A 123670-nucleotide genomic window follows, 5' to 3' on the forward strand; every position below is an offset into this window, starting at 1 on the left:
TTGGCCCAAAACAAACTTCTCATTCATTTTATGATCATTTATTCATTTATTCTGAAATATTTCATCAATTTTAAACCAAACACTGTTGACTGCTGGGTGGGGAGAGTTCAAATAATCATTAATTGACTCTTCTCATTGACCACAAAATTAAAATATATTTATTACACTGGAAAGTAAGGTTTCTTCATTGTGGCTAGATAAAATAATATGATTGTAGGTGAGAACTATGTAAAGAATACAACAAAAAAATCAATTTAATATGATTATTTAGGGTGGACACAGTGGCTCATGCCTGTAATCCCAGCACATTGGGAGGCTGAAGCTGAGGCAGGTGGATCACTTGAGGTCAGGAGTTCAAGACCAGCCTGGTCAACAGGGTGAAATCTTGTCTCTACTAAAAATACAAAAATTAGCCAAGTGTGGTGGTGCACATATGTAATTCCAGCTACTCAGGAGGCTGAGACAGGAGCAAGGCTTGAACCCAGGAGGCAGAGGTTGCAGTGAGCCGAGATCGCACCACTACACTCCAGCCTGGGCAATGGACAGAGTGAGACTCCGTCACAAAAAAAGAAAAAAAGATTTTTAAAATGTCACATGTAATTTCACAAGAAAATTAACTGCAATTCAGGTTTATTTTCACATTGTTTAATTTTACATACATTTCACATGTCATAAATACACACAATACAAAAGCTATACAAAAACCTTAGTAATTTAACATTTAAAAAAGGAAGAGAGAGATACTGCATTTGATTTCTGATATTTTTCTGTTTAAATAACACTTAAATTCAGTTTTCAAGAAGACAACAATTGAAAATCATTAATTTTTCAGAGGGCTTTGTGTTCATATAAATCCATCATTCAGGCCAGGCACAGTGGCTCCCGCCTGTAATCCCAGCACTTTGGGAGACTGAGGTGGGTGGATCACCTGAGGTCAGGAGTTTGAGACCAGCCTGGCCAATATGGCAAAAACCCATCTCTAAATAAAAACAAAACAAAAATAAATAAATTCATTATTCAAGTATATTTTTATTGAAGCAATAAACCACTTCATTGGCTGCAAAGTCAAACTGAGTAAGCCTCAATACTGAACAAAAGTAGAGAACTCTGCTTTCCTCAGCCTAGAACCAGCTTCTAGCACACGAAATGCAGAGCACAACAGTGATTTTTAACCTGGCATTATTAAGACCATAGTATACAGCTGACAACGCACAGCACAACCTATATTGTTTTCTTATAGACTCTTGTTAAAAATATCATACTAAAAATAATTAGAAATTTTATTTTTCCTAATTTCTTTTTTTATTCCATTTAAAAAAACAATGCATCTTTTTCATTGTGCTTGGCAACTGGACATGATACCTGAAGACGTAATTTAAACACACAATGGAGAAAATATATACATAACTCCTAAAGAATTTTGACATTGTTTAAATTAATTCTGTCATAATTTTGGTTCAACAGTTATCAACCACAGAAAATATAAAGAACTTAAAATAATATTATTCATATATGATGTTTTTAAAAAGGAATTGTTGAGACATAAAAACATTACGTGACTTGCCCCAGGTCATGAAGGGAATGAGGGACAGACAACAGCGTGTTTTTTTCTAACTTAAGCAACTATGCTAACCCCTAGCTTATGCCAATCTCTCAAAATCAGAGCAAGGCAAAAGATACAGAAATTTAATGCATTATCCAGGAATGTTTGTTTAACCTAAACTGCTGTTATTAACTAAGAATCTATATGTTTAGCATACATTATTAGGAATTTACAAATAAAACATCTTTTTCTGAATTATTAGGCAGGTAATTTGTTAGTATTTGACACAATTGCAAAAACAAAATTGACAATACAATTTTAAACAAAGGAGTTCTGTGAAAGATGTTTATTAACATGATTTTTTAAAAAATACTAATTGTAGGACCTACAAAATTCAGAAGACAGTACCTTAGATGCAAACATTTAATATAAATGTATTAAATCATCTTCTAGTTGACCCTTTGTTATCAATGAAAACGTTCTAACAAAGCACTCATAATGTTTCCTGGTATTCTTTGGTGCTTGTCAATCAAAGCTTGAACAGCATTCTTTGTCTATTAAGAAAACAGAAGAAAAGCTATTGTTATTGTAGATCTTAATGTAGATCGACTTACCTCCCATCATCCCTCAGAATTAATAATTTCCTTCTCAGTAAACCCAAAGCATATTTTTTTCTTTCTTTTTTTTATAGAAACGGGGTTTCACTATGTCCCCAGGCTGGTCTCAAACTCCTGGGCTCAAGCAATTCTCCCACTTTGGCCTTCCAATGTGCTGGGATTACAGGCAAGGGCCACCGTGCCTGGCTACAGCATATTTCTTATACTTATTTTATTAAGCCTTCAATTATAGTTGTTGTATACGTGTCTCTTTTCTATACCAGACTGTAAGCTCCTTAAGATACATCTTAGTATTTTTCCAGCATTAAGCACAGCAATGCCTTACACATGATAAACACTATAGGGGACTTAAAGAAAAAAAAAGGAAAAAATGTAGAAAATTTTCAAGTAGGCAAATGGAAGACTTAGTCCTTTCCATCCATTAGTAAACTCTAATGTATTTTTTATTTTATCACCATACATACTGAACAATTATATCAGGGTCTCACTGTGTTGCTCAGGCTGGTCTTGAACTCTTGGACTCAAGGGAATCTCCTGCCTCGGCCTCCCAAAGTGCTGGAATTACAGGCATGAGTCATCATGCCTGGCCAATTTTTATTTTTAAATTGGTTTATGGCTATTTAAAATTCTGATATATGTATCATGTATATGCATATGTGTATGCATATGTATATGTGTATGCATAGTTCATGCATATACACATATATACTTCCTTTTTTAGACTTTAACCTTTAAAGAAAATTAATAAACACTAGCCCAAATATGTATTTTTAAAACATGCCCCTTTGGCTGGGTGCAGTGGCTCATACCTGTAATCCCAGCACTTTGGGATGCCAAGGTGATCACTGGAGGTCAGGAATTCGAGACCAGCCTGACCAACATGGTGAAACCTCATCTCTACTAAAAATACAAAATTAGCAGACATGGTGGCGCATGCCTGTAATCCCAGCTACTTGGGAGGCTGAGGCAGGAGAATCGCTTGAACATGGGAGGCGGAGGTTGCAGTGAACTAAGATGGTGCCATTGCACTCTAGCCTGGGCAACAAGAGTGAAACTCCAACTCAGAGCAAAACAAAAAAAAATGCCCCTCTAAACCACAGTTTTCATATCTGTAAAACGAGAACTACTTCATACAGTTACAAGGATTAGAAATGGAAGGGACATCTTCAGGTGCTTAGCACAGTGACTGCCACAAGTTGTGTTCTGTGATGTGTATTAAGCGTATCTCTAGAATTTTATTCATTCATTCAGAAAATATTAGATGCCTTGGAAATTAAAACACTAGTGAAACAAGTCTCCAATCTAAAGGAGTTCATAACTTAAAAGGAAGAATCAAGTACAAAATAACTAAAATGTGAGATCGTTTATAATGCATATCATATGAAGTGCGAAAAGAAGTGTTCCGAAGTTCAGAGCTGAGACTGGGTGGGCAGTGAGCAGGGGAGGACACATGAACAGGGTACTGTTTGGTGTGGGTCTGCAAGGACCCATAATATTCCAGTAATGGTAAAGGAAGGAGCATGAGGAGAAAAGAGTACAGGAAAACCACTGTGTAAGGAATGGTGAGTTAGCTAGTTTGGCTAGAGTTTCAGGTATTCAAAAGCTGAGTGATATAAGGCTTTAAAATTAATTTTAATTAAATCGTAAAGAAAGTTAAATACCAAGTAAAAACGTATAGACTTTGAGTATACAGATTAAAGAAGTATAGACTTGTACCAAGTGAAAAAGTACAAACTGGTGGTGCACACCTGTAATTCCAGTTATTTGGGAGGCTGAGGTATGAGAATCACTTGAACCCAGGAGGGGGAGGTTGCAGTGAATCAAGATTGTGCCACTGTATTGCAGCCAGGGTTACAGAGTAAGTTTCCATCTCAAAAAGAAAAGAAAGGAGGGAAATCCTATCACATGATACAACATAGATGAACCTTGAGAACATTATGTTAACTGAAATAAGTCCATCACAAAAAGACAAACACTGTGTGATTTCACTCATATGAGGTATCTAAAGTAGTTAAGGTCTTAGAAAGGTAGAATGGTGGTTGCTAGGAGCCAGAGGAAGGGGAAAGGGGAGGTTACAGGTATAGTCCGTTTTACAAGATGAAAAAATTCTAGAGATCTGTTGCTCAACAACATGAATGTACTTAAAAGTAATCATCTGTCTACTTAAAAATGGTTGAGAGTACATGTATGTGTTTTTGCCATAATTTATGTTTTACTATATGTTTACCTTTTTCTACCATGTGTTTTTACCATAATTTATATTTTTAAAAATAAATCAGACTATATAAAAGTCATAATCAAAATACATTCATCCTATTTTATTTTTTGAGAGACAGTGTCTCACTCTGTTGTGCAGGCTGGAGTGCGGTGACGCAATCATAATTCACTGTAACCTTGACCTCCTGGCTTCATGATATCCTCCCACCTCAGCCTCCCGAGGTGCTGGGATTACAAGTGTGAGCCACCAAGCCTGGCCCATTCATCCCATTTTCTAAGTGATTCAGTTAACATAACATTTATTGCATTTAACAAGAATGGGGTAAAAAAGAAAAAAAGAGAGAACATAACATTTGTTGTTTTTCTTTTTTTTCATAGTTTTATACTCTCTGAAGGTATAATTACAAGGTAGGCAGGCTTTTCTACTCTTCATCTTCCTGGATCTCTTTGCAAATACTAATATTACTGACCATTCCCATTTTTTAATACAACCTCACCTGCTAACTTCTGTCCCACAAATTTACTTGTTCTCTTACCTCTCTGCCAGTTCCCTTCCGGTCAGCTCTGGCGCTTCTCCTTCCTTGGCCTTCTTCAGTGCTACATCTCCTGCAGTCTGTCCTCAGCACTTTTCTCTCTCTCTCATCTGCCTTATAAAGCTCATGGCTTAAGTAACTCTCTCAGTGCAAATGACTGAAATCTCCATCATCAATTCTGACTTTCTCCCAAACTTCAGTTCGATATTTCCAAAAATCTATGCATAGATATATATTCCTATCCTACAATTACCATAAATTCTATCCCTGGACTCCACCCATTAAAAGTCTGTAGCACCCCTCCTCCCACCCCCAACTCCTGCCTGTAGTGACAATAAGTCTCCAGAGATTAGCAAATGTTCCCTAGGGGGTACAATCACCTCTGGTTGAGAACCAGTGACCTAGGACATGCTTGCAGAATATAAAAATAAATCAATGACATTCAAAATAAAAAATAACTGAAAATAAAAATCTGTCCTAAAACTAAAAAAGAAAAATTAATTTACCTTTTCAGCTAATTCTTCCGCTGTTATCTTTGGGTCATACGGAATGGGGTCACCTAAATAGGTCCGTAACTTCACTGGAAAACCTCCATACATTGGAGCAAATGGATAGCGGAATTTTTCATAAAGCCATCTAAATAACCCTGTTTTAGAGTACACAATCATTTTAACTTGTTAAATATTCTGATCATGTAATTGTAAACTTTCAGATTAATTATGTAGGACTTACAGGAAGGTGGCAAAAAGTATCACTTCTTGGCAATTAGTACAATTTTTTTTTAAAAGAAGAGCTTTTCATCAATTGTAACAAATATATCCCACCAATGCAAGACGTTAATAATAGGAGAAACTGGGGGGAGAACTCTCTACTTTCTATAAACCTAAAAATGCCCCCCCAAAAGTCTATTTATTTTTTTAATGAGCTTTTAAAAGCACAGGAACTTAACAAAATTAAATAAAAAGTAAATAAATAAATAAAAATACAGGAATTTTAAAAGGCAAACAAGCTACTATTATTACAAAACAAAGCCTAAACTGCTACCAAAAACTACTAGAGGTGAAAAAGTCTAGAGACTCACAAAACGTAACTTAAAGACCAAAAAAAGGAAAAATAAATTTATGTAAACATGAGACTACAATGCAAATAAACTAAGTAAAGACAAAACATTATTATGAACCAGGAAAAACAGAACACATCAAAGCAAATAATTACTAATGTTAATGACCAAATCTGAAATTTAGTAGGATTAAATAAAAGTGGTAATAACATAAAAATAAACTGATGGACTACATTTTTTAAGAAATCTAAAATGTTATCAAAGGAATCAGAAACAGGCAGACCATAAGGAACACACAGTCATGGGTCTCACCAAAGTTGAAAGGATTGCTTACACATCAAAACATAGAATACACCCTATCCTACAGGTCACCTATGCACACACACACACACACACACACACAATCACTAGATACTAATTTTTGGACTATTCAACTTTAAAGTGAAAAGAAGTAAAAAAAAAAAAAAAAAGGCACAGGAAAAATAAATAAACAAAACTTCTGGAATAATTTCTGACTTGTGACTAAATTCTAAACAAATGAGCCAAGAAAAAATAGGCTGGGCACGGTGGCTCACACCCATAATCCCAACACTTTGGAAGACCGAGGGGAGGTGGATCACCTGAGGTCAGGAGTGCGAGATCAACCTAGCCAACATGGCAAAATTCTGTCTCTACTAAAAATACAAAAATTAGCCAGGCGTGCTGGCACCCGCCTGTAGTCCCAGCTACTCTGGAGGCTGAGGCAAGAGAATCACTTGAACCCGTGAGGTGGAGGTTGCAGTGAGCTAAGATCATGCCACTGCACTCCAGCCTGGGCAACAGAGATACTCTGACTCAAAAAAAAAAAAAAAGAATAAATAAATTCACAACAAAAGTTAAATATCTCATCAATCTTCCTTTCCACTTTAAATCTGATAGAAAAAGAAAAAAAAAAGACTTAAAAAACAGAATGCAGTACTAACAAAATAGCAATGTTACACATAAAAGAAACAAGGGCAGTTTAAAGGTCTTCAGAAGGGGCCTTGTAAGTGGATAGAAACACTAATAATAATGCTAGAATTAAAAATAATAATAATGCTAAAAATATATAATCAATTAAATATACAAACCATAGGGTACAACAACAAATTGAATATTTCAAAATAAAACAAGTATTGCAAAGAAAACGCACATCTAATCATTAACATTGCTATAACGACATTTAAAAGCTGATTTCTAAAATCTATAAATTATGGACAGGTAAAAAGAACTTTCCAGTGTAAATGCAATATGGTGCAAAATATTTTTAAAAAGAACAAAAAGTGACAGAAATAAACCAAAGCAAATGCTATTTCCTTAGGTAGTTAATCTTAGTTCAATATCATATTGTCATCCATTTTTAAAGCTGTAACTTCTGGGGTAAATTAAAAAGATTGTTGGGGGCCGGGCACGGTGGCTCACGCCTGTAATCCCAGCACTTTGGGAGGCTGAGGCGGGTGGATCACGAGGTCAAGAGATCGAGACCATCCTGGTCAACATGGTGAAACCCCGTCTCTACTAAAAATACAAAAAATTAGCTGGGCATGGTGGCGCGTGCCTGTAATACCAGCTACTCAGGAGGCTGAGGCAGGAGAATTGCCTGAACCCAGGAGGCGGAGGTTGTGGTGAGCCGAGATCACGCCATTGCACTGCAGCCTGGGTAACAAGAGCGAAACTCTGTCTCAAAAAAAAAAAAAAAAAAAAAAAAGATTGTTGGACAGTTTGTAAATGTATTCTAAACCTCATCACCATGGTTTAAAACAATAAACTAGCTAATTCACTATCAAGTTTTTAAAAGCCCATTTGAAGAACTTCAGTATGTATATGATATACTCTCAACAAAAATACATCATTAAGAACTGCCATTACTTAGAGCTAGTTATCACTTGGACTTTAAACAGAAAAACGTCTGAATAGTGTACCCATTTTCTAAAGATAACAATTCAAAAGGTTTCCTTGTAGAGTTCAACAGCCCAAATATTTTAAAAATTGCATTGTAATTAAAAACCACATGAATCAGAACTTACTTGTTCCTCCAAGCGATCTAAATCCTTCTCTAATGTTTTGTGTAAACATAGGAATAATGGGCTAAAGAAAAAGAGAATTTGAATTAAAAAGTGAATAAATTAATCCATTCAATGTCTTCATTAGAGTAACTAATGCAAACTTTTTTTTTTAAGAAAGAGAAAAGGCGTCTATGGCCATGCCACCCTGAATATGCCCAATCTTGTCTGATCTCAGAAGCTAAGCAGGGTAGGGCCTGGTTAGTACTGACATGGGAGAAAGAGAAAAGGTGCACAAATTTATTAGCGCGGGCTTGTGGGGAGATCACAAAGTGATTATGCAAACTTCTGAGAGCCTGTTTGATATCATGAAAATAAAATATTTTTAAAATAAAGGCACACATGATTAGTTTATCAACTAAATTCAACTTGATCATCTGTAAAAATAGAAATTGGAAACACTACCCTCCAGTGGTAATATATAATATTTCATTGACCAATTTTCCTAACATTCCACATAAAACCTTGAAACTCAAAATAGAGATTACAGTAATCATTAAATTCATTAAATAAAATAAATGTAGTAAACTGAATTGGCTTTAGTGGGCTACTGAATAGTACACTTACTGAGGAAAAGTTGCATGACAGAGATTCCAAGGGGAATTTTTAGCAGGGGAGTTGGGGACAGAGTCTCACTCTGCGGCCCAGGCTGAATTGCAGTGGCGTGATCATGGCTCACTGTAGCTTCAACCTAGAATTCAATTGCTTACATATATAAATGTGTGCCTGTATGTAGGTGTGTGCATGCATGTTTGCAAGGGAGAGAGAAAGAGAGACGGAGGGGGTGTGTGTGTGTGCATATTTTTTTTTTTTTGAGGCAGAGTCTTGTTGTCACCAAGGCTGGAGCACAATGACATGATCTCGGCTCACTGCAACCTCTGCCTTCCAGGCTCAAGTCATCCTCCAACCTCAGTCATCTGAGTAGCTGGGACCAGGCCCAGCTAATTTTTATACTTTTAGCAGAGATGGGGTTTCACCATGTTGGACAGGCTGGTCTCGAATTCCTGACCTCAAGTGATCCTCCCGACCTCAAGTGATCCTCCCACCTTGGCCTCCAAAAGTGCTGGAATTACAGGCATGAGCCACCATGTCTAGACAAGAATGTATATTTTTAAAAACTACTCTTGGGGTCTTGAAGTCTTAACTCTGTCACTAAAAATGTGGGACCATTGTACAAGTTACTTACCATGTTTAAGCCTCACTTTCTTCATGCATAAAATGGGGGTAAATAACAATAATTATCCCTATCTCAAAGTCTTTTATGGAAAAAGCAAGATAACTCTATATAGTGAGATAATTTTATTGAAACAAAATATTATTTTCTTTTATATATGCTATTTATTTTACAATTAAAGTAAACAGGCTACTTTTCTCCTCAACTTAGACACTAAATCAGCTAAAAGTTCTTATCAAACTCGTAAGTCTCAAGAATTGACAAAACCAGAGTGATTTGTATTATATCAAAAAGTCTCTCATCTTCAAATAAATCTTATTATTTTCTACCAATATTTTGTGAACTTGCACTGACAATCAGGCTTTTTCCCCTTTAATTTTTATTACTATACCACAATTTAAATATAGTTAATCCTGTAACAACAGTGTTAAATTTTTGTTCACAGCTTACGATAATTTTGTGAGGCCTATTAAAGGATTTTCCAGATGGGATACTTGTGCCACTTACAACTCTAAACATATATTACTGAAAGATTTCCCTCACGTATCTGGGAAGCCCCTTCAGTCTCAGATGTCAGCAGACTCACTGTGCAATGTAGTCGGGAATGGCAACAGTACCGGTTGCCTCGAGTTCTGAACTGTGTGCTCTGCTCTGCTGCTGCCTTGCTGAGTCACAAGATCCCTTCCATCCCTCCATCTCTCTGTGCCTGAGTCTCCTCATCTGCAACATTGGAATAATTATATGTGTCACCTCAGTGTCACTTATATGTGTCAATTATATGTGTCACATGATATGTGTCACAGGAGTACAAGGTAAAGTGTTTAAAAGTCCTATGAGAGGGGTGGCACAGTATTAATCAAACTTAGAAGATTCATTTGTTTTTAAACTTATAAAAAGTTATTTCTTAAACTTTCTGAAGTTTTACATAAAAATCTTAAATTATCTAGATCATTTAATTATCTGGAAACTGAAGGATTAGAAAGAGTTCTTTTCTCTATATAATTTTTCTCTTTCAGGCCTTCTTCTAAGCAACATGTTGCTGAAAATGTAAACTTAAGGATGAGGAATTAGAATCCCATGGTATATTTATGTGATTTTAAATCTATTTTTGGCATCTTTATCCTAAACTTTTGAGGAAACAATTCTTTCAAAATCTAAACTTGAAAACTGAACCATCTTTGATTAGGATTTTAGCTTTTATCGTTTTCATATACATTACATTGATTATTCTTAATTTTTGTATAACTGCATATATCCTTTTGTATTCTATATTATTCATATGGTCTAGGTTTTTCTGTCAGTGCTTAAGATTTGGGGAAATAAGTGAAATGTGCTATAATTCATTTTCTGTATACCTAAAAAAGTAAGTTACTGACAGCATTCTCTAACTCATCTGGAAAAAGAACAATACTCTGCCAAATAGGGTTTCTTTTTCTGACAATCAAAATGAAAATAAACAGAAAACAAAGGAGATATATTCCATAGGTAGTAGATAAGTGTTTCTTAGGCTAAAGTACAATATGGAAACCAAGGCTGAGAATTACTTTCCCAAGGCAAAATAAAAGAACAAAATGGCATTCAAAATCTCATCTTTTTTTTTTTTGAGACACAGTCTCACTCTGTCACCCAGGCTGGAGTGCAGTGGGGCGATCTCAGCTCACTGCAACCTCCACCTCCCCAGTTCAAGCAATTCTCCTGCCTCAGCTTCCCGAGTAGCTAGAATTACAGGCATGCACCACCATACCTGGCTAATTTTTGTATTTTTAGTAGAGATGGGTTTCACTATGTTGGCCAGGCTAGTCTCAAACTCCTGACATCGTGATCCATCCACCTCAGCCCCCAAAAGTGCTGCGATTACAGGCGTGAGCCATTGAACCCGGCCTATATATTAATTTTTAAAGTATTGCAGTGAAAGTGTCTAAGTTCTTATACACTTTGGCTATTTATTTTAAATTTAACTAAATTTAATAATTAACTTTATACAACTTTAATAATTAATTTTATACAACTCACCACTTTTGCATCGATTGCAACCTGAGCAAAGCCTTTGCGGTGACCCCATACGATGTTATAAGTTTCATCACTAATTAAGGCTTCTCGAACTCCACCTGGTGAGATAGCTAACAAGTGGCCACTCCTCAGAATTTCAACACATTTTTCTCTTGGTCCATGTAGAGCACAAAACACATCCAGTAATAAACTAAACCCTGTAAGAAACATGAATATGAAGATACAAAATAAGCATTTCTTGTTTAATTCGTCGAGCAAAAATCTTCACAAACCACACCATTTACTATTTATACTGAAATCAGTAAACTTTTTTACTTTTTAAAATCAACGAAAACTCTAAAGGTTAACTTAAGTTTGATATTGCTGTTTAAGTAATAACTGCATCTTCCTTATCACCTACCATTGGGTACCTTCTTACTGACTGACTACCTACTACTCTGACTCAAATTCTTAAGTAAAACTCACAACAATCTTGACAAACAGGTATTCTTCTTGCCATTTTACAGATGAGAAAACTTGGGCTCACAGAATAATAGCTTGCTCAAAGTCACACATCTAAGAAGTGGCAGGGCAGAGATTCCAGAAATGGGATTCTGATGGGATTCAGAAATGATATCCCATCTGCAATCAGAAATCTAATCTTCCATTAACCCTATAAAAAAGAGAATCACTCAGGAGAATGTGAATCAAACTATGCTTAGCTCTTCCAAAACTGGCAAGACCATGATCAAATCTATTTAAATTAAAAGTTAGATCATGCTAATTCTATAATTAAATTTTTTAAATAATAATAGCAAACATCATTAAGAGATTTTAATAAAGTGAGGGTGCTTGACTCAAAGAACAGCTAATTCCAAGTCTTAATATTATACAGCTTTTCAAATTACAACTATTTATGGATGAAAGAAATAATCCTGTTAGTAAATATTTTAATCAAATCCCATACTGGAACTTCTGAGGACTGATGTCAGTATACATTATTCTCTGAGAATGGGAAATACAGAGACACATTTGATGCTAAAAGCTATGCACACTGGTCAGGTGCGGTGGCTCATGCCTGTGATATCAAGCACTTTGGGAGACCAAGGCAGGCGGTTCACTTGCAGTTAGGAGTTCAAGACCATCCTGGCCGATGTGGTGAAACCCCGTCTCTACTAAAAATATAAAAATCAACCTGGCGTGGTGGCGTGTGCCTGTAATCCAGCTACTCAGGATGCTGAGGCAGGAGAATGGCTTCAGAATGGTTTCAAACCGGGATGTGGAGGTTGCAGTGAGCCAAGATCATGCCACTGTACTGCAGCCTGGGCAACAGAGCGAGACTCTGTCTCAAAGAAAATAACCAAAAAAAACACTGCACAGACTAACCAAACTTCTCATTACTTTAAAGATCTGAAGCAAGATTATAAATAGCATTAAGATTAAAATAACTGTCAGACCTGGTGTGGTGGTTCCCATCTGTAACCCCAGCACTTTGGGAGGCTGAGGCAGGCGGATCATCTGAGGTCATGAGTTTGAGACCAGCCTTGACAACATGGAGAAACCTCGTCTACCAAAAATACAAAAATTAGCTAGGCATGGTGGCACACGCCTGTAATCCCAGCTACTGGGGAGGCTGAGGCAGGGAAAATTGCTTTAACTCGTGAGGCAGAAGTTGCAGTGAGCCAAGATTGAGCCACAGTACTCCAGCCTGGGTGACAAAGCAAGACTCAATTTCAAAAAAAGTAAAATAAAATAATTGTCACCTCACATTAAATGCTCACTGATTCAACTAGATGCATTCTCATAATGAATGGATGAACACGAGATGACTCATAAATAAAAAAACATGAAATCTCTGTTTTTTTGGAAACAGGGTCTTGCTGTCACCCAGGCTGGAATGCAGGGGCACAATAGTAGCTCACTACAGCCTTGCCCTACTGGGCTCAAGTGATCCTCTCCCTTAACAACCCAAGTAGCTGGGACTCCAGGCACTGCACCACAATGCCTGGCTGATTTTTTTATTACTCTTTTTAGTAGAGACGAGATCTGGCTATGTTGCCCAGGCTGGTTTCAATCTTCTGAGCTCCAGCAATCCTCCTGCCTCAGCCTCATAAAGTGCTAGAATTGCAGGTGGGAGCCATGGTACCCACCCTAAAATCTCTCTTGTGCTGAGAATTATAATGATTTTATTCCTTTAGAAAGCAAAGAAAGACTTAAGGTAAATCAGCATCAAAATATTAAAAAGATCATAAAGAGGGAAATTTTTTGAAAAAGGCAAATGCTAAAAATATTCACATTTTATTACTCCTAAAAACAAAAAAAAGAAGCAACCTAATGCTCCATAAGAGAAAAACAGTTAAGTAAATGTTCTAGTCATACACTAAATCTTTTTTTATAAAACATGGTAAAAATGTTAATGCTGACATTAAATCTTAAAAAACCCACAAAATTGTTTGCCTGTGTGTCTGAAAGTAAAACAATGAAGTAAAATAAATCAAAATAACATTACGTTAAGATGGTAAAATTATAATGATGTTGTTTGTTAGTTTCCAAATCTACTATAGTGATTATGTTAGTTTTTAACAGAAAACATAGCCAATATAGTTTATATACAAAGTACAAATAGCTTTTCAGTGACGCATGGATACCCAAAGCACTAACTGTATATAGGATTGAAGTAGATCATTACTTAATTCATTGTTTGGTTGTGTTTGTCTGATTGATGTGTCAGCTTCTGCTTTTATTCCAGAGGACATACTGTCAACTCTCTTGGCTTGTTTCTGGTGATTCAGTGACAGAAGAAAATAAGATTTAATCTCAATGAATTTATTCAAGAATGATTTCTGTAAAACTCTAAACCATTTGGTTAATTAACCTTTTTTAAAAAAATAGCATATAAGGCCAGCCAGCTGCAGTGGCTCATCCCTATAATCTTAGAACTTTGGGAGGCCAAGGCGAGCGGATCACCTGAGGTCAGAAATTCAAGACCAGCCTGGCCAATATCTAAAAGTACAAAAATCAGCCAGGCATGGTGGCAGGCACCTGTAATCCTAGCTACTTGGGAGGCTGAGGTGGGAGAATCACTTGAACCCGGGAGGCATAGGTTGCAGTGAGCTGAGATTGCACCATTGCACTCCAGTCTGGGCAACAAGAGCAAGATTCCTTCTCAAAAAAAAAAAAAAAAAGAAAGAAAAAGGAAAAAAGAAAAGAAAAGAAATATATATACATATAGCCTTTATAAACAGATTTTTTAAAATGTAGTTTCATGGCTGGGTGCAATGGCTCACACTCGTAATCCCAAAACTTTTGAAGGTATGGTGGGAAGATCATTTGAGGCCAGGAATTTGAGACCAGCCTGGGCAACATAGCAAGACCCCATATCTAAATAAATAAATAAATAAAATGTATTCCTCAATCTTAGAGTTATAAATCTCATCAGGCAAGTTATATATGATAAGAGACATGATGTATATACTCTTTAGGGTAGTATATCATGTGAAGACAAAATATATCTTTTTTTTTTTTTTTTTTTGAGATGGAGTCTTACTCTGTTGCCCAAGCTGGAGTGCAGTGGCATGATGTCCGTACACTGTAACCTCCGCCTCCCAGGTTCAAGTGATTCTCCTGCCTCAGCCTCCTGATTAGCTAGGCCTACAGCAGGTCTATTAGCCACCATGCCTGGCTAATTTTTGTATTTTTAGTAAAGACAGGGTTTCAATATGTTGGGCAAGCTGGTCTTGAACTCCTGACCTCAAGTGATCTGCCCACCTCATCCTCCCAAAGTACTGGGATTATATGCGTGAGCCACTACACCCAGCCAAGACAAAATATATCATGACTTTCTTTTTTTTAGCTAATTCTAATTTGCTATCAAACTGAGAGTTACCAAACTCTAATTGTAACAAAATTAAACTCCAAAAATCAGTATTTCATGAAAAAATTCAACATGTGAAAAATCAACTACCATTTAAATCAAAATATAAATTGGCAAAAATCGTAATTTATTTTTTTAACATTACAGTTCAAGATATAACTTAGAAAAATAATGAGTAAATACCTGCTCATAAAGGAAAAAATGACTAATTGGGTAGAATGTTCAGTATGTAGTTGATGGATACACTAGAAGCTTAGACTTCACCACTACATAATATGTGCATATAAGAAAGCTGCACTTACACCTTCTTAATATATAAAAATATATTTTTTAAAAGAGAAAACTTAAAAATATTTTTAAGAACCTTATGTTGTATACCATACGTACAATTTTCACTTAAACAATTTTAAAATGTATAAAATTTAAAAAAAGAAATTTTTGGCTACAATGTTTTTGTTTTTAGATATATTGCCTAAACAGGATAATTAGATATTCCCATACTAGAGTTCCAAGTGTGTTACATACACCCCAAAAGGCAAACTTTTTCAAATGACATTAGAGAGCTCAAGATAGAGACGACCACATAACTTGGTTTTGTTAATAAACATTTTTACATTATTATCTACAGCGAAAGTTTACCTGGAATTTTAAAGACAAAGTGATCAGCTACTACTCGGCAAGTTCTGCCTTTGTGTATAAATATTTTAGCCATGAAATAGTAAAAATCTATAGGAATAGCTCCATGATAAAAAATTATAAGTGCTGGTCCATCTTCTGGTATTTTTTCCATTCCATGAACTTCATAACCTGTTCGAAAGACAAAATGCAAATACTTAAAATACATGCATTAATTTTTTTTCTTTTTTTCTTTTTTGAAACTGAGTTTCACTCTTGTTTCCCAGGCTGGAGTGCAAAGGTGCAATCTTGGCTCACTGTAAACTCCGTCTCCCAGGTTCAAGCAATTCTCCTGCCTCAGCCTCCCGAGTAGCTGGGATTACAGGCATGTGCCACCACACCCAGCTAATTTTGTATTTTTAGTAGAGACAGGGTTTCTCCATGTTGATCAGGCTGGTGTCGAACTCCCGATCTCAGCTGATCTGCCCACCTCGGCCTCCCAAAGTGCTGGGATTACAAGCATGAGCCACCGTGCCCGGTCTAATCTGTTTACACTAAAGGATGGTTGGTAGCTCATTCTTTTCTCACAAAAGTACACTAGTCTTCCTGATTCTCTTCTCCTTTTCCCCTTCTTCCCTCTCTCTTTCCCCTTCTCTTTCTATCTTGAACAAATCAGTCCTAAAGCCATTAGGTGGGCCACAGTGAAGCAGACACCTGTGTGGAGAGGTGGCCTGGAGTGTTGGTGCCAGTCAGGAGGGCACCTATACAGATGGCACAGAGTGGGGAGTCAGAGCCAGAGCAGAGTCATGAGGGCTCCGCACAGAAGAGAGCCTATCACAGGGTGGGGGCTCCTGAGGGGGAGAAGGAGGGAAGCAAGGGTCACAGAAGCTTGGGGGTCATAGCCTGACTGCAATGGGGGCATCCACAACCAGCAGCAGCCTGGCAGGAGGGGCCAGAGTCCAAGACAGTGGCCTGGTATGGGGCATCACAGCCTGAGCAGCCAACCAGGGCACTGTACAGAGTGGTGGCCTGGCACAAGCAGGGAGAGAGGGCATCCATGAGTGGTAGGGGAAGGTGACAATGATGGGAGATGGGTTATATACCAGGGGCCTGATCAAATGAGTCAACATAGTACAAATAATGGGAGCCAGGTTTTCACTGTTAGAGGAGGGAGTTAAAAATATAAAAAAAGGAGAGTGCTATTAATAAGAGAAACTGTCACCACAAGAGAGCATCACTCCCACATTACTGATGAGAAAAACCCTGGAGTACAAAATCTCTTTTCCTAAGCATGTCAGGGAGCAGAAGTCACAAGGCAACCAGGCAAACTGAACTTCAAAGGGTGATAAACCCCTTCTAAGGCAAGACAAAAATTGAGAATGGGAGGAAGAGGCAGATGCCATAAAAGTGGGTAAGAAGAAGTGACATATTAAGAAATGCTAAAAGTCCCGGGGTCGGCTAGTATTGAGTGTAGGATCTCTGGAAGCCCCAGATAGTCACTCTCAACTCTTCTCCACAGACCTCAGAGTGTGCTCACAAAAAAGATCAGGGGTAAAGCCGGAGACTAAGGAGAGCCCCTGCTAATGGTGCTGAGAACAAAACCCCACTCACTTCCCGGAAGTTTCTCTCATAAAAGCAAAACCTGTCAGACACTGGGAGAGGGGCAGGAAGCCCTTCCACTCCCTCTAAGAAAAGGGTATATGCAAAAGGCATTCAATGCTGGGAGGGGCACAACTCCACTCCCCCGCCCCACACACTCCTCCACCCTCACCAGCCCAGTATCAGGCAAAGTCCACCACTCTAGAGAAGGGGTAGAAGCAAAATATCTACTGCTGGGCAGTGGGGGTGGGTGGCAAGAAACTCTGGGGGGCCCAGAGTCCTTCCTTAAATGACGTAAAGCAGAGATCTACCATTGGAGCAGTGGCAGCAAACTTGCTTCCATCACAAAATCCCCAACACAGGGAGAAGGGAAAGGAACACAGAAGGCCTTACTCCTAAGCCCCAGGAATAGAGGGCACAATGAGATTTTGGCCAAACCTGAAAACTGAGGAGTGCTATACCCCAGCCCCCTGGGGAATGAGGGGAGGGGTGTGAAGAAGGGGGGAGGGGTGTGAAGAAGGGGTGAGAGGAGTCCCCATGTACCCCCATGCGGGGTTATAAGCAAAGGCGACCTTTTCCTGGTTTCGCAGGAGGGGCATGAAGAGACTCCTCCTTTGGGAAAGGCATACAGGACTGAAGGTGGAGCAGAAACACCAAAAAATTCCTCTGCTGCTTCAGGCCCTACACTATGCACAAGATAACAGTAGGAGTCTGAAGTCTGTGCTGAGTCTGTATGGCCTGACAGAGGAGGGGTGCCAGTTCTCAGTCATAAATACTATTTACCTCAGTTGTCACTGTTCTTTTACAAACAACGGCCAGAATTCAATAAAAAATATGACATAAAGTAGCAAGAAAAAAACCCACTGTCAAGAGCTAAAACAACTAACACACCCAAATGTTGCAACTATCACATGGAAACTATAAAATAACTATGATTAATAAGCCAAAGGGGAATACGGTGGTTCATGCCTGCAATCCCAGCACTTTGGGAGACTGAGGTGGTAGGACTGCTTGAGCCCAGGGGTTAGAGACCAGCCTGGGCCAACATGGTGAGACCCATCTCTGCAAAAACATAAAAAAAAATTAGTTGGGCATGGTGGCATGTGCCTGTAGTTCCAGTTACTTGGGAGGCTGAGGCAGGAGGATTGCTTGAGCCCAGAAGTTGAAGGCTGTAGTGAGCTATGATTGTGCCACTGCACTCCGGGCTGGGTGACATTGTGAGACCCTGACTCTAAAAATAAAAATAAATAAATCTAAAGGATCTAGTGGAAAAGGTGGATACATGCACAGTCAGATTAGGAATTTCAGCAGAAAGATGGAAGCTATAAAAAATAGAGTCAAATAGAAAGGCTGTAAACCTAAATGAGCTCTAGTAACATAACAATGGTAATTTTCCAATTTTAATGGGTTTACTGAGGTTAAGTATGAAAACATCCTTATTTGCAGAAGCCAACAAGTATGTTACAACTTCCCTAAGATAACATGACACAGTGAATTTAAAAATGAGTCATAAAATAATTCATCAATAAAAAAACAGAAAAAGTAGGCCAGATATGGTGGCTCAAGCCTATAATGCCAGTTCTTTGAAAGGCCAAGGCAGGAGGATTGTTTGAGACTAAGATTTCAAGACCAGCCTGGGCCAATCAGTGAAATCCCTGTCTCTATAAAAAAAAAAAATTTAAAGAAAATACAGGCTGGCCACAGTGTCATGCCTGTAATCCCAGCACTTTGGGAGGCCAAGGTAGGAAATCATCTGAGGTCGGGAGTTCGAGACCAGCCTGGCCAATGTGGTGAAATCCTGTCTCTACTAAAAATACAAAAATTAGATGGGTGTGGTGCCACGTGCCTATAGTCCCAGCTACTCTGGAGGCTGACGCAGGAGAATCACTTGAACCTGGGAGGTGGAGGTTGTAGTGAGCTGAGTTCACGCCACTGCACTCCAGCCTGGGTGACAAGAGTGAGACTCTATTTCAAAAATAAATAAATAAATAATACATATTATTAAAACAGGAAAAATTCTTAACTAGTGACTCAATGTAAAATAAAATACCATTTAAACTGTTATATATACACGGATATAATGCTGCAAACTTTAAGTTCATTCACAAACAGGACTTCATTTTTATGCATTCAAACTATTTACAAATTTCCTCATTCTCTTCATGAAATAAACAGAAATGATTTTGTACCATCTTACATTACATGTGGGGAGAAAAACTTTAATCACAGATTTGAACTAGATGTCAAGAAAATCTCTTTCCTGTAGTAGGAAAGATTTCGCCCCACCGAAATCTTACTGCACTTTAACTCCTCCTCCCTCAAGACTCTACACTCAGTCACCAAACTGTTTATTTTACCTCCAAGAATTCACTAAAATTTACACTCCCTTCCCCTTCCCAACGCCAGTTTTAAAGTGCAGCCCTATCAACTCCTGGCGAGTACACCAATCCCAGGGGGATGTGATGAGCAATGGAAGCTCAGAGAAAGCAGTTACAAAGGCACCTACTATCGTCGTTTATCCAACCACTGCCCAGAGATGGGGAACCTCTATCTGCAAATTTTGGGCTGTCTCAGTCCGATTAACAAGAATAGCCCTATTCTGGGATGAATATGGCTCTCTTATTTGACACCATTAAAAAAAAAATTGGCTAGCCTTGCTCATGTAGCTTCTCGTGTAGCTTAGCTTACAGTGAAAGGATCTGATGTTCATGTAAAGCTCAAGTAGTTCCTCTGGCATGGCAAAGATTTATTATGTAAATAAATTAATTGCCATCTGGTTCTAGATATTATTTTCATGAATTCAGATAATGATCACCTTCTGAGATAGAGCCCTTCCAAATTTGTCATCAAAAATCCACTTTAAGACTATCCACCTATGCATCATGGTAAGTGAACAATGTCGTCACCCTTTTGGATCTTCCTCAAAAAAGCAAATACAGCTAAAACTATCTACAAATAAAGTCCAAACTCCTGGGCACAGCATCAAGATTCTTCATAACCTGGCTTCCGTCTACATTTCCAAGTTCATCATTCATACTTCTCACCCAAAAATGACTTATCTTCTAGTCCTGAAAATAATAAATTAGTAAGAAAAAAAATCCAATTTCCGGGCATGGTGGCTCACACCTGTAATCCCAGCCCTTTGGGAGCCTGAGGCGGGTGGATCACTTGAGATCAGGAGTTTGAGACCAGCCTGGGCAACACGGTGAAACCCCGTCTCTACAAAAAATAGAAAAATTAGCTGGGCGTGGCGGCACATGCCTGTAGTCCCAGATACTCAGTAGGCTGAGGCATGAGAATTGCTTGAACCCAGGGGGTAGAGGTTGCAGTGAGCTGAGATTGCATCACTGCACTCCAGCCTGGGCGACAGAGCAAGACTCCATCTCAGAAAAACAAACAAACAAAACAGCCTAAAGATGTGAGTGATCAGGAAACATAAATGTCCAATAACTATAACAGATACACAAGTATCAGATCCTTAATAATGATCATTAAGAACCTCATAAAACCCTCCACAGATGAGAAAATTTAAGTGTGAAAAGCCCATATACCTTACCAAAGGTCACAGAGTCGGGCCAAATGCAAATTTGCATTTGCCTAACATTAAAGTCTGTGTTCTTGCTCCATGCCACACTTCCTACTACAGGTATCTACAATTGGTCCTTGGTACCGGTGGATTCTGTATCCATGAAATCAACCAACTACAGATGTAAACATTTGGGAAAAAAAAACTGTGGCTGTACTAAACATGTACAGATTTTTTCCCTTGTGATCATTCCCTAAACCATACAGTATAAAAACTATTTACACTGTATTAGCTATTTTAAGTAATCTAGATATAAAGTATATGGGAGTTGCTGGTCACAATGGCCCAGGTCTGTAATTCCAGCATTCTGGGAGGCTGAGGCTGGTGAACCGCTTGAGCTCAGGTGTTTGATACCAGCCTGGGCAATGTGGCGAAACCCCATCTCTACAAAAAAAATACAAAAAAAAAAAAAAAAAATTAGCTGGGTGTGGTAGCACACACCTGTGGTCCTAGCTACTCAGGAGGCTGAGGCATGAGAATCGCTTGAACCTGGGAAGCAGAGGTTGCAGTGACCCGAGTTCACATCACTGCACTCCATCCAGCCTGAGCAACAGAGCAAGAGCCTGTCTGAAATAAATAATAAAATAAAGCATACGGGAAGATGTGTGCAGGTTATATCCAAATACTACACCATTTTTATGTCAGAGACTTGAGCATACCTGGATACCAAAATCTAAGGGAGGTCCAGAAACCAATCTCCCATGAGTACCATGAATTGTACATGCTAACCTACATCCATGGTTGTCAAATGTTGCTTGTAATCTATCAGTGTGAAATCAATTTAGTAGACTGTGAAATAACTTTATTGAGTTATAACCAGCATTTTCTTTTTAAATAAAGGACAGTAGAATAGAAAACAAGAATAGATCACATGTAGAAAGTACATACAATTGACCCTTGATGAATTTGAACTGTATGGGTCTACTTCTATGCCTCTGCCAGCTGGGACAGATAGATAAACCCCTTTTCTTCCTCACCCTCAACCTACTCATTGTGAAGACAAGGAGGATGAAGACCTTTATAATGATCCACTTCCATCTAATGAAACATAAATATATTTTCTCTTCCTTATGATTTTCCTAATAACATTTTCTGTTCGAGCACATTGGCTCACACCTGTAATCCTAGCACTCTGGGAGGCAGAAAGGGGAGGATCACTTCAAATCAGTTTCAGACAAAACTGGGCAACAAAGCAAGACTTTGTCTCCGATTCTATTTTGTTTTTGAGATGGGGTCTCACTGTCACCCAGGCTGGAGTGCAGTGGCATGATTATCAGCTCACTGCAACCTCTGCCTCCTGGGCTCAAGCAATCCTCCCATCTCAGCCTCATGAGTAGCTAGGATTACAGGTGCACGCTACCATGCCCAGCTAATTTTTTGAATTTTTGGTAGAGATGGAGTTTTGCCTAGGCTGTTCTTGAACTCCTGAGCTCAAGTGACCCACCCGCCTCAGCCTCACAGTGTGCTGGGATTACAGGTGTGAGTCACCATGCCTGGCCTCTCATCTCTAATATTTTTTTAAAAAGGAAAGAAAAACATTTTCTTTCCTCTAGCTTACTTTATTACAGTATAAAATAAACATAAAATACAATATATGTGTTAATTAACAGTTTATATTATTGGTAAGGCTTCCAGTCAACAGGAGGAAGTTTTAGTACTTAGGTTTTGGGGGAGTCAAAAGTTATACATGGATTTTTGACTGCACGGATTGCCAGTACCCCTAACCCTCACATTGTTGAAGGGTCAACTGTACACTTTTCATGACACAGTATATATGTATATGTATGCTGAATAGCAGAATGCATTTCTTACTAGGAATAACAGTCAAAAGATTGATAATCTAAAATTACATTCTGAATATCCTAGGGACCTTGGACATTGTATGTGTGTTAAGTTGAACTTAATAATGATCAAGAGGCAGAAGATGTACTTTTTTTCCTCACAAAGACAGGTTCTTGCTATGTTGTTCAAGCTGAAGTGCAGTGGCTATTATAGGTATGATCATAGCACAGTATGGCCTCAAACTCTGGGCTCAAGCGAATCTTCTGCTTCTGCTTCAGTCTCCTGAGTAGCTGTGACTACAGGCATGCATCACTATACCTGGCAGATTACGTATTTTAGTGCTTTCCAAATTACTGAAAAGGGTGCTCTGTAATTATGATAGTTATCATTTATTGAAATTTGGTATGTAATAGAAGTTATGCTAAACACTTTATATGAAATTCACTGAATCCTTATAGTAACCCATTTAGCAGAAAGAAAAAAATGCGGTTCAGAAAAGTTAAGTATCTAATTTAAGGAGGTAGCTTTACAATAGAGAAACCTGGCAGACACCTCCCTAACCAAGTGATCAAAGTTAATACCACCAGTAATAAGAAACATCAGATACGAACCTTCCGATATAATACGTTGAAGACATATTATCTTTTTTGTGGTATTCTTTCAAAAATAAATAACTCGAACCTAATCATGGAAAACATCAAATCTTAACTGAGAGAGTGTATGAAATTACTGACCAGTACTCTTCAAAGGCACCAAGATCATGAAAGACAAAAAAATTAAGGAACTGTCAGACTGGAGGAGACATGACAACTAAATACAATAGGAAATCCTGGAAAAAAACCCTTGTGGGAAAATTATGAAATCTGAGTAAAATCTGTAGTTTAGATAATCGTATTGTACACTGTGAATTTGATAATTGTGCAATGGATATATAAGATGCTAACATTAGCAGAAGCTCGGTGAAGAAAGAATATCTGGGAACTCTCAGTACTATTTTTGCAACTTCTCTGTAGTTCTAGATTAAACTTTTAAAAAATCATAATTGTTGCAGAAGAATAGGAGAAAGAAGAGGAAGAAGAAAAAGTTAAGTAACTTAACCAAGGTCATACAGCCGGTAACTCAGGAGAGCCTGGTTTTGACAGCAGGTAGTCTGACTGAATTCTTCATTGCATGAAGGACAGAAGAGATGAAAGGAAACTCTCATCCAACTGAAGTAGAGATGAAGGTTTTCTTGATATCTCAATTTAATTTTCCCCAAAAAATTTTGCTACAACAGTTAAACCTATAGGACCCTTCTGAATGTGACCATTTCTTTAAAAAATAATAAAATATGAAGTAAAAGAAAATTTCTGCTATTGTGGTCTATTTTCCTTAAGTCACTAACCCATATAATAAACCATATGATCAGACTACCTCATTAATCAAACCACTGCATTTCCCCAAAATTTTATATTCTAAATAAACTGAACAAGTTATACTGGTGTTAAGTAAGCACAAGCATTATTTTCAGAAAATGAAGTGAATTCCTTATACAACAAAAACAAAACCACAATAATATACACGTACAGAATAAAACAAGTGGCTGGACACAGTGGCTCACACCTGTAATCCCAGCAGTTTGGGAGGCCAAGACAGGTGGATCACTTGAGGTCAGGAGTTCAAGACCAGCTTGGCCAACATGGTGAAAACTCTTTTCTACTGAAAATACAAAATTACTTGGACATAGTGGTGCATGCCTGTAATTCAGCTACTCAGAGACTGAGGCACAAGAATTGCTTGAACCGGGGAGGCAGGGGTTACAGTGAGCCAAGATCATGCCAATGCACTTCAGCCTGGGCAGCAGAGCAAGATTCCATCTCAAAAATATAAAATAAAATAATAAATAAATAAAACAAGTAAAAGTCCCAAAGTCAAAACATTCCTTATATCCCTGAAGTGAAAGTTATGGTCCTCAATCCTTTACATTTGCGCTAAAATGCACAATTTTTAATTCTCTCAAAACCATCCAGCTATCTAACTGAAAAATCTTTGTCATCATATTAATTTATAGGGAGAATTATCAAATATTAAGAGTCCAGCTTTAAAAATGTTATATTTTCCAAGAACAATATTTGAAAAATGAGTCAAAATTGTTACAGTTTTAAGGCTGTAAGTAATTTGACAGTAAGGATTTCATTCACCCATCAACAAACAAATGACCTAGAAATGTAGGTATTTAAAAATATCAAATTAAAAGAAAAAAAAAGAAATATCAAATTAATGTTTCTCAATATAATACAGGCAATAGTTTACATAGCACATAAGGATCACAGAATTTTTCAAAAAAGTCAGTGTACTTACATTATATACAGTATGAATGTAAAACAACTTCAAAATAGAAAACACTGGATAGATTCTTATACAAAGATACTTATTATTTTTAAAAGTAAAAAAATTATAAAGAAATTACTATTCAGTAATAGGTAACTAATCAAATTACTTATAGAATTTATACTATAGAATTCCATAAAGTCATTAAAAGCCATATTTATGAAGAAGGCTTAGTGACATAAAAAATACTAGTTTGCCACAAATATAAAAAAGATAAACATACTGTAACAAAACTCAAATGGCAAATTTGAGGTGATTCTTCTTTTTTTTCTCTTTTCTTTTGAGACCGAGTCCCGCTCTATCCTCCAAGTTAGACTGCAGTGGCATAATCTCAGTTCACTACAACCTCTGCCTCCCGGGTTCAAGCGATTCTCCTGCCTCAGTCTCCCAAGTAGCTGGGATTGCAGGTGTATGCCACCATGCTTGGCTAATTAATTTTATTAGAGATGGGGTTTCACCATGTTAGCCAGGCTGCTCTTGAACTACTGACCTCAGGTGATCCACCTGCATTGGCCTCCCAAACTGCTGAGATTACAGGCCTGAGCCACCACGCCCAGCCCTATTTTCTTCTTATAGTTTCCTGTGGTTGCTAATTTTTACAATGAACATTTTTATTATTAAAAAAATTCCTCCAGCAGAGAGCAGTGGTATGCATCTGTGGTGACAGCTACTTAGAAGGCTAAGGTGAGAGGATCGCTTCATCCCAGGAGTTTGAGGCCAGCCTGAGCAAAAGAGCGAGACCCCGTCTCTTTTTTTTTTCTGAGACAGATTCTCATTCTCTCACCCTGGCTGAATGCAGCGGCGCATTCTCGGCTCACTATAACCTCCACCTCCTGGGTTCAAGTGATTCTCCCACCTCAGCCTGCCAAGTAGTAGCTAGGATTGCAGGCGTGTACCACCACACCTGGCTAATTTTTGTATTTTTAGTAGAGACAGGGTTTCACCATGTTGGCCAGGCTGTTCTCAAACTCCCAACCTCAGGTGATCCATCTCCCAAAGTACTGGAATTACAAGAGTGAGCCACTGTGACCAGCATTTTATTTTTCTTTTTTGAAACAGAGCCTTGCTCTGTCGCCCAGGCTGGAGTGTAGTGATGCAAGTTCAGCTCACTGCAAACTCCACCTGTCAGGTTCAAGCAATTCTTGCGTCTCAGCCACCCAAGTACCTGGGATTACAGGAACTGTATTACCACACCCAGCTAATTTTTGTATCTTTAGTAGAGAGAGGGTTTCGCCATGTTGGCCAGGCTGATCTCAAACTCCTGACCTCAAGTAATCCACCTGCCTTGGCCTTCTAAAGTGCTAGGATTACAGGCATGAGCCACCGTGCCCAGCAACAAGATGCCACCTCTTTAAAAAAAAAAAAAAAGTCCTCCAAAGATTGTTAAAAAAACATAAATTATAATTGATATGATACCAATACAAAATTTAAATATATGCACAAGTGCCTTTTATTTCAATACAATAAAAAAATTAATGTGCATATTTAAAACCTCAAAATTGTGTATTCTGCTATAAGTTTAGCACTTGACTATATATAAATTAAACATCTCCTGAAATATAAATAAATCCAGATTCCTTCAGATTCCTTCCTATATATCTTGAAGCTTAGGGGTTATGCATATGGGAAGGGGATATATATTCCCAATAACTACTGTAAATAACTCCTGTACATTTTTCTATTACTGTTTTAAAGACAAGGAACAACTGCAGACATGCACACATGGAATGCTGAACAGCATCTCACCTCATGTAAAACAACAAGTTCTGAGACTTGTATTGGCCAGCAGGAGCTTTAGTCGTAACGAGTAAGTATTAAGAATTCAATTCATCAAGGGTATATGGTTCCTGCTTGCAAACCTGCTAAATATCATGACTTCTAGCCTTGAATCTCCAACCTGGGACAGTCTTACCACACAGCACAGAGCACAGGCCTTAGAGCCAGGTATCTGGGGTTGTAACCTGGCACTGTTCTTAGTATACCTTGGGCAAGTAACAACCTCTCTGTGCCTCAGTTTTCTCATGAGTAAAACAGGAGCAGCACATACACTCTATTATGTTATAAGATTTAAAGGAGTTAATTTATGTTAAGCATTTGACAGTGTCTGGCATAGCAGGTTCACAAAAAAAAATGTGTAGGTTCGTAGAATGTATGCAGTATTAAAATGATAACACATTAGCCTAATAAACACGTCACTGGTGATTTTTGCTAATAGCAGCCTAAAACTTCGGTGATAAATATCCTCAAGTGTCAGTTTAAAGTCTGTGCTTCCTTCTACATCCTTCTGTGAAACTACTTTGATGCCCAACAACATAATACAGAAAGCCAATGTTTGTTACATGCTTATTGAATCTTCAGTATTTTTATGTAGTCTAAAAACAGAAGAGAACAACAAACTAGGTATTGATGGAATAATGAAGCAAAAGTTGGTAGAGTAAAACACTAAACCCTAAAAAACAGGCCACCAGAGGGCAATTTTCATGATGCCCAAACGAAGAAGAACCACCAATCATTAAGTATACAATATCAAAATCTCTCGAGTAATAAAGAAAAGAATGACTATCCTTAAGACACCTCAATCTCAGGAATGAAACAACAGAAAATGGCTACATTTTGGTATGCAAATTATATTTAATGTAATATCATTTAACATTTCATTTTTTAAAATCCACACTGGTAAAGTCAAACTTACTTTGAACAGAAGTAAATGCTAAATAATTGAAGCATTTTTAAAGTAGTTTTCTATAGTTTTAAATTAATTAGTCTCTTACTCTTTTAGATGTTTTAAATATAAATTTTCATATTTCAACTTACAGTCTACAGTACTGTGTGGTTGTTTAATAGAAACTAATGTCTATGGGGAAAACTCATCTTAAGAAAGATACATATGCAAACAGGTAACAGGGAATAGCAAATATCACTTCTATTATACTTTTCAGTATCTTCTCAGTCAATAGAATGGAATGGTAACAGTTCCAATGCAGCACACATGAACACAGAGATGAAAGTATCCTTGCTTACCATGCCAAACTGCTGCATGTCCATCCCACAGAGTTGCCACCGTTTTCCTTGCACCATCCCATAAATTATGAGAGTAGGCTTCTTTTAATACGTTCTTTCTCTTATAAATGTGTAAGAAAATAATAGTAAGGTAGAGAAGAAAGATAGTGAAGTAAGGAAGTATTAAAAGTATTAGTGGTGTAAAAACCCACAAGAGATAGTTTGCAAAATTGAAATAGTCCTCCAACTGCTCCACACCAAACCATTCTTCGAGTATGTGAATCAGACAAATCATATAGGGCACAGAATCCTGTCCTGCACCACAGGTTTGATTTTGGTCTATCATTTTTCTTTAGGTGAAAATGACAAATTCAGTTTCTTTCTTCATTGCCATAGCAGGTCGTTAATTTTGACACTAGAAGGGAAAAATAATCCAGTATTATTTTCTCCACAGCTACAAAGTTAAATGTTTTAGTCTACTTAAATAGTATATAGAGTCATTTCTTAATACCAAAAATGTATAGATGGTTAATGGTTAACTTTGTTGCAGATTTAAATGTGAAAATTATAAGGATTCATCTCTCTGCTCATGAAGCATGTCCTGTTTAGTTTTTGAAATAATTCACTATAATTAAGAAAGGAACATAAACGTATAATTGAGAGAAGAAAATAAAGCTATAATTAAGAGAAAATAAAGCAGATAAGGAACACAATTTCAGATTGATTTTAATAATTTGACTCATATCTTAATTGCATCATGTTGAACACTCAGATCTTAAACTAGATCATATTGACATAACTTTTTTCTTCTTCTCTGAGATGGAGTCTCGCTCTGTCGTCCAGGCTGGAGTTACAGTGGGATGATCTCAGTCACTGCAACCTCCACCTCCCAGGTTCAAGCGATCCTCCTGCCTCAGCCTCCTGAGTAGCTGGGACCAAAGGTGTGTGCTACCATGCCTGGCTAATTTTTGTATTTTCAGTAGAGATGGAGTTTCACTATGCTCACCAGGCTGGTCTCAAACTCCTGACCTCAAGTGGTACACCCACTCCTGAAGTACTGAGATTACAGGCATGAGTCCACCATGCCCAGCCATACTGAGATAATATGCACAAAAGAAAACATCAGTCTCTATCTAATTCAATAAAAGGAATCCAATTCTTTAGGAAATGATGACATACCTTTATGGGTATTGTTTTTTATAGAGAAACAGGTTTACAAAAAAGTTCATTATGCAATAATAAAAATTTATCAGTACTGTTTTTATCTTAACTCTTAAGTGACTGAAAATATAGCTGTACAATTATTTTATGAATTCACTCTCTAAAACAGTCATTTGACTTACCAGAAGAGAGATAAATACCTAGTCCCAAACTTCAATGTCTGTATTCTGGAAAGCACAGTAAACAAATGTAAGAAATAAATGACTAAGAAAAACAAAGATAATCATTAATACCTAGATTAGAATAAACAACAAGAGACATACATAAATGTTTGAGAAATACAGCCCTACACTGGTATATTACAATTAAAAAGTATGCTCACGCTACCATTGCTTTAGTGAGGACAACCCTACACTGTTTAGAGACACTATATAAAGCCCCACCTTAAAAAGCTTTGTTTCTTAGGAGAAAAAGTATGAAGATGTGTAATGACTATGATTCTTTTTAGTAACTTTGCCAGATAAGCTAAAGGTGAAACATAATATTCAAGTATACAATTATATTAGCCCTATGATAATATTTTCCTACAAAAGATTTCCCTTCTCCATACTTTCTTTGATTCTGATTCTGCCCTTAGAGCTATTTTATCATTATTCTGTACTATATAATCTTAATGAAAATTATCTCAAGTCCTTTGTAGCTGAGGCAAAAAATGAATAAATGAAAGCAAAGGATGAAAGAAGAGGAAGAGACGTACATAGAGTAAGAAAAACGATTAAGAAAAATTTACTCGTTTTATTCTAAGATTATCTTGCTAACTGGCTTATTAGGAGGGCAAACACTGACTTGTTCTCTGAGGGACGAAATATTTCATCTAACTTCCTTGTAACCAATAGCATTTACTTGTGAGAAATCTGGGCCTGTTATGGTAATAGGAGATAACACAGCAAACATGTACCCCACAACTTGGGCTTTATTGACATCATACTTTAATCAATCCATCTAAAAAGTCAAATCACTATAATTTACCCATGTTTGATCATTTAAAATGAAACACAGCAAATTTTAATACTTTTTATGTATTTATTTTTTATTTTATTTTTCAGATGGAGTCTCGCTCTGTCGCCCAGACCAGAGTGCAACAGCACAATCTCGACTCACTGTAACCTCTGCTTCCTGTATTCACGTGATTTCCCTGCCTCAGAGTCTCAAGCAGCTGGGACTACAGGGTGCGCACCACCACGCCTGGCTAATTTTTTTTTTTTTTTTTTGTATTTTTAATGGAGAAGGAGTTTAGCTGTGTTGTCCAGGCTGGTCTTGAACTCCTGACTTCAGGTGATCTACCCACCTTGGCCTCTTGAATTGCTGGGATTACAGGCGTGAGCCACCACGCCCAGCCAAAATTGAATACTTTTTAAAATGAGAGATTTTCCCACTAGAATAGCTACAGAAAATAGCCAAAATTGAAAAACAGCAAGTATTTGATGATGATGTAGAGAATTTAGAATTTCATATACTACTCATGGGAATGTAAAATGCTGTGGCAATTCCTCAAAAAGCTAAACGCAGAGTTACCATATGACCCTGCAATTCTACACCCACAAAACGAATGAAAACATATATTTACACAAAAATCTGTACACAAATGTGCACGGCAGCATTATTCATAACAGCCAAAGAGTGAAAACAACTGAGTGGATACACAAAATGTGGCATATACATATAATAGGATGCTATCCAAAACTTAAAAAGGGATGAAGTAAGTACTGGTTCCTGCTACAGCATGGATGAACCTTGTAAACACTGCACTAAGTAAGAAAAGCCACACACAAAAGCCACATACTGTATGATTCCATTTATATTAAATACTCAGAGCAGGCTAATCCATAGAGACAGAAAAATTAAGTGGTTGTCAGGGCTGGGAGAGGAGAATGAAGAGTGACTGTTAATGGGAAAAACAGAGGTATCTTTGGGATAATGAAAATGTAAATACACTAAAAACCACTGAACTGTACACTTAAATAGTGAATACTATGGTTAATTATATCTCAACTTAAAGAGCTTTTAAATATTGTTAATAAATTAACAAAATATATAACCCTCATATATGTTAAAAGCAGCTTTTCCTAGCCCTGAAAACGAATCAGCATTTTTATAATCTGACCGTAACTGGTTAATAAAATTTCCTACAATAATCTAGTCACATTTCCAATTTTTAACTGAATAGTAAAATCCTGTGATTTTTTTTTTTTGAGACAGAGTCTTACTCTGTCACCTAGGCTAGAGTATAGTGGCTCATTGTAACCTCCACCTCCTGGGTTCAAGCGATTCTTGTGCCTCAGCCTCCCAAGTAGCTGGGATTACAGACGTGCACCACCACACCCAGCTAATTTTTATATTTTTAGTAGAGACGGGGTTTCACCATGTTGGCCGGACTGATCTCTAACTCCTAGCCTCATGTCATCGGCCTCCCAAAGTGCTGGGATTACAGTTGTGAGCCACAGCACCAGGCCAAATTCTGTGATTTAAAAACTTTGTTTCAGACCTTCCCAGACAAACCGGTACTAGAATTACACCTCTTATCCTCTTAATCTACATTCTGACTGATTATACATACTTAAGGAACACAGTAACAAGAAAAGGGGCACAGTACGGGCAGCGATCCAGTGAGTGGGCTACACGGAAAGCTTTGTGAGACCTAGCAGTCCCTTAACACTGCTGTATACAAGAACCCTGGCCACAAATGGTCATTCAAACTTGATTTTGATTTAAACCCTCTCAGAAAAGAAACTCAAAAGGTGTCCCATTCACTCTTCACAACCATCCACCAGAACTACTAAAAAGGTCTTCCTTAGACTTACTTCCCTGTAATTTTTCCCTACTGGACCGAGTTCTGTACCATAGACCCTCTTCCATTAAACAACACTGTAAGTTTAAAAAGAGCTGCCATGAGCCACAAAATTCTTTCTTCAGTCAGAATCCTTAATTCTTTCAACCACTTCTCAGACCCTGGTTTCTTAACCTTTCAGCACACAAGACCACTTCGGGTTGCTGACTCCAGTTACCTGATACTGAGAACTCCAGTTATCTGACAGTGAGAACACCAGCAAAACCTGTGCCTTGGTTTGCTAAAAATCTGTAAAACTAGGATAATAATCCTATCTACCTCATAAGATTACTGTGATTAAATGGGCTAATCTGCGTAAAGAGCCTAGAACGATACCTTACATGTTTGCTATCACTATCATTCATAGAATCACAGCAGCTTTTTTGGTAGCTCTATCATGCTAACTCATTCCGCTAAAAATGTGCTACTATTTTCTACATCTCTACAAACTGCACTTGAAAAAAACGTTTTTTGGGCTGGCTTGTGAAAAAAATGAAGTTGCAGAAAGAACAGGTTTCAGGGTGGGATGGAGATCAGGATTCCATTTTAAGCATGTTAAGTTTAAGATGTTTACTGGACATCCAAGTGAAGACATTAAGTAGGCAGCTGGACATCGGCAGTTTAGCAGGAAGGTCAGGAGTAGGATACAGTGTATAAGTGGATGGCTTGATATAAATCTAGGAATTGGTAGCATGTAGTCAATATTTAAACATGGAATTAAAGAAGATCCCTTCAGGGAACGACTATAGAGTAGAAAAGAATTATCAGCTAGGTGTGGTGGCTCACTTGTAATCCTAGCACTTTGGAAGGCGGAGACAGGCAGATCACCTGAGGTCGGGAGTTTGAGACCAGCCTGACCAACATGGAGAAACCCCGTCTCTATTAAAAATACAAAATTAGCCAGGCATGGTGGTGCATGCCTATAATCCCAGCTACTCAGGAGGCTGAGGCAGAAGAATCACTTGAACTTGGGGGGCAGAGGTTGCAGTGAGCTGAGATCGCACCACCATTGCACTCCAGCCTGGGCAACAAGAGCGAAACTCCGTCTCAAGAATTTCCAGGACTGAGTCTTGAGACACCGAATATTTTAGAATTTGGGAAGTCAATGACAAGCGAGCTTCCTCCTTCCAGGAATAGTATCCTGAAAGTAAGAAAGAGCTTCAAGAAGGAAGGCATATTCTGCTGTTTTAAATGCTGCTGAGAGGCCTAGCAAGGTAAGAGAAGATCATTTCCTTCCTGTAGGAGACAGCTTTAAAAAAAATAAATAAATAAAATAAATAAATAATAATTTTACAACACAGAGGACACTGGCAAACGCTGGTAAGAGCTGTTTTGGTATAGTGGGGAAAAATATACTTTGGACAGGAGAAGACAGGAGCAGCTCCCCTTTATCCTTGAAATTCAATGAATGGGAAGAAATGAATTAGAAACAGCAAATATAAACAACTCACAAAGGAGGAAAGAAACAGGTGGGTATCTAGAAGGGAACACAGGTGAGTAGTTTCTTGCTATTGCTGCTGTTGCTGCTTTAAGATAGAGGCCAGGTATGGTAGCTCACATCTGTAAAGATAGAGTCCAGGTATGGTAGCTCACATCTGTAATCTCAGCATTTTGGGAGATTGAGGCAAGAGGATCGCTTGAACCTGGAAGTTCAAGACCAGCCAGGCAATACAGTAAAACCTCATCTCTTAAAAAAAAAAATCTAGGCCAGATGCAGTGGCTCACACCTGTAATCCCAACACCTTGGGAGGCCAAGGCTGGCAGATCACTTGAGGCCAGGAGTTCAAGACCAGCCTGGGCAACATGGTGAAACCCCCATCTCTACTAAAAATGCAAAAATTAGCCAGGCGTGGTGGTGCATGCCTGTAGACCCAGCTACTCGGGAGGCTGAGGCACGAGAATGGCTTGAACCCAGGAGGCAGAGATTGCCGTGAGCCCAGATCACACCACTGCATTTCAGCCTGGATGACAGAGTGAGACTCCACTCAAAAAAAAAAAAAAAAAAAAATTAAAAATTAGCTGGGCATGGTGGCATGCACCAGTGGTCCCAGCTACTTAGAAGGCTGAATGGGGAGGACCACTTGAGCCTGGGAGGTAGAGACTGCAGTGAGCCGAAACTAAGCCACTACACTCTAGCCGCAGTGACAGAGCAAGAGACTCTGTCTAAAAAAAAAAGAAAAAAAAAAGGCTGGGCACGGTGGCTCACATCTGTAATCTTAGCACTCTGGGTGGCCAAGGCGGCTTGATCACTTCAGGTCAGGAGTTTAAGACCAGCCCAGCCAATATGTCTCTACTAAAAATACAAAAATTAGCCAGGCATGGTGGTGCACACCTGTAGTCTCAGCTACTCGGGAGGTTGAGGCAACAGAATTGCTTGAACCCAGAAGGCAGAGGTTATGTAAGTGGAGATTCTGCCAGTGTACTCCAACCTCAGGGAAAGAGTGAGACTCCATCTCAAAAAAAAAAAAGTAGGAGAAAATACAGCCATGTTCAATGTCAATGATAATTTGTCAATGGGAGAGTAAAAAATGGATGATGTAGGAAAGGAGCTTATTGTTAGAGCTCTGTCCTTGACTAGGCCAAAGGATACAGTGTATAGGTGGATGGCCCTGAAAAGTTTGTGCCAGACACTATTCTAAATATATCAGTAATAAAATAGGTAGTATCTGCGAAAACACGTAAAACACTTAGAATACTTCCTGGCACAAAGTAGGCTCCTAAAAAATGCTGGCGAAAAATACATATGAACTGTTTGTGTCTAAATTTTTTTCTTTTTTTTGAGACAGAGTCTCACTCTGTCACCCAGGCTAGACTGCAGTTGCTCAATTTCAGCTCACTGCAACCTCCACCTCCCAGGTTCAAGCAATTCTCATACCTCAGTCTCAAGTAGCTGAGACTACAGGCAAGCACCACTGCACCCAGCTGATTTTTGAATTTTTATTAGAGATAGGGTTCCACCATGTTGGCCAGGCTTGTCTGGAACTCCTGGCCTCAAGTGATCAACTGGCCTTTGCCTCTCAAAGTGCTTGGATTACAGGCATGAGCCACCATTCTCAGCCTCATCTAAATCTTTAACAAAAATGTGGATCAAGACAGCATCCTAAAACCTGATACTAGAGAACTATCATAGGAATTTGAATAAAATGCTTTTCAGGGGATAAAATACAGCACTTACTTTTGACAGTATGACAAGTGTCTTTAAATCTCAATGAATGCAACTCCTTAATTGTACAGATAACAAAAAAACTAAACACACAAAGCCAAGTTTATTTGTTCAAAATTACTACATCAATTCAGTAAAAGCCAAGAGCTAAAAGTAAAATCTAGTCCTCTTACCTCCTAGTCTGCTTTCCATTACACGTTCTTTGATATATCTCTCTTTTTCTCTCTTGACAGAAAGACTGAAAATATTAAGATTGCAATTTCTGTCTACCCTATACTTTTGCCTGGCCCCTCTCCTTCCCCCTCAATTTACCTTGGGATGTAACTGACTCCTTATCACTTTATTTTAATCCAAGAAAAATGACATGGGCTGAGCGCGGTCGCTCATGCCTGTAATCCCAACACGTTTCGAGGCCAAGACAGAAGGAAGGACTGCTTGAGTTCAGGAGTTTGAGATTAGCCTGCGGACAACGTAGTGAGACACTGTCTCTACCAAAAAATTAAAACTTCGCCAGGTATGGTGGCACGTTCCTGTAGTTGCAGCTACTTGGGAGGCCAAAGCAGGAGGATTGCTTGAGCCTGAGAAGTCAAAGCTACAGTGAGCTATGATGATCACACCACTGTACTCCAGCCTGGGGAATAGAGCAAGACCCTGTCTCAAAAGGAAAAAATAAGCCTTATGTATTATATGCATTAGAAGGTGTTTTGGGGGAAATACAATATTTCAGTTACCAAAATTCCAGGTTATTTTCTATAGCCCCCTGCCTCTACAAATCTAAAATAGTCAGTCTTATGCATCTCACATAGGAAGTATCTTAATTTCCCCATCTGGAAATCATGTAACTTTTGTAAAAACAAGTTGAGAAGGCCAGGAGCAGTGTCTCATGCCTGTAATCCCAGCACTTTGGGAGGCCGAGGTGGGCAGATTACCTGAGGTCAGGAGTTCGAGATCAGCCTAACACGGAGAAACCCCGTCTCTACTAAAAATTCAAAATTAGTCGGGCTTGTGGCTCATGCCTGTAATCTCAGCTACTCGGGAGGCTGAGGCAGAAGAATCACTTGAACCTGGGAGGCAGAGGTTGCAGTGAGCCGAGATCACGCCACTGCACTCCAGCCTCGGCAACAAGAGTGAAACGCCGTCTCAAAAAAAAGAAAGTTGACAAGCTCAAATATCATCATATTGCCATTGATGGTGAGGATAATGGACAGACCCTGTTTAAAATCAGAGTATTTCAAAAACTAATAAATCAGAACAGAGAACTTTTTGGTTTTCAATAAAACCTTAAAAAACTATCTATTTTAGGCTGGACTCAGTGGCTCATGCCTATAATCCTAACACTTTGTGAGGCAGAGGCAGGCAAATCACTTGAGCCCAAGGATTCAAGACCAGTCTGGGCAACAGGGAAAAACTTTGTCTCTACACAACACATGTACACACACACACAATTAGGTGGGCATGGTGGCATGCCTGTAGCCCCAGCTACTCTGGAGGCTGAGCTGGGAGGATTGCTTGAGCCTAGGAGGTGGAGGTTGCTGTGAACCAAGATCACGCCACTACACTCCAGCCTGGGCGACAGAGCAAGACCCTGTCTCAAATAATTATAATAATAAATTTAAAAAGAAAGTATATCTATTTTGAACACCTATTACCAGTGCTTTTCCATTTTACTTTCAGTATAAAGCCACATTGAGAACATTCTGAAAATGTCAATTAAAAGATATAGTCTGGGAAATACAAGTTTTCCTGTTTCCTTTCTGCATATTTAATAATGGTTTAATAGGGGCACAGCACTCAGTTTTACTGAATAAGCCTTCTACTTCAAATCATGAATAAAGCTGCAGTTTAATATTGTCAAGATAGCTGGTAAATCTAATCCTTTTAGCTTTAATACCTTTTTGATTTCAAGCTTTAAACTCGAGGTTCTGACACAAATTACCCTTCAAGACTTTTTTTTCAATCCTAGAATGCCCAACTTCTAGCTAAAATCTTCCATTCTATTTCATAATTACTGTTCTACCCTTATTATCGTAAGCTAGCTACTCATCCCAGTAATGCTGCATATCTATGCCGGTATATCTGTAACTGTGCAGCACTCTTACCTTCTTGAATCACCAAAATCAGCCTATCTCTGACCTCAAAGCAGGGCAGCAGTGAGGAGGTATGAATAAACATTTGAAAAACTAACTAGTAAACGTGGCCAAAGTACTAGGGACCATTCAAAATGTCTGAATTTTAGCTCAGTTTTTATATAGTTCTAAAGAAGTACCAATACTATTTTGACATTTCGTAGCACAAACCACGTCCTAAGCGCTACAACTTTCGAGTCTTAGCTTGTCTCTTTGAAGAAGCTGCCCGTGCAGCGTCCATGAATACCACATGCCAAATACCAATCGCTTTTTTCAGATCCAGTATTGCTGCTGTTCCCATTTTCTCCATCCTATTTATGTGCACATGAACGTATTTTTCTTATTAATTAGCAACTTCAAGGCAGAGACCTGTTTTACGGGCTGCAAACCCCAGGGACGGAGACAGGGCTTGGCGCCTACAAGGTCCAAACCGACTCAAACTATTAATAGCACAAAGGAAAGGTGTGATACACATTGTTTCGTTTAGTCCTCCCTGCAGCCTCATGTAGTAGTTACTACATATCATCCCCATTTCACAGATGATCAAAGTGAGGCTCAGAAAGATGTAGCCTGCCCAGGTCACACGGGTAGGACCAGGATTCCAAGCCTGATCGGTCTGGATGCGAACGCTCTACCCACCCGGCCTTCCCCCTACATTTTCGGGATCACCACACAACTTCCCCTCGGTTTTTACACCGGAGGCTCGACGCGGGTCCCGGAACCAGCGAAGCCACCCGGCAAGCCTAGAGGCCTCTAGTGAGGCTGAGGACGCCTCGCCCCACCAGCTGCGTTAGGAGGAAACGCGCCGAACCGAAGGTTTCAGAGCGCGAGAGGAGAGGGGCGAGGACAGCAGGTTCGTTTGACCCAGAGGAGGGAGGATCTCCAGACCCGGCCACTCCGGCGCCCGGGTGGAAAACGGAGCACGGCGGGAAACCGAGCCTGGCCGCACAGAGACGGGATTCCGAGGCAGCTCCCGGGAGACTGGACGCGCGCGGCCTCCGCCTGTCCCAACCCCGCGAGCCCCGACGCCGGGCTGAAGGAGCGCGAGGACCGACGCACTTCGGATAGGCGGGGGCAGGGGCAGGGGCAGGGGCAGGAGCAGGGGCAGGGGCAGCTCTCCTTTACCCTAGAGCGGCGACAGGAACTCTTCGGGGGTTCAGCGGCCGAAGGGGCGGACAGATTTGCGCGGCGGATCTCTCCTTAGCAACCCGTGCGGAAGAAGAGAAGTGGAGGCTGCAGCCCGGGCTGCGATGTGGGAAACACCGCCCGTGGTCCCGCCCCTTCCCGTGGCCGCCCGGACCCACTTCCGGCGGCGGCGGCGTCCAGGTTAGCTGCATGCGCGAGCGGTCCGGGGCTAGTAGTTCGTAACTCCTCATCCCAGGCTTGCTGGCGAGGCCTCATTTAGGTCTCCAGGAGCCCAGCCGAGGCCCAGGAGGCGCGACCCGGGCTGCATACGGCAGAGCTGCCTCCAAAGTGGTAAAATGTGCTGCGAGAAGTGGAGCCGCGTGGCGGAAATGTTTTTCTTCCTTGAAGACCGGGAGGAGGAATATAAGATCCTGTGCCTTTGCTCCAGGGCATTTGTAGAGTAAGTAGCAACGATGGTCTCTTCATTTTCTAGCACCGTCAGTACCAGAAATGTAGGTGTTGCAGACGTGGTTGTAATGGATCCCTAAAACCAGCCAGAGCATCTGACCCTTGGGCAAGGGGATCTTTAAGAAAAACAAAAAACCCTCAGACATGACGGAGTGGTCGCCCACTGCCGTTACTTTTAAGTGAAGGACTTCATCTACTTGGTAGGCTGCTATGAAAAAATGGGGTGGGCGCTATATGTCATCTCACATTTGTAAATCCAGAGGGCATTTAAAAATTCGGGGAAAGCGACATGTAAAATGAAATCTCTAGTGGGTATGATGTCATAAAGTGAAAGTTTAAAGTTGGGTGGTAGCTTGCTTTGGTTGACATCTTTTTTAAAACCCTGAAATCTGCTTAAGCCCAAATGCACATAATTAAAACTTCAAACTATTTGAAATAAAAGACTTAGCTATATTTACATCAGTTTTTGTGATATCTTTATTTTGGGGAAATCCTTGTTTCAGATAAAAATTTCCCTGCATGGAAAATAGCTAGAATGCAGGAAAAATACCGCCAAGAGAATTGAATTCTAGGAATTATTTTCTTTATATTAAATTCGTGAATTGCAGGGCGCGGTGGCCCACGCCTGTAATTTCAGCACTTTGGGAGGCGGAGGCGGCGGATCACTAGGTCAGGAATTCAAGACCAGCTTGGCCAACATGGTGAAATTCCGTCTCTACTAAAAATACAAAAATTAGTTGTGCATGGTGGTGCACGCCTGTAATCCCAGCTACTCAGGAGGCTGAGGCAGGAGAATTGCTTAACCAGGAGCATCATTGCTTGACTGTGACCTGGGAGGCAGAAGTTGCAGTGAGCCGAGATCCCGCCACCACACTCCAGCCTGGGCTACAGAGCAAGACTCTCTATAAAAAAATAAAAAATAAAAAAAATAAAAAAAAAAAATGCGTGATTTAAGCCACTTGAATTTTGTTTTCATCTCTAAAACGTGTATGTTTAATCTAACATGCTTGTTTTATTACAGTTAAATCCTGTGGAAGTGAATTTTATGTGGTAGACTTTTAATATAATTTAATATAGTCAGATTTAACTTTCAAGAAATTTCATTTTTCTCATGTAATTTTGTCGAGTATTGAAAACACAAAAAGAAGTTAAACATGTTAAGTTTAATGTTAAAAGTATTGTTGCCTTTTTAGTCCGGCATGCATGTAATCATACAATCATTCAGAAAATGTTTTTTGTGCTCCTGTGTATCAAATATGCTGGTAGGCACTGGAGTACAAGACAGTCTGTCTCTACATGTATTGAGTTTACTTGCAGCAAAGAAGATGAATGTTAAGACAGCTGGTTACATGATTACTTGGTTGGTTATAGTTATAAGTGCTATGAGAGAGAAGTGCAGGATGCTGTGAAAACAAGTAACCTTTCTCCAAGGGTCACAGAGGTTTCTTTGAGGAAGTAGCTTTTGGAAAGAGGTCTGAGGGAAATAGATTGGGCTAAGTTTCAGTGGGAAGAAGCATTTTCTGCAGGCTGAACTCAATAAAGGCCTTGAGGGACAGAGAAAGCCTGCGAAACTGAACAAAATGGCTAGGAGGGAAGGCACGGTGGCGCACACCTGTAATCCCAGCACTTGGGGAAGCTAAGGAGGGAGGATTGCTTGAGCCCAGAAGTTGGAGACTAGCCTGGGCAACATAGCAGCACCTCATCTGTACTGTAATTTTTTAAAATAATTAGCCAGTTGTGGTGGCACATGCTTGTAGTCCCAGCTACTCCAGAGGCTTAGGCCGGAAGATCTCTTGAGCCCAGGAGATCCAGGCTGCAGTTAGCCATAGTTGTGCCTGGATGACAGAGCAAGACTGTTTCAAAAAAGAAAAGATATGACTGGGAAAGAAAGAAGATAAGGTGGTCAGGGTAGGCCGAGTCAAAACATGCAGAACTTTGTTGACTGTAGGAAAACGTTTAAGCTGGGGAATGTCATGATCAGATTTGCATACTTAAAATACTGCTCTGGGCGGGGCGCTGTGGTTCACGCCTGTAATCCCAAAGCTTTGGAAGCCAAAGCTGCAGATCACGAAGTCCAGAGATGGAGACCATCCTGGCCAACATGGTTAAACCCCATCTCTACTAAAATACAAAAAATTAGCCAGGCATAATGGTGCGTGCCTGTAGTCCCAGCTACTAAGGAGGCTGAGGAAGGGAAATCACTTGAACCGGGAGGCAGAACTTGTTGCACTGAGCCGAGATCGCGCCACTGCACTCCAGCCTGGTGACAGAGCAAGACTCCTTCTCAAAAAATAATAATAATAAAATAAAATATTAGTCTGACAGCAGTGTGGAGGATCATTTGGAGGAAGAGAATCACTTAAGACCATTGTTTAAGCAAGAGATTACAGTGGCTTGGATTAGGATAGATGGCAGTAGAAATGGAGAAAAGGGGAAAGATAGGAGAAAACTTGTTGGGGGTGGGGATTGAATTGGAAGTGGGGGAATGAAGGAAAGATTAAAGGATGGCAAGGAGAACATTAGGTCAAGGGTATCTCCCTAGGTTTCTAGCTTGTATTGCTGCCTTTCACTGAGGTAGGGATCATTGGACAATCATGGGTTTTATTTTGGGTCAGCAGAGAAGAGATCATGAGTTTGATTTTGTACATTTTGATTTTGGGGTTCCGGTGAGATAACCAAGGGTAGATGATATAAACAGTTCGATACATTGATTTTGAGCGCTGGAGAAGTCTAGGCTAGTTTTAAAAACCTGAGCTGTTTAGCCTTAGATAGTAATTGAACTCATTTACCGGGTGGAATCCATCTTTGAAGAATTCCAAAATTTTTTTAAAGACAAGAAGAGGTGGATTAACTAGGAAACAGAAGGCAAGCCCAAGTACACTGTCACCAGGTGTTTCAGTGAAGGTGTAATCAACACTGGAAAGCTGCTAAAATGTCACTCAAAATGAGGGCTAAAAAGTATCCACTAGGAGAGCGGGACATCTGGATTCCGAGCGGTAACCTTTTGTCACGCCAGCGACGAAGAAAGAGAATTAAATATGGGTGATGTTGAGAAAGGCAAGAGGATTTTTGTTCAGAAGTGTGTCCAGGGCCACACCGAGGAAAAGGCAGGCAAGCGCAAGACTGGGCCTCATCTCCGTGGTCTCTGGGCGGAAGGCAGGTCGGGCCGCTGGGTTCTCTTACACTGACGCCAGTAAGAACAGAGGCGTCACCTGGGGAGAGGATACACTGATGGAGTATTTGGAGAATCCCAAGAAGTACATCCCTGGAACAAAAATTATTTTTGTCCGCATTAAGAAGAAGGGAGAAAGGGCAGACCTGATAGCTTATCTCAAAAAAGCTACTAATGAGTAATAATTGGCCACTGCCTTATTTATTACAAATGTCTCATGACCTTTTTATCTGTACCGTACTTTAATAGATCTCATTCACCAGAATTTCCATCATGAATGACTGACAGGATATTTTGTTGGGCAGTCCTGATTTAAAACTAAGACTGGCTTGTGATTAAATGAATACGTTCAGTTTTTGAATTTTAATAGTAATTCCAATTTAGTAAATGCTGTCACAGTTTACCCCTTCTACAGATATGATTAGACTTCTTTAGTAATGTTAAACTTTTCACAGATGGTGAGTGCCATCTTAAAACTTACTGGAGACTGGTTTTATATTTAGATTTATATAACTGGTTATGTGAATATATTTAAATATGGGGGAAATTCCTTGAGAGTCTCAGAACCAAGCAAGATTCACCTGTGTTTTGTATTCATTTGCCTCTTATAGGCAAAGGTTGAAGATAAATGGGTAGCAATTGCTACTTTATATTTTTGGCCTTAACTATGCCAGTCTAATTAGAATTTGCTGTATTTAAAATGGTTCCTTTTACTTATTGAAAGGCATTTTAGTGTGGTTTAGTGTAATATCAAAAATTATTTAACACAACACATTTTATAGATGATCTGTAAGGTCACATGCTTTTAGAATAGTAGCCAATTAAACTTCACTCTTGAATTCTTTACAATCTAAGTCAAAGTAAGTTATAATTTAGGATTGTCTTTAAATGGCCATTCAGAAACAAAACTGTAGAATTGCTGTGTATTTGTGATTGGGAATGGTGCTTCTGCCAACTTAAAAGAAGGATTAAAGTAGAGGAGATATACACAAATTTAAAAATTATGTGTGATCATAAGACTTAAGATAATAAGAAAACCACAGATCATGGGAAAAAAAAAAAGTATCCACTAGCATTGAAAAAATCCCTTGGATTGATTGATGACTTATTAAGTACCACCACTAGTTGTTTTACATTTTGTACTGACAGAGATTCTCCTTAACCAAACTTTACGCGGGTTCCTCCAAGCTCTCCTTTGATTAGGCTTGTCATTTGGGACTTATGTTCAGCCTGTCTGGCTCAGTTTTAACAAGAATCCTTCTAAGTCCATTAGTTTTGTTTGTTGTTTTTTTTTTTTTTTGCTGGGGGGGGATTGTTCTTGGATTTTGTTTTGTTTTGTTTTGTTTTGGGGGGCGTTTTTTCGAGATTGGGTATCATTTTGTCACCCAGGCTGGAGTGCAATGGTGCAGTCATGGCTCACTGCAGCCTCAACTTCCCTGGCTCAAGCAATCCCCTTACCTTAGCCTCCTCAATAGCTGGGACCACAGGTATGCATCACCACATCTACTTGATTTTTTTTTTTATTATTTTTTGTAGAGACAGCGATCTCGCCTTGCTGCCCAGTCTGGTCTGGAACTGATGCGTACAAACAGTTTTTCCCACTTCAGCCTCCCAAAGTGCTAGAATTACAGATGTGAGGCGCTGCACCCAGCCTAGACCTTAGTTTTAACAAAAATCCTGCTAAGTCCGTTTAGCAAGAGTCTTCCCTCCCTTAGTATCTGATCACTCTGGCCTGCCCTCAGCAAGAATCCTGTTGGTATAGCAACAATCCCCCCACCCTGGATATCTCCTCTTAGTAATTTTCCATCCACTGACGGTGCCCCCTGCATTCTGCCCATTGGCTATCTTCAGCTGTCTTTGATGTATTTGAAGTTGAACAGAATTTCCTTCTCCTGTTGCCATTATTTTTTTTTCTTTTTTGAGACAGAGTCTCACTCTGTCCCCCAGACTGGAATGCAGTGGCATGATCTTGGCTCACTGCAACCTCTGCCTCCTAGGTTCAAGCAATTCTCATGCCTCAGCCTCCTAAGTAGTTGGGATCACAAGAGTGTACCACCATACCCGGCTAATTTCTGTATTTTCAGTAGAGTTTGCTTTTTACCTTTTTCGCCAGGCTGGTCTCCTGCTTTACAGTTCAAGTCAGCAGTTGAGGTTTATTTAGTCCTTACATATGCCAGATCCAGAAATTAAGAGAGATCCTGTCTCTTATTTTTGAGGTCATCACTTCATCCAGAGTCATTTTTATGCTCTGTGGATTAAGTTACACTGATCAGACTCAAAGACTGCTTTATAGAGAATACTTGCAAGTATAATGGAAATTCTTCAAATGCCAAGTGTTAGAAATACATCATTCCTTTTGATGAGTGCTCTTGGAGGTATGTGAAAGTTTTAAGTAAGAGACAGTTTTCATAAAAATTTAAGAGCTGGTATTCTTTTGTTGCTGATCTTTCTGCCTGAAATTATCAGTAGCTTTGGAACATACTAGTAATAACCTTGGACATCTGACTTACCTCTCACCCATGAAGAAAGGTCTTTCTGCCACTTTCTCAGTACCTGACCTGTTAAGCTGGGCCTATCCTCCAGAAGACTCACAGGCTAGCATGGTGGTGGGACCAAGCTCACTAGAAGAAAGTACCGGGCTCTGTGTAGAAGATGCAGGCCAAAGAAGGAGAGTCAGCTTGCAGTCGGTGGCAGCCAAGGCTACATGCTGAATTCACGGCCCACAGTATGATTGGGTACCGCTGCTACTTTTAGGAATCGCCCTCCTTCTAAAAAAGAAGAGAGAGAGACTATAAGTTATGAAATATAAAAAGTTGAGAAGATTTCTCAGCTCATACCTCCAGAAAATAATACACAATTGGATTTGAATCAAAATGACTTTTTAAAACACTGTTTAATTACCATTTTTTAATTTCATTGAATTTAATCTTTTGAACTGAAAAGTGTATTTACATTACAAATAATTTCATGTGTATTCTTTTCTTTTTTTTTATTGAGACAGAGTCTTGCTCTGTTGCCCAGGCTGGAGTGCAGTGGCAACCTCTGCCTCCCAGGTTCAAGCAGTTCTCCTGCCTCAGCCTCCCAAGTAGGGACTACAGGCGCACACCACCACACCCAGCTCATTTTTGTATTTTTAATAGAGACAGGGTTTCACCATGTGTGCCAGACTGGTCTCAAATTTCTAGCCTCAAGTGATTCACCCATCTCAGCCTCCCAAAGTGCTAGGATTATAGGCGTGAGCAACTATGCCTGTCATGGTCTTTATTTATTTATTTTTGAGACAGAGACTCTCTCTGCTCCCCAGGCTGGAGTGCACTGGCTTACTACAGCCTCAGCTTCCTGGGCTTAAGTGAGTCTCCCAGCTCAGCCTCCCATGTAGCTAGAACCATAGGTGTACACTACTACACCTGGCTAATTTTTTTTTTTTTTCTAGTGCTGGGGTCTGTTGTGTTGCTCCGTCTGGTTTTAAACTCCTGGCCTCAAGCAGTCCTTCCTCCTCCACCTTCCAAACTGCTGGGATTATAAGTGCGAGCCGCTGTGCCTGGCCCTTACAAATTCTGCAAATTTAGAAATTAGAAGCTACATTCTAAGTTCAAAATTAGCTACCGTGCCCAGCTAATTTTTGTGTTTTTTTTGTAGAGATGGGGTTTCTCCATATTGTGCAGGCTGGTCTCACTGGACTCAAGCGATCTACCCACCTCAGCCTCCCAGAGTGTTGAGATTACAGATGTGAGCCACCATGCCCGTCCAGAATCCCTTACTCTTTTAGAGGCCACATTCTAAGTTTCATGTGTTTACATCCTGTAGGATGACCTTGCATAACCTGGGTCTGTCTGATGTTTCATCATGAATAGTCAGCTCATGCCTTAGCAGGAATGCCACAGAAGTGATGCTGTGCCTAGCTCTGTTGTGGCCTCAGGAGGCACTTTTTGTAGACGGTATACCACCGTGGGTGATGTTGCCAGGTTTTCTACTGTAAAGTCACAGTGGTTTGTTTTGTATTCGGTATTTTGTGGGGTCATATTCCTGTGTTATATTCGCATCCTATTTTCCAGTAAACCTACAAGCCTTGGCCTTCATTGATAACTTCCACCTGAATCAGCTACCTCTGTGAAGGATGCCAAGTAACGGTTTTTGTCTACTTCACTCCTACTGCATTTATTAATTAGCATTCTGTAAAGAACGCTTTCCCTTCTCTCCCCATATTCATTTGTTTATGTTAACATGGAATCTAGATTCTTAATTTACTCACAGGTTATATTCCATTACTAACATTAATTCGGTGCTCATATTGTCTCTGATTTGGCCAGTGGGGAACTCTTTGAAGTGGCTCCTGTGTCCTTTTGGTATTTCTAGTGTTCTTTGAGTGTTTCCTAACCTTCTGGCATAAGATGACCCAGGTTTATCTTTTACAGTCCATGCTCCAACCTGGAATTGTCATTTCTCCAAGGCAGCTTGGTTTCTTTAGTGGAAAATAGTATTTAGAAACCAAAACCTGGGTGCTCATTGTGCTTACTGCTCCTGTGTCCTCTTAGTAAAGAGAGTTAAGCAGTGTATATATGTGTGTTTTACAAGCGGACACGAACGTGTCTATGTGTGTATACATACATACACACATATGTAACACTTTTAAAACTGTTTTTGTATCTGCTGTGTATATAAACTTAAATGCCATGGGTTGATAACAATACTTCTAATTTGGCGCAATACCTGAGAGTTCTTTCTGGCCTTCCTTCCTATCAAATGATATGTTGAGCCCACCTTGTTTTTAAATAACCTTCTTCATTTCTATTAAAAATAAATATAGAAAACAAAATTTTTTAATTTAAAAAAATTAAAATAAATTTTAAAGAATAAATAAAATAAATAAGTAACCTTCAACAAGGAGAATCTTGGCTAACATTATCTTCAACATATTTACATATTTGCTCATTGTAACCAACTTGCAACCATACTGGTCCTCTCCTCCACCTGACACCTCAGTGCCTCCCATCTTGAGGTGCTGATGGGCAGACCAGTGATGCTCTCTGTGCAGCTTCTGCTCCCCACCCCACCCCCAGTGCCCATGTTCTTGGGGACCAGTGGGCATGCTGCCAAAGCACATTTGCACTTTACCCCCTTGCCTGTTCACCATCCTGAGTCACCACCTACTTTACAATTCATACACTATCTCCAAAAAAGAAACGAGGATGTGAAATAGAGCAAGTACACTAGAACATTATCTATATTTAGTTAAATTTATTGTAGCTTGTTAGAAAAGTTACATTAGCTTCCACTTGCAATTGGCCTTATTGTGGCAGTTATAGTGGAGCTTATTACAGATGAATTTATAGTCACGAAGATCCTAAAAGCAAAATCTCACTTGTTTTTAAGTGTTCTGTTAGGTTTATTTTGGTAATGCTCAGACTATGTCTACTATTCACAATAGATAGTTTATCTTTTTAGCAAATGGATTAGGATGTGCATGATGATTTATATGTATATAAGCTAAATCTTTCCACTGTTATAGTCACAACAAAATTTACAGAACGGCCCATTGTTTATGTTTCATACGGAATATCAGATTCTTCCCCCAATGTCCAGGAGAAATGACACTTAATTTTTTTTTTTTTTTTTTTTTTTTTGAGAGAAAGTTTTGCTCTTGTCGCCCAGGCTGGAGTGCAGTGGCATGATATCAGCTCCCTGCAACCTCCGCCTCCTGGGTTTGATCAATTCTCCTGCCTCAACCTCTCATGTAGCTGGGATTACAGGCACCTGCTACCATGCCTGCCTAATTTTTGTGTTTTTAGTAGAGACGGGGTTTCATCTTGTTGGCCAGGCTGGTCTCAAACTCTTGATCTCAGCCTCCCAAAGTGCTGGGATTACAGGTGTGAGCCACTGTGCCCAGCCTTAATTTTAATAACTAGTAGTTATAGTAATAAATGCTATAATAAATGCTAAGTGTGTTAGGCATTATCCTAAACATTTTATATATACTATAAGTTGTTAGAACAGCTCCGTGAGAACTGTATTAATTGCCTCCATGTTATATTATAGGTGAGGAAAATGTATTAACAAATTGCTTTTCTGTGTCATAAGCTTTTTAATCTATGATGGCTTGAGATTTCTTTCCCTCTAAACTTATGGCTTAATTCATTTCAATATGAACTGCTTAATCTGCTTCACAGGGATCGAAAATTGTACAATTTGGGATTAAAAGGCTATTACATCAGAGACAGTGGCAACAATTCAGGTAATCTAGTATACAGTTATAGAACCCTTTTTTGCTAAAATTAGCCATAATATTGTGTTAATTTATGTATGTTAAAATATTGTATTGATTTGTTAGCATAAAATATAAATGCCAATTAATTCTGTAATCATAGACAATTTTTATTTTTTTAATAACATGGTTCTAGAATGTCTGTGAAAGCAGAACTTTTCTTTTTCTATAGCTCCTGTGATGACTTAATGTAGCCTTTTCTGCCCTGTGTAATGTTCCTTCCCTAGTTGCCACCATTACATAAGAGCAACCTGGAATTTGAAGCTTTGAAAAGTAGAGAATATGTGGTTTCTGGCGGGGCGTGGTGACGCATTCTTGTAATCCCAGAACTTTGGGAGGCCAAGGCAAGCAGATCACTTGAGGTCAGGAGTACAAAACCATCCTGGCTAACATGGTGAAACCCTGTCTCTACTAAAAATACAAAAATAATCCAGGTGTGGTGGTGGGCACCCGTAATCCCAGCTACTCAGGAGGCTGAGGCAAGAGAATCCCTTGAACCCGGGAGGCAGAGTTTGCAGTGCTCCGAGATCTCACCACTGCACTCCAGACTGGGCAACAGAGCGAGACTCCATCTCCAGTTTAGAATATGTGGTTTCATCATCAGAAGTGTATTATGTAGGTAAATGCTACAGGATAAAAATTCCAGGTTAACATCTATAGTCTTTTGCCTGAAGTAAAGAGACTGTCATGTTGGTTAACTTTCCCAAATAACAAATATAATGTATACCGTACATTGAGCCTCACTTTGGTCTCTCAAACTTCCCTACTGCATTTGTCCTTCCACATAGACCTTTTGTGTTTCTAGATAAAGAGAAAATCATAGCATGCAGTTAGAAGCCAAAGTCAGCCCAAGTACAGTGTCATAGTTACCTTTGGAAATCTTTTAACTCTCACAGGATGGAACAAATTACTGTTTCTTCGGTTGATCACTGGGTAGAATGTTTGTTTTGTGTTTCAGTGCTGTGCTATACAAATAAAGCTTCTATAAACACTACGTTCCCTGAGCATAAGAAAATATGCATACTGTGAAAGGAACGTAAATCTTAGCTTACTAATTTTCCCCGTTTTGCTGTCTCCTGAGGTTTCATAAATTTATTGAATGGAATAGTGAGTGCAGTCCCCTTCGTTATTTAGAAAGATATCTTTCTCCCTCTTTTAGTAGAATTTGTACACGTGAGATTTCTCTCTTATCAGCTTTTGGCTATGTGAGATTTACTGTTCTGTTGCCTGAGATCATCAAGCTGGAGTGTACTCCAGTGCTAATTGAGTATGCTAATATGTAAAAGATTTTTGTTATCTCACATTTTAAACAGTTAATAGAGCACTTGAATGAGATATGTTCAATTAGTGGCATAATTACTATTAGATAACCAAATTAGGATAAAGTAAAACTTACTTTGTTGTAATAAATGGTTTTTCTATAAGAATTAGACTCAGAGAGCTTGAAGAAAAATCTTCCAGTCCAGTGGATTTCAACTCTTTCTCTTTTTTGGAGAGAGAGAGAGTCTTGCTCTGTTGCCCAGGTGCCAATTACTTAAGCATTTTTCTCACCTCAGCCTCCCAAGTAGTGGGGACTACAGACACCACCACACCAGGGTAATTTATTTCTTTCTTTCTTTATTTATTTTGTAGAGACAGACCCTCACTATGTTTCTCAGGCTTGTTTCAAACTCTTGGCCTCAAGCAGCCTCCCAAAATGCTGGAATCAGAGTCGTAAGCCACTGTGCCCAGCCTTCTCACCCTTCATGTTAATACCTCCTAAAGTAACTTCACAAATCATGATTTTTAAATCCACTGATTTTGTTCAGTAATTTTGCAGATAAAGAATGTGAACATTTGGCTGGAGGTGGTGGCTCATGCCTGTAATCCCAGCACTTTGAGAGGCCGAGGTGGGTGGATCGCCTGAGAGTGGGAGTTCGAGACCAGCCTAACTACCATGGAGAAACCCTGTCTCTAATAAAAATACAAAATTAGCCAGATGTGGTGGCACATGCCTATAATCCCAGCTACTTGGGAGGCTGAGACAGGAGAATCACTTGAACCTGGGAGGCAGAGGTTACGGTGAGCCAAGATCACGCCATTGCACTACAGCCTGGGCAACAAGAGCAAAACTCCTTCTCAAAAAAAAAAGAATGTGAATATATAAGTATTTTTTCCAAAGAGCAGCGTTACATGGCCCTATTCTCTCTCCTTTCCATCCTCAGTCTTTTGCATAATGCCCAACACAGAGCAGATGCTCAATAAGAGTAAGTTAAATGGGCAGCTGGATGAATAGTGGCAGGCAGAGCCCAAAGAGAAATTGTCTCTTGATTCTTCGTTGGCTTTTTTTTGTTGCTAGTCCATATTACCATCATTTGGTTTTGTTTTTGGATTTGTTTTGGGGTTTCTTTTTTTTTTTTTTTTTTTTTTTCTTTTTTGAGATGGAGTCTCACTGTCTCGCCCAGACTGGTGTGCAGTGGCACAATCTTGGCTCACTGCAACTTCTGCCTCTCAGGTTCAAGCAGTTCTCCTGCCTCAGCCTCTCAAGTAGCTGGGAATACAGGCGCCCACCACCATGCCTAGCTAATTTTTGTATATTTGGTAGAGATGGGGTTTCACCATGTGAGACAGGCTGGTCTCAAACTCCTGACCTCAAGTGATCTGCCTGCCTCAGCCTCCCAAAGTGGTGGGATTACAGGCGTGAGCCACCATGCCTAGCATACCATCAGTTATGGGGGGTTTTCTTTTTTTCCTTTAAAAATTGTAGCATTTGTAGGCTAGGCAAGGTGGTGTGCAACTGTAATCCTAGCTGCTTGTGAGGCTGAGGCAAGAGGACTGAATGTGCCCAGGAGTTCTAAGCTTTTTAGTGCATTGTGATCACACCTGTAAATAATCATATTCCAACCTGGGCAGTATTGTGAGACTCCATCTCTAAAAAAATTTTAACAAGTGTAACATTTGCATACCTTTATTTTGGGTAGGTCCTGTAATCAGTCACTCTTCATCTCAGGTTCTTTAAAATGAGAATAAGAAAACCTGCCTCTTAAGTTTCCTAAAAACTAAGCTAATAAATGCTGTCTATAGGAGACCAGGCGACAGAAGAGGAGGAAGGTGGTTATTCCTGTGGTACTGCAGAATCACATGACAGCAAAGGTATAGACCTAGATGAAAATGAGCTTGATTCTGAGGCCGAACTCATGAGAAGTATGGGATTGCCACTTCAATTTGGGAGGATATCTGCACATAAGAATTTTGAGGTAAATATTAATTAGCTTTTATTATTTCTATCTCTTAGTTTTTTTTATGAAATATTGCGAAGAATTGCTTTTATCAGATTAAATGCATTCACGATCGGCACTTTCTGCCTCTTTTTAAATGTATGTATTTATTTATAAATTAACCAGAACTGCAAGTTATAATGTGTCCCATGTGTGACTGTTCCTCCTCTTGGAAAATTAGATAGTAAATCACTTTTTTGTGGAGCTAAAAACCCACAGACTTTGAGAGTATTTTGTTTAATTTACTGTCAAAATAGACATGGATTCTACTTTCTTTTATAGTTTATGAAGTGCATTTTATATTCGTTATCATTTATCTGATGTAGGTATCTATGAATACTAGAAATAAAGTTAAAATAAAAAAGAAAAAACATCAAAAGAAATACTTAGATGAAATTATGCAAGAATCTTGGAGAAAAGAATATGAAGAAGATGACATTTTGGCTTCAGATGATCCATCTTCAGTTGAACAGTGTGAGAACACCAGAAGATGTAAACTTCAAAGCAAAAAAGATACTGAGGTGGAAAATCATCCTGTTGAAAACACACTATCTCCAAAGCTAGAAATTACAGAGAAATGGGAAAAGTATTGGAATGAATATGGAGGAGGATTGTTGTGGCAAAGTTGGCAAGAAAAATATCCAGATCAAGCACTATCTTCTGAACCTTGGAACTTTCCTGATACAAAGGAAGAATGGGAGCAACATTATAGTCAACTTTATTGGTATTATTTGGAACAGTTTCAGTATTGGGAAGCTCAGGGTTGGACTTTTGATGCCTTGCAAAGCTGTGATACATATACTTATACACCTAAAACAGAAGCTGACAACAAGAAAGATGAAAATTGCATGAAAGTTGACATAGAAGTATCTTTTCCATCTACACCTATTACAGTTGATAATGACAGCTCTGGTACAAATGATAAGGATCATAGTGAAATACTTAATGGAATTAGTAACATAAAACTGAATTCAGAGGAAGTAGAACAGAGCCAGCTAGATTCCTTTATCAGTCATGATGGTCATCAACGGCTAAGTGAAGTTAGTTGCAGAAGAGAGTGCCCTGCGTCCAGCCAAAGTGAACCATGTAACGGAGGAGCCAAGGAGGAAAGCAACTTATCAGGAAACAGCAGCACAGACCCAGCAGCTCAGGGTAAGATTAACCAAGATTTATTCTGCCATGTAATGGTTAGCAAATGAATTTATTTAGCAAAATAACTACTACTAATCCTTTATTGTAGAGTTAAATAATACCAACTACATTTCATATAATAATGAAATGATTTAATCCATCCTATTTTCATATCACAAGTTATATGTTACCCTTTTAATAAGAATATTTGCATACAGTTCTCTAAAATATTATTCCTTCCTCTTGTACTTTGGTGGCTAATGAAGGAAAACTTGAAATCTCTTAAGAAATCTAATTTAGAGTGAGCTTGGAACTTTTAGTTTTCCAGAGCAAATGAGTTAATAAGAGGCATGTTAGAAAGTAATCAAGGGCCGGGCGCAGTGGCTCACACCTATAAATCCAGCCCTTTGAGAGGCTGAGGCGGGTAGATCATCTGAGGTCGGGAGTTTAAGACCAGCCCGACCAACATGGAGAAACCCCATCTCTACTGAAAATACAAAAACAAATTAGCCGGGCATGGTGGTACACGCCTGTAATCCCAGCTACTCAGGAGGCTGAGTCAGGAGAATCGCTTGAACCCAGGAGACAGAGGTTGTGGCGAGCCAAGATCTAGCCATTGCGCTCCAGCCTGGGCAACGAGGGAAAGTCTGTCTCAAAAAAAAAAGAAAGAAAGAAAAAGAAAAGAGAGAGAGAAAGCTATCAAGAACATATATTTGACATTAGGCAAACATCTTATGAGTCGTGGAATTCACTTAGGACAAATGAAGTCTTGCTGTGAAAAAAGATCTCAACAGGGCACAATATTAATTTATAACTGGAATGGTTAATTTCAGGATTCTCATCAGTAAAATATCCAGAATGAGGAACTTAGTTGATTCCTGAATGACTGAAAAAAGAAAAAAAACCTCATTGTGCAAACTAGTGCCACTTGGGACTAGAGAATGCCAATGAGAAGTATTTTGAAAGAAGTCAATCAGAGTAGGGTGGAATGAGAATGTTTATGTTTGTCTGCTTTACATTGTTGTAAAGGAATACCTGAGACAGAGGAATGTATAAAGAAAGGTTTATTTTGGCTCATAGCTTTGCAGGCTGTACAGGAAGCATAGCCTCAGCATCAGCTCCTGGTGAGGGTCTCAGGAACCTTTCAGTCATGGTAGAAGGTAGAAGGGGAGCAGGCATGCCACATAAGAGAGAGAGCAAGACAGGGGGCAGGGAGGAATGTCCCAGGCTCTTGTTAGCAATCAGATAAATATTGCAGTAATTCATTACCATGGGGAGGCACCAAGCCTTTCATGAGGGATCTGCCCCATGACCCAAACCCTTCCCACCAGACTCTACTTCCAACATTAGGGATCACATTTAAACATGAGGTTTAGAGGGGGCAGACATCCAAACCATATCAGCGCCCTTGCTAGGGAATAGGGTTCTGTCAATTGACCCAATTAATGATACCAGGAAAATGGGAGAGGAGGAAATTTCTGTGACATCTGAATATCCTGAAATTTTGGCATCCTGATGTTACATGCTGGAGACATCTTTTTTCTCAGCCTTACTCCTTTGTGAAACAAATGGTTTTGATCTTTTACTTAACAATTCGATTTGCTTTGCTTCTCTCAGATTGCTGATAATACTTCATCTGGCTGAGAGTTTCTAAAGAGCTCTGTCAACTTGCTTTTTTCTCTATATGATTCTTACAGTGGAGCTCACCTCAGTACAATATTCTCATTCCTTTCTGTTTTGGTGTTATTTTTATCCTTCTTTATCTTTCTTTTTGAGATGGAGTCTCTGTCACCCAGGCTGGAGTGCAGTGGTGCTATCTTAGGTCACTGCAACCTCCACCTCCCGGGCTCAAGCAGTTCTCCTGTCCCAGCCTCCTGAGTGGCTAGGACTACGGCGTGTGCCACCACACCCAGTTAATTTTTTTTTTTTTTTTTTTTTTTGTATTTTTAGTAGAGACGGGGGTCTCACCATGTTGGCCAGGCTGGTCTCAAATTCCTGACCTCAAGTGATCCTCCCACCTCAGCCTCCCAAAGTGCTGGGATTGCAGGCATTGAGCCACCATGCCCAGTCATCATCTTTTTTTCTGAAGATTTTTTTTTTTTTTTTGAGACAGAGTTTTGCTCTGTTGCCACACTGGAGTGTAGTGGCATGATCTTGGCTCACTGCAACCTCCACCTCCTGGGTTCAAGCAATTCTCCTATCTCAGCCTCCCAAGTAGCTGGGACTACAGGCGTGAGCTACCACACCCGGGTAATTTTTCTATTTTTAGTAGAGACGGGTTTCGCCATGTTGGCTAGGCTGGTCTCAAACTTCTGACCTCAGGTGACCCGCCCGCCTCAGCCTCCCAAAATGCTCTAATTACAAGCATGAGCCATTGTGCCTGGCCTATCTGAAGATACTATATTAACATTCTGATACTCTTCTATACTCTCCTGATACCTTTCTGTACAAATTTTTGACCATAAAGTTTATAATATACATAATTGGGCATTGTACTAGCCTCCGACTTACTGTCTTATTTACCCTCTTTGGTTTTCCTCCCTCATCTGTCTGCTTTTTTTCTTTGCCAAGCAGTAATTCTCACAGTCTCTGCCTTCCGTTGCCTGTTCCCTTACTTATGATTATAGATTGGCCATTTCTATAATTTAACTCCAGTTTGTCTGCCATCAGGATGAATTTGAGGGTTTTAGATTTTGATTTGTTTTAGATCGTCCCTTGAGTTCGAAATTTAAGGCATTTGTTATGCTTCTATGTAAGTATGTTTTCTACTCTTTGTGGTGGGTGCTCTTCTGAGAGAGTATCCTCACACAGTCTAAGCTTCCTGTCTACCCTGCAGACACCTCTTTCCTCCTGGTCTCACCTATCTGCTTTCTTCCAGTCTGACAAAGAACAAAGATTTGTGTCTCATTTTTAACCACCGTAAGTTAAAGAACTCTTTTTAAAGGTAGTATTTAGTATTGTCTTTGTTACTCTCATTATTAATGTTACTTTCATATTACATTAAAGGCAAATGAAGAGTAATTCTTTTTAATCAGTGTGATTATGCCGTCTTTAGAGTCAGTTAAATTAAAATTCCATAAGAATGACTGCTGACAGCTATCACAAAGGCAGCTTTGTGGGTTAGTTTGTGTAGATGTGGGCAGCTATGAAGAAGTAGTTTTAGTTTGGGTTTTTTTTTTTAAGTAGTTAGATCATGGAAATTTTTAAAACTGTTAAAAACTTTAGACAAATTAAATTTAATAGAGTTTAATTGAGCAAAGAATGATTCTCGAATCAGGCAGCCCCAAGAGCCAGAATAGGTTCAGAGCAACTCCAGGGCTGCCACATCATCGGTATAACATTTATGGACAGAAAAAGGAAAATGACGTACAGAAGCGGAAGTGAGGTACAGGACCAGCTGGATTGGTTACAGCTCAGCTTTTGCCTTACTTGAATATTGTTTGTACAGTTGGCTGCCTGTGATTAGCCAAAACTGTGCTTGGTACATAGTAGGTTACAGTCTTTTTATACAACCAATTAAGTTACAGTTCACTATGTATGGAGAACCCTTTAAGCTGAGCTTAAAGTGTATAAAGAGACAGGTTTAATCTAAATTTAACCTTATAGTTAGGATTTTTTAAATGCACAGACTCTGCATGTAGACACACAAACAGGTAGACGTGACCTGGCATTTTGATGCACATGTACCTACTGCAGTATTTCTGCCTATTTAGGTTCACAGAAGTCTTCGGAAACAAACACAAGCAAAGTCAGACTACATGCCAGTGGTACTGATGGAGATGAAAGTGAGGAAGATCCACCTGAGCATAAGCCAGGCAAACTCAAGAGGAGGTAAGTTGCACGAGACCCCCCTCACCAGTGTGTGTTAGAGTGAGCATTTGTGTCCGTAAGCAAGTGGTTATTAAATGATTGTTATGTTCACAACACTGGTAATCTTGTAAGAAGAGGTGGGGTCTACTGGTAAGATTCTGAACCTTTGGACCTGGACCTATGGTCACAGCCGAACTCTGCCACTCACAAACCCTAAGTACATTTACCTCTTTTTTTTTTAAGATGCAGTCTTGCTTTATCATTCAGGCCGGAATACATGGCATGATCATAGCTCACTGTAAACTTGAACTCCTCAGCTCAATCGATCCTTCTGCCTCAGCCTCCTGAGTAGCTGGTACTACAGGCATGTGCCACCACTCCCGGCTAATTGTTTCAAATTTTTTGTAGAGACAGGGTCTCGCTATATTGCACAGGCTGATCTCAAACTCCTGACCTCAAGTGATCCTCCTATCTTGACGTTCCAAAGCACTGGGATTACAGGTGTGAGCCACCACACCCAGCCTAAGTACATTTCTTAATTTCTCATCTATAAGATTGGGTTGATGCCTTTTTTGTGATCCTTGGGTAGACGGGAGCTAGCATATAATGTACTTGACAACATTTAGTAGCTATCAGTGGATTATAACTTTTTTTTTTTTTTTGAGACAGAGTCTTGCTCTGTCACCCAGGCTAGAATACAGTGGTGTGATCTCAGCTCACTGTAACACCTGCCTCCTGGGTTCAAGCTATTCTTCTGCCTCAGCCTCCCTCCAGTAGCTGGGATTACAGGCATGTGCCACCCACCCTGGCTAATTTTTTTTATTTTTAGTAGAGACGGGGTTTCACCAGGTTGGTCAGGCAAGTCTCAAACTCCTGACCTCGTGATCTGCCCTCCTCAGCCTCCCAAAGTGCTGTAATTACAGGCATGAGCCACTACGCCTGGCCATAACTTTTAACTAATAATTAGATTCATATTTTCTCTCTCTCTCACCAGTTCTAATTTTTTTCAAAAATGTGGGTATATCTTCTCCCAGGCTTGTATTGCTGAAATAGACCTCAAGCTCATGCTCTCACTGAATAGATAGGAACACTGAAGCAAACAGGGACGAGTACCTTGCTTAGAGTTTTTCACAATAATGGCAGCTTTAAAGCCGGAGCCCAAACCAACTCTACTTGAAGCAGTGCAATTTCTGTTTACCACTGTGAAAGTTGTAAGAGTCAAAACAGAATCACTTGTGTCAAATGATGGTAAAATGTAGCCAGGGAAGGCTGTGAAAGGAGGGCTCTCGTGCACGATTTGCCTGATAACAGGAACTGTCACAGAAATGTTTCCAAGCCAAAGCATCACACAAGGACAGATGGCTGCTTATACAGGAACATGTGCCTGACACAGTCTCACAGACCCAATCCAAAACTGCAGAGGCCTAACCATAACTCTCAGATTCAAGTTCCACCCAGCAACCACTGGCTCTCCTAATCAAAACTCATCAGCTGTTTGTTGTAAGATGCTGCCAGCACCCGTAGACTAACTTTCTAAACAACTTGCGTGACCTCTTTCCTCAGTGAAACTAACCTTTTCCTTTCTTCTTTGGACATTTCATGAGGCCACCTCATTCTGTGCTTATGTCTGAAGTTGCAATTCTGTTTTTGTGTTTTATAACCAAATAAAAGTTCTTTTTTGGGTATTCATCTTTACATTTTTTTCTTGGAGGTTTATACCGCTTCTACACATAATTAAACATGTAGAGAATAATGTAAGGCTGGATGTAGTCAGATGCTGACGCTGTAGATAACAAGGAAAGGACGGATCATTACTGAACTCGGAAGTTAACTGGACACTTCATTTCTCTAACAGGATATGAGGTGCTCGACATAAGACTTTTGTGCTCTATATAGCTTCTAGAAAAACAAGTATGCCTCTACTATGCTCCCTCTATATGGTAGACGTCGCTTGTTAGCTCCCCAGTTCCTGCTAGTTACTGAAGGCAAAGATCATGTGTTTTCAATGAACATAACCTACTTTGAAGGACAAACTTTGTAAGAATTACTTCTCACCATTTTCCTTTACTTGGGATTATGGCTGGGAGTAGTCATTGGTTATTAAAAGATCTCTGATAGGTGGATTCTCCTGGGTTACTTAATATCACTCATATCACAACCTTATTCTTTTAAGTAATTTTTTTCTTTTAAAATTTTTTTGGTAGGATTGATACTTATCAAACGTTTCCTTGTTTGTTTTTAAGGGAAACCTTTGGAAAAATCACTTTGGGAGATTTATTTAAGGCTACAGCTTTTACTGGTGTTTTCCAAAGGAAAATGGAAACATGATATTCGTGCCATACTCAGGAATAGACATTATTACTTGACATGGATTAAGACTGGAGTACTTATTACTGTGTTCCAAACACTCCTGGGTACTTATCTCATTTGGAAAATTCTAATTAAAGTACTCTTTCTCCTGGTTTCCTGGATTTGTGAACTATGGTTGATTATAGTGATGGGAAGTTTGCCTGGGTCAGTTATATTGCCTTTTTAATATTTATCTGAACTGGTGGGCTCTGGTGGTAATGGCTTGTCACTATTTACCTTTTCTTTATTCATTTAGCCATGAACTGGACATCGATGAAAACCCAGCTTCAGACTTCGATGACAGTGGTTCCCTTCTAGGATTCAAGCATGGCTCAGGACAAAAGTAATTATTCATTAAAACTATTGTCTTCCAGAAGTCCTAACCACTTCAGCTATCTTAGAGCACTCTGGTATTCAGATAACTAATAAACGATAATGTGTATAACATTTGAGATGTAATGATTAGGGCACTTCTTGTTAGAATTGTGGTAGAGATACCCCTGTACATTTGATGTGTTCATAAGCTTTAACTCAGTGGTACTTCATAGCAATCCAGTATTGTTATTCCATTTCATAGATAAAGCAACTACAGCTCAAAGAGGCTCTGACTTGGTCAAGATCACATCATTTACTGGAGAGGGAATTTAGGCCCAGCTCTTGTGACTTCTAAGCATGGTTCTCTTCTCACCTAGTGTCTCACATGTGTACATCTGAAAACGATAGTAAGCATGCCATGAAAAGTTGAAATCTGCTCTTTTTAAGAAAGAGTAAAATTCAAACAAACCAAATAACAAGTAAAAAGTAAAAAATCTTCCAGTCATTCTCAGATGTAGTTAGTGTTTAAAGAGTTTGGCACTTCAGGAGACTGGGGCAGGAGGATTGCTTGAGCCTAGGATTCGAGACCAGTCTTGGCAATATGGAGAGATCCCATCTTTACAAGAAATTTAAAAATTAGCTGGGTTTAGTGGTACATGCCCATATTTCCAGCTCTTTGGGAGGCTGAGATGGGAGAATCACTTGAGCCCGGGAGGTTAAGGATGCTGTGAGCCGTCATAATACTACTGCACTCCAGCCTGGGCAACAGAGTGAGACTCTCAAAGAAAAAGAGTTTGGCATACATCCCTCCAAATTCTTGTGTGCTATGACTGTATACATGTACACACATTTTTTATTTGTTTTTGGTTTTTTTTGTTTTTTTGAGACAGAGTCTCACTCTGTCGCCTGGGTTGCAGTGCAGTGGCGTGATCTTGGTTCACTGTGACCTCTGCCTCCCAGGTTCAGCCAATTCTTCTGCCTCAGCCTCCCGAGTAGCTGGGACTACAAGTGTGCGCCATCACGTCTGGATAATTTTTTTTTTTTTTTTTTTGTATTTTTAGTAGAGATGGGGTTATACCATGTTGGCCAGGCTGGTCTCAAACTCCTGACTTCAGGTGAGCTGCCCACGTTGGCCTCCCAAAGTGTTGGGATTATAGGCATGAGCCACCATGACTGACCATGTATACACATTTTGGTTCTCTTTGTGTAAAACAGAAAAATGAGGTCATATTATGCATACTCTCCAGCTTTTCTCCCTCAACAGTATATATCATGGACACCCTTTCTTGTTGGTGGAAACATTTAGCTAATTCTGTAAATGTGGGCATTGTGTTTTATCAATCATCCTAATTAACAACATATAAATTATTTCCTAAGATCTAAGCACAATGCCCTACAGGTCCCTCCAGATTATTACATGTGCCTGCCTTCCTTCCTTAGGGTCTTACTGTATAAACCAGGCTGTAGTGCAGTGCTGTTTTAAGTTTTTTCATAGAGATGGGGTCTTGCTATGTTGCCCAAGCTGGTCTTAAACTCTTGGCTCAAGTGATCCTCCCATCTCGGCTTCTTAGAATGCAGGGATTGCAGGCATGAGCCACCACACCCAGCCCATTTATTCCTTCTTCTTGCTGAATAGAATTCCAGTGTATGGATGTATCAAAATTTGCTCAACCTTGCAACAGTTAAAGGGCACTTGGATTATTTCTGGCATTTTGCTATTACAGGTAAAGCTGCAGTGCAGGTGCAGTGGCTCCCACCTGCAATCCCAGCACTTTGGGAAGCTGAGGTGAGAGGATTGCCTGAAGCCAGAGGTCAAAACTCGCCTGGGTAACATAGCAAGGCAGAAAATTAAAAATTAAAATGAAATTTCAAGAGTAAATAAAGCTGCTATGAACATTTGTATATAGAAGACGTAAGCTTTCTCTGGGATTAAATGCCCAAGCATTAAATATAAAGGAACATATGAAGAAGTAGGTAATTGTGTTAGAATGACTGGAGATTTTCTCACACACGACATGAAGACCAAACTGAGTAGGTAAGGCTGGTCAAAGACAGCTTGCACCAGTAATCTAAACCATGACTGCGTTCTTTGATGTTTCTAAGGGTTAAGATTTCAGGTCCTATTTATCTATTTTATGAGTTGTATGAGTACCACTGAGTTAAAGCATATGAGATTTCAGGTCCTACTTATCTATTTTATAAGTTGTATAAGTACCACTGAGTTAAACCATATGAACACATAAAATGTACAGAGATATCTACACATTAAGTAGATATCTACACATTATGAAGTCAGCAAGAAAGGGACATGAGGAAATGTCTCAAAATTGAATTGAATTCGAATTAGTTCAGAAGTACATGTTGACTATTACAGTTTCTAAGGATTATCAATTTTTCTCCTTTAGGTATTTCAAGGCAATTATAGTTCATATAATCAGTAGTTCATATAATCACTTAAGGCTAAGATCATAAAGTTTAGCAATGTAAAAAGATTTTTAAATTCCTGGCAGGATTTATTACTATGCATATGTAATTTTATTGAGGAATTCTTGGTTGGATTTTCTTGGTTGGATCTACACTTGTAGAGATCTATTTCTTTTCTTGCCTGAGATTTAACTTAACTACTCTTCTATTTCGAGCACCCAATTCTACTTAAAAAGAGAAGGATAAAATATACTGTTTATTAAAAGAAGTTTATAATATGGCTACAAAGTGAGACCTGACATTTAAACCCAAACTATTCTGGATATTAGAAATGCTAAAGCGTAGGTGACAGTTTTAAGTCCCTGATAATTTGTAGGAGAGGGAGTTAATTGAGGCTTAATATAATCAAAGGAGGCTTCATAGCAGAGACATATCTTTTAGGACTAGAAAATTTCGGATGGTTAAATCAGACATTCTCTGTTTCGATACTAAGGGTTCGCTTTTTTTATCAGCGCAGATTGATTTGGATAATTCAGACACATCCAGAAATGTGTTAAAGAGCTTTGACATCACCCCACCTTGAGAAAATTTATATTTCCCTAACAAGGGGATAGAGTTTGGATTTTTTATTGCAATCTACTATGTAATTTCTACTTTCTGCTCTATATTAGGTATGTTGCTCTTCCCAACTTTGGTGTTACACATTTGCTTTAGAATTAACATAAAAATTAGACCATCAACTCTTCTGCAAGTTGAACTTGAATTTGTCATTTTCATAATTTTGAATAGGGAATTAAAATGGTGTAAAAATGAGTGAAAAATGTTAGTTTTATTCTCTTTTCCTATAAGGAAATATAATCCTAGAATTTAAGGTGTGAGTCACTTGTTTTGATCTGGTCACAGATATGGTGGAGTTCCAAATTTCAGTCATCGGCAGGTCAGATATCTAGAGAAGAATGTGAAGCATAAGTCTAAGTACCTGGACATGCGCAGACAAATAAAAATGAAAAACAAACACATCTTCTTTACCAAAGAGTCAGAAAAACCATTTTTCAAGAAAAGCAAAACTCTGAGCAAGGTATGTATAAATTTTATTTTATACTTGTAGATAGAATCATGTTTTATAAGCTTGACCCCTTAAAATTGTAGTATTCAAATAGAAAGCCTGTTTCTACTAGGTATCAAGGCACATAATTTTTTTTAACTTGCTTCTTGAAGGCATATATTGTGTAAACTAAATTTGAAAAAAGGCAAGTTGAGGTAGGATGAAAAGGAAGTATTTGAAAGCTACAAAGTAGTAGTGTCTGAGATGATTTAAAAAACGCAAACTTGGCCAGGCACGGTGGCTCACACCTGTAATCCTAGCACTTTGGGAGGCTGAGGCAGGAGGATCACCTGAGGTCCGGAGTTTGAGACCAGCCTGGCCAACATGGTGAAACCCCATCTCTACTAAAAATACCAAAATTAGCCAGCCGTGGTGGTGGGTACCTGTAATCCCAGCTACTCAGGAGATTGAGGCAGGAGAATCACTTGAACCCAGGAGGCAGAGGTTGCAGTGAGCTGAGATAGTGCCATTGTACTCCAGTGTGGGCAGCAGAGTAAGATTCCATCTCAAAAAAAAGACACAAAAACACAACCTTGCCTATGTAGTAACAGACAAGAACAAGGAGGAATTTCTCATCTATTTCAGGCTAAGTAGGTGTATTAGTCTGTTCTCATGCTGCTAATAAAGACATAACCAAGACTGGGTAATTTTTGAAGGAAAGAGGTTGAATTGACTCAGTTCCTCAGAGCTGGGGAGGCCTCAGGAAACTTAAAATTATGGTGGAAAGGGAATCAAACAACTCTTTATTCACATAGCAGCAGGAGAGAGAAATGAGTACTCAGCAAAGGTGGAAGCACCTTATAAAACCATCGGATCTTGTAAGAACTAACTCACCATCAGAACAGGGTGGGAGAAACTGTCCCCATGATTCAACCATCTCCACCTGATTTCTCCCACAACACATGGGGATTGTGGGAATTATGATTCAAGATGAGATTCAGGTGGGGACACAGCCAAATCATACCAGTAGGATCCTAATAGTCCAAATTCTGATACAGCTTTATAAGCTTTAATTCTGAGTTCTTCCAGAAGTGATCAGTCACACCTTACACCTTGTAATAAATTCACTCTGATAGCATGAAACACAAGGCCAATTTATTGATTCACATTATTACCTGAAATATTCATATCCCCACTCTTGGCCTTTGCTCTACCTGCCATCCAAGTACCTGGGAAACAAAAGTTAGAAAATTGCTTGGTGTGATGAATTACCCTTTTATATTCTAAGGGGTAAAAAACACTTTCTAATGAGCAGAACCTTGATGTCAGTCACATCTCTAGCAGCTCTTCAGGACAGTAGACCATTTTAGACTCCGTGATGACTCTGTTGGTTTCTGTTTGTTTTTAAGGCTAGTCAGATAACTCTGTTTCCCCCTCAAGATACATTGTCCTCCCTAACTTCAGCATACTTGCAAAATATGCTACATGTATATAGCTGGTTTTATTTTGTATCACATTTCAGGTTGGGTGGCTGCTGGTGGTATTTTAATAAACCTGTTAATGGTGCTAGTTATATCTGAAACAGACTGCGTAGTCTGTTCAGTGCTGTAGGACTTTCCAAAATGTGTTGGATATAATAGCCCCCATGCATTCATCTATAGATGAGTGCAGAAACAGCTGCTAGGCATCGCTGAGGAAAAAGATACGTGACTGTTGTGTCCTTAGATACCTAATTTGTTTATGGGCACATTCCCTTAGAGGAAGATTCTGGGTTGTTGCCCATCATGTCTACCACATTCATTCTAATTTACTCACTCTTAGGAAGGTCATGAAGACAAGATAGGAAGAATATTCTTGTTACACAAGATGCAAGGAAGTATATGATCTGATGCTGAGCCTTGTTAACATTTCAGAGAACAAACATAGTTTGTTAGGACATATCTTACTGGCTCTACTGTTGCATTAAAAGGCGACTTTTATTTCTTTTCAAGATAGACTGCTTCTATTCTTATGGAAAAATTGGCCCTAAATCTTTTTAGCATTTATCTTTGATGCTAAGTAACATTTACATAGATTGTAGCTTGACCATTGCAGAAAGGTCTCTGTAATTTGAAAAACTAAAATGAATGATTCAGTAGTAAGTAGGTACATTTGTAAAGGTAATAGCACACAGCACAGTTAAATTGCTGGAATCCTTATGGAAAGCTACTCGGACAGTTTGCCTTTATCTTCTTAGTGTTTATTGATAGCAGGAAGTGTTTAATCTGGTATTTTTTTCCTTTTAAAGAAAACTTTAATAAGGTCATGGCATGCTCCAGATAACAAATTCTGATTAGGTCAGAATTACTTATTAGTTTGTGTGATGCAGTCTACTTTTCAGAGCCAATAATTTTGACACAGCTTGTCAGTCAAGTCACAAATGGTAAAAGGTAGGAAGATTCTGTGTAGTTTGGAATTCATGTTCATGTTATCATCTTAAAATTTAAGGTAGAAAAATTCCTAACATGGGTTAATAAACCAATGGATGAAGAAGCATCACAGGAGTCGTCTTCTCATGACAATGTGCACAACACTTCCACAAGTAGTGATTCAGAGGAACAAGACATGTCTGTTAAAAAAGGTGATGACCTGCTGCAGTCTAGTCATCCAGAACCTGAACAGTGTCAGAGCATAGCTTCAGCTGGTGAACTTGAAACAGAAAACTATGAAGGAGACAGCTTGGTAGCAACTGTTCCAGATAAGCAGAATTGTGTTACTCAAGAAGTACCAGGCTCCCTCCAGGCAGAAACTGAAGGTAATGTGAAATATGCTTCAACTTGCTAATGGATTTAGATAAATAATAGATTTTTTGTTAATATGTTTTTCCTTAGTTTTCACTTGTGAATCTTCTGTTCCTAAGAGTCACTGCTATTTATTTTAAGTGGAGAGAAGGTATATTAAGTGTACATGTTCTAACTGGCCGTGACTTAGCACTCACAGCACTCTTCACTCTTGGCTGAGCAAACACGATCAAGTTGAAAGGGAAAGACTGTGGGAGTATTGTGCCTGTGGACCACTGTCTGCAATTCATCTTGGCCTCTGCTGCTACTCTGTTCATGGGCTAAAAGGTGACCATCCTTTGCCCTCTTGAAATGTGGTGTAGCTTTGGGTTACTTCTTTTTTTTTTTTTTTTTAATATGAGACAGGGTCTCATTCTGTCACCCAGGCTGTAGTGCAGTGTTGCGATCACAGCCCACTACAACCTCGACCCCTAGGGCTCAAGCAGTCCTCTCACCTCAGCTTGAGTAGCTGGGACTACAAGCGCACACCGCCATGCTTGCCTAATTTTTTTAATTTTTTTTGTAGAGACAGGGTCTTACTATATTGCCCAGGTTGGTTGCCAAAGGTTCAAGCAATCCTCCCACCTCATCCTCCCAAAGTGCTGGGATTACAGGAGTGAGCTACTCCCAGAGTGCTGGGATTACAGAAGTGGTTTTTTGTTTTTGTTTTTGTTTTTGTTTTTTATTTTTTTTATTTGTGTGTGTGTGGTGAATGATGGTCATGTGTTTTTTGTAGTACATTAATATAAAAAGTATTCACAGCAGTTGGCTCTAATGAATAAACTGAGTAACATTTTTAATTATGTACTTTTGTATTGTTAGAATTTTTATAGCAAAAGTTATTATATAGTTTAATAATAATGGTATTATGAAACAATTATACTTATTGTGACCCTTCATCATTTTTCTTAATTTGTTACTGAGGAAAATAGTTTAGTCTTGATTTTTTTTTTTTCTTAGCGCAAGTGTGGGTGCATTTCTACCTATGATCTTTTTATCAAATAGCATACCTGTGGTAATTTACATTTCTTTTTTTTTTTTTTTTTTTTTTTTTTTTTTTTTTTTTTTTTTTTTTTTTTTATTGCATTTTAGGTTTTGGGGTACATGTGAAAAACATGCAAGGTTGATGCTTAGGTGCATACGTGGCAGTGTGATTTGCTGCCTTCCTCCCCTTCACCCATATCTGGCATTTCTCCCCATGCTATCCCTCCCCAATTCCCCACCCCTCCGCTGTCCCCCCCACTCCCCCACAACAGACCCCCATGTATAGTGCTCCTCTCCCTGTGTCCATGTGATCTCCTTGTTCAACACCCGCCTATGAGTGAGAACATGTGGTGTTTGATTTTGTGTTCTTGTGTCAGTTTGCTGAGAATGATGGTTTCCAGGTTCATCCATGTCCCTACAAAGGACGCGAACTCCTCGTTTTTAATGGCTGCATAATATTCCATGGTGTATATGTGCCACATTTTTCCTGTCCAGTCTATCATCGATGGGCATTTGGGTTGGTTCCAGGTCTTTGCTATTGTAAACTGTGCTGCTATGAACATTCGTGTGCATGTGTCCTTATAGTAGAACGATTTATAATCCTTTGGATATATGCCCAGTAATGGGATTGCTGGGTCAAATGGAATTTCTATTTCTAGGTCCTTGAGGAATCGCCACACTGTTTTCCACAATGGTTGAACTAATTTACACTCCCACCAACAGTGTAAAAGTGTTCCTATTTCTCCACATCCTCTCCAGCATCTGTTGTCTCCAGATTTTTTAATGATTGCCATTCTAACTGGTGTGAGGTGGTATCTCAATGTAGTTTTGATTTGCATTTCTCTAATGGCCAGTGATGATGAGCATTTTTTCATATGCTTGTTGGCCTCATGTATGTCTTCTTTTGTAAAGTATCTGTTCATGTCCTTCGCCCACTTTTGAATGGGCTTGTTTGTTTTTTTCTTGTAAATCTTTTTTAGCTCGTTGTAAATTCTGGATATCAGCCCTTTGTCAGATGGGTAGGCTGCAAAAATTTTTTCCCATTCTGTTGGTTGCCGATTCACTCTATTGACTGTTTCTTTTGCTGTGCAGAAGCTGTGGAGTTTGATTAGGTCCCATTTGTCTATTTTGGCTTTTGTTGCCAATGCTTTTGGTGTTTTGGTCATGAAGTCCTTGCCTACGCCTATGTCCTGAATGGTTTTGCCTAGGTTTCCTTCTAGTGTTTTTATGGTGTTAGGTCTTATGTTTAAGTCTTTAATCCATCTGGAGTCAATTTTAGTGTAAGGTGTCAGGAAGGGGTCCAGTTTCTGCTTTCTGCATATGGCTAGCCAGTTTTCCCAACACCACTTATTGAACAGGGAATCCTTTCCCCATTGCTTGTTTTTATCAGGTTTGTCAAAGATCAGGTGGTTGTAGATATGTTGTGTTGCCTCCGACGCCTCTGTTCTGTTCCATTGGTCTATATCTCTGTTTTGGTACCAGTACCATGCTGTTTTGATTACTGTAGCCTTGTAGTAGAGTTTGATGTCTGGTAGTGTGATGCCTCCTGCTTTGTTCTTTTTGCTTAGAATTGACTTGGCTATGCGGGCTCTCTTTTGGTTCCATATGAAGTTTAAGGTGGTTTTTTCCAGTTCTGTGAAGAAGGTCATTGGTAGCTTGATGGGGATAGCGTTGAATCTGTAAATTACTTTGGGCAGTATGGCCATTTTCACGATATTAATTCTTCCTAACCATGAACATGGAATGTTTCTCCATCTGTTTGTGTCCTCTCTTATTTCGTTGAGCAGTGATTTGTAGTTCTCCTTGAAGAGGTCCTTTACATTCCTTGTTAGTTGTATTCCTAGGTATTTTATTCTCTTTGTAGCAATTGTGAATGGCAGTTCGTTCTTGATTTGGCTCTCTTTAAGTCTGTTATTGGTGTATAGGAACGCTTGTGATTTTTGCACATTGATTTTGTATCCTGAGACTTTGCTGAAGTTGCTTATCAGTTTCAGGAGCTTTTGGGCTGAGATGAGGGGGTCTTCTAGATATACAATCATGTCGTCTGCAAATAGAGACAATTTGACTTCCTCCTTTCCTAATTGAATACCCTTTATTTCTTTTTCTTGCCTGATTGCTCTGGCTAGAACTTCCAGTACTATATTGAATAGGAGTGGTGAGAGAGGGCATCCTTGTCTAGTGCCAGATTTCAAAGGGAATGCTTCCAGTTTTTGCCCGTTCAGTATGATATTGGCTGTCGGTTTGTCGTAAATAGCTTTTATTATTTTGAGATACGTTCCATCGATACCTAGTTTATTGAGGGTTTTTAGCATAAAGGGCTGTTGAATTTTGTCGAAGGCCTTCTCTGCATCAATTGAGATAATCATGTGGTTTTTGTCTTTGGTTCTGTTTATGTGGTGAATTACATTTATAGACTTGCGTATATTGAACCAGCCTTGCATCCCCGGGATGAATCCTACTTGATCATGGTGGATAAGCTTTTTGATGTGCTGTTGTAATCGGCTTGCCATTATTTTATTGAAGATTTTTGCATCTATGTTCATCATGGATATTGGCCTGTAGTTTTCTTTTCTTGTTGAGTCTCTGCCAGGTTTTGGTATTAGGATGATGTTGGTCTCATAAAATGATTTGGGAAGGATTCCCTCTTTTTGGATTATTTGGAATAGTTTCAGTATGAATGGTATCAGTTCCTCTTTGTATGTCTGGTAGAATTCGGCTGTGAACCCATCTGGACCTGGGCTTTTTTTGGGTGGTAGGCTCTTAATTGCTGCCTCGACTTCAGACCTTGTTATTGGTCTATTCAGGGTTTCGACTTCTTCCTGGTTTAGGCTTGGCAGGAGGCAGCTGTCCAGGAATTTATCCATTTCCTCCAGGTTTTCTAATTTATGTGCATAGAGTTGTTTGTAATAATCTCTGATGATGGTTTGAATTTCTGTGGAATCTGTGGTGATATCCCCTTTGTCATTTTTTATTGCATCTATTTGATTATTCTCTCTTTTCTTTTTTATTAGTCTGGCTAGTGGTCTGTCTATTTTGTTGATCTTTTCAAAAAACCAGCTCCTGGATTTATTGATTTTTTGAAGGGTTTTTCGTGTCTCTATCTCCTTCAATTCTGCTTTGATCTTAGTTATTTCTTGTCTTCTGCTAGGTTTTGAGTTTTTTTGATCTTGCTCCTCTAGCTCTTTCAATTTTGACGATAGGGTGTCAATTTTAGATCTCTCCTTTCTTCTCATGTGGGCACTTATTGCTATATATTTTCCTCTAGAGACTGCTTTAAATGTGTCCCAGAGATTCTGGTATGTGGTGTCTTCGTTCTCGTTGGTTTCAAAGAACATCTTTATTTCTGCCTTCATTTCATTGTTTATCCAGTCAACATTCAGGAGAACTGTAAAAATGGCCTCCCTTCTGGGCTTCCTTTGATTTTGAACCTGTATATGGCTTTAAGAGCCTTTTGCTAACCCAGCCCCTTGTTGGGCTGTCATCAAAAAACTGTACATGAACACGGACTGATTTCCCTTTCTCGCGGATGAATGTTCCTTCAAAGGGGTGGTTGTAAACCAGACAAGGCCACCAGGGGTAACCCTCCATCTTGGCCCAAACCAAATCTCCTGGTGAGAAGTCACAACTGGTGGGGGCCGCAGTCGCTGCGGATCTCCGCAGACCTCCGTTGAGGTTCTTCGCCTTGGGCGGTGACGCGGAGCGCGCCAGGGGCCTGGGCCCAGGCCCAGCCTCGCTCCAGGCCGCATCCTCGCCTGGAGAAGGAGAGGCCCGGGTGGCAGCGGCGGCGCGGCCGCCTTCGCGTGAGGCCCTGGCCGAGGCCTTGTTGGCATCACTTAGCGCCGGAGACTTGGGGAAGAAGCTGTATAGGGTGCTCTGTCGCGACATAGCGACGGCCAGCGAGGCCCAACCGTTCAGTCGGACGCTCGAGCGCCTAAACGCACCGCCTACATTTCTTTTATTGTCAATGTTATAATAACTGATTTTCATATGACATTCGTAGGTTTCTGAAATGCTTTTACGTACCTTATTCTCATTTAATCTGTAAGGTAGCCCAAGGAAGTAGGCGGAACTATTTTCCATTCTGTGAATAAAAACAGTAAACCTGAGAGAAATCTAAAAATTAGTCCAAGTAAGTGGCATAGCTAGGACTCATTACCAACTTCTCCAATTGCTAAGTCCCATTTTCCTGTACTACCCACTTCCATAACACCAGTTCTCATGATGCTGATTGTTCTTACCTGGAGTAGTACCACCTTCACAGGTGGATTTGGAAGATGCTGGTTGTTAGAATGGCATTAGGAATTCTGGCATTTACTACTCAGTTACTTAATGTCAGGTCATGTGCAAGATGGTCTTGCACAACAAAGAATTATTCCACCCACAATGTCATTATACCCCATGTTGAGAAATATTCATCATACTTTGCTATTGTTGACACTTTTGGGGGGATGAGGAGATCTGACCCTACTGAATCATGACATTTTGCTATTTGCATCGATCAGATGAACATATTAGGACATAGCCCTATACTTGAGGACCATTTGAGTGTGTAATGAAGTCTTATTCTTTGTTGGCCATCATCTGTTGTTTTTATACTTAACTGTGACAAAAGTCTCATATTTCTGTGTTGTTGCTTCTAATTATTTTCTAATATAAGGAAAAAAATCAGTCTCCAAATGAATGAGATCTTTTTCTGTGGAATGGAGCTAGTGACCCTTGTTTCATTTTCTCAGATACCACGTGACTACTAGGATTGATGTGACTGAGAGCCAGAGCCTAATCTAGTCCTTTATAGATTTTGTGAAAGGAAATGTTTAGATTTCTATAATTCACCATATAAAGCAGTGTCTTGACTAACAGAAGTAATAACTTTTATGTCTATAGCAATATTTCTACATATTTCCCATTACTGCCTGTGAATTAAGTTAGTAAAATACCCCTCACTAACTCATTCATTCATTCATTCCTTTGTCTGTCTGTTTGTTTTTGACAAAGTCTTGCTCTGTCAACTAGGCTGGAGTACAGTGGTGCAATCTCGGCTCACTGCAACCTCCACCTCCCAGGTTCAAGCAATTCTCCTGCCTCGGCCTCCCAAATAGCTGGGATTATAGGTGCCCACCACCATACCTGGCTAATTTTTGTATTTGTTTTAGTGGAGACAGGGTTTCTCCATGTTGGTCAGACTGGTCTCAAACTCCTGACCTCAGGTGATCTGCCCACCTCGATCTCCCAAAGTGCTGGGATTACAGCCGTGAGCCACCGTGCTTGGCCCATTCATTCCTTTTATAGGAAATAATAATTGGAGCTTAAAGAGCCTGGGTTACTTTTCCAAACTTACAAAGCCAATAAGTAGCAAAATGCTGGCTGTGATTGAAGTCAGTGGCGTTTCCATCAGGCTCTCCTGTTTCTCTGGGCGTGTCATTATATACATGTTCTGCTTGTAATTATTTGATGTGGCTTCATTTTTAGATAAATTCACTTGTGATATTCATTTTTTCTTAGTGAGCATCTATATTCTTTACCTTTTATTTTAGCTGAAGTGAAAAAGAAGAAGAACAAGAAGAAGAACAAAAAGGTGAATGGTCTGCCTCCTGAAATAGCTGCTGTTCCTGAGCTGGCAAAATACTGGGCCCAGAGGTACAGGCTCTTCTCCCGTTTTGATGATGGGATTAAGTTGGACAGAGGTAAAGTATATATGTATTTTTTAGCTTTACTTTGAAACCATTTCAAACTTACAAAGTTGTAAGAATAATACAGGGAATGTTCATATTCGCTTTACCCAGGTTCAGCTGTTTTCAACATTTTGCCCCATTTACTTTCTCATTCTTTCTCCATATGTATGTGTGTGTATCTTTTCCTGATCCACTTAAACACATCATACCCATACTCCTTAATACTTTAGCATGTATTTCCTAAGAACAAGTATATTTTTGTTTAAAAGAGAGTAAATTATCAATTTGACATTGTTCTAATATTATAATCTACAGTTTATACTCCAGTTTCATCAGTTGTCCTAATCTTGTCCTTTGTTGCGTATTTTTTCCTTCCAGTATAGGATCATGTATTACATTTATTTTTCATGTTATTTTTCCGTTAGTTTCCTTTAATCTGAAACCTTAGCCTTTTTTGTCTTTCATGACTGACATTTCTCAAAACATAAATGGCCACTTACTTTATAGAATGTCCTTCAATTTGGGGGTGTGTGTGTGTATATATACATATATTATATATATATATTTGTGTGTGTATACTTTTAAAACTTCAGATTTGGGTTTAATCTGTATTTGTAGCACCTTAGGATAGATAGCAAAAGCAATTGATAAGTTATTAAGCAGAAAATCTGATGATGAAATATCTAGTTCAGAAAGATAAAATTTAACAAATTAACTTTGCAAATTTTGAATTTTCTCCCACTTTCCTGCTGTGATCTGCAACAAATTACTTATTCAGTCTTGCAGACTGATGCTCATTTTCATGTTGGGGTTACCTAAATACTGGTTTCTATTAACTAACAAAATCAGAAGTTCTTGATCTATGATGGAATTTCAGGGGTTCTCTGACCCTTTTAAAATAATTTGCAAAATGTTGTATATTGGAAAAAGTACATAGGAATTTGTAAGGTGAAATAAGACTGGAGAACGCTTGCAATTCTTTTCCAGTATTGAAGAGCCATTTAAAGTTTTGGTCAGGGGAGGCAACAGGATAATGAATACACATCATTTTTTTTTATTTATTTTTCTTTTCTTCTTTTTTTTTTTTTTTTTTGAGACAGGGTCTCACTCTGTCACCCAGGCTGGAGTGCAGTAGCACAATCTCTGCTGACTAAAACCTCCACCTCTAGGCTAAAAGCAATCCTCATGCCTCAGCCTCCTGAGTAGCTTGGATTATAAGCAAGCACTACCATGCTTGGCTAATTTTTTGTAGAGACAGGGTTTTGCTATGTTTTCCAGTCTGGTCTCAAACTCTTGGGCTGAAGTGATCCACCTGCCTCAGCCTCTCAGAGTGCTGGGATTACAGGCATGAGCCACCATGCCCAGCCCAGCACATCATTTTGTTCAGAGAAATATCTTTCTCAAAAATGTAAATTTGTTCTGCTAGGAAAGAATGAGGTCATTATTCTCTTCCCTCTAGAGTGGACACAGGACCTCATTTCTGAAAATGATGAGGGCTCTGCTATTCCTCCTGGACTTTTGCAGCCCTGTGGCCTTTTGCTGTCAGCTCCTTGATTTTTCTAACCCTTTAAAAACATGCAGTTTTGGTCAAGCGTGGTGGCTCACACCTATAATCCCAGCACTTTGGGAGGCTGAGGTAGGCAGGTCACTTGAGGCCAGGGGTCAAGACCAGCCTGGAGTCAGTAGTTGAAGTCAAATAGAAACATCAAAGTTGTAATTCAGTTATTAGAAAGATGGAGGTATACAGTATTACAAGAGAATTAGGTTAACAATTGAGGTCATCGTTTCTGTGGAAATTGGGAATGGTACTGCTTTTTGTAAGAAGCTTTGAAATTTTTTGCTTTAAAACTAGGTAATTTATAGTTTTATTAAAAGTGAAACTAAGCTTTTTAAAAGTATGTTAAGACCCGGCCGGGCTTGGTGGTTCACGCCTGTAGTCCCAGCACTTTGGGAGACCGAGGTGGTGGATCATGAGGTCAAGAGATCAAGACCATCCTGGCCAACATGGTGAAACCCTGTCCCTACTAAAAATACAAGAGTTAGCTGGGCATGGTGGCACATGCCTGTAGTCCCAGCTACTCAGGACGTTGAAGCAGGAGAATCACTTGAACCCGGGAGGCGGAGGTTGCAGTGAGCTGAGTTTGCACCATTGCACTCCAGCCTGGCAACAGAGGGAGACTCTGTCTCCAAAAAAAAAAAAAAAGTATGTAAGATATAGTAATGTTTGCTACCTTTATACTTGCCTTGGCTTTTTGAAATTGAATATGTTAACACAAATATTCTTTCATTGCAGAGGGCTGGTTTTCAGTTACACCTGAGAAGATTGCTGAACACATTGCTGGCCGTGTCAGTCAGTCCTTCAAGTGTGACGTGGTAGTAGATGCCTTCTGTGGGGTTGGAGGAAATACCATTCAATTTGCCTTAACAGGAATGAGAGGTAATTAGCCATCAATGGAAGAGAACTATTTGATGTCCAGTTTATTCAGTAAATGTTTCATTTTGCTACAGCCTATCTTATTGAGATTTAATATATAATTAATAATTGAATATGAAATGATTTGAAATAATAGCATATATTAGGCATACGCTTTATATTGCATACTGATGTAAATGCTTCATACAGTTGACCCTTGGACAATACACGTTTGAACTGCGTGAGTCCACTTACACCCAGATTTTTTTTAGTAAATATATTGGAAAATGTTCTGGAGATTAGTGACAATTTAAAAAAAAAAACACTTGCAGATAAACCCCCTGTAGCCTAGATATATTAAAATAATTTAAAAGTTAGGAATGTCATAATTGCATAAAACATACATAGATACTAGTCTGTTTTATCATATGCTACCATAAAATATGCACAAATCTCGGTCAGGCATGGTGATTCACACCTGTAATCCCAACACTTTGGGATGCCGAGGCGGGCGGATCGCCTGAGGTCAGGAGTTAGAGACCAGCCTGACCAGCATGAAGAATCCCCATCTCTACTAAAATACAAAATTAGGCGGGCATGGTGGCACATGCCTGTAATCCCAGCTACTTGGGAGGCTGAGGCAGGAGAATCGCTTGAACCCGGGAGGCGCAGGTTGCAGTGAGCCAAGATCTCACCATTGCACGCCAACCTGGGCTACAATAGCCAAACTCTGTTTCAAAAAAAAATGTGCACAAATCTGTTATAAAAAGTTAAAATTTGCCTGGGCATGGTGATTCATGCCTGTAATTCTAGCAATTTAGGAGGCAGGAGGATCACTTGAGGCCAGGAGTTTGAAACCAACTTGGTCTCTAGAAAAAATTTTAAAGATTGACCAGGCACAGTGCCTTACGCCTGTAATCCCAGCACTTTGGGAGGCCGAGATGGGCGGATAACCTGAAGTCAGGAGTTCCAGACCAGCCTGGCCAACATGGTGAAACCTCGTCTCTACTAAAAATACAAAAATTAGCTGGGCATGGTGGCACGCACCTGTAGTGCCAGCTACAGGAGACTGAGGCTGGGGACTCGTTTGAACCCTGGAGGCAGAGGGTGCAGTGAGCCGAGATCACGCCATTGCACTCCAGCTTGGGTGACAGAGGGAGACTCTGTCTTATAAAAAAGAAAAAATTTGAAAATTAGCCAGGCATGGTGCTGTGTGCCTATAATCCCAGCTACTCAGGAGGCTTTGATGGGAGGATGACCCGAGCCCAAAAATTCCAGGCTGCAGTGAGCTGTGATTGCACCACTGCACTCCAGCTTCGGCAATAGAGTAAGACCCAGGCTCTTAAAAAAAATTATAAGACAGTCTTGGTGGCTCACACCTGTAATCCCAACACTTTGGGAGGTGGAGGCAGGTGGATCACCTCAGGTCAGGAATTCAAGACCAGCCCTACCAATATGATGAAATGTCGTCTCTACTAAAATTATAAAAGTTAGCGGTAGTTCCAGCTACTCAGGAGGCTGAGGCAGGAGAATCGCTTGAACCTGGGAGGTGGAGGTTGCAGTGAGCCAAGATGGCGCCACTGCACTCCAGCCTGGGCGACAGTGAGACTCTAGGTTCCTTTATATTAGGAATACAATGTATAATACAATGTACAAAATATATGTTAATCAACTGTTTACATTATTGGTGAGACTTCAGGTCAACAGTAGACTATTAAAAGTTAAGTTTGGGGAGTCAAAATTATGCATAGATTTTTGACTGCACAAGGGGTCAAGGCTCGTAACTTCAATGTTAAGGGCCAACTATATGTATTATTTTATTTAGTCAACAATCTTGTGAATTATGTCTTACTATCTGTGTTTCCCAGACAAACTGAGACAAAGAGATAAAATAACTTGCCCAGCATTATACTGACACACCTACTAACTTGAAGCCAAGATAATATTTTATAAAACCAAAAGCACTAAAATGGCAGAGTACTGAACAGTGGACAGGAAGTCCCAGCTTTGCTACTCACCATCTTTATGACTTTGGACATCATTTAACCTTAATTTAAAGGAGACATTGAATTTAGATGACCTCTGATACTTTTCAAAAAGCTTTAAATTTCAAAGATTAAAAATCATTTAAATATTACCTTACCCTCATATAGTATTTGTTGCTCGACTTTGGGATCACAAGAAAGAAAACCTCTATCACTTTGTAACTGCCAGTAACTGTGTCAAGTAGGTAATGCGCTTTTCCCCAGGGAAAAAATGGGTTGAAGAAGTTGAACATTCCACCCTAACTCATATAGCTGGGTCATAAAGCAGGGTTTTGTTTGTTTGTTTCTTTGTTTTGTTTTTGAGACAGGGTCACTGTATCGCCCAGGCTAAAGTGTAGTGGCATGATCAGGACTCACTGCAGCCTTGACGTCCCCAGGCTCAAGTGATCCTCCCAACTTAGCCTCCCACGTAGCTGGGATTACAGGCACATGCCATCATGCCCAGCTAATTTTTTTTAAAATTTTTGTAGAGACAGGATCTTGCTATATTCCTCAGGCTGGTCTTGAGGCCCTGGCTCTTAAGTAATCCTCCCCTTGGGCTCCAAAAGTTCTGGGATTACAGGCATGAGCCATAACACTCAGACAAGAAGCAGAGTTTTTATTTAGTTTTTATTCTGAAGATGCATATTTTTAAATATCTTCATGTTATGCATATCAATGATAGTTTCATTTCAGTAGATTTCTTTTGAATCTCATTAATTTATGTGAAGTTGTTAATGTTAAGTAGGAAGGTGCAATATGATTCTGGAAAGCATGTAGTAGCTGTAGAAAAAACACTCAGTCCCTGCTCGGTCTAGTCAGAGAAACTGACTTTAATCAAATTGCACTGAAAATGATCTTAACTGCTTTACCATTACATAGATTTCTAAGGTCAGTGCTGATGAACTGTGACCCCTGTTGTACTACTCCTATAGTCATATAGAATATTTGCTACCTTTACATGGTCTCCTGACAGCCTAGAGACAAGCTATTTTCATATTTACTAGTATAGTGGTTATTTTATTATTTTCCTTGAATTCACTATTTACTCTCAAAGTTGTTCTCAGACTTTGCCAGATAAGCCATTCCTATGGGCTAAAATCAATATTTATTGCCTAAAAAATGCTTTTTCCTCAAAAGTTGTAAAATGTATCTTTATTTTGGCCTTGTATCATAACATGATGATTAAAATACCTGTCCCCTGATAAAGTAGCAGACAGATCTGAAAATATTATCAAATTTATTACTCAAACAGTCTGTATGTAGATTTGTGTGTTTTTTTTTTTTTTTTTAGATGGAGTCTCACTCTGTCACCCAGGCTGGAGTGCAGTGGCGCAATCTCAACTCACTGCAACCTCCACCTCCTGGGTTCAAGCGATTCTTCTGCCTCAGCCTCCCAAGTAGCTGGGACTACAGGCGCCTGCCACCACCCCCAGCTAATTTTTGTATTCTTAGTATAGACGGGGTTTCACCATGTTGGCCAGGCTGGTCCCGAACTCCGACCTCAGGCGATATACTCACCTGAGCCTCCCAAAGTGCTGGGATTACAGGTGTGAACCCATAGATTTGTATTTCTGTGATACAGATCTTTTACCAAGGCTTTCTGTAGTTTAGCGCACATTTGATAAAGGAAAATGTCTAGCTTGGGTCCCAAGCTAAAGAGAGACTACTTTGTCCATATTCTCACAGACCAGGTCCCGTCACAGCCCCATAGTGTTTTTTAATCACTCACTCTTAGGAGATTGCCCACCTCTGGGGAAAAAAAAGCAGATAGCAAACCCTGTGGCCTTCCCAGTACTATCATGACCTTCTGCCTTTGCAGCACGTGTGACTGGAAACTCAGGAACCCTCCAGCATGTTCAGGGTAGTGGGGTCCCATAACTTGTCCCCCAAACCAGGTGCTCCATCAATGTCATTTATCAGTGCTCCTCCTAGTATCCCCCTAGGGTGGTTGAGCTAACTACATTATGGCAGGAAATTCAAAACAATTAAAGTATAATTGATTTAGTGTGTTTGTGTGTACATAAGTACACACATATCAGTTACACTTAACTGTTTTGAATTCCCTATCATAACGTATATGTGTTCTTACATACACATTTGAAAACCAATTATGCTTGAACTGTATGTATGTGTGTATTTATGCATTTACGTGTATACGCACATATATACGAAAAGTGGCATTGCCTATAGTTGAGATTATCCTTTTGTGCCAGAGTTATTTCCATTCAGATAGTTGCTGTCTGTGCATAACTAAACAGTTAGGGAATCTGTAAAGTTTTGCATATTACTGTTTGTTGTTAGATATTTTTCCCCTTTTTATGTGTTCCAGTAGTTCAGCATCAGTACTGCAGGGTGGAACTTTTTGTGAAGACTTAAATGTTCTATATCTATGCTGTCCAGTATAATAGCCAGTAGCCACATGTGGCCATTAAGCAGTCAAGATGTGCTAGTGTGGCTGAGGTTTAACATTTGTCAGCTTTTTTTGGGGGGGGGGAGTGGGGAGTTGTGGAGTGGAGGGGTTTCACTCTGTCACCCAGGCTGGAGTGCCGTGGCGCAAAATCTCAAGCTCACTGCAACCTCCTCCTCCCAGGCTCAAGTGATTCTCCCACCTAAACCTCCCGAGTAGCTGGGACTACTGACACATGCCACCCCACCTGGCTAATTTTTTGTGTTTTTGGTAGAGATGGGGTTTCAAACTCCAAAGCTCAAGGAATCCACCCGCCTTAGCCTCCCAAAGTGCTGGGATTACAGGAATGAGCCACTGCACCCAGCCAGCATTTCTTTTATATGAGATTGAATGTGTTCATTCTTATTAGGCCTAAAAACAAGTCTGCCTCCAAAAGAAATACAGATGAAAATAGGATTAACTGAACAGACTTTGATGTTGAAAGTCACTTTTTCTTTTGAATTTTTGGTCTCATCAGCATATCTTTCCATCTGTCTCTGAACTATAAATGTAACAGATTGAGGAGCTGAAAAGGATCTTTTCTCTTACAAATGTGAATGTTAGTTTATTTAGAACAGGAAAAACAGCATTGTAAATATATGATTTTGCATTATATTATAATTGTGCTTACATTTATTATTCGAGTGATTTAGCACATTATGTCTCAAAAATATTAACAAATTTGGAAACAAGCATTTTCTGGAAAACAACTGCATTTCCATGACAACCATGCTGTATGCGTCACGGTTCCACTTAGCCCTTTCAAATAAAGAATACTGCCATTAACACACTAGTGCACATGCAAGTGTGCTGAGTAGTTTACTGCAAAACAGGGACAGGCTAAAATTTAATTATGTCTGTATTTCAATTATGAAATTGGAATAAAGTCAATGAAGGTCCATTTGGTGAAAACATAATACTGTCTTTCCTCTGCCTAAAATGTCTCATTAAACATTATCGGCAGGTGTTTTTACATTTCTTCTTCATCACTTGGCTACATAAGTTTGTAAAAATATGTTTTATTTTGGTTTTCTTTAGAAGTTGTCGAATTTGCGTTCATTAGGGCATTGCTGCATTTTGAGGAAGTTTGTCTTTTCCAAAGCCTAGCGTTACAGATTCTACATACAGTCAGTGACCTTTTCAAGTGTTTGCTTCTCAGCACAATGGTGGCCACATATTTGGCCCTCAGTAGATCTTTTGTGGCAAGTATTGCAGCTTGCTTAGGAAGAACTGTCTGAGTGAGACAAGAAAGCCAAGTCCCTCAGTCACATTTTGCTTGGTACAACACAAGTGACTCTTTCTAATTCAAATAAAAAATTTAAACTGAAGTCTATATCTCTGGTGTATGTGGCCAGATGTCTCCTCTTTAAAAAGAATTCTGATACAGAAGATGGCAGACTATTCAAAAGATGAACTATCCTATATAAGTAATAATCAGTCTCAATTAACTCATTTTTTTCTTTTCTCATTTGTAGTGATTGCCGTTGATATCGATCCTGTTAAGATCGATCTTGCTCGTAATAATGCAGAAGTTTATGGGATAGCAGATAAGATAGAGTTTATCTGTGGAGATTTCTTGCTGCTGGCTCCTTGTTTAAAGGCTGATGTTGTGTTCCTCAGCCCACCTTGGGGAGGGCCAGACTACGCCACTGCAGAGATCTTTGACATTAGGACGATGATGTCTCCTGATGGATATCCTTTGGAAGTCCTAAGAGTTTACTGAAACAGTGATTGTGGAGAGAAAGGAGCATGAGAGTGAGAGAAAGAAGGAATGTAGCGGGGTGGGTAGGGGTGTGCGGGTATGGTGGCTCACATCTGTAATCCCAGCACTTTGGGAGGCTGAGGTAGGTGGATCACCTGAGGTCAGGAGTTTGAGATCATCCTGGCCAACATGGTGAAACCCCGTCTCTACTAAAAATAGAAAAATTAGCCGGGCATGGTGGCACATGCCTGTAATCCAGCTATTTGGGAGGCCGAGACACGAGAATCACTTTAACCCGAGAGGCAGGGGTTGCAGTGAGCTGAGATCACGCCACTGCACTCCAGCCTGAGCGACAGAGCAAGACTCTGTCTCAAAAAAGAGAGGGAGAAATTAGTGAAGAGAGGTGATATTAGCTAACAGCATTTGATAAATTCTAGTTTATTTTACATAAAAGGCAGGTATATAAAAATGATGGGGTTGATCTCCAAAAGTAATGGGAAATATGAGGTCATATTTCCCTTGCAAGCTATTCAGTTTTACCATTGTAAAACAAGGACTAGAACACATATATTGGACTTATTGTCTACAAATTGGGAATTTCCTCAGAAATTATCCCTGGAGTTTGTGAGTAACCATTCTATAACATTCTTCAATTCACATTGACACTGGCTAATTTGTTGCGTATCTTCAAATTTTTACAGTTACTCTTCCAGGATATCAAAGCAAACCCTTATTTCATAGAGTAGTGTTTGTCACTTTCTCTACCTGCCACTCCAGAGTAATCATCTGTTTGACTCTTAACAGGAAACATATTTCTAAATTGCTATTAAATTTAGGTAATACTGTGGGGCATGGTGGCTCACGCCGGTAATCCCAACACTTTGAGAGGCCAAGGCAGGCAAATCACTTGAGGTCAAGAGTTTGAGACCAGCCTGGCCAACATGGTGAAACCAGTCTCGGCTAAAAATGCAAGAATTAGCTGGGCGTGGTAGTGGGCACCTGTAATCCCAGCTACTTGGGAGGCAGAGGCACAAGGATCACTTGAACCTGGAAAGAGGTTGCCATGAACTGAGATTGTGCTACTGCACTCCAGCCTGGGCAGCAGAGCCAGACCCTATCTTTAAATAAATAAATAAGCAGAGCCAGACTCTGTCTGAAAAATAAATAAATAAATAAAATTTTAAAATGTAATTTAGAGTGTTGACTATAATATCCAGGGTTACCTTATTCTTTACTGGGAAGAAGTGGTATTGTGCTTTCCTATTTTCTATTCTGTTTTCTCAGTAATTAGGAAATCACAGAGAAAGGGTCTATATTTCTGAGTCGTGCCCAGTACCTACCACTAGGAAAATTGAATAAATCGATGTAACTATTAGTCTTTGAACTATTGGGACAATATGCTGCTGAATTACAAAATTTTATATTTAATTCTCTTAGGTTCCATTAGAGGATTAAGTTTTTGCCTTTTAGTTAAATTTTGAAATACATTTGAGTTACAATGGGTTAAACACATCTCTTTCTGATTAGAAATTAGCTGCTGTTTTTGTTATTTTTCCTTAACTGCTGTCCACCTTTGAAATTTTCAGACTTTCCAAGAAGATTACTAATAATATTGTTTATTTTCTTCCAAGAAATGCTGATATTGACCAGGTAAGCCATTACTGAAAAACTTCCAGGAGTTTCTGTCTTAACTGTTACAAGGATGGTAAAAGATACAGGACATTTCTTTAACAGATAATGTGTTTATGAGAAGTCCCTGACTCGCTGACTTTTCTTAGAAAACTGAAAGCAGCTGGAAGTTAGATACATGTCTGTTACATCCTCTTCATTTCCACAGCTCCTGGCATACATAGACACAAATAGAGCACTTGAGGCTTTGCTAAGACATACTGAAAAGAAGATTGGATGTGTTGTGCTTCAGATGCTGGATAAACTAGCCTTTTTTTGTTTGCTTGTTTGTTTGAGACAAGGTCTGGCTCTGTTACCCAGGCTGGAATGCAGTGACAACACCTCGGCTTACTGCAACCTCCACCTCCCAGGGTCAAGCCATCCTCCCAACTCAGCCTCCCAAGGAGCTGGGACTACATGCACATGCCACCATACCTGGCTAATTTTTGTATTTTTTTGAGGAGACAGAGTTTTGCCATGTTGCCCAGGCTGGTCTCAAACTCCTGAGTTCAAGGGATCCGCCTGCCTCGGCCTCCCAAAGTGCTGGGATTACAGGTGTGAGCCACTGCATCTGGCCAAGATCTGCCTTGATTGAAACCTACATTGAGAATAGTTTTTAGCTCTTCCTGAAAATGGTATCCTAAACAGAAACAAAGAGACATAAGATCCTAATTTGACGAGGACCAATTTTAACTGTATGTAGTCTTGACATATGGGACATTTAACTAATATTCAGATATTCTTTTTAATTTCTTACCTTAAATATTTAATCGTGTTATTTTTTTACCTAGTAGAATTGGATCTGGTACAATAAACTGCCTCATAAAGATCAGATGATTTTTTTTATATCGGTCAGGCATTGTGGCTCACACCTAAAATCCCAGCACTTTGAGAGGCCAAGGTGAACGGATCACTTGAGGCCAGGAGTTCAAGACCAGCCTGACCAACATAGCGAAACCCCGTTTCTACTAAAAATACAAAAATTAGCCAGACATAATGGTGCACACCTGTAATCCCAGCCCCGTGGGAGGCTGAGACTGGAGAATCACTTGCTTCCAGGAGGTGGAAGTTGCAGTGAGCCAAGATTACACCACTACACTCCAGCCTGGGCAACAGAGTGAGACTCTGTCTCAAAAAAAAAAAAAAAAGAAAGATTTGATGATATCTCATGCTTTTGTTGGTTTTTCTGTAAACACTTGCTACATATCTGCTTTGTGCCAGGTACTCTTGAAAATCTTTTGTCTTTCATATTCTGCATTTCACTGTAATGTTGCTAACTGGCTTTTGCCTTTCTCTCTTACTTGATACTCTCAGAAGTAGCCCTAGTATTCTGATGTTTCTTGTGTTTTTTATTCAGGAGATTCTAGCTGCATTATTTCTTCAACAGTGTTCTCCTCGTTATCTTTTTTCCTTTGTCCAGGACATCTGTTATGAGAATGTTAGTCTTTCCTATCTGTATTTTCTAGTGTTTGTCCCTGCTTCTTTCCTTCTACATTACCTCTATCAGGTTTTCCAACTCAGGCATGTCTATTCTATTAAGAAGTCCAATGTATCTTTTTCCATTGTGTTTCCTGTGCTTTAGAGTTTTATAGTCTTAGCTGAGTAGTGCTTTTTGTTGTTGTTTTTGTTTTTTCTTTTGAGACCATCTCGCTCTATCACCCAAGCTGGAGTGCAGTGGCCAAAACCTGGCTCATTGCAGCCTAGACTAACTGGGCTCAAGTAATCTTCCCACCTCAGCCTGCTGAGTAGCTGGTACCACGGGCACACAGCACTATGCCCAGCTAATTTTTTTATTGTTTGTAGAGGTGAGGTCTCACCGTATTGCCCACTCTGGTCTCAAAGGCTCAAGCAATCCTCCTGCCTCAGCTTCCCAAAGTGCTGGGCTTACAGGTGTGAGCCACCATACCCAGCTGAGTAGCATTTTTTGAAAACTACTAATACCCTAGTCCACTGGGAAATATTCTCTATTTTCTAGGATGAGGTCCGAAGGTAAGTTAATTTTTAAAGGGCTCCAGGTGGTAAAATGTGCTCCAGAGTTGAGATTCTCTGTGTTAAAAGAAGAGTAAATGAAATTAACAAGCCTGAGCTCTTATAATTAGGCAATGAAATTAGATATTGCTGCCTTTCATCTATTTATGATCCATTGTGTCTAAACATTAGACTTACCAAAATATTAATAGTATGTGTTATACCAGCGATAAGAAAAGGGCTGGGTGTGGTGGAGAAGAAAAGGGCAGATGTGGTGGTTCATGCCTGTAATCCCAGCATTTTGGGAGGCCAAGGCAGGCAGATTGCTTCAGGCCAGGAGTTTGAGACCAGCCTGGCAAACATGACGAAACCCTATCTCTACTACAAAAAAAAAAAAATTAGCCAGGCATGATGGTAGGCCCCTGTACTCCCAACTGCTTGGGAGGCTGACGCAGGAGAATCGCTTGAACCCGGAAGGGTTGCAGTGAGCCGAGATCACACCTCTGTACTCCAGCCTGGGTGACAGAGTGAGACTCTGTCTAAAAAAAAAAGAAAAAGGAACCATCTCTTTGCTTCATGCATTTTCTGAATTAAATTTCATATTAAATAGCAGGTATTTTATATCTGCTCCTCATATGATTCAGAGCTGCTTTCTAGACTGCCAGTTAAGGTTGAGCCTAACAATTCCATAATTTCTGTTTTTCTCGTATGTGAATACTATGCTCCACGTCTTCTCGTCAGAGACAATGTGATACTTAGTGGGCTATATCCCGATCCTTATATTAAATGTAGACGGGCTCATTTGAGTGCTTGAATAATAATAGGAAATTCACTGTTCATCATACAATTTATGCTGATTAACTTTTTCTAGTTAAATTAACACTTTCACAGAGAGAAAGTTACCTTTTTATTTAACTTGTGTTTTTGGTTTATTTCAAAAACTTACCAGATTCACGTTTTCTGCCTCTAGAGGGAGTAATGACACTAGGGAATAATGAAACCAAGAAAGACTGGTGAGATTTCAAGTGTATAATTTTGTTTGGTATCAAATTACAATGGGAAGTCAACTTTTTTTAAATGAAGAAAATGTATCCATGTGTAGGAACTTTTTAATGACAGGAGACAATACTCTAAAATTAAGAGAAATCACAGTTGCAAAGAAATTGACTTTTTTTGTTAAGGAACATTTAGAATGTTACAACAACCTGAATTTACAAACAGTTTGGGTTCCCAAGTGTGTCACAGTCGGCTGTTAGTAGCTCACACTGCATTTTTCTCGTAGAAATGTCTATGAAGGGCCGGGCGCGGTGGCTCACGCCTGTAATCCCAGCACTTTGGGAGGCCGAGGCGGGTGGATCACGAGGTCAAGAGATCGAGACCATCTGGTCAACATGGTGAAACCCCATCTCTACTAAAAATACAAAAAAATTAGCTGGGCACGGTAGCACGTGCCTGTAATCCCAGCTACTCAGGAGGCTGAGGCAGGAGAATTGCCTGAACCCAGGAGGCGGAGGTTGCAGTGAGCCAAGATCGCGCCATTGCACTCCAGCCTGGGTAACAAGAGCGAAACTCCGTCTCAAAAAAAAAAAAAAAAGAAATGTCTGTGAAGGACAGTTAATTTCCCATCCAGAGAGATTGTACTCTTGGGTAATACTTATATTATTTTAAACAGCATGCACTCAATACAAATTCAACTTAAATATTTCCGTGTAAGAGATAATGCCAATTGTTTTCTGTATCTAGTGAAATGTTTTTCTAGGTCCCTTATTACCTCAGTCTTCTATTCCTTTTTTCTGTTGGAAGATGATTCCAAGACGTGCATTTCTTGCTAATAACTGAGTAATTTAGAAAAAAAAAATTGTTTGTGAGAGGCTCTTTGGAGGTAAGGTATATCTTTCTCTTTGAAATTGCTATTGAAACCAAAGGACTAATTTTTTTTTTTTTTTAATACTGTTTCTCTCTGTCATGCAGACTGGAGTACAGTAGCATGATCATAGCTCACTGCAACCTCAAATTCCTGGGCTCAAGTGATCCTCTTGCCTCAACATTCTAAAGTGCTGGGATCTTAAATCTGATTCTTTCCAGAGTAAACATATTTTATCTGCTTGATGCCTGTATCTTGCCATGCTTTCCTTTCTTTCTTTCCTTGGACAGCGAGAGAATTCCAGCTTATTTAAGCTTTGGATCTACCATGCTTCACAAACGTGAAAGATTTCTCTTTTAAGTAGTAAACCTATGGAACATATAGAGATCTCTGAACAGACAAGGACTTTTAGTCCTTCCCAAAGGAAGACGCAGGCAGCAATGTTCAAACACCACCTTTGTATGAAATCCTTGTGGGCAGAGTCTCTAACATAAAGAGTCTTGTCTCTTAGCCCAAGGCAGGAAAGAAGAGAGGAAATCTGCTGGTCTGTTTGCTCTGGCAGCTCCTCATCCTTGTTTAAATAATTAGACGTAAAACAGCTAGGTGTTTGGGCCAGATTCTGCCTTTTTTATTTCCTCATAAAGTGGCGATATTTACAAATTAACTAATACTTAAGTGAAACCCTATGATTGTTTAAGTATAAAATTGATGTTAGATTTAATAATGGGATTCAACTCTCCTTAGTTGGCAGAATTCTTGAGGCTCCAATTATCTTTTTAAATTTTGTTCTATAATGTCGAGGAAGGAAAACGTTCCTAATTGTAACAGTCACTTCTAATAGTTTATTTTGGTAGGTAGGTAGGTAGATGGATAGGTAGATAGTAATGAGGTACTTATTTATAGGAAATATTTCTAAAACTTACCATATATAAGAATAGATTTGTAAGTATTTGAATAATGAACTGTTTATCAATATGAAAAACTATTAGGTAATATTGTTGTGTGGAAAATGTTTTAAATATAACTAAATTCAGTTTATTAACATTTTTAGTGGTTTTGGCTAAATACATTAAAAATTTATCACAGATTTATTTGCAAATATTCTAAGTAATTACAGTATCTGTGTTTTTAATAAATGGAAGATTGGGCCCTAAGTGGTTTCTAAATATTAGATCTTTTAAATTTGTGACAAATTGTTCTGAATTAAGTTAATATATTGGAAATCTAATCTAATGGTAGCTCTCTCATATAGGTAGAGAATGTTAATCCAGGTTTAGGAACCAGAAGCATGAGAGAATAAAAAGAAGGCTAAAAACTGGATTGGGCTTCTGGTACATGTTGGAATAGTAGACTGTAAACCAGTTACCTGAAAATAGCCTTTACAACTCAGAGCACTGCAAAGTACATTCATCCTACCACACTAACAAGACCCTGCATTCATACACTGTACATCTACAGCATAGGAGCTGGCAATCATACTTAGGGTGTACAGTGTACAGTGTCCTTACCCATTTCATTGACTCATCATGACACTCTGGAGCAGTGTATCTCTGGAGCACCTGATTTCATTAACAGCTAAACTATGGAGGTATAGTGATTTGCCTGGTCTTTCTGCCACACAGCTACAGTCATTACCCCTTGCTGTCTCCTACTAACACTATGTTCATTACCAAGAAGAAACAGATTCATCTGTTACCACAATATGAGCTCACCACGAGACTGGAGCAATAAGTAGAATTTGACTCTTTCAGTAACTGGTTCCCAGTTTTTTTTCTTTTTTCTTTTTTTTTTTTTTTTTTTTTTTGAGACAGGGTCAGGCTAGAGGGCAGTGGTGTGATCACGGCTCTCTGCAGTCTCCCAGAGTGAAACGATTCTCCCACCTCAGTCTCCTGAGTACCTGGGGCTACAGGTGTGCACCACCACAGCTGGCTAATTTTTTAAATATTTTTTTGTAGAGATGAGATTTCACCATGTTGGCCAGCTAGTCTCCACCTCAGCATCCCAAAGTGCTGGGATTATAGGCGTGAGCTACTGCACCCAGCCTGGTTCCCAGTTTTCTAGACCAACTCTGTTCTTGGTGAAATCACTGCGTAATCTTGCACTGCAATTCAGGATAAATATGTGATCAGTTCCTAATATTTACTAGCTAGTTTTTCCTTTGGGAAGTTTGCTGCTGCACAATTAGAGCAGAATTATTTGTTCTTAAACCGTATTTATTGTCATGCTCTAGAGGGACTGTGGAACTGACTGGCCTCATAGTTGACTTGGGAAGACACAAATGCCGTTTTGCTGAAATGCTTGTAAATATAGCTTATATTTCCTTCACTACTGTGGGTAAATTTTCGCAGTAAATGATGAGAAAATTTACAGTAGTGAAGGAAACATAAGAGGGTTACCCCGCTCTTCCGTGCCACATACAGTGCTACCTGCCAGTCCTGTGCTGATAGGCTGTGCTTTCTGTAACTCATTGAATTGAACAGTCTTCATGTTTCCAGTATCTGGTTCTGAGAATGAGTGAAGGACAGAGCTTAGTGAACTGGTTGTTTTTGGGTTTGGATGATTTTTTTCCTCCTTCTTCTTTGGAGACAGTCTCACGCTATCTACCAGGCTGGAGTACAGTGGCATGATCACAGCTCACTGCAGCCTCAACTTCCCAAGCTCAAGCACTCCTCCTACCTCAGCCTTCAGAGTAGCAACTCTGAACCATATGCATGGACCACCACACCTGGCTAATTGTTTTATTTTTTGTAGAGACAGGATTTCACCGTGTTGCCCAGGCTGGACTTCTAGGCTAAAGCAGTCTTTCTGCTGCCACCACCCAAAGTTCTGGGATTACAGGCATGAGCCACTGTGTCCAGCCTGGTAGCTTCCTCTTAGGACTTCAGTGTAGGTTAGCTTGGGATGCCTGGGAGAATTTTTTGACCTGTCACCAGGTCATCAACAGAAGCATCAACAGGTGCTCCTGTTGATGATGGTGGGCTTAAGATTTATTTACTTAAGCATAGACATCTCATTTCTGTTTACCATGTGCAGAGAAATGGAACTAATTTTGAATATTTGTAAGTTTGAATGATGCCTGATTTTCTGCTGACTAAAAAAATATTTTCTTCTTTCTCCTCTCAGAGAACTTTAATTATCTGAAATGTTTTTGCCAACTTTGTTTTATTTTCATATGGTAATTAGTTGGATGTAACAAAGGAAAAGAAGGACAAAAAGAGCTAGCGGTGAGGCACTTACTTGACCTGTGTGATAGTAGGTTTGAAGGCACAGCCAGTATTTCAGATGCTGGCTGCTGCTAGCATCGTGTTTGACACAGATCTGTCGACCACATAAAATGCTCTTTATTTTACCCAGTACAGTTGTCATCTAACCACGTTTTTGCATATTGTAGATATAATCTCTTCCATGTAGTAATAGAGCATTTTTCAGCACTCTGATGTTTTTGTGTCTTTCTTCTAATAAAGGTATCTGTCATTAGTAATTACTATATATTCTTCCAGTAAGATGCGGTTGGGAGGTTATTTTCTCTCATTTGGTTATCATGCACTTTTACTTTAAATACAGTTTCTTTTGGGGAAAAAAATGCAGTTTTGGGCCGGGCATGATGGCTCATGCCTGTAATCCCAGCACTTTGGGAGGCTGAAATGGGAGGATCACCTGAGGTCAGGAGTTTAAGACCAGCCTGGCCAACATGGTGAAACCCCATCTCTACTAAAAATACAAAAGTTAGCCAGGTTCGGTGGCAGGCATCTGTAATCCCAGCTACTCAGGAGGCTGAGGTGGGAGAATCGCTTAAACGCAGGAGCGGAGGCTGCAGTGGGCCAAGATTGTGCCACTATATGACAGCCTGGGCAACAGAGCCAGACTCTGTCTCAAAAAAAAAAGACTAAGCACAGTGGCTCACGCCTGTAATCCCAGCACCTTGGGAGGCCGAGGCAGGCAGATCACAAGGTCAGGAGTTCAAGACCAGACTAACCAACATGGTAAAACCCCATCTCTACTAAAAATACCAAAAATGCTAAAAATACAAAAAAATTAGCCAAGCATGGTGGCGAGCGCCTGTAATCCCAGCTACTTAGAAGGCTGAGGCAGGAGAATCGCTTGAACCCGAGAGGCAGAGGTTATAGTGAGCCGAGATTGCACCACTGCACTCCAGCCTGGGTGACAGAACGAGACTCCATCTCAAAAAAACAATGCAGTTTTGAATGTTTATTTGATGCTTTAATCTGTGTTTTAACACCTTCATTGTGATCTTTTGTCTGTTTCTCCTTTCCCAGTCTCCAGAGAACAACTTTACTGCCTGATGTCAAATCTAGTCGAGAGTTCAGTCCTTGATTCTAGTTCTGGTCCGAATTAATTGGGATTTATTTGATAAATTAATATATTTAGGTAATATGCCAAAAACATGTAACCCAGAGCTCCTAATCTTTATCTGTTTCTACCTGCCATTCTGCCTTTTTTCATCCCTCCTACCCTCTGTTCCTCTCACAGTTTACTAAATTGTAAGGGGAGGGAACCAAATAACATTTTGTCAGCTAAACCTTCTAGTGAAAAATAAGGACAGCTAGAAATTAATGGCGTTAAATTTGCCTGAAGCAAAGTTACTTGCTTGAACTACTAAATTTACAGTTTTTCCAACTCCAAAATTTTAACCTTTAAAATATATGTAGTTTTGGGGCCAGGCGCGGTGGCTTACACCTGTAATCCCAGCACTTTGGGAGGCCGAGGTGGGTGGATCACCTGAGGTCAGTAGTTCAAGACCAGCCTGATCAACATGAAGAAACCCTATCTCTACTAAAAATACAGAATTAGCCAGGCGTGGTGGCGCGTGCCTGTAATTCCAGCTACTCAGGAGGCTGAGGCAGGAGAATTGCTTGAACCCGGGAGGCGGAGGATGTGGTAAGCCAAGATTGCGCCATTGCACTTCAGCCTGGGCAACAAGAGCAAAACTCCGTCTCAAAAATATATATATAATATATATGTAATTTTGAAAATGTGAAAAAGTACAAAAAAGCCAAAGTTAGAAATTATTTGTAATCCGAACACATGAAAGTAACATGTTAGGTTTTTTTAAAAAAAAACATTTGTTTCTAAACACTAAGTAGATAAGAGTTTTCTCACTGTATTTTGTCACATAGATTCACCTTCATCTGCAGTATCAGGAACAGTGTTTGTTTTATCTGTCCATCATCTGACTCTCCCAACTAGAATGTAAAATTTATGAAGGCAGGGATTTCCGTTTGTGTTTTGCTGCACTGTACTGCCTAGAACAGAGTCCTATAAGCTCTCAATAATAGTTGTTGAGTAATCAGAACTCATGATACCTGAGAAAATTCCCGTCTTACCTTCTTTTTTTGTTTTAATCCAAAGCACCCACATCTAGATAATCCTCTGAAAGGTATTAAGAAAAACAAAAGAAACTACCCTGCCTTCTCAGAAATTGGTTTTTATGTAATTCTCTTTATAGCTTATACAAGAAATAATAACCATCTATATAGTACCTTTAATTTTTTTTCAAGTAAACTTCAGAAATAGTTTTTCTTTTCTTTAAAATGCTCTTTTAGGAAGATAGATAGTATTCCTATTTTTCAGATTTAGAAAGCCAAAGCCTATTTTAATGGCTCTCTTAACAATAAAAATTGCCTTTTTAAATTGATGCAGCAAATTATTGGTAGAACTGGAGATTTTTAAGTTACTTGTTAAAAGGCACAGCAGAAATGCTATACTTGAGTTATATCTCAACTCATAGAAAAATTATTGTGAAAAAATGATATGCTGTTCAAAATGCCTTTTATTGGCTAAAGACAAAATTACCTTTTTTGCCCTTCCTTGTAAAAAATCAGACTGACATGAAGATACCAAAATAGAATTTAAAACATTTATTCCTAATAATTGCTACTCTGGGACTACTTGGCTATTTTCAAATTTCTAGTTTAAGTATTCCTTACAACAACAATAGTAGAGGGGGGTGCTTTTAATCATTATGAGAGATACTGTATTTCACTTATTTTCACATAATAATGTACCACAGAATGACCAGTGCTTCTTCCCTATTTCTATGTCTGTGACTTTTTTTTCTAAGAGGAAGTTAAAACACTAAATTACATACTCATTGGAAATGCATAATAAATTATCCCTTCTACCAGAAGCTGGTATGCTATGCATAATACCATTGAGATTACATTCTCTCAACCCTGAAAACCAAATCAGACTGACTGAGCACCTCTTTTTACAAAATATGCAACTGTAATTTTGCTGATTTCAGTTACAGAAAATGCTTGACTCCCGTTGTTTATAGCTGTCTCTAATACTTTGGGTTTTCTTTTCTTTTTTCTGTCTTTTTTTTTTTTTTTTTTTGCGAGACGGAGTCTTGCTCTGTCTCCCAGGCTGGAGCACTGTGGCGCAGTCTTGGCTCACTGCAACCTCCACCTCCCAGGCTCAAGTGATTCTCCTGCCTCAGCCTCCCAAGTAGTTGGGATTACAGGCGTGCACCACCACGCCCAGCTAATTTTTGTATTTTTAGTAGAGATGGGGTTTCACCATGATGGCCAAGCTGATCTCAGACTCCTGACCGCCTCAGCTCCCAAAGTGTTGGGATTATAGGCATGAGCCATCACGCCCGGCCTGGGTATCCCGGGATTATAGGCATGAGCCACCACGCCCGGCCTGGGTATCCCTTTCTCTGTTGCTGTGTCTTTTCCTCTCTGCCTGCCAGGGCTCTCCACTGCATTCTCCCTTCTCATGATCTTTCCTCCTAGTACCCCAAAAAACTGATTCTGATGAAGTAATCATGGGTTAGAAAGTAACATTTTTGCTATTTAAAAGATCTCTGAGAGGTTGGATGAAAAAAGTACTGAACCAAAACAAAACCTTACCTGTTGAAGAACTTAGGGTAAAACATCACTAGTTTGCAGTGTACGAAGGTGACTGCAAGCATTATTGTCATGGAACAAAAGAATCTTTAGCAGCCGACGGCCCCTGTCCCCCCATCAAGTGCTGGTCATTTGGCTAGCATCCTTTTGGTGCTAACTGTGGAAATGCAGAGGGAGCGGTGCTTTCAGCTTCCTAATAAAGGAGTTAGGCACTGTGTTCTAGTAGACCTCAAAAAGAGCAATGTATTTTACCACAGTTGTTGCAGAAAGCATTTAAAATACACAAAAGGCCAACCGGTAGAAGAGGTGGTCCAAGGTAGGAGAAAAGAAAGGAGACCAATGAGAGAAGGAAAAGTCAGTAGAGGCTAGACTCCTCCTGAGAGTAGGGATCGTGACCTGGATCAGAGCTAGGATTATGTAGCAGGTACTCAGTAAATACTGTTGAATGAATGAGAGGGTGAAATGCAGATGGTAAGATGAACAGGACAGAGGCTTTCAGGGAAGGGAGTTAATCTTTAAATATCTTTGTTAGAAAATAAACCTGGTCGGGGAGGAGGAGGAAGGAGGGTGAGAAAAAAAAATTTTTTTTTTTTTTTAATAAACCCAATGTTTGGGCAGGATTTGTTCCATGTTTTTCTTCCTCTGAGTTCTTTAGCTATGGCATTGGAGATATCAAGTCTTATACAACAACATAGCACCGTTAACTTTCCCACAATATTAAAAGGATCTGAAACAACAAGTATTCCCACCTCCAAATATTGTATTGATACCTGCCTGGGAAGTAGCAATGAACATTTGACATACCTCATAATTCAAAGGACTTAAAAAAGCCAGTGTCTCACTATTATTTGATACAGCAGTATGAGTGAAACACTGTTTCAAAATTATCCTTATGTGTGTGCATGTGACTTTCTTCTGTTCATCTTTTTAGGTGACATCCTTGGCTGGGCCTGGTGGGCAAGTGGAAATAGAACAGAACTTCCTTAACAATAAATTGAAGACAATCACTGCATATTTTGGTGACCTAATTCGAAGACCAGCCTCTGAGCCTAACTGTGCGGCAGTGCAAGGAGAAAAGATCGTGGAGTAATCAAAACATTATTCAGATGAAGTGTTTGGCATGTCTTCCTCTATTCACTGATATTTTCTACCCATAGTCTTATATCACCATAGGAAATGAAAGCTTACAAGACTCGAATAAATGTCAGTGAGATATTTTGAGATCTTTGAATAATTCCTTTAGAGGAATTATACAAAATTAATATATATGTATGAGTTCTTTGTAAATTTTTTTTTTTTTTGTAACTAAATGAGTTCTTTGTAATTTTTTTTTTTTTAAGATGGGGTTTGAACATGATGGCCAGGCTGGTCTTGAACTCCTGACCTCAGGTGATCCACCCACTCGGCCTCCCAAAGTGCTAGGATTACAGGCGTGAGCCACTGCGCCCAGCCGTAAATTTTTTTTTTTGAGACAGGATCTCACTCTGTCTCCCAGGCTGATCATAGCTCGCTGCAGGTTCAACCTTCTGGGCTCAAGCGATCCTTCTGCCTCAGTCTCCCCAGTAGCTGGGACTATAGGTGGGCGCTGCCACACCGGACTGATTTTTGTATTTTTTTGTAGAGACAGGGTCTCACCATGTTGCCCAGGCTGGTGTCAACTTCCTGGGCTTAATCAATCTGCCCACCTCACCCTTCCCAAGTGCTGGGATTACAGGCATGAACTACTGTACCCAGCCTTACAGACATACTTTTGAAGTCTCTTTTTCACTCATAGAATATGAACACATCTATTTAGACTTTTTCTAGAACTTTCCTGTTTTCATGTCTTTGCTGCTTCTGGAATTCGCTTTTTAACACCCTTGTATAAAGTTTGTGTTTGTAAAATTTCCATTGCACCATCAATATGAAATATATAGGAGTTTATATTCTTTTTTATTAAAATGTCAACGAAAGGAAGAGGGATATGTGTTGCTTAATCATCTAAAAAGTGTGTTCAGTCATTTTTACAAGTAGGCAAAAAAAAATGGTGACATACAACTCTAGCCATTGAAGGTTAGATCTGGGACTTCTATATTTTAATACTAGGAGCATGTTAAACATTAAACAAAACATGATATTGGCCGGGATAGGGTTAGGGAATTGAAATAAATTTGGGAAATTTCCAATAAATGCTAGAAAAAATAGCTGTTATATAAATAACTTTGTTGGAGTATGCTAATTTTAGTGTCTTGAAACTTTACAATTATATATGTGTGATTGGTCTGCAGTACAGTAGCAACTGAGCTGATCATTAAAGGTGAAATTACTTTTTCATTAATTCGCAACTTCAAAATCTGTCCAAATGTTCTTGGTTTTTAAATTTTATGTAGCATTCTTAAGGTCACTAGGGAGGTGGCCGGTGAGGTAAAGGCATATTTCCTAAACCTCCAATTTTTTTTTTAGTTTTTGTCACTTAACCTTTCATGCATATACTTCTTTCCACAACTTATTTTCTTACTTGCATATTAATAAAACTAACTCATCTTCCCGAACATCTTCCTTTCCTCAATCTTATATGAAAGGAACAGGAAGTTTAGGCTTAGTTAGCTAAGACTAAGATATTCCTGCCCACTAATCACATAAAACTAATTCATAGATTATTCTACAGATCCTCAGCATTCAAAAGGACTTCAGAAGTGTTCTAGTCCATTGTGTGAATCAGATTCAAAAAAATCTTACTAAGAAGACAAATACATAAAAAGGCCGGGCACAGTGGCTCACACCTGTAATCCCAACACTTTGGGAGGCCAAGAAGGGCAGATCACCTAAGGTCAGGAGTTTCAGACCAGCCTGGCCAACATGGTGAAATCCCATCTCTACTGAAAATACAAAAATTAGCCATGGATGGTGGTATGCACCTGTAATCCTAGCTACTCGGGAGGCTGAAGCAGGAGAATCACCTGAACCTGAGAGGCAGAGGTTGCAGTGAGCCAAGATTGTACCACTGCACTCCAGCCCAGGCAACAGAGCAAGACTCCATCTCAAAAAAGAAAAGGATATAAAACGAAGTTTATAGAGCTGCTTAGGATAAAAAGTGAAGAGGCTAACAGCCCATGTTCTAGTACAACCAGGTCATTTTTTCTTGTTAAATTGTAAAACTCTTAAAATAATTTTTAATAAAAATAAATATGGGCTGGACGTGGTGGCTCATACCTATCATCCCAACACAGGAGACAAAGGCAGGTGGGTGACGTGAGCTCAGGAGTTCAAGACCAGCCCAGGCAACATGTGAAACCCCGTCTCTACCAAAAATACGAAAAAATTAGCTGGGCATGGTGGTGCACACCTTTATTCCCAGCTACTCTGGAGGCTGAGGTGAGGAGGATCAGTTGAGCCCTGATTGAACAGCTGCACTCCAGCCTGGGTAGCAGAGCAAGATGCTGTCTCAATAAGTACTCTAACAATTTAAATACAAAGTGAACAACTCAAAACCTCACCGTTGAACCCTTTCTCTCCCCACCTGCCACATTTTCCTTCCCCTTCTTGCCACTGCTAACACTGGTGGTTGCCCTTTAAAACATTTCCCTATGCAATAAAAACTTGGCACACAGTGGAATGGGATGCAATTATTCTGAAATTTTTATTTTTCACTTAATGCAATATAGTGAGCTCCCATCTCTAAATACATACATTTCAGTCTGTACTATCATTTTTAATAGGCATGGTACAAATATGAGAATTGCTGTAGTCATTAACCCATTACGAACATTTTAGTTGTTAGTAGTGCTGGCAATTGCAGATAGTATTGCAGGGTATTTTTCTGAGTAGAATAGATTCCCAAAAGCAGAATTTCTAGGTTAAAGGTTACGCTTCTTTGATTTGGTATGTCAAATTTTCCAAATGTATATTTCCACCAACTATGCATTAAAGGAGCCAATTTTCCTCACATCCTCAAAAGCATTGTATGTATTCCCTTATTATTACCAATCTGACCAACAACCAATGGAGTTTTACTTTGCATGTCTTGATTGCTAGTAAGGTATGAGCAATTAAATACGTGTTAGGCATCTAGGGTTTATTTGCCAAATGAATAGTTAATTCCTATGTTATCTTCTATTACAGGAACTAATCTTTCTCCAGAATTTGAAATTTAACCTGGGTATGTGTGTACATATATGTATATACATAGGTGTGTATGTCTGAAATTATCCACCTATCCCTATGCCATATGTTTTTGATTACTGTAGTTTTCTTTTTTTTTTTTTTTAAGACGAGGTTTCACCATGTTGGTCAGGCTGGTCTTGAACTCCCGACCTCAGGTGATCCGCCCTCCTTTGCCTCCAAAGTGCTTGGATTACAGGCGTGAGCCACCACACCCAGCCTGTAGTTTTCATCATATGTGTTGACAGTTATGAATTCCCCATTCTCTTATTAAATTCTTTGAGATTTAATTTTCAGGTGAGGAAATGTGATGTCTTCACAACATTGAATCTTCCTCTCCAAGGACTTGATATGTCCTTCCAGTATTCTGATCATTTATGTTTTTCAGTAAAGTATTTATTTGTATAGATCTTGCATTTTTTTGCCAATTTTATTGCTTCATATTTCCCACTTTTTGGTAAATTTTCTTTTCTTTTTTATTTTTTCTTTTAGAGACAGAGTCTTGCTCTGTCACCCAGGCTGGAGTGCAGTGGCACAATCTTGGCTTACTACAACTTCCGCCTCCCAGGCTCAAGCAGTTCTCCTGCCTCAGACTCCAGAGCAGCTGGGATTACAGGCACCCGCCACCATGCCCTGCTAATTTTTGTATTTTGTATATTTATATTTTATATTTTGTAATTTTGTATTTTTAGTAGAGATGGGCTTTCACTATGTTTGCCAGGCTGGTCTCGAACTCCTGACCTCAAATGATCCACTCACCTCAGCCTCCCAAAGTGTTGGGATTACAGGAATGAGCTACCACCCCCAGCCAGATTTTGAGTAGAATCTTTTTTGTTAAATTTTCTAATTAATACATTGTCTATATAAGAATGCTTTTGAGTGGCCAGGCGCAGTGGCTCACACCTGTAATCCCAGCACTTTGGGCGGCTGAAGCAGGAAGATCACCTGAGGTCAGGAATTTGAGACCAGCCTGACCAGTGAAACCGTGTCTCTACTAAAAATACAAAAATTACAGTGGTGGCACACGGCTGTAATCCCAGCTACTCGGGAGGCTGAGGCAGGAGAACCTCTTGAACCCGGGAGATGGAGGTTGCGGTGAGCCGAGGTTGCACCACTGCACTCCATCTGGGTGACAGAGTGAGACTCCGTCTGGGTGACAGAGCAAGACTCCGTCTCTAATTTCTGTTTGTTTCCCCTCCCTCCCCTTTGATTGACACACTTTGATTTTCTAAAAAAGCAGTCATGACATCTACACAGGAGTTTTTCTCTTTGCCAATATATAAGCCTCTTAATTTTTATCCTTTTCCTATTGCATTGCTGAGGACAGCCAGGAATGTTGTAATAACAGCACTTGTTCCTTTTTATTTTGCAGTGAAAGGTTAGAAGCATTTCTATTAAATGTTCTTGTAGCTCGTATCAAAATTAAGATATTGTCTCTCTTTCCTATTTTTTTTATTTTAGGCTTCCTCATATCATGGGGTTCTACTTTTTTATTTAATGTAGGAAAGTCTAAATTACTTTAAAAATTTCAAATTATTTAACCCTATCTGTGTTCCTTTAATTAAATCTGACTGTATTATGACATATTAAATAGTTCACTAGTGGATTTCATTTGATAAATGTACTTTGTTTAGTTTATTTTTACTTTTTGTGCACCTTGCCTGGCTTTAGCATCCAAGTTCAGCTATTCTGGTAGAAGGCTTTAGTAAGTCTTTGATTTTTTTCTCCCCTCCCCCCTTTCTTTTTATAATTTTCATTTCTTCCAAAGGCAGGAAAATTGAAAAGAAAAGAAAAAATATATATATATATAGTTTTCATTTCATGGGTACATATGCAGTATATTATGTGATGTTGAGATTTGGGCTTCTATTGATCCCACCACCCAAATAGTAAATATAGTACTCAGCAGATAGTTCTGTGTCCTAAATAACACTGGCAGTGTCTGTTCACTGAACCCTGGGTGGAACAGCATTAAAATTGGGCCTGATAACTTTCTGAGCAAGATGCTTTGATTGCAGCTCTTTTTTTTTTTTTTTTTTTTTTTTTTTTTTTGAGACAGGGTCTCACTCTGTCACCCAGGCTAGAGTACAGTGGTGCAGTCACAACTCACTGCAGTCTCGACCTCCTAGGCACAAGCAATTCTCCCACCTCAGCCTCCAGAGTAGCTGGGACCACAGGTACATGCCACCGTGTCCAGCTAACTGCTAATTTTGGGGGGGGCAGGGGGGTAGAGACAGGGTCTCACCACATTGCCCAGGCTAGGACTGTAGCTTTTTTTTTTTTTTTTTTAATTTTCTTTTTTTGTTTTTTACTTTTACTTTCTTTTTATTTGTTTGTTTATTCTGATTTAGTCAAATGCCAGCATTTTAAAAAATACTTTATTTTTTTTTTTGAGACGGAGTTTCTCTGTCACTCAGGCTGGAGTGTAACGGCACGATCTCAGCTCACTACATCCTCTATCTCTCAGGTTCAAGCAATTCTCCTGCCTCAGCCTCCCAAGAAGCTGAGACTACAGGTGTGCACCACCAAGCCCAGTTAATTTTTTGTGTTTTTAGTAAAGATGGGGTTTCACCGTGTTGGCCAGGGTGGTCTTGAACTCTCGACCTCGAGTGATCTGCCAGCCTCAGCCTCCCAAAGTGCTGGGATTACAGGTGTGAGCCACCGCACCTGGCCAAAAAATAGCTGATTATTTAGATTTTGACTTACTATAAAGTTAATATATTATCTCATACTTGCTTTAAATCCTTTTCTAACTTTTCATTTTTTTTTTTTTTTTTTTTTTTTTTTTTGAGACGGAGTTTTTGCTCTTTACCCAGGCTGGAGTGCAATGGCGCGATCTCGGCTCACCGCAACCTCCGCCTCCCGGGTTCAGGCAATTCTCCTGCCTCAGCCTCCTGAGTAGCTGGGATTACAGGCACGCGCCACCATGCCCAGCTAATTTTTTGTATTAGTAGAGACGGGGTTTCACCATGTTGACCAGGATGGTCTCGATCTCTTGACCTCGTGATCCACCCGCCTCGGCCTCCCAAAGTGCTGGGATTACAGGCTTGAGCCACCGCACCCGGCCTCTAACTTTTCATTTTTGAATAATTACCGACTTATAGAAAAGTCTGAAAAACAGTAGAAAGAATATCTCCAGCTACTCAGAAGTGGACCCAGTAGTTATCTGCTGCCATCATGATGTTGCCATGTCTGTCAATATATACTGTTGTTTACTTAATTTTTTTAATGCAGCTAATACTTTGAAACTTAAAATTGATTTGTAAAGAAATTACAAATGCTGCCATAAATGAGAAATTACTGTCCCTTTTAATATTGTATAATATGGAAAATGTTCATTAATTTGTTATCGAAAAGAACACTGCAGGCCAGGTATGGTGGCTCACACCTGTAATCCCAGCACTTTGGGAGGCCAAGGTGGGTGGATCACCTGTGGTCAGGAGTTCAAGGCCAGCCTGTCCAATATGATGAAATCCCATCTCTACTAAAAATACAAAAATTAGCCAGGCGTGGTGGCAGGCGCCTGTAATCCTAGCTACTTGGGAAGCTGAGACAGGAGAATCACTTGAACCAGGAGGTGGAGTTTGCAGTGAGCCAAGATCACACCACTGCATTCCAGCCTGAGCAACAGAGCAAGACTCTGTCTCAAACAAAAAAAAAAAAGAACACTGCATACCACACTTCCGGGAAACTTGGAATGGGTGATGAACAATAAAGATAAAGACCCATATTGTCCCTTCCCGGAGCCAGGATGTGTCACATGTTGTGCTGGTATACACAAAAAGGCTGCCCTTTGAACAGTATGGTACCTTATCACAGGAGGAGCCAAGCAGAGGAGGAATTTCCCAGGTTAACAGGTTGGGACAAGCATTCTAAGGAAGGAAACAGCATTTAGAAGGCACAAAGGCCAATGAAGGCTGAGCACATGTGGGCGTCAGTAAATGGTGAATTCACCGAGAATTCACTGAAGCGATGGCTGAAGAGGTAGCAGGGTCTCCTGTGCTGAGCTGAGGAGTGAGTACTGGCTGCATCCTGAAGGTGGTGGGAGCCTTTCAGGCTCTGAAAGCTTGGTGAAGCCTAAGATCCCCTTATTAGGAAAAAAAAATGCTTTTACATGCATAGAATCAGGCCAGATGAGGCAGCTCCTGCCTATAATCCTAGCACTTTGGGGTGCCGAGGTGGGCAGATCACTTGAGGTCAGGAGTTCAAAACCAGCCTGGTCAACACGGTGAAACCCCGTCTCTACTAAAAATACAAAAAAAATTTAATCAGCCTTGGTGGCGAACACCTGTAATCCCAGCTACTTGGGAGGCAGAGGTTGCAGTGAGCTGAGATCATACCATTGCACTCCAGCCTGGGCGACAAGAGTGAAATCCCATCTCAAAAATTAATAAATAAAATAAAAATAAATAAATAATAAATGCATAGAAGAAAAGCCTAGGGTTACAGAGCAATCCCACTCTATCAAAGTAGCTATGAAGATGTCAAGAAAATGTGGTATAATAAATGTGTGCTTTTTCATCAACACATTAACATCTACAGGAGGGTCTACTAGCTACTACAATTTCAGTGGTGGTTATTAAAACAGCTAGAATATTACATGAAAATATCTACATTTCTGTCAATGGCAATGCACAGGTACTGCTGAAAGCTGTTTTTTGTTTGATGTGTTGACATCCGTGTTCACAGACCACCTAAATTCTGTCCATGATCATCTTAGTGGTCTGCAGATTCCAGGTCAAGAGCCTCTTCTTAGAGAGGTCACTCTAACACAAAAGAATTAGACCTGACGAGAAGCAGGGAGAGCATACGCACAGTGAGGGGTGCTCAGCCAGCCCTGGGGACCGAGGGGAGGGGCAGATTTGAGAGAGGTTCTGGAGGCAGAGCTCACCGGAGAGAGACAAATTAACATTAGCCCACTGGGCAATGCCTTACTCTTCCCAACCCTCTATCAGTTTTTTGAAACCTGGTAAAACAAAACTTTCAGCAACAGAAAATGGGTTGCTTCTCAAGCTTTGAATGGGATAGGCATTCTGTAATTGCGGTGTCTAGTGAAAATACTAAAGAATATTAATGGAGGGCTGGGCACAGTGGCTGACACCTGTAATCCCAGCACTTTGGGAGGCCGAGACCTACGGATCACAAGGTCAGGAGTTTGAGACCAGCCTGGCCAACATGGTGAAATCCTGTCTCTACCAAAAATACAAAAATTAGCCGGGTGTGGTGGCACCTTCCTGTAGTCCCAGCTACTCCGGAGGCTGAGACAGGAGAATCGCTTGGGCCCGGGAAGCAGAAGTTGCAGTGAGCTGAGATGGCGCCACTGCAATACAGCATGGGTGACAGAGCAAGAATCCATCTCAAAAAATATATATATATTAAGAATATCATCTATATCTGCACTGTTTGATAGGGATATAATGTGAGTCACAAATGTGACTTTGAATTTTCTAGTAGCCACATTTAAAAAGTTAAACAAAGCCAGGCCCGGTCATGCCTATAATCCCTGCAATTTGGGAGGCCGAGGCAGGTGCATCACGAGGTCAAGAGATCAAGACCATCCTGGTCAACATGGTGAAACCCTGTCTCTACTAAAAATAGAAAAATTAGCTGGGCATGGTGGCGCACGCCTATAGTCCCAGCTACTCGGGAGGCTGAGGCAGGAAAATTGCTTGGACCCAGAAGGTGGAGGTTGCGGTGAGCTGAGATCGCGCCATTGCACTCCAGCCTGTTAACAAGAGCGAAACTCCGTCTCAAAAAAAAAAAAAAGTGAAATTAATTTTAATAATATATTTAACTCTATCCAAAATGTTAATTTCAACATGAAATCAATATAAACAATTATTAATGAGAGATTTTACTATTCTTTTTAAATAAGTCCTTGATATCCACTATGTGTGTGTGCGTGTGTGTGTGCGTGTGTGTGTGTGTGTGTGTGTGTATATATATATATATATATTTTTTTTTTTTTTTTTTTTTTTAAGTCAGAGTCTCACTCCGTTGCCCAGATTGGAGTGCAATGGCAAGGTCTCGGCTCACTGCAACCTCCATCTGCTAGGTTCTAGCGATTCTCCTGCTCTCAGCCTCCCAAGTAGCTGGGATTGCAGGCGTGCGCCACCATGCCTGCCTAGTTTATATATATATTTCTAGTTTTACCATGTTGGCCATGCTGGTCTCCAGCTCCTAACCTCAGGTGATCCACTCGCCTCAGCCACCCAAAGTGCTGTGATTACAGGCATGAGCCACTGCATCTGGCCATTTTTTTTTTTTTTTTTTTTTTTTGAGACAGTCTCCCTGTGTTGCCCAGCTGGAGTGCAGCAGCGCCATCTTGGTCCACTGCAACCTCTGCCTCTTAGGTTCAAGCAATTCACCTGCCTCAGCCTCCCAAGTAGCTGGGATTACAGGCAAGCACCACCATGCCTGGTTAATTTTTGTATTTTTAGTAGAGACAGGGTGGTCAGGCTGGTCTCGAACTCCTGACCTCAGGTGATCTGCCCGCCTCAGCTTCCCAAAGTGCTGGGATTAAAGGCACAAGCCACCATATCCGGCCAACATCCACTATGTGTTTTAAATTTACAGCACATCTCAATTTCTACCAGCTACATTTCAAGTTTTCACCAGCCGCATGTAGCTAGTTGCTAAGGAATTCTGTTTAGATAATGCAGATCTAGATTTCTGGAGAACAAAAAGCATGCTTTTGCATTGTGAGGCTTTTGCTATTTTATAGTTAAAGCTACAATGCTTAGGAATTTGGACTTCATCCTTAGGTGATAGGGAGACACAGGACTTTAACCCAGAAATTGAAATTACCAGATTTGCATTTACAGCATAGAGGATGAAACACTGTAAATCCTCCTGAGACCTAGGAATCTGGAGATCAGTCTTTTCCTCTGTTTAAAGTAAGAGTTTAGGAAGTCCTAAATTAAGGTTGCAGCAATGCCCAATTTACTTCAGTCTAACTGTCCCAATTGAAGTTAATTCATGATTTTTGTTGTTTGTTTCTTTGTTTTTTGAGATGGAGTCTCACTCTGTCGCCCAGGCTGGAGTGCAGTGGCATGATCTCGGTTCATCGCAACCTCTGCCTCCTGGGTTCGAGGGATTCTCCTGCCTCAGCCTCCTGAGTAGCTGGGATTATAGGTGGGTGCCACCATGCCCGGCTAATTTTTGCATTTCTGGTAGAGACATAGTTTCACCATGTTGGTCAAGCTGGTCTCGAACTCCTGACCTCGGGTGATCTGCCTGCCTCAGCCTCCTAGAGTGCTAGGATTACAGGCGTGAGCCATGGTGCCCAGCCAATTCATGATTTTTTAATCCTTCAAATAATTGAGAATTACATAACTGACATTTAAAATAGTAAATGTGTATGCTAAAGGTTTTGTTATACAGCAGTCCACCAATACCTGCGGTTCTGCTTTCCACAGTTCCAGTCTCCTCAATCCATGTCCAAACATAGGTGAGTACAGTACGATAAGATATTTTGAGAGAGATCATATTACCAAAACTTTTATTACAGTATAGTGTTATAATTGTTCCATTTTATTATTAGCTGTTGTTTATCTCTTCCAGTTCCAAATTTATAAATTAAACTTTACCATAGATGTACACGTAAAGGAGAAAACATAGTGTATCTGCAGCTCAGTACTATCCAAGGTTTCAGGCGTCCATTACGGTTCCTGGAACTTGTCTTCCACAGATAACGGGGACTACTATAACTGTGACAGCTGCTGCTTTTGGGGCCTGGACTGGATATGGGTCTTGGATGAATGAGCAAATGCCAGCCTATTAGGATAAACATCATTCAGCCCCTCAACTGGCCATACTATCACAAGTGCCTTTTGCAAAAGCAATGCAAGACAGCTTAGAGCCCTTTAAAATTCACTTCCCGTCCAAGCCTGTGGTTACAGCTGGAGGATCCAAGTAGGTATGTTTTATTCTCATGTAGTTCCTTGTCTGGTGTCCCTGGCATCTGTCCATTGCCTCGTCCCTACTCGACTCTCCACAGCGATGCACTGATCACACTGGCTACCGAGCTGTCTATTTCCAATTAGCCTCAGACACTGGCTTGACGCATCCTGGCCTCTTGGTCTTTAGCCCTTGGTCCAGTCCAGCGTTGGTCCAACAGCCCAAATGTTCCATAGAGAGGTACAGCTAAGTAAATTTTATTACCTCCACTCAGTGCAATGCTAGGTAGCCCTTATGCAGTGTGACTATTTATGAAAACAGACTGGGCATGGTAGCTCTCACCTGTAATGTCGGCACTTTGAGAGGCTGAGATGAGAGGATCGTTTGAGCCCAGGAGTTTGAGACCAGCTCAGGCAACATACCAAGACCTTCCCTCTATAAAAAATCAAAAATTATCTGGGCATGCTGGCTCACACCTGTGGTCCCAGTTATTTGGGAGGCCGAGGTGGGAGGATCACTTGAGACCCAGAGGTCGAGGCTGCAGTGAGCTGTGATCACACCACTGTCCTCGCTCTTGGCAACAGAGCGAGACCTGGTCTCAAAAAACAAACACACAAAAAAGGACTGTGAAAAAACATGCTTTTTTTCAAAATGTTTACAGTTCAAAAGAATCTCTAAGGCATATTCTGTGGCACAAAGTAGGGGACTCTGAGGCCCCTTTCTTAGGTCTGGCTACCACCTCATGGTTGACCAGAGCGGGTCCTGTGATTGCTGTCTGCTCAGCCTTGATGAGCAGCACATCTACACAGCCCCACTCTGTCCTTGGTCACCTCAAACAAACATCAGGGGCCCCAGGGGAGCCAAGAGTGGTCTGAGAAGGGTAATTTCAGGATCTACCCATTAGGACCCCAGCACATTCAGGCAATTTGTGCCCCACTGCAGACTAACCATATGTATACATGTCCATAAAAGTTAACACCTGTGCTAGGAAAGATACTGTTCCTTGGAACAGCCCCATGCTCTTGTCTTCCTTGGAATAACCCCACTGCATTCCTGCCTGGGTGACAAAGTGAGACCCTGTCGCTAAATAAATAAATAAGACCTGGTGTGGTGGCTCACGCCTGTAATCCCAGCACTTTGGGAGGCCGGGGCAGGTGGATTGCCTAAGATCAAGAGTTCAAGACAGCCTGGCCAACATGGCAAAAGCCAGTCTCCACTAAAAATACAAAAATTAGCTGGGTGTGGTATAATATGGTATATTATAATCCCAGCTGTAATCCCAGCTCCTTGGTAGGCTGAGGTAGGAGAATTGCTTGAATCCAGGAGGTGGAGGTTACGGTGAGCTGAGATCATGTCACTGCACTCCAGCCTGGGAGACAGAGCTAGAATCCATCTCAAAAAAATAAATTAATTAAATTAAAAAATAAATAAATAAATAAGGCTGGGTTCGGTGGCTCATGCCTGTAATCCCAGCACTTTGTGAGACCAAGGAGGGTGAATCATGAGTTCAAGAGATCGAGACCATCCTGGCCAACATGGTGAAACCCCATCTCTACTAAAAATACAAAAATTAGTTTGGCATGGTGGCACACGCCTGTAGTCCCAGTTACTCTGGAAGGCTAAGGCAGGAGAATAGCTTGAACCCGGGAGGCGGAGGTTGCAGTGAGCCGAGATTGTGCCACTGCACTCCAGCCTGGGCAACAGAGTGAGACTCCATCTCAAAACAAACAAACAAAAAACAAAAACAAAAACTTTAGAGTCATCGGCCAGGCATGGTGGCTCATGCTTGTAATCCCAGCACCCTGAGAGACCAAGGCAGGTGGATCATTTAAGGTCACGAAACTAGCCCTGCCAACATGGTAAAACCCCATCTGTAATTAAAAATACAAAAATTAGTCAGGTGTGGTGGCGCATGTTTCTAATTCCAGCTACTTAGGAGGCTGAGGTGGGAGGATCACTTGAACCCAGAAGGCAGAGGTTGCAGTGAGCCAAGATCGCTCCACTGCACTCTAGCCCGGGCAAGAGAGCGAGACTGTATCCAAAAAAAAACTTTAGAGTCATTAATACCTGTGTGTTGTGGTTCAGTGTCTCCCTGGACCTCCTCTGCTAAAATTATGATATGGTAATGATGCTGTACTGGCAGGAAAGTGCTGAGAAAACACAGCTTATTGTTCCTGTTACTTCCTAAACAACTTTTAAGAAATGAGAGGGCTGGGCGCGGTGGCTCACACCTGTAATCCCAGCACTTTGGGAGGCCGAGGCAGGTGGATCACGAGGTCAAGGAATCGAGAGCATCCTGGCCAACATGGTGAAACCCCATCTCTACTAAAAATACAAAAAATGAGCTGGGTGTGATGGCGCGTGCCAGTAGACCCAGCTACTTGGGAGGCTGAGGCAGGAGAATTGCTTGAACCTAGGAGCAAAGGTTGCAATGAGCCGAGATCACGCCACTGCACTCCAGCCTGGTGACAGAGCGAGACTTTGTCTCAAAAAAAAATAAAAATAAAAATGGGACTCCGTGCAGAGCCAACGTGAAGGGCAGTTAAGGGCGCATCCTTGGGCTTGTTCATGATAATTCCCCCGCCCAGTAGGCCTGCCAGTTTCCACTGTACACTCAGGGTGGATGAGCTCCAGGTGTGGTCGCCGCTTCATGCCCTCAAGTAGAAATGTTAAAGCAGATTCATTGGCATGTGCTGCTGCTTTTGTAGTTTCACTACCGGAAAAGCCTGCTTGGATGGAAAGATTTCATTTGCTATGCTTTCTGCCTTTGCGTCTGGGTAGCGTTGTAGGCAGGTGTTCTTTCACTCAAAACATGTTGTGGTCCTTGTTGAAAGCTGTCATGCAACATGCAGCCAGTGTAGCCAGGGGACCTAGCAGGCCCAGACTCACCCATGGCCATCACCAGTCTCTAGAAATACTTACAACAAGAAGCGTCACCCCGTGACTGACATGCCATATCTTATATACCAAGCAACTGTCCTTCCGTTTCTTGTAACTAACCAGAGGATAGCAGTAAATATTTTCAATTTCTCAGTTCTGACTCAAGGATTAGCCAACTATGGCCCACAGTCTGAGTCATGGCTCAACAGTTTTTCTGGGTGGCCAGCAATGGTTTTCACATTTATAAAAGATTGAGGCCAGGTGTGGTGGCTCACGCCTGTAATCCCAACACTTTGGGAGGCCAAGGCAGGTGGATCACCTGAGGTCAATAGTTTGAGACCTGCCTGGCCAACTTGGTGAAACCTCATCTCTACTAAAAATACAAAAATTAGCTGGGCATGGTGGCACATGCCTGTAATCTCAGCTACTCAGGAAGCTGAAGCAGGAGAATTGCTTGAACCCAGAAGGCAGAGGTTGCGGTGAGCTGAGATTGCTCCATTGCACTCCAGCCTGGGCAACAGGAGCGAAACTTCATCTCAAAAAAAAAAAGAAAAAAGAAAAGATTGAGGCCGGGAGTGGTGGCTTATGCCTGTAATCCTAGCACTTTGGGAGGCCAAGGCAGGAGGATCATTTGAGCTCAGGAGTTCAAGATCAGCCTGGGCAACATAGCAAGATCCTAATTCTAAAAAAAATAAAAATCGATCAATAAAAGATTAAGAAAAGTAGAAGAAAAATATTTCATGATATAGGGAAATCAAATAAAATTCCAACTTCAATGACTATAAAGTTTGATTGAACAAAATCCATTTGTTTACATATTGTCTATGGCTGCTTTTGCACTGCAAGGGCAGAGCTCAGCTATTAGTTGGCAAGTTCTCATTCCATTTATATTAATCTAACAACAATAAATTAGCAAAAATACTAGAGAAGCCTTCTTCCCACCCCCACCCCACGTCCCAGTTATCTTTTATTTGGAGGTTAATTCCCATTAGGATATGAAAGGATACTGCAACAAGCACAATTGTGTTCCTCACCGGTGGGGCACGGGCCAAGAAGGCCATGGCCAGGAGGGCAGAGTGCCCTCCACGTGGGTCCCTCCTCAGAGGCACTTGTGCTGCCACTCCTGCTTGAGCTCCCTGTGGGAAAGGCAGTAGCCGAAGAGCACATAAGCTGCCAGTGCCATGGAAACCCCAAGATGCTACCTTCTTCACACTAATGTACCTGTAGTGTCGGTAGTAACCTCTTGAAACTCTCCAGCAGTGCCACTCGGGGTGAAATCCCACATCAATATCCAGCCCGGCAGTTCCCCTAGTTTGACATCCAGGAGTTTCTTCTGTTTGGTGGGTACAACTGACGCCATCTTGGAGTCCTGCCATCCCATTCGCCTTCCATTTAATTTGACAAATTCTGAATTTTTCAGTAGTGTTCTATGTCAAAATTTAATTTCAGAATTCAATCTGTAAGTATTTAAGGACTGACACAAGTAGAGGGCAAACCCACAGGGAAAGGTATTCATATTTATTCTGTAAACCAAGATGGTCTCTGAACGATTTAGTCAAAAAGGAAAGAAGCAATTGTTCTAGAATGGGCATTAAGCTGAAATCGATACCATAGAAATGAAATGGGAGGCATCAGCTAAATTACCCAGCATTTTAGCAGAAGTTCTTCAAGTATTCTCTATTTCACAATAGTGGCAAGGCATGCCTTACTGTTGACTAGATTAAATCCTGCCTAGAATTTCAAAGGCTTTCTTTACAAGAAATTCAATATCATTCTCTGAGGGTCCTTAGCTCCTCAGATGCTTTCTGAACTGCTCTGGGCTCCAGCTCAGTTATCTTTTAGGGTGGGGCTCCTTCCTTCTGCCTACTGTCCCCAGACAAAAGAAACCACTCATTGAAATGTGTGTGTGTTGTGTGTGTGTAGTGACCACACCAGCTCAGCAACTGAGTATAATCCTGAAAACTAAGCACCAAAGCAGCCACAAACGTTATCATCGATCCAAAGAGACTCAACCTCAGAGAACTTTGCTTATCTACACCATCTCCCACATACAGTGGTTTGACATCAATTTTCGGCTTTATGAAAGTAACATGGGAAGGGCGCAGTGGCTCATGCCTGTAATCCCAACACTTTGGGAGGCCAAGGAGGGTGGATTACATGAGGTCGGGAGTTCAAGACCAGCCTGACCAACATGGAGAAACCCCGTCTCTACTAAAAATACAAAATTAGTTGGGTGTGCTGGCGCATGCCTGTAATACCAGCTACTTGGGAGACTGAGGCAGGAGAATCGCTTGAACCCAGGAGGCGGAGGTTGCGGTGAGTCGAGATTGTGCCATTGCACTCCAGCCTGGGACAGAGTGAGGCTCCGTCTCAAAAAAATGGAATTTTGGTCTTTTCTTGGGCCAGTGAGAGGCAATACTGTACTCTCCCTCCATGCTGGGTAGTGGCAGAGCCGCAGCTCCCTGGCAGTCCCATGAGAATGAAGGATGAACATTGTACACTGTGTTGCCAGAGGACTGCACCCAACCATAGGCTACAGAAAGCAAGCTGAGCACATTTAAGGTAGACCAGGCTCAGCTACGGTTTTCAGTAAGTTAGGTGTATTAAATGCATTTTTGACTTACATTTTCAACTTATGATGGGTTTATCAGGATGTAACTCCATCATAAGTCGAGGAGCATCTATTGATATTCAGAAAAGTCAGGCTGCAGGACAGTAAGAATTTAAATGCAAAGTAAAATTCATAACATAAATGTTCATTGCAGACCGGGCACAGTGGCTCACACCTGTAATCCCAGAACTTTGGGAGGCCGAGGCCTGCAGATCACAAGGTCAGGAGTTCGAGACCAGCCTGGCCAACAGGGTGAAACCCTGTCTATACTAAAACTACAAAAATTAGCCAGGTGTGGTGGCATGCACCTTTAATCTCAGCTACTCAGAAGGCTGAGGCAGGAGAATTGCTTGAACCTGGGAGGCGGAGGTTGCAGTGAGCCAAGATCACGCCACTGCACTCCAGCCTGGGACAGAGCAAGACTCAGTCTCAAAAATAAATAAATAAATAAATAAATGTTCACTACAGCACTCTTTTGAGTCAAGAGTTGTAAACAGCCTAGATATCCCAAAGTCATGATTTAAAAAAAAAAATCATACTCCAGCTCTCGCCTGATAAAAAATAAATAAATAAAAAATGAAAAAAAAAAAAATCTGACCCATCAGGCCAGGTATGGTGGCTCATGCCTGTAATCTCAGCACTTTGGGAGGCTGAGACAGGTGGATCACTTGAGACCAGAACTTCAAGACCAGCCTGACCAACATGGTGAAAACCTGTTTCTCCTAAAAATACAAAAATTAGCCAGTGTGGTGGCGGGCGCCTGTAGTCCCAGCTACCTGGGGGGCTGAGGCAGAAGAATTGCTTGAACCGTGGAGGTGGAGGTTGCAAGGGAGCCAAGATCGCGCCATTGCACTCCAGCCTGGGAGACAGAGCGAGACTCCATTTCAAAAACACAAACATTAAAATAATAACAATAATAATCTTACCCATTTAAAGTTTGAGAATAGGTTGAGATCATATTGGCCCCAGGACCTCTACTCATTCACTTTGCCAGATAAAACTGCGTGGGTTGGGTTTTGGGAGAGCGCCAGCTATTCTGAGGGAAACTTCTGAGGGAATCAGCTTGTAGAGGTTCAGTCTTGTCTGTGGCCCCATACCCAGGTCGGATGATGGATTTGCACGACAGGACCACTACAGACCTCCACCAGAGTGTCCTCTGGCTTTGGCCCTGCTCATGCATAGTTCACCATCTTTGGGTGACTTGTGTGCCTGTGTTTCGTTCCCCATACCAATTTCCCAACAAAACCATTAATTTTTTTTTTTTTTTTTTTTTGAGACGGAGTCTTGCCCTGTCGCCCAGGAGTGCAATGGCGCAATCTCGGCTCACTGCAATCTCTGCCTCCTGGGTTCAAGCAGTTCTCCTGCCTCAGTCTCCCAAATAGCTGGGACTACAGGTGCACACCACCACTCATGGCTAATTTTTTGTGTCTTTAGTAGAGAGGGTTTCACCATGTTGGCCAGGCTGGTCTGGAACTCCTGACCTCATGATCTGCCTGCCTCAGCCTCTCAAAGTGCTCGGATTATGGGAGTGAGCTGAAAACCATCAATTTTTAAATAGATCGTGGTTCATCCACATGGAGCAACACTATGTAGAAAGTCTGTGGAGACACAATGTAAAACTAAGTGGAGAACTGCTATGCAGTCCTTACGACACTGGCAGAAATGGAGCTCTGGTCCCCAGTTTAAGGGACACCTCCTCTATTGAGAGGCTCCACGCCTCTCCCACCCCTCGGTTCAGCATTTGTTGTCTGTGGCTATAGTTAGTACAGCCCATTCAAGGGCAAAATCTCCATAGCCCACAGGGCCTCCCCATTCCAAAGGAATAAGGGAGGGAGAGACGGAGACGATAAAAGTAATTAAGTTGCAATAAACATAATCTTTTTTGTGTAAGAGAAGTAGTTCCTTCAAATGATGATTTCAATATTTTTATTCAATTAAAATATGTAATACGATGTCCTGTAGACATAAAAGTAAACTAGAAATTTTCCTGAATTTCTTTAACTGGAACATAGCCAAATTTGTAGCACTTGTACAAATAGCACTAATTCGTAGTCAGCCTATCACCAAAGGAACCTAAGAAGAATTACATGTTTGGATCCCCCTGACAGCATCTAAACCTCTGGTTTGGTAACTATTATGGGCTGAATTCTGTCTCCCCAAACATTCACATGTTGACGTCCTAATCCTAGGGACCTCAGAATGTGACTGTATTTGGAGATAGAGTCTTTAAGAGGTAATTAAGTTAAAATAGGGTCATGAGGTGAGCGCTAATCTCATATAACTGGTGTCCTTATAAGGAGAGAAAATTTGGATGCAGGGAGAGCTACTGGGGTTTGCACACAGAGGAAAGACCCTGCAAGTCAGAGAAAAGGTGGCCATCTACAAGCCAGGGAGAGAGGCGTCAGGAGAAACCAGTCCTGCCAACACGTTGATCTGAGACTTCTGGTCTCCAGAACTGGGAGAAAATTAATTCCTGATGTTTAAATTAATTAATTGTAATTAATTGTTCGCCAGGGAGAGACCTCTTCCATTGTTCTTTCATAATCTGACACGAGTACCGTTTAAAACTTTGAATGCATTTTGTGTGGTTTTTCCCAATTAGATGGTAAGGTTCTCGAAGGTGTTAAACATAAACCATTTAGCTCAGTGCCTTGTGTAGAACTCACTAGATGTTTATCCATTAAATTTAATGACAAGATGTGTAACCTGGTTCTGTGAAAAAAGAAGAAGTGAGAGAAAAGAGGGGAAAGTTAGTTGGGGGAGACGCTGACATTTCTATGTGAGTGCTCCTTTCCGTTGCTAGTTAATGCAACACTGAAATGGTGCTTTAAGGGTTTCCGTAGTGACGTTCATAGACTTGATCTCATTCGCACTTCACAACGTCACTGGCTACATTGGACTGGGGAGGAAGCTGAGCTCAGAGCTGTTGCCTTCCCAGCTCGGTCACACAAGACCAGAAGCGCCTTAGAACTAGGGTGGAGGCCGGCTCCTCCGTGGGATTCAAATGCTCTCCTGCCATAGCCGCATTTACTGAGCTCACCCTCGCCCTCCTTAAACACCGAGCTGAAGAGGACTCACAGATCGTTCACTCTCTCCTAAGCCCTTTGTAAGGCTCGGGACCTCGGGCCAGCGGAGGAGAGAGGTCTCCGCAATTAAAATACAAAGTCTGTGCATGTTTTAAAATTCGAGTAAGGAAATTAAGCTCTGGTGCTGATACTGTGCACTTACTGCAAGTTCTCAGAGTTTCTCGGGGCAGTTTTTCTGTTTCCATTCGCGGTTTTCCGGCCACGGTCAGGGTGGCAGTGCACTTAGTTATTTGGCTGAAACGTTCTCACTTCTCTCTTCCCCGGGCTTCCTCCTGAGTGACCAGCTGTCTAACAGCTGGCCGGTTCTCAGTAGACCTACTAAGGCGCTCTGTATGCGAAGGCCAGAGGGCGGGCAGCCCCCAGCTCTCCTGGGTCCCTTCCTCTTTCTTTGGGGTTGCCAGCCCTCTGTTCTCTCAGCTCAAACTCAGTAAACAAATGAGAATAGCTGCTAAACACTGGAAGTCAGGAAGGATTTATATGCTAATGAAGGGATTTTTTTTTTTTTCTCCAATAGTTAAGTGTTTGGGAAAATAAAATTAGATCTCTGCCTCCTTGGAAGCCCCCACACCCACACGAGACACTGAGAAGACTTAGGACCACTTCCCTCCCCACTCAGGGGTGGGTGGTGCCAGCTAAAACCAATGCCGAAGATAGAAAACACTCTAAATACAACTGCACAAAGGGTTAAACCTTGCCCGCTGCCTAGACAGAGCCGGCTCATCATGACAAGTAAATTGCAGTAGAGAACGAGTAATTCACGCAGAGCCGGCTGTGCGGGAGCCAGAGTTTTATTATTACTCAAAGCAGTCCCCCGGAGCATTCGGGGAGCAGAGCTTTTAAGGATAATTTGGTGAGCCAGGAGTGCTGATTGGTCAGGGATGAAATCACAGGGACAGGAAGCTGTCTTTTTGCGCTCAGTCAGTTCCAGGGTGGGGGCCACAAGATCGTACGAGCCAGTTTATCAATCTGGGCGATGCCAGCTGATCCATCAAGTGCAGGGTCTGCAAAATATCTCAAGCACTGATCTTAGGAGCCGTTTGGGGAGGGTCAGAATCTTGTATCCTCCAGCTGCACGACTCCTAAACCATAATTTCTAATCTTGTGGCTAAGGTTATCTAGTCCCCAGGCAAGAAGGAGGTCTGCTTTGGGAAAGGGCTGTTGCCTGTAATCTTTGTTTAAACAATAGGTCAGGAGACCCGTCAGGCCAACATGGTGAAACCCTGTCTCTACCAAAAATACAAAAAATAGCCGGGCGTGGTGAAGCGCGCCTGTAATCCCAGCTACTCAGGAGGCAGGAGAATTGCTTGAACCCGGAAGGTGGAGGTTGCAGTGAGTGGAGATTGTGCCACTGCACTCCAGCCTGGGCAACACAGCAAGACTCTGTCTCTTAAAGGAAAAAAAGGAAAGATAAAAGAAAAAAAAAAGGCCAGACATGCCTGTATTCCTAGCACTTTGGGAGGCAGAGGAAGGAGATTGCCTGAGCTCAGGAGTTCACAACCAGCCTGGGCAACATGGCAAAACCCCGTCTCTACTAAAAATAAAAAAAAATTGCCAGGTGTGGTGGCTTGTGCTTCTACTCCCAGCTACTCGAGAGCTTGATTCAGGAGACTCGCTTGAACCTGAGAGATAGAGGCTGCAGTGAGCTGAGATCGCACCACTGCACTCCAGCCTGGGCGTCAGAGCGAGACTCTGTCTCAAATAAATAAATAAATAAATAAATAAATAAACTACAAACTACAAACTAAGCTTCTCCCAAAATTGGTTCAGCCTATCAGGAAGGAACAAAGACAGCTTGGATGTCAGAAGCAAGATGGAGCCGGTAAAGTTAGATCTCTTTTACTATCTCAGTCATAATTGTGCAAAGGCGGTTTCATAACCTTCAGGAAGATAGCTGATGCTTTTAAAGAACTTTCAAATTTGTTGCCCCCCACCCTCATTGCATTGCTTTGTCTTGTTTCTAATTTGAATGACCTTGTGCTTATTATTAAATTAACTTTTGGCCAGGCACAGTGGCTCATGCTTGTAATCCCAGCACTTTGGGAGACTAAAGCTGGAGGATCCCTTGAGCTCAGGAGTTCAAGACTAGCCTGGCCAACATGGTGAAACCCTGTCTCTTCAGCAAATACAAAAATTTGCCAGGCATCGTCCCAGCTACTCAGGATGCCGAGGTGGGAGGATCCCTTGAGCCCGGGAGGTTGGGGCTGCAGTGAGCTATGACTGCACCACTACACTCCAGCCCGGGTGGCAGTGGGAGACCCTGCCTCAAAAAAATGAATAAATACAAATAAAAAATAAATTTCCTTTTAGATTTCCAGCTTCAGTCTCTAGCATCTGATCTTAAGTACCTTGTGTTTTAAAACAAAAAATCCAAAAATGCTCTCCAACTTCTAGCTTCAAAGTTTCTACTGTGTTCTGTAATTATCCTACCTTTATCTTTCTAGCCTTACCAAAAATATGTTATATGCCTCTGTAGGTATATTTGCAAGGCAACAGCATACCTACCTCATTTTTACTTTAGCTAAGGTTGCAGTTTTTTGTTTTTTTTTTTTGAGACAGAGTCGCTCTGTCACCCAGGCTGGAATGCAGTGGCGTGATCCCAGTTTACTGCAACTTCTGCCTCCAGGGTTCAAGCAGTTGTCCTGCCTCAGCCTCCTGAGTAGCTGGGATTATAGGTGTGCGCCACCATTCCCAGCTAACCTTTTAAATATATATATATTTTTTTGAGACGGAGTTTCGCTCTTGTTACCCAGGCTGGAGTGCAATGGCGCGATCTCGGCTCACCACAATCTCCGCCTCCTGAGTTCAGGCAATTCTCCTGCCTCAGCCTCCTGAGTAGCTGGGATTACAGGCACGCGCCACCATGCCCAGCTAATTTTTTGTATTTTTAGTAGAGATGGGGTTTCACCATGTTGACCAGGATGGTCCCGATCTCTTGACCTCGTGATCCACCCGCCTCGGCCTCCCAAAGTGCTGGGATTACAGACGTGAGCCACTGTGCCCGGTCTAAATATTTTTAATAGAATCAGAGTTTCACCATGTTGACCAGGCCAGTCTCGAACTCCTGGCCTCAAGTGATCCACCTGTCTCAGTCTCCCAAAGTGCTGGGATTACAGGCATGAGCCACCGCACCCTGCCCTAAGGTGGACACTTAACCCCAAAACTTGCCTGGACCTTCTGTTGGTGGATGAAGTGCTGCCGTCCACCCAGATACAGCGAGTGAGTGTGCCCCTAACACCTAGCAAGGTACCTAGAACAAAGTCAACCTCATGAAAGACACTGAGTGAGTGAAGTCCTCTGAGCAAGAAATCAGTGTCTGTGGGCTGGAAAAAAATGATCCCATATCCCTTCCCATTCAGCCTCTGTCTCCTTGTGCAGATATAGAATATTTTACAGATAAGAAGTGGATGCTTCTTTGCATAATTAAATAAAGCCTATATACATCTACACATATGCGTGAAAGGTATAGCAATGAGCTTAACAAAGGAGTGATTACGCAGTCTGAATTCTTAATCTCCCAGCCCAGGCTGACTCATGAGGAATCGAACAGGGTTGGAGAGATAGTGAGGAGGAAGATAGTGGCTCCAACTGCCGGGCACTCTCCAGAGAAGCCTCTGATGGCTTCAAGGAACAGGGTGGGGACCCCCGGAGATAAGTGTAGCTTTCTGATTCCCTTTCATGCGGCTTCTCCACCTTCCAGTGATCTTTCTGATGGCTGTTTTCGGTCTGCTCTCAGACCGACCACAGGACAATTTCAAAGGGAAACCCCAGTGGGGTATCACAGTGTCCCAGCCATCCCTGCCAGCTTTCCATTGTGACTCGCTGAACAAGGCTCTGTTGTTTCCCGTGAATGTGAACTCAGGGGAGTTCTGCAGAATGAAGAGAGGAGAAAACCTCCACAATCCCAGGGAAGATTCTCCTGGGGAGAAGGGCAGGGCGTTGTCGGAACCTGCGCTCTTCTCTGAGCTTTGCAGGAACGCTCACTGACAGACCCACGCGCAAGCCCCTGTGCTGAAGTCAAAAGGGCAGTTCTCCATGTGCCCTGCTAGCAAATGGGGGCTCTTTACTGGATTGGAACGTCTGAGCAAGTTGCCTCAGTTCTAAATTGCTATTTTCCAAAAAAGTGCTCTAATCCCAAGGCCTGCTCCCCAGAAGCACTTTAAATGGCTGCTTACACAGTTGATGACGTTTTCAAATGCCTGGTCTGTAATGAAGTTTGGACAAAAGGATTTTCTTTCTCAGGATTATAGCTTTTGTTTGTTTTGTTTTTATATATTAAATTACCTATGAGCCTATTTTTGATTACCAGGGGGATGACACAAGCTTTGCTCAAACAATTGATTAGTATAACTATTTCCTTTATTGCTGGTGACAATAACCCTACGTGTTGTATAATTACCAGGTCACCCTGTGTTCCTTTACACTGAATGGTCCAGAGAACCCCAGGGGGCCGCTCCGCCCTTCAAGAGCGTTTCTTTTATTGTAATTATGGATCCACCTTTCTCTTTTCTTTCCAGGGGTTTGTAGCACACTGAATTATTTGTGCCATATTAAGCAACAGTCTTGGCATGTGGCTTCTATTGGCATTGTGTTACAAGTAGGCTTACTGTTTCTATGTCTTTGCCTTGCATTGATTACCATTTATTTAATTCCCCTTTCCCTCCATGTTACTCTATTTCCATGTCCCGCTTATCTGATCTCATGGACAGGCACTGGCTCGGCTGCTCTCCCCGGCTTCCACCCAAAATGCTGGAAGAAGAGCCCCAAGTGCACAGGGGCCACAAAGCTCCAATGCAGCTCAGAGTCCTGTGCGTCTCTCTGGGATTCCCTCCTCATCCACCCAGCGTGTCCCCAGCCCGAGGCTGCTTCTTGCTACTTTAAATATTCCCATGAGGAGTTCATATAATGAACTACCATGATTTACTCATCACAACACAGCAGCCTGGCATGTATAAAAGAAAGAGGAGGGCAACCAAAGAAGGAACTACTTAAAGAGTAACTGCAGGCGGGGCGCGGTGGCTCACGCCTGTAATCCCAGCACTGAGGCGGGTGGACCACCTGAGGTCAGGAGTGCCCAGCCTGACCAACATGGAGAAACCCTGTCTCTACCAAAAATACAAAATTAGCCGGGTGTGGTGGCCTATGCCTGTAATCCCAGAGACTTGGGAGGCTGAGGCAGGAGAATCGCTTGAACCAGGAGGTGGAGATTGCAGTGAGCCGAGATCGCACCATTGTACACACACACACACACACACACACAGAGTAACCACAGGCCAGGACATGGAGGTCATGCCATTAATTCCAGAGCTTTGGGAGGCTGTGGTGGGGGGATCACCTGAATCCAGCAGCCAGAGGCTGCAGTGAGCTGTGATCATGCCACTGCACTCCAGCCTTGAGCAAGACCCTGACTTAAAAAAAAAAAGTAACTACAGTCAAAAGAGCCAGGTTTCTGATAGCACTAATGATATCGTCTCTGCTTTCTGCTTCCAGAAGAGGAAATGGAAGCTCAAGGTTATGGGAGTGGTCACCTCTGTCCCCAGGAGCAGCCTGTCTGGAAGGACAGCTGAGCCACAGGTGGCTAAGGGCAATATGTGGCCAGTCCAAGATGAAAACACAGACTCGATTAGAAGTAATGGTACAAAGAATGAGTGCAAAATATGTAACTATTAATAATTCTTGGCCAGGCATGGTAGCTCATGCCTATAATCCCAATACTTTAAAGAGGCTGAAGCAGGAGGATCGCTTGAGCCCAGAGGTTCGAGATTAGCCTGGTCAACATAGTGGGACTCCATCTCTACAAAAAAAAAATTATTATTATTATATTAATTACATGTTTCATGATGTTTTAGATGTTTGGGGGTAAATATATGGTACAGTGAAATTAATTTCCTGCTTCTTTTCCTTTTTTAACGTGGCTACTAGAACATGAAAAAAGGAATCAGTCTAGGCAACATACTGAGACCCTGTAACTACAAAAAATTAAAAATTTGCCAGGTGAGGTGGCATGTGCCTGTAGTCTAAACTACTGTGGAGGCTGAGGTGGGAGAATCAGTTGAGCCTAGGAATTTGAGGCTGCAGTGAGTTATAATTACACTACTGTACTCCAGCCTGGCAGCTGGTGACAGAGCAAGACACTGTCTCAAAAAAATAAAAAACAAAAGAACATGAAAAATGGCATGTGTGGTGTTGGTATATTTCTGTTGGATGTTGCTGCTCAAACAATGGCCTTTCCTCCTGCCTGGTAGACAGCTTCACCAGCAACTTACCAACTTCCTGGAACCACAGGGGCAAAAGTCCTCTGATTTCGCCCCCCCACCTCCCGCTTGGTCCTACTCTTCATTCGGAGGCAGTCACCTCATTCACAGCCAATCAGATGGATGGCAGTGATCGGCCCTTCAGGTACCACTCTGTCTACACAGGAGGAATGGTCTGCCCCTTACAGGCTGGCTTCACTGTTCCGTGATCTCCAAAGCCCTACCACGAGGATTGTAACATCTCCTCCCTCCGCCCAAACTCCATATCTCTTTCAGGTCTTTTCTGAGGAAAATGCGACATCCAGGATGATTATTTATTGCTGGATAATTAAGGACCCCATTCTACTGACACAGCCTGTGTGTGTCTACATAGAAGAGCCACGGGGCCTTGGCACATCCTTCGCCACAGAGCTTAGGAGAGCAATGTTGGCCTCAAGGAGCAGGCATCTCAGCTGTACCATTATCTGGATTTCTGTCTAATTTGTAGTGTTTTCGTTTTTCAAATTATTTTTAGAAACAGGATCTTACTCTGTCACCCAGGCTGGAGTGCAGTGGCTGGATCATAGCTCACTGCAGCCTCAAACTCCCAGGCTCAAGTGATCCTCCCACCTCAGTCTCCCAAAGAGCTGAGATTACAGACATGAGTCACTGCATTTGGCCTATCTAATTCACATTTTTGTGTGTGTGTGCATATAAAGGAGGAAAATTAACTACATATTCTTTTGGTGCCCATAAAGTATAATCTTTTTATTGACTTGTCCATGAAATAAGACTTTCTCTACCTTTTAGGGGGTTAGAATGTCTGATAAATGCTAAGAGACAGGGAGAGAAGTGACATGCTCTTAGGACGCGTCTATGTGATGCTCAACAGTTGGGTGTCTAGGAACACCGGAGTGGTTCATTTTGTCTACCCAGAAGTCTGATTAAATGTTTTCTTTCTTTTTTTCTTTGAGACGGAGTCTCCCACTGTCACCCGGGCTGGAGTGCAATGGCATGATCTTGGCTCACTGCAACCTCCGCCTCTCAGGCTCATGCAATTCTCCTGCTTCAGCCTGCTGAGTAGCTGGGACTGCAGGTGCATGCCACTTAATACAGGCTAATACAGGCTCCTAGCTACTTTTTTGTATTTTTAGAAGAGACAAGTTTTCACTATGCTGGTCAGACTGGTCTCAAACTAATGACCTCGTGATCTGCCCCCCTTGGCCTCCCAAAGTGCTGGGATTACAGGTATGAGCCACTGCACCAAGCAAATGTTTTCTTTTTTAAATTATTTATTTATTTATAATTCTTTTCTAGAGAGGTGGTCTCCCTGTGCTACCCAGGCTCGTCTTGAACTCCTGGGCTCCAGCGATCCACCTGCCTTGAACCTCCCAAAATGCTGGGATTATAAGGGTGAATCGCCACGTCTGGCCTGATTAAATGTTTTAACTTTTCATTTACCCACTTGGACCTGGTATTAAGACAGTGGTAGATTTATGCAAGCTGTATAGTTTGAAAAGACTGTAGGAAATTAGATTTATACCAAGCACAGACAGCGCAGCACAAGCCGAGGCAGCTCCTGGTCATAGAAGCGTGAGGAAACGGACAGCAACACCCAAATACAGATGGCTCCTGATAATTGACCGGCTCCTTTCCAAGTGGGCAAAAGTTATTTCTGGAATGCAGCACAGAGCAAACCATCTGCTAAGGTTTTGGGAGAGACTGCAGTTGGCCATACATGGAGCACACAGCATCTAATCCAGAGCCCTCTCCCTGCCACCTCCTTTATTAAAGGGCTCTCACACTTGGGGCCATTATGTACCCATCCCAATTCCCAGGGCCAGAAACCAAACAATTATAGAACAGCCCATATTCCCCAGGCCCCTTAAATGATCCAAGCCAGTCAATCCTAAGCCTGCGTCCTTCCCCTGGAAAGCACAGTAAAGTGGATTAGACCCAGCTCAGGTTCAGCCACAGAACCTACCTGAGGTCTCCCAATCCCAGGCTGACAGCAGGTGGTGGGGGGAGCCTGCAGGATGGCTGCAGTGACAGAGGGAGGTCTGCCAGCCAGCACTCCCTTGCCTCGTGCGTCTTTAGGACACGCTACCTTGCTGTCTGTTTTGTCACCACAGGCCCGTAGCTTTTCCTCAGAAAATGTTTCAAGGAACAGTGTCTAACATTCCTAGTTATATAATCACGCATGTCCTGCAACAGTTAGACAAGGCAAACTAGACAAGGATCATAACACCTGGCAAGTAGCTGTTTCATTTTGCAAAGGCTTGAAGACAGTGAAGTTTTTCCAATATTTTTTAAAACCTTTATCCCAGGTGTCAAGTTCTATTTTGAAATACTCGAAAGGCCAAACTGATCTTTATTTTTTATAGAGACAAGATCTCGGGCTGGGCGCGGTGGCTCACGCCTATAATCCCAGCACTTTGGGAGGCCGAGGGGGGTGGATCATGAGGTCAAGAGATCGATCCTATCCTGGTCAACAAGGTGAAACCCCGTCTCTACTAAAAATACAAAAAATTTAGCTGGGCACGGTGGTGCACGCCTGTAATCCCAGCTACTCGGGAGGCTGAGGCAGAAGAATTGCTTGAACCCAGGAGGCGGAGGTTGCGGTGAGCCGAGATCGTGCCATTGCACTCCAGTCTCGGTAACAGCGAAACTCCGCCTCAAAAAAAAAAAAAAAAAAAAAATAGAGACAAGATCTCACTGTGTTGCCTTGCCCAGGCTGGTCTCAAACTTCTGGGCTCAAGTGATCCTTCTGCCTCAGCCTCTCAAAGTACTAGGATTACAGACGTGAGCCACTGTGCCCAACCTGAACTGACCTTTGTAAGCATAAACCATGCCCATCAGGTCAGATAGTGGACGTGTCCCTCACTGACAGTGTCTGTCCCTGGTGGCTGCATTCCCTTGTCCTCTGGTCTGCCACTCAGCACACTTCATTTGTGGGGCAAAAACCAAGGGATAGAAGAATAAGCCATAAAATACAAAAATAGATATATGCTGAAACAACATGCCTTTATTCTAGATATCCTTTTTGTTTTTTTAAAGTAGAGACAAGGTCTTGGTGTGTTGCCCAGGCTGGTCTCGAACTCCTGGGCTCGAGAGATCCCCCTGCCTCAGCCTCCCAAAGTGCTGGGATTACAGGCGTGAGCCCCCTCGCCTGGCCTAGATTTTCTGATTGTTAAATTCGGGGGAACGCTTTCCCTCCCTTGTTCCTCTCTTCTATTTCCCTTCTTTCCACCCCTCCCTGCTTTGCTCATGGCCTGTGCACCTGCACAGGCTGCCTGGTGAGTAACCCAGCTTCGGCATTACCTTCAGATATTCATTCATCTCCACACTCTTTAACTGCCTGCATAGTTCATTTATGGTTCTAGCTTCCACAAATGCCTCTAAAGTGACAAAATCATCCTTCCACACCCTGCCCCTCATACAACGTTTGATTCATCGGTTTCTGTCATGCTTGGTATCTCAGAGGGTGGCACCAGGGCCCCTGATTAGCGCTAAGTGTCCCAACCTATGATCATCTTTGAACAGTAACAGACCAGGGTGCAGGGTCCTAGCCAGATGGCTTCCTGACTCCGGGGCTTCCTTTCCTTTCCCATTCAGCATCTTGGAGTGCCCTTCTGTTTTCTCCCCCTTGTCCCT

The 123670-nt window shown here is 40.7% G+C and overlaps 3 protein-coding genes and 1 pseudogene across 14 annotated transcripts; 2 read left to right on the forward strand and 2 right to left on the reverse strand.

The window, feature by feature from the left end:
• Positions 1-613: 613 nt before the first annotated feature.
• On the reverse strand, positions 614-38613 carry TMEM68 (transmembrane protein 68). Of its 8 annotated transcripts, none has more exons than XM_064384195.1 (7): positions 38503-38566; positions 28062-28455; positions 15728-15895; positions 11239-11432; positions 8016-8076; positions 5417-5556; positions 614-2097 (listed from the first exon to the last, which is right to left on the reverse strand). In XM_064384195.1, exons 2-7 carry the CDS (start codon positions 28384-28386, stop codon positions 2011-2013), a joined length of 975 nt encoding a protein of 324 aa, XP_064240265.1. In that variant the 5' UTR covers positions 28387-28455; positions 38503-38566; the 3' UTR covers positions 614-2010. The 8 variants fall into 8 exon arrangements, 7 of the variants coding, with proteins under 7 accessions (XP_064240265.1, XP_064240264.1, XP_064240268.1 ...); XM_064384194.1 differs by lacking the exon at positions 38503-38566 and adding an exon at positions 28552-28826; XM_064384198.1 differs by lacking the exon at positions 38503-38566 and adding an exon at positions 21330-21455 and having other exon boundaries at positions 28062-28139.
• A 103-nt stretch (positions 38614-38716) lies between these two features.
• Positions 38717-95126, forward strand: TGS1 (trimethylguanosine synthase 1). 5 transcript variants are annotated; one of them, XM_064384201.1, is made up of 13 exons: positions 38717-38962; positions 48310-48374; positions 51468-51640; positions 51988-52813; positions 56506-56623; positions 59208-59294; positions 62594-62768; positions 65223-65529; positions 72073-72222; positions 74504-74647; positions 80572-80788; positions 82370-82448; positions 94102-95126. In XM_064384201.1, the coding sequence occupies exons 1-13, from the start codon at positions 38859-38861 to the stop codon at positions 94258-94260; spliced, it is 2604 nt and encodes an 867-aa protein (XP_064240271.1). In that variant the 5' UTR covers positions 38717-38858; the 3' UTR covers positions 94261-95126. The 5 variants fall into 5 exon arrangements, with proteins under 5 accessions (XP_064240271.1, XP_064240274.1, XP_064240272.1 ...); XM_064384204.1 differs by lacking the exon at positions 80572-80788 and adding an exon at positions 86406-86520 and having other exon boundaries at positions 82385-82448; positions 94102-94187; XM_064384202.1 differs by lacking the exon at positions 94102-95126 and adding an exon at positions 86406-86435.
• Positions 41418-42396, forward strand: LOC105724897 (cytochrome c, somatic-like; annotated as a pseudogene).
• On the reverse strand, positions 69908-70423 carry LOC135278091 (DNA mismatch repair protein Msh6-like). Its single transcript, XM_064384783.1, has one exon. The coding sequence runs from the start codon at positions 70421-70423 to the stop codon at positions 69908-69910; it is 516 nt and encodes a 171-aa protein (XP_064240853.1).
• Positions 95127-123670: the final 28544 nt, after the last annotated feature.

The sequence above is a fragment of the Aotus nancymaae genome, unplaced genomic scaffold (genome assembly GCF_030222135.1).
Source record: "Aotus nancymaae isolate 86718 unplaced genomic scaffold, 86718_ANA_hifiasm-v0.15.2.pri h1tg000036l, whole genome shotgun sequence".
Lineage (NCBI taxonomy): Eukaryota > Metazoa > Chordata > Mammalia > Primates > Aotidae > Aotus > Aotus nancymaae.

Excerpts from the sequence above, each read along its gene's own strand:
- LOC135278091 (XM_064384783.1), bottom strand. The coding sequence starts at position 70,423 with ATGTCGCGACAGAGCACCCTATACAGCTTCTTCCCCAAGTCTCCGGCG.
- TGS1 (XM_064384201.1), top strand. The coding sequence starts at position 38,859 with ATGTGCTGCGAGAAGTGGAGCCGCGTGGCGGAAATGTTTTTCTTCCTT. Across the intron at positions 51,641-51,987 it reads CTGCACATAAGAATTTTGAG|GTATCTATGAATACTAGAAA; the intron begins GTAAATATTAAT and ends TATCTGATGTAG. Across the intron at positions 74,648-80,571 it reads TGCCTTAACAGGAATGAGAG|TGATTGCCGTTGATATCGAT; the intron begins GTAATTAGCCAT and ends TCTCATTTGTAG.
- TMEM68 (XM_064384195.1), bottom strand. The coding sequence starts at position 28,386 with ATGATAGACCAAAATCAAACCTGTGGTGCAGGACAGGATTCTGTGCCC. Across the intron at positions 15,896-28,061 it reads ACATGCAGCAGTTTGGCATG|GTTATGAAGTTCATGGAATG; the intron begins GTAAGCAAGGAT and ends TCTTTCGAACAG. Across the intron at positions 11,433-15,727 it reads CTTTGTCTTTAAAATTCCAG|GGTTTAGTTTATTACTGGAT; the intron begins GTAAACTTTCGC and ends TGTTTCTTACAG.